The sequence below is a fragment of the Haemaphysalis longicornis genome, unplaced genomic scaffold (assembly GCF_048455015.1).
Source record: "Haemaphysalis longicornis isolate Haplotype H1 unplaced genomic scaffold, Haemaphysalis longicornis Haplotype H1 scaffold_6, whole genome shotgun sequence".
NCBI classification, from domain to species: Eukaryota; Metazoa; Arthropoda; class Arachnida; order Ixodida; family Ixodidae; genus Haemaphysalis; species Haemaphysalis longicornis.
In genome coordinates this window covers 114200632-114308780 of record NW_027526407.1, presented here as the reverse complement: position 1 = coordinate 114308780, position 108149 = coordinate 114200632, and the positions used below count along the sequence as shown (strand labels likewise).

The 108149-nt window shown below is 47.2% G+C and overlaps 2 protein-coding genes, 14 non-coding genes and 1 pseudogene across 16 annotated transcripts; 7 read left to right on the top strand and 10 right to left on the bottom strand.

Moving 5' to 3' along the window:
* Positions 1-4376: 4376 nt before the first annotated feature.
* Positions 4377-7132, bottom strand: LOC144141129 (tubulin beta-4B chain-like). The gene is made up of 5 exons (XM_077672658.1): positions 7024-7132; positions 6637-6747; positions 5875-6319; positions 5347-5783; positions 4377-4805 (listed from the first exon to the last, which is right to left on the bottom strand). The coding sequence occupies exons 2-5, from the start codon at positions 6695-6697 to the stop codon at positions 4624-4626; spliced, it is 1125 nt and encodes a 374-aa protein (XP_077528784.1). The 5' UTR covers positions 6698-6747; positions 7024-7132; the 3' UTR covers positions 4377-4623.
* A 15383-nt stretch (positions 7133-22515) lies between these two features.
* Positions 22516-25966, bottom strand: LOC144143205 (tubulin beta chain-like; annotated as a pseudogene).
* An 18037-nt stretch (positions 25967-44003) lies between these two features.
* On the top strand, positions 44004-45755 carry LOC144143203 (uncharacterized). The gene has a single exon (XM_077674995.1). It carries the CDS (start codon positions 44004-44006, stop codon positions 45753-45755), a length of 1752 nt encoding a protein of 583 aa, XP_077531121.1.
* Positions 45756-49062: 3307 nt separating this feature from the next.
* Trnag-ucc (transfer RNA glycine (anticodon UCC)) lies at positions 49063-49134 on the bottom strand. Its single transcript has one exon. It is a non-coding gene; the product is annotated as a tRNA-Gly (tRNA).
* A 3685-nt stretch (positions 49135-52819) lies between these two features.
* Positions 52820-52891, bottom strand: Trnag-ucc (transfer RNA glycine (anticodon UCC)). The gene has a single exon. It is a non-coding gene; the product is annotated as a tRNA-Gly (tRNA).
* A 6180-nt stretch (positions 52892-59071) lies between these two features.
* On the bottom strand, positions 59072-59143 carry Trnag-ucc (transfer RNA glycine (anticodon UCC)). The gene has a single exon. It is a non-coding gene; the product is annotated as a tRNA-Gly (tRNA).
* Positions 59144-60178: 1035 nt separating this feature from the next.
* On the top strand, positions 60179-60274 carry Trnag-ucc (transfer RNA glycine (anticodon UCC)). The gene has a single exon. It is a non-coding gene; the product is annotated as a tRNA-Gly (tRNA).
* A 2853-nt stretch (positions 60275-63127) lies between these two features.
* Trnag-ucc (transfer RNA glycine (anticodon UCC)) lies at positions 63128-63199 on the top strand. The gene has a single exon. It is a non-coding gene; the product is annotated as a tRNA-Gly (tRNA).
* Positions 63200-72102: 8903 nt separating this feature from the next.
* Positions 72103-72265, top strand: LOC144143636 (U1 spliceosomal RNA). The gene has a single exon (XR_013317144.1). It is a non-coding gene; the product is annotated as a U1 spliceosomal RNA (small nuclear RNA).
* A 2409-nt stretch (positions 72266-74674) lies between these two features.
* Trnag-ucc (transfer RNA glycine (anticodon UCC)) lies at positions 74675-74746 on the bottom strand. The gene has a single exon. It is a non-coding gene; the product is annotated as a tRNA-Gly (tRNA).
* A 2867-nt stretch (positions 74747-77613) lies between these two features.
* On the bottom strand, positions 77614-77685 carry Trnag-ucc (transfer RNA glycine (anticodon UCC)). Its single transcript has one exon. It is a non-coding gene; the product is annotated as a tRNA-Gly (tRNA).
* A 2009-nt stretch (positions 77686-79694) lies between these two features.
* Trnag-ucc (transfer RNA glycine (anticodon UCC)) lies at positions 79695-79766 on the bottom strand. Its single transcript has one exon. It is a non-coding gene; the product is annotated as a tRNA-Gly (tRNA).
* An 11273-nt stretch (positions 79767-91039) lies between these two features.
* On the top strand, positions 91040-91111 carry Trnag-ucc (transfer RNA glycine (anticodon UCC)). The gene has a single exon. It is a non-coding gene; the product is annotated as a tRNA-Gly (tRNA).
* A 4326-nt stretch (positions 91112-95437) lies between these two features.
* On the bottom strand, positions 95438-95509 carry Trnag-ucc (transfer RNA glycine (anticodon UCC)). The gene has a single exon. It is a non-coding gene; the product is annotated as a tRNA-Gly (tRNA).
* Positions 95510-97361: 1852 nt separating this feature from the next.
* Positions 97362-97433, top strand: Trnag-ucc (transfer RNA glycine (anticodon UCC)). Its single transcript has one exon. It is a non-coding gene; the product is annotated as a tRNA-Gly (tRNA).
* A 4227-nt stretch (positions 97434-101660) lies between these two features.
* Trnag-ucc (transfer RNA glycine (anticodon UCC)) lies at positions 101661-101732 on the bottom strand. The gene has a single exon. It is a non-coding gene; the product is annotated as a tRNA-Gly (tRNA).
* A 6009-nt stretch (positions 101733-107741) lies between these two features.
* On the top strand, positions 107742-107813 carry Trnag-ucc (transfer RNA glycine (anticodon UCC)). Its single transcript has one exon. It is a non-coding gene; the product is annotated as a tRNA-Gly (tRNA).
* The last annotated feature ends 336 nt before the right edge of the window (positions 107814-108149 follow it).

The window sequence follows — 108149 nt, the reverse complement described above, 5'->3', positions numbered from 1 at the left end:
CTTTGTTCATGCAATGCATGGTTGCTGCTTTGGAGTCAACTCTGAATGTGAAATACGAGAAGTTGGAGGTGGAAAAATTAAATGGGGGGTTATTTGAGGTTGGAATTATTGTTTTGTACAATAATAATTTGCAGCAGCGTGAAGTGCATGATTTGACGAGAGACAGAGTGGATTGTCATAAACAAGGCTACAGGTTTTATCATATAAAAGAGAAGGAGTTCTCTCTGTTTTCATGCTCGTCTTTTGCTCAGGCTTATTTCTTTGTGGGTCGTGAACCACCTAGTCAGCAACAAAGTCCTATTTTGAGTTTACCCTGGGCAGAAACTTGGATAACGAACTTTTTAAACTAGAATTTTACGTGGTAACCTAACGGTCACAAGTCACATTAGAGTGAATAGTGGCACAGCTCATACAGGTACTCGAAAAAATGAGAAACCCTTAAATTTGAAAAGCTTGTTTTCAAGATTGATGAAATTTCTTGGAATTTTTACAGACCCTTGAAAATCCTTGAATTTCTTGAATTTTTATCTTTAATAGGCATACAAGCAACATGAGTCTGTGTAAGGACCCATTGATTGTGTTGTTTTGTTGATCTTACCCTAATAGAAGTTTGCAATTTGTAGCATACTGAAAGGTCTTACCCATGTAACACTAACAATTAGACAAATTAGCAAAGAAGAAAGTACAGTGGAATCTCGATGATATGAATTTCTGAGAAGTCCTGGCGAAATTGCATTGTTTTCACTGGGAAAAATTGGGGCTGTCGTATTAAGAGGCCACCAGAATTTAAACACTGCAGTAAAACCTTGGCACAAGAGGCACTCTGTCACTAATGGCAACTTTTTTTAAGTCTCCATTAGAAGAAAGGGATTTTGTATGGAAGATCCCTGTGGCAAACTGTCTTGAAGAACAAGCTTAAGCCTGCACATTCAAAAAGCAGAGGTTCCAGAATCTGTTGAGTTTGTGCCTGCAGATGTGTACCTTGTGCTAATTGAAGAGCTCACAGGTCATGTGATCCTCACGCAAGTAAATGCTGTCCTAGAGGATGAACCAGAGGAGGAGAATGATGGCATTGCAGGGCACAAAGTGTTGGCAGCTAAGGCTTACCGACATCTGGGAGCACTTTAAGACTATTGTAGCTTGCAATGCGAAGTTCGTTAGCTCTAAAAAGAAAGCTAGTACAATCTGCAGTCACTGAAGCTACTGCAAATAACCTGAGATATTTCCTGTGGACGTGTTAAAACACACCTTCATGTTGACGTATAAAAAGGGAGTTACTTCAACTGTATAGCTCTCTTGGTATTTTTTTTAATCACAAGAGACGTGTTTCTTGGGTCCCTCGAGTGTCATTGTAATGAGGGTTTTCAGTATTTGTACGACTGTCGGCAGCAAGTGTGCACCCCTGGAGAGGAATTTCATGAATATCACCACTTCAAATAAAGTGCAACTGACTGCGTCGTTCAGGAGTCCAAACATACAGTCATTACGGACTCGCACGTAGCATGCCGCAACTGCCATGCTTGGCCGCATATCACCCCTTCTCCCTCAAGATCCTTAATACCATCCTGCAGCTTCCCCACATCCATATCGTTTGGGCTTGTGGACACGAGTCTAGCTCTCGACGGAAATGAGGCGGCACTCGCCGCTGCCCAAGTACGCACCCCCCGGGCCATTTCCGAAGAGAGCCAAGACACAGAGAAGGAACCCCACACACTGAATGGCTACGCGGACATTCTCGCTCACTTCAGACACGAGCGTCAACGGTTCCCTCCACCCAAGTCCCACCTTTCTAGAGCCGAAGCGACCACACTCCGCCGGCTACAGACCAACTCCTATGCGCAGCTGTACCCTTATCCACCATATCTACCCCAACCAATATTATAGCACCCGCCAAGTATGCCCCCCGCCAGGCACCCTGTACCATCTAGTATGGGAATGACGCCGTCCCACGTATGAGCAGTGGGTGGGCCGGCTGTTTAGTACGGACCTCTCGACCTAGCGCATGCTGATAAAGATGGCACGAGGCATCCAGCACAGCAAGGACCCGGGCATCCCACAGACGCCCTGCGCCGGTGCTCTCACTATCGTGCACAGTTAAGTCTGAAATTAACGATGTTTATTCTCTCTCTCTCTCTCTCTCTCTCTCTCTCTCTCTCTCTCTCTCTCTCTCTCTCTCTCTCTCTCTCTCTCTCTCTCTCTCTCTCTCTCTACCTGGTGTAGGCTTTCTTGCACAGCCTTCACGTCGTGCGAAAAAGCCAGCCAGAAGGGGCATGTCGCGTGGCAGGGCCAACTTTTATGGCTCTGTCATGCGTAAACTTTGAACGCTAAAACAGCGCCATGAATGGAATCAAATAGCAAACACTATGCGTGAAGTATTAGCAGTTTCAAATAATCGAACCCCTCTGCTGCAAATCTAAGCTCCAATCATTTTCAAGCGGGAAAGGAAAGATAAAAAAGCTAGGATATAGCTTCTCTCCAGTCGGACACTTTTGTCCATGTTTCATGTATTCGCCAATTTTAGGGCGAAATTTTCCGCCCTCGTGAATACTAACACAAACGAAAATCATGGGTATATAAAAACGGACACGAACGAGACTACACAATTTGTCAGCACAGTACGCTTTCAATTTTCTAACAACATTTTTTAAAAACTAAGTTTTCATCATTATGTGCGATTGGAACTCATGCGTCACATTTAAAGGGACGCCGTAGGGAATCGGTCGAACGCTCGTTTGCGGTGGCACTCCGCAGATTAACACACATTGCCGTTCATGTCACTATTGAGCAAAATCCTTGCGCCCCAATTGGTTAATACACGAACTAGCCTCTCAGCTTTTTCCATGAAGGACATTTGTAGCCTTATTTAAACGTACATAAAGACATGCCAAAATATTGCCTAAAGAGCAACTACCCCCTCCTGTTGCTTTGATGTGTAAAATGGGATAAGACAAAAATTCACGCGAGCGCATAATAAATGTGCGCGGTCGGCAAAAACTTAAGCTCCCGCAGTGTTGCAGTGTCAATGCCTTCTTTACAGGAAAGATTATCCTAGGTGGCTATATATAGGAGTACGAAATCATAAAAGTATATCGTTGTTCCTATATGTCTTACTCCGAAAAAATAACATTATAGGCTTTTAAAAAGAAATGTCACGTTTGCGCATCACTTGATGTGACAAGCGGGTAGCGATAGGGTGGCCACCTTTCCCCAAAAAGAAAAACGGCCCTACCGAGGCGGGGGGGGGGGGGGGGGGGGGAGAGGAGGGGGCATATAGAAGGTTGGATTTGGGTTGGAAAACAGACGTCACGTGTTTCTTATCGTTTTTTTTTGTTTTTTACCACGCAATGCCGGTTATTGTAGCGCTTTCCTAGCGAGAAATCAGCATAAAATTTGCGCAGAAAGTGACTAAGGGTATAATGTGGACGTGATTGTCTGGAAACACGTGACGTATTTTCTTTGCTCACGTGACCTTGCGCAGCTTGTCGGCACATATTTATCGTCGTAGTTGCTGAATTGACGTTTATGGAATGCCAAAACTATCCTAATCGTGGCCCGATGGCCAAAAAAACAGCAGATGACGGCCGGTTTTCGGTATGGACCGGCAACCGTTTCGCTGTCTAAAAAACCAGTCGGGCCGGTCAAAAACCGACCGGGTGGCAACCCTACGTAGCGATGTTTTCTTATCTAGGGAATGTTGAACTAGGTTATTGAGCACTAAGATGTTATCAGGACGCGGAACAGGAAGCAGGAGGGCAGAGCTGGTTCTAGGCCAAGGAGATGCGAGACAGCCCTCTTGAGCACTGTTCCCCCCAGTTAGTTTACCCGCACGTCACCGGTGCTTTGCGGGAAAGCCCGTCGCCCGTAGCGGCGAAAGACGACGAATATCTGCGACGGTCAATCGCAAGTGCTGGAACTGCGCTCGCCGTTCTTCGAAAGGAAGTTTTTGAACAGTGCCAGTGTATTCGTTTAAGAGCCGACTCAAATATCGCGTTATTCTCTTCGGTATTTTTGAGGTTTCGAATATCCAGTATGTGTTCCTTCCGCCTTCGAATGTGGCCCTTGAAAATTTCGTACCGAATTTGGCAAATTGTCAATACATCTCGTAAAACATCGCAAACTTACCCAAACGTAGGAAAAAGAAGTGTTCACTATTAACTCAGTCCGTGTGAGCTGGCGTTATTTTACCAGATGTCCGCAAGCAATACAGTAACACTCACTACTAACGTTCAGCTATTTGGCATTTTCTTCAAAAGCTGCGTGCAGGCTTTAGCTTCCCTCAAAGGAATGCTGAGCGTTTGCGAAACCAGAGAAGTTCCGTGGAAGGATGACTATATTGCAGTGGATGCAGTGACCAAGTACGTAATGACAGCAGCGTGAAATGGTGGAAGAAAATTTATTCATGAAAAAGCAGAAGACAAGGTGTGGAAGAAAAAAACGCAGAACAAAGCTTTGAATTAAAGGTACGGAAGTAAAAAAAAGTAGGAAAAAAGGCGGGGAAGAAACAAAGGCAGAAAAAAACTTTGAAAGGGAGGGAAGTGAAAAAAAAAGTTCAAAGTATAAAAAAGGGTCAAAAATAGAAAGGACCCCCAAGCAGGTCTAAAAAGAAATGGAATGCGGGCAGCTTCAGGCGTTGACATCCTCCTCTGGCACGTCCTCAAACTCCCCCTCTTCATCGGCAGTCGCCTCCTGGTACTGCTGGTACTCGGAGACCAGGTCGTTCATGTTAGACTCTGCCTCGGTGAACTCCATCTCGTCCATGCCCTCTCCGGTGTACCAGTGGAGGAAGGCCTTGCGCCGGAACATGGCTGCGCAGAGAACACGAAAAAGAGGTGAGATGGCTCACAAGATAACTGAGCAGTGGAGGGGTGCACTGATTTCTGAATAGAGCCATGAATGCAATCGATGCCTCTCTGGGTAAAAAATTGAAACTAGCGGTGTCGCTGGAGGGCATACCAAATAAGTAGAATAGCACAAGCAAGTCGGTTGGTGACAGCCGTCGTCCTGATATTAAGAGAGGACTTTTAATCGTCATCGTAGTTTACTGCAATGGGGACTAACATTGGAATGGCCCGGTAAAAATGAATCCGGCCCCTTCCACTACGGCGTGCCTGCTAGCACAAGCGTAGTTGTGGAGCACGCCTCGAGAATCACGTCCCGATAAGAAGCATTTACCGAACTAACAGGAGACATATCTTTTGCACTAGGGTTTGCTGTGAGAACATCCGCACGTTTTGTACAGACCAGTTATGCCACAGAATGGTGTACAAGCCTGGTGAGAAACTACCATTATTATGTACCACGGAGGTGGTTTCAGTAACGAACGAGCAAAAATATTCCAGGAAGTACCGGTGAACTGCTCCGAGATGCGCTTGAACAGCTCTTGAATGGCGGTGCTGTTGCCGATGAAGGTGGCAGACATCTTCAGACCACGAGGCGGAATGTCGCAGACAGCTGTCTTGACGTTGTTGGGGATCCACTCCACGAAGTACGAGGAGTTTCTGTTCTGGACATTGAGCATTTGTTCGTCCACCTCCCGCATGGACATGCGGCCACGGAAGATGGCCGCCACAGTGAGGTAACGGCCATGTCGAGGGTCGCACGCCGCCATCATGTTCTTGGCGTCGAACATCTGTTGGGTGAGCTCGGGAACAGAGAGCGCCCGGTACTGCTGCGTGCCCCTGGCAGTCAGCGGAGCAAAACCTGGCATGAAGAAGTGCAGCCGCGGGAAGGGAACCATGTTCACGGCCAGCTTGCGCAGGTCGGCGTTGAGTTGTCCAGGGAACCTGCGTGCGTAAAAAAGGGAAGCAGTCAGCGTTAGATAAAAAGATTGATTTCAAAAGGAAGGAACTAAGAAGTATCTACAGGGGGACCCACCGAAGGCACGTAGTGACACCCGACATGGTGGCAGAGACAAGATGGTTCAGGTCCCCGTAAGTGGGTGTGGTCAGCTTCAGCGTGCGGAAGCAGATGTCGTAGAGGGCCTCGTTGTCGATGCAGAAGGTCTCATCGGTGTTCTCGACCAGCTGGTGCACCGACAGGGTGGCGTTGTAAGGCTCCACGACTGTGTCCGAGACCTTGGGAGAGGGGACAACGCTGAAGCTATTCATGATGCGGTCCGGGTACTCTTCCCGGATCTTCGAGATGAGCAGGGTGCCCATGCCCGAACCGGTACCTCCACCGAGGGAGTGGGTGAGCTGGAAGCCCTGCAGGCAGTCGCATGCCTCTGCCTCTCTCCGCACGCGGTCGAGGACACAGTCAACCAGCTCTGCGCCCTCAGTGTAGTGGCCCTTGGCCCAGTTGTTGCCGGCACCGCTCTGGCCTGCAAGGCAGAAACATACTACAATAAGTAGGCTTTTCAAATTGGAGGCAAAAATACTAAGTCTCTGCGGCTAGCATAGATCTAAGGAAAGGAAAGCTTTTGGGAACCATGGAAAAGCCGAACAAATAGCGACTGCGTGCGTGGAAAAGAAGTGTTCGCGAAATAAGCAACTGAGAGGGAGATCTGAAACGGGACAACTAGGACGGTCGAGGGAAGAGATGAACCACAGGCGTGTAATCATTGGCTTTATTTAGAAAATACTAGACCAGGACCATCTGTCAGTGAAGGCAAGGATAACAAGGATTGGGGGTACCCACCGAAGACAAAGTTGTCAGGTCTGTAGAGCTGGCCATAAGGTCCAGACCGCACAGAGTCCATGGTGCCGGGCTCCAAATCCACCAAGATAGCCCGCGGGACGTATTTGCCTCCTGCAAAAAGGCAATAGGGGCACGCTCAGCTGATACAGGCACTCGCCACAAGTTATGCCAAGACAAAAAGTGTCTGAATAAAATGATCTGGGCCAAAGGTATGCAAATGATGGATGTGCAGCAGAGATAATCACGAAATAGGCTAAGCCCTTTAGAGTAAAAGTAATACCGCTGACGTGATTGCGCAAATCTTATTTGTCGATGTTAATAAAATTCCCCTAATTGAAGGAGGTGTCCCACTGGTCACAAAAAAAGTGCAGAAAGCACGAGCCTTACCGGAGGCCTCATTGTAGTAGACGTTAATGCGCTCCAGCTGAAGGTCAGAGTCCCCGTGGTAGCTGCCAGTGGGGTCGATGCCGTGCTCGTCGGAAATAACCTCCCAGAACTGCACACAGTGAGATGGACGGGTGAAGAGACCTGACTTTGTGCAGATACGTGAAGGCGGCTGCACTTATTCAACAAATTCTAAGGTCGGCAGATTTCAGGAGTAAAAACAAATCTGTAGGCAAAGTGTTATCCGACACATATTTGTACCACTTGCATATAATGAATCCAGTGCGCAAGCCGTCAGATGGTGAAAGGAGCAGCTCGATCCACCCACTTGCGATGCAAATTTCGTCAAACGATATGCTAAAGTTCAGCTATCTGCCATCGGATAAACGAGGCGAATTAACATGGATGAACCTGGAACATAATTGACTCATTTCGCAGTGCCCTGTAGGTGGCCTTCCCATCAGATACGATGGACTTAAGAGAGAAAATTTTCGCCGAAAGGCATGCGCGTTACAACAATGACTTCGTCAGCAGCGTCAGTTACGTGACAACCACTTTGAAACTAGATTTTGACAGTGTGTGGATGTCAGGCGGCTCAGACACTAAAAGGGGACCATTCTGAAAAAAAAAATTGACCACATCTTTCCGCCGGGGGAAACCATGGGGTGATGCGACGCATCTGGGCGGTGCTTGTTACGGTTGCGCCGACCATCGCGGTAGCAGACCTGTTAGTCTCCATTCAAATCATCGGTGGTCATCGGATGTCATCGGAGCGGCGGCGGTGGAGCGACTGAGCGGAGCGGCGCAGTTATCGCGTTTATATGTACCTCGCGTTAACGGTGAGGGGAATGGGAGAGAGTAGCGCATGCGCATGTGTTAACCGAGAGCTAACGCGCGCTGACGCACAGCTGGCATGGCGAGGGGAGCGAGCGCTAACGCAAGATGGCGCTGATGTGAGAGCGGCGTTACTGCGCAGCTGGCGTGGCGAGGAGAATGGAGGAGAGGCGTGCGGATGGACGTCGGATGCATGCATGGAGGGACAAGGCGAGTTAAAGAGATGCGTCGCATCTAAAATGAAGAACAAGCCCATAAGCGTGGCGTACAGTCAAGATCAATTAGAAGGTTGTCGCGGAAGCACCGACCAGGAAAGACGACAGCGCCGTTCCGTGGCACTTTTTTTCATTCGTGTAGATGAGATTATGCTACCCTCTCTCACTCCGTGGCTGTTGCATACAATTCGCTCACCCTCTTCTGCAAAGGCCGACTGCCACACTTTTCTTTATTCCTTTTTGGATGACGTATCCGCGTTTCGTTCCTCGGCAATTTGATAACACCGAAGATTCCGCAACGTTGCGGCATTGCGGAAGCAAATTACAATTTTGTTTGGGCTACAATGCCCCTGCATGCCGACATAGTTGCCCTGAGAAGGCTTGCGTATCAGTGTGAGGTATATCGCTGATGGGAGAAAAGAATAAAGGAAAAAAGAAACGAACGTGGCCGTTATCGTTTCTGACGGCAGTGCGCTCACTGCATGGAACAGCCAAGGGAGAAGCAAACCTAGCATAATCTCGCTGTGGCCGATGCTAAGAAGTGTCACGCAAAGGCGCTGTCGTCGCGGTCGGTCGGCGCTCCCGCGATAACTTTCAAATTGATCCCGACTGTACACTCAGGAACCGCCGTGAGCAGAAGGCGGGAAAGCAATTTCAAAGCGCAAAATAAGCCGGGGCACGCCAGCGGGTGGCAAAATGCATCGCCGCGACATGACGTTGCACTTCTCGTGTCGAGACATCCATGTGCGCGTGCGCGTCCAATCTCTTTCACTTAAAGCAGCCAAGCTGATCACATTCAGCGTTTGCCCTTTAGGGTCACTTTCTGTGCCAACATGCCTCGCTTGCACACGCTTCGGCGGCGAACCGCGAGGGTGAAGTGTGCGTTGCTCGCTCTTCCCTGATCTAACAGATAGCATATGTCTTGCCGGTGTCGGTGGCGATCTTGTGCCACATATACCCCATCGCGTCTTTGTATTTTTTGCCCAAAACATGGAGTTGGTTGTTAATCAAGGATGAGCACAACAAAACGTAATGGAATTGAGGCGAGAAATTGAATATTTGAATAAAGTGTCATAGGTCACATTCCACAAATACTAAAAGGGTATCCACGAGGAAAAACGCGAGCAGAGATCGGCGTGGTCGTGCGTTTGAAAAAAGAACAGGAATAGTAAGAAGTTGTGATACGCGTTTAATTAATTGACACAGACGCCGATACCCGCTGCGGTGGCTCAGTAGCTAAGGCGTTCTACTGCTGAGCACGAGGTGGCGGGTTCGATTCCCGGCCGCGCAGGCCGCTTTTCTGATGGAGGCGAAAAGCAAAACGCCCGTGAGTACGAGATTTCGGCGCACGTTTAAGGTGCCCAAGTGGTCAAAATTAATCCAAAGCCTTCTACGTATACGGCGCGCGCCTCATCGCCGGCGTTGGCGTTGCGTCGGCGCGTTAAACCAACAATCCACCGACACAGACAGACAAAAGTTTCGCGTTTATACAGCGAAACAAATGCTATCGCCATTAAAACTAAGATGTCGAAATCTCGTTGCAATGCGTCCTTAATCAGAGGCAGGCAGATAAAGCAAAGCAGGTTCACCCTCGCCGTTCGCCGCCGAAGCTTGTCCAAGCGAGCGTGTGTAGCGCAAGAAGTTACCCCTAGCGCAAAGCGCTCATTACTATCAGCTTGGCCGCTTGAAGCGAAAGAAAAACAGGGCAGTACACAGTGGGTTGGACGCGCACGCGCACAACGGTGTCTCGACTGTCGACACCAGAAGTGCAACGTCACATGGCGCGGCAATACATTTTGTCATGAGCTCCGTGCCCCGGTTTATTTTGCCGACGTGTAACCAGGTGAACCTCAACACCTATTGGTCAACGACAAGTCCACTAGAGAAAATGGCCGCTTTTCACCGGTAAGCCTACGCAGCGGTGCTTCCTTTTGGCCGCAGACGAGGAAAATGAACACGTGCCGTCGTCACGGGGGCGTCACTACTTCTTAACACACTGTAACGACGTGACACCGTTTAGGGAGCAGCCGCATTCAAATAGCAGGTGATTCGCCTGCCGTTCAGCTTAGCTGAGCACGTTTCTCTGCCACCTTTTTTTTTGTACGGTCACTAAAAAGGCAGAAATCAGCTCGGACACCGACACTCGATTAGCGAGAGACGATAAAGAACGCAGGAGGCTGCACTGAGTAGGCAAATAAGCTAAGCATGTAAAAGAAACAACGCGAATGAGTCAACTGCACCGAGGCGCCGCAAAACTCGGCTGAGGGTATTGTCGACTCAAAACGATTCAAGCGTTACCACTTTGCTGTGTTCGTGCAATCCAATAGGCCTTAAGGGGGAAAACACGGTGCAGAAAAAAAACAAGGCGGGGCAACAGTTCGAAAAAAAATTCTGCTACACAAAACACGGCCAACAAACCATACAGTCGTCCAGGGCGTAGGGCAACTGTGACTTCACGGTTACAGTCAAGTCATGGCGCCGGCAATGTAAACAGGCATGGCTTATCTCTGCGGCCATGGGAAAAGCAAACGGGCAAAAATTCGCATTGGCAGGCGACCGCTAAAAGAAAGAGAACACTCAGCAGCTCACCTAAGTCGCCAGCAATGACAGCCGATGTCCGCAGCGGAAACGGGGTCAGGAGCGCGAATGAGGCATTCGGTTAGGCCTAGCAGCCTCGCCTCACGCCGGCTACAAAAACCTCGAAATGCGGCACGAAATAGCGCGGTCTTACCTTGGCCCCAATCTGGTTGCCGCACCGGCTTGTATGTGGACGATTTCTCGCATATTGGATCCGGAAGCGCTGGAAACTGAAGGAAGACCACGAAGACTTGCAGCGACGATCCCGCGCCCAGCAGCTGCTTACGGCGCGAGAGCAGCGGCCAGAATGGGTGATTCGACCGGGTTCCGCCTGCTCTTAATCCTTCAACTCCTGCGTCGGCCACCAATCGGAGAGGGCGCGTGTTTCCAAACGCTTCGCTGTACAGAGCACCCACGTGCCATGTGTGATGTCACTGCTCGCGCTATTCGTTTGAACGCCTGCTAAAACGACCCCGCCGTTCTGGCTCTGTAGCCTTGACGTAGAGCACTGAGTATTGGCGCTGACGGCTTGGGTTCGAGCCCCAGCACGTCTATCTCTTGTTTTTTTTTCATTGCCTATTTATTTCTACATTTCATTTTTTTTCTAGACTGAAATCTATACGTCGTTTTTGTTAATAATGGTGATTTGGTATGTTTTAGGTCGCTTTAGGCTTGGGGCGCAGCCAATAACCACGTTGAATTACCGTTCTCTATCGCGCGAACCGACATGTCACGTGGTTGCTCTGTGCAGCGAAGCGTTTGGAAATACGCGGAGAGGGCCACTACCAACGCTCTGGTTGGCTAGTTCGGTCACGGGAATTTGATGATGATGATGATGATGATGATGCCCTCCAAGTTTTTGGCACGTACCCACATGTGAGATTGGCGAGGGATAATTCGCTTGTTGAAATTCGTGAGGACCTCAAAATACTAATTTATTTCCCGAAAGACAAATGAAGTAATATGAAACCTTGATGTGATTAAAACCCGAATTACCCATCAATTAGTTTCCTTCAGCAATTCAAGCGTCCCGAAGCTGAGAGAAAATCTTGAATACAATTATATATATACCTTTTTGCATACGCCAACTTTGTTGCGCCAATGTATAAGTGGAACCGAAAAAGTAATAATAATAATAATAATAATAATAATAATAATAATAATAATAATAATAATAATAATAATAATAATAATACTAATAACGATTAGTTAACCCTAAATGCTCAATTGGGTCCTTCAAAAGCAGTTGTCTAGCTGCCCAGAAATGGCGAGAGGCGAGAAAAAAAAAGTTCGATTGTTCCAGGGACCTGGCACCGCACACATAGTTTCGTACGTGAGAGCCCTGTTCTAAACAGATAGAAATTTAGCCTTGAAATCATGCAGTGCAGCTTGGTGAAGGTCGTGCCGGAATCGCAAAAATGAACCCACAATTTAAATGTTGATACTCTGCGAATGATAGGAGTGCATCTGAACGAGTAGCGTCGAAATGTCAATATCGTCTTAATCTTGAAGCTGCAAAAAGAGCCCGGTCATGTATGCGAACTGGACGGGAATTCGTTTCGAAAGCGCCTGTACATTTTTGTTGTGGTGCCTTGGTACCTACCTAATAAGGTACCTACCTAATAAGGGTATTGGCCAGTCATCACTGGTGTGAGAAGAAAAGAAAAAAGTTTCCTTATATAATTACTTGTATTGCGTATAATTATAGCGGTCGGAAAGGATTATAGATCTATAAGCAAGAAGAAAATAATTGATAAATTCGAAGTGGAGCAAAAATGCAGAGTATCATTTTGGATACACGATGCCTACGTCCTCCTCCCCCTTCTCCTCCTCCTCCTCCTCCTCCTCCTCCTCCTCCTTCTTCTTTTTCTTCTTCTTCTTCTTCTTCTTCTTCTTCTTCCTCTTCTTCTTCTTCTTCAGCAGCAGCAGCGGCGTTGGCGCACCTCTCGCTTCTTCGGAGCACCGGCTATTGCACCTCACATGGATTTCAAAAACTTTCCGCCGAAGGTTCTCCACGGCTGGCATGCCCAACTCGCTTTTTCCTATACTTTCAAAGGGGACCGCGTTAGCACGCGCTATAAACCTCGGCAACCACCTGCGGGAACTTGGCGTCTGTGCTCCCCACATCAGGTGCGAACGCACGTGAACTTGCGAGTGGAACAGCACGCGAGAGCAGACCAGTGGGGAGACTCCTTAGTCCAGGAGTCCCTGGCTCTGGCTGGCAGTCCGGGCCCGTCTCACCAGGTTAAGCTGGGAGCCGGGTTCAGAGCTGGACAGCTGCGCCGCCCACTGTGAAGGGGAAGGGTGGGGATTGGGAGGGAGGTCGGGTGAGAGACAACTTATTGTTTTTGTACGAAAGATATACGGGTAAGGGGTGGGAGTGCCCCGTCCTTTGCAGTCTTCGGCCAGGAGTCCTTGACCTCTGGCGGCTTCTTCAGCTTTTTGGATCAGTAGTTGCTGTAGTAGTTTTCCGGAACTGAGCAGCGCCATCTGCCATTGCTCCTTATTAAACATGCTTATTATTTGTTTGTCTTTTTGCTTTTCTGTGCATGCCCATAGTTTGTGTATAGCTAGTAATACCTCGGGGCACTCAGCGATCTGTGCAAAATATGCTGCCAAAGGGCAGATCTCAAACGCATAATACCAGTGTTCTCGAAGGTAAATCTCGCACACGCCGGGCGCTCCGCGCGGGGCACAGGCTCACGTGTGCTCGGGTATTTTTTCTAGTTTTAAATGCGAATGCATTTCTTAGTCGGGGGTTGTCGTGCTCCGTCGGCGTGCGCCTGCATTCCTCCAGCGCGAGCGCACGTGAGCGCGCGCCTCGTAGTTCTGCCTTCGTCGTCGTCGTCTCGGCGCGGCGGGGGGGGGGGGGTTGTCGTGCTCCGTCGGCGTGCGCCCGCAGGTGTTATCTCTCCGCGCTCCTCCTCGCCCCTAGCAACAGCTGTGGCGCGCCTAGCAACCGGAGCAGGTGGTAGCTCGGGCGGGAGTAGCGGAGGGCAAGGGGAGAGGAGGAGCGCGCTCGGGCGTGTGAGGGCGCTCGTATCGCGGAGCTCGGGCGGAGTAGCGGAGAGTGAGTGGAGAGGAGGAGCGCGCTCGGGCATGTGAGGGCGCTCGCATCGCGGAGCTCAGCGGGAGAGAGAGCGCGCGCGCGGGGCGGGCTTGTTGCGCGGGTCTCTCTCTCCTCTCCGCGTACCCTCTCTCTGCTCGCTGCGCTCGGAAAATGTATATAAATGCAGTGGAGCGCACGTCTCTCTCCGTTACTGCTTGCCGCAGCGCACTCATCGGTGCACCCAATGCATTCGCATTTCCGCACGATCCCCTTCGGGGAGGTGGGGGGAGTTTTTTTTCTGCGATGCTCCTCACGTGGCGCAGTCCCACGAACAAACCAGGACGACGCCAGGTGCTCCTCACGAGGCGCACATTCACGTGCGTTCAGCCAGGCTGTGTTTTCTGGTAACGCTCGATGGCGGAAATAAAAGCACCAGCAAAGTCTGTTTACGTGCTTTGAAGAAGGACGACGACGACGACGATGGCGGTGCCGTCGAAGTTTGTGGCTTCTAACCTTAAGGGGAATTGGCAAGGCAACTTATTTATGGTACTCCGATTGGACCCCAAGTGAATACTTTTCCTTCCAGAAAAAAAGGGTGGGAAATGAAAGTCCACTATAGAAAGGACGGGAACATCAGAACAATTAGAGATTACTCAAGAATACAAGCGAATTGAAACCGAAAGGTAAATTTGGGTACAATTACAAATATCCATTTTTGCGTAACCCAAATTCATGCCCCCCAAAAATTTGATAGGCGTAATGGAAGGCTAATCACGTTGACGATCCCCAGCCAGCATTGGAACTTCGTTGTCAACGCTTGCGTGGTAGTATTAGTTGTTTTATACACACAGTGGGACTAGTCGATATACAGTCCCGCAGTCACCATGCCTGCCCGAGGAGCAGTCCGGCATCCGCACTGCCCATACATCTCTGTGTCATGGGGAATCCGCGGAATACCCGCGGACGATCCGCGGTCAGTCCGAGACTGTATGTCGAATAGCCCCAGTGTGCGTACGCTCCCGACCGCTGCAGCTAGCTAAACGACCTTTTGCCGTACAATTAATATATGACACGTTGTGCTGCCTATTTTTGCGGTTGAATAAATTAGATTCCTATTGGACCATCCAAACAAGCGGGCATTCTGTGGGTCCCAATGATCGTTGTCCACACACTCCAATGTAAGGATCTTCATCAGTGCAGCACGTTGTTCTTAAGTGCCTGACTTACGCAGAGAGGGCGTGCATGGGTTTTGGAAAAGACTAACAAAGCAAATTTCAGGCACGGAGTTTGTGTATAGTTTATTCTTTCTCATTTCCCTGTCTCATGCCTTCCCTTTCAATGCTCTCCCTGTAGGTTAGACTTGACGCCTTCTCAGTGGAGGGATATGACGAACCACAAGCGCTCTAAAGCGTTCCGGTGTGGAAGAAGAAGAAAGGCATCTGCAGGCGCTCGCGTGCTCTCTGAGGCTGTTCCATTTCCCAGTCTACCTGCTCGAGGAAACCATTTGAACCTACTAAGCGAACGCATCGCGGCTATTCAGCTAACAACCTCCTCCCGAACATCTGGCCTACAGAACGCCGACCAAACGCGGCTTCGAAGTCGCGGCCAAGCAAGCTCGCATCCCGAGCAAACCGCGCCGCGTCGTGACCACGAACCTCTGCCTTCTACCAGCTAGCGAGGTTCCCCATGGCCATGAGGAACAGCAACGAGAGCCAGACGAATCCCGCTGTTCCTCCCCAGGGGCTCTTCAGACTGCGCCACCTTGCGTTCGTCGCCTGCCTGGGACTGGCCTCTGCCGCGGTGTTGATTGGCGCCCCGGTTGCCGTGTGGAAGACCATGGTCCACTGCGAGGGCGCCTCCTGTCTGTCGGTCGAGGACGACCTTCGGAGCAGTCAAGACCCAACGGTGAAACCATGCGACGACTTTTATAGGCACGTGTGCGGGCGTTGGCCCGAGGTTGAGCGAGTCTACATGACACCCACCATCAAGTACGACGCGGTGCACGACCTTGCTTTTCTCCGCGAGGCGATTTTCTTGGCAGGCCAAAACCGCAACCGCCCGCTCGGAGTACAGAATTTGATGGGGGATCTGATGGTCACTTGCCACCAACAGCAGCCAGACGAATCCCAGCTGCAGTGGTTTCTAAGCCAGCTGCGGCTGCCGTGGCCCGCCCGCTCTGCCACCAACGAGCTTGAGCTGCTGGACATGATCGCGGGGGCATCGCTCAAGTACAACCTGCCCATAATGTGGATCTTCGCTGTGGGCCGCCACCTCCGTCGGCCGAGAGAGAACGCTCTTTACCTCATGCTGGATGGAGCGGTAGAAATTTGGATGCGTCAGATCACAGACCTCGTCAAGCGGCAGAACCTGGCACTGTTCCTGCGTCGCTGTGCGGAACGTGTGGGCGGCACGGGTCAGTCCTACGACAGCATGATCCGAAACGTCCTCACCACGCACAGAGAGCTCGAGCTGTCCCTCCGCCACAGCTTCGACATCGTCCAGCGGCCAGAGTATATCAACTTCAGCGATGTCACGCTCCGCCAGGCCGTCAACAGGCACCTGCCGGACGAGTCGCAGCAGTGGCCAGAAGACACCGTGATCTGCCTGCAGCGCCTCATGTTCCGCCGCTTCCGGGCACGGCACCTTGTCGACGCTCAAATGGCCTCGGCATTCAAGAACTATGCCGGCGCCTATGTCGTCTGGTACCTCGCCCCGTACGTGTCTCCCTACCTGACGGCCTCGCTCATGGAAGACCTGGGGCACCCGCAGAGGCTGCGAGACTTCGTGCGCGCTCGCTGCTCCGCGCTCATCTTGGGCGTTCTGCCGATGCCGTTCTTCAAGGCGAAGACAGAAGGAAAACTGGGTGACGCAGCAGCGATATTCGCTACGTACGCCACGCTCCGCTCGGCAATCGAAACAACCATGGCACGACACGACAGAGTTGCAGGGCAGCGTCTGTCTGCCCACGCCGACACTCTGGCGATGAACTTCTACAACATGTCGGTCCCCTGGTTGGTGCTTGACCGCATGTACGCGGGTATTCCGCACGTGCACGATTCAAATTTCTTTAACATGTACCAGACTGTGGCGACGTACAGCCTGCGACAGCTGAAGCAGTCCATGCGCAAGCCCAACAACAGCTACGTGCACGTTCCGCATTTGACTACGGTGGGCATCTACCGAGCGGTGGCGGCTCGCGAAATTAGAATTCCTCTAGTAAACGTCTTGTGGCCGAAGTTTCACCCTCGCTACCCGCTGGCTGCGCGGATGGCTGGCCTTGGAGTTGAGGCCGCAAGGAATCTAGTCGGGCTGTTCAACTACGCGTTCTTTTTTCACGAGGACTTCCGGCCTGGTCCTCGCAATAGCACTGACTTTCCACCGTCCATCTACCGGGCGCTGGCGGAGCTCCACTTACAGCTCGACGCTGCCGTTAGTCGCATCGGCAATGCATCGCTGCCGGAGGAAGAGTTGAAGGCTGCCGCCATGGAGGCCATAGCGGTGGTGCTTGCCCACGCCGCGTCTAAGGCACTGCCGGAAGCACATGCGGTGCCGCTGGCTGTGCGAGCTGTAGAGGCCAGTAAGCGGCCGAACTTCTTCGCAGCTTTAGCTCCCGACGAATTGTTCTTTCGGCTGGCTTGCTTTTACCACTGTTCGATCAGTCCGGGCCTACAAGAGCGCGTGTTGTGCAACTACGCCGTGCCACGCTTGCGTGGTTTCGCCTCAGCCTTTGGTTGTAAGGCGGGCGACGCCATGTTTGTTCCCCCTGCGAAGAACACGTTTAGTTGATGAGACATCGCTACTAACGCATTGTGATGTATATCTACGTCCCGTGTGCTATTTTTATAGTTTAAGGGCAGCAATGCGGGGACCAATAACTTGCCGTCGATGGCTAAACGTCCACCATAAATAAAAGAATTAGTTATATTTCCCATGGGCATCGGTAGCATTTTGTCTTCATGAGGGCAAACTCGTTGCAGCGCCGTGCGAGCGGGTAAAAATATTGTAAGCGAACTTCCAGACCATTCGAAGGATAAAACGAGAAAGCACGTTTTTGTTCTTTAATTTCATAGACAAAGGAATTTTATAAATGAAGTTTCAAAATGCTTATTAAAGGGACACTGAAGTGACTCGTAAACATTGCGGGATTACGAGCGCAAATTGTAGTCCGGAGTCTCTAGGCCCTGTTTCGACCGTTGACGCGAATTTATTTAGTAGAAAAATCAATTCGAAAATGCTGTCCTCCTCTCTGCACCCTCGCCCATTTTCTGTGGCGTTTTCGTGGGACGTCGGGAGGAGATGAGCTTTCGTGCAGGCAGCCGGGGAGCCCGGCTGCCTGCACGGGCTCCCCGGCCTTCAGACAGAGTCAGCCGGCCCAGCGTTTCGTCCGCCGGTCGCCGACGGGTCGTCGCAAACAGTTGGCTCAGTTGAAACGAAGCCAGAGCACGTTTGTGAATGGAAGAATGTGCCTTTCTTTACTTCGTTAGTTTGTACACTGTATCTCGCTCCAAGTCAAGGTCGCTTCACACGAGCGCTGCACAAGCGCCCATGCGATGCTTCGCTAACTGGTACGCCAGTAGGAAAATATAAGGCCACTTGAAGGCGGGAGAAGTGCCAGCGAAGTCAATATAGGTACTAAGGAAATAAAATAAACTGATACTTTTACCGTACAGCGTAAGGCTAGGAGGCGGGAAGCACTTTTTTTGCGCTAGGCGAACAAGCACAGCGGCCAGCAGCACGACTACGCATCTGCGAACGCTTTTCCGTCTAAGAAATGCAATTGCTAGACGTGAGATATTGTGGGAACTTGGGGGACGCTTACTGCACGAGGGCAACAGGTGACCGGTAAAAAGCGCAAAGGCTCATGGGTGCATTGTTTTCTCCCGCGGAAAGCGGCTACTTCCGGTTCGGGAGCTCTCCTGGCCTCCCGTACGCCATCGGCTATCACGCGCGTTTGTGCTTGTTGTTTATCTGTTTCCACCGGGGAAAAAACGCTCATGCACCGGGAATTCCAAAAATAACAACGATTGACCCTACTAGGGGTTTATCTGACAGGTAAGCACCCTGTGACAAATAAACAACACGCACACACGCGCCTGACAGCCGCCGGCACACGCAGGCGTACGGGAAGGCAGGAGAGATCTCGAACAGCAAGTGGCGGTAGCAGACGACGTGCGCATGAGCCTTTGCGCTTTTTACCGGTCACCTATACAACAAATAGTCACCTAAGCTGCTTGAAATGCTAAAACTAAATAAAAGGGTAAACTGGTCATACATTATATACCTTATATTTCCAAGGTCGGCAGCCCTCGCCCGTGGCCGAGTGGTGTGGAGCGCTATATATGTCATTGCAAATGTTTTGCAAGTCACGGGTTCGAATCCCCGCTGGTACATTTTTTTTATAAGTTAACTTTGTCGTTTTCCGCCGATGTTTTCTGTGCTGAGTTCACCCTTTTTTGGGCCGCAACGTTCATTGCTCCATGAACTAGTTCACAGAACGCGACTTGTCAACCGGATAAACGATGAAAAGTGTGCTAATTTGAGTCAGTCTACGCAGTGCAAGCAAAAACGGGAGCTTGACAAATTCACTTCAGTGTCCCTTTAATGCACATGCATCACAAGACGAGAGAGAGACTACACCAGACGTAAACCACTGCATGTCATAACGGAAACATTTTACTAATTTGAACGATAAAAGGCACAATTTTAAACAGTTGTCTAGCACATATCAAATAACCATGTAAAATCATAGATGTTTTAAGGGAAGATTGCGACAAATTGGTATAATGTGCTTTGTTAAAACCCATTCTCACCGCTTTTAATCCGTAAATACAGTCTAGTCCACTTATAACAGTATCCCAGTGCCAAGAAAATCCCATCGTTATAACCGATAATTGTTATAAGCAGGTTGCGAAATCAAAAGATGGAACAGAGCTCAAAACATTTTATTCGCATGCCAGCAAGGTGGTACTACTACTAATTTGCGGAAAAGACGCCACAGTCGGTCACCGCTGTTTGCCGCGTGTGAAGCTAGCGCAAACCTTTTCCAATAGCATCAACAGGTGCTTCACCTAGCTGAGGTTAATGTCCTTGGCGGAAACAAAGTCCCCGAGGGACTGTGTCACGCATTGGGCCTCCTACGAAGACACTACCTGAGTAGGCTGCGCAACCGCGTCATTTGAGTTCTCACTGTTGCCCTTTTGGTGCACAATATAACCGGATTCAATCGTTATATCCGATATCGTGGCGCTGCAGAATTGTAATAAGCGGTTTGTTTACTATAGAAAGAATACAAAGTTGACGGTGCCATAGCTGTTCATCGTTATATCCGATATATTGTTATAAACGGTATCGTTATAAGTCGACTCGATTTTACAAGCACCGCGCCTACGGGCGCGCGCATCACAAAGTGGTTATCTCTGCGAAAACCCTTTGCCTCTCCAATCGTTTTCACATCGCAGCTGGGGCAAGGCGAGTCGAACAGACGGTTGTCGGACACAATCGAACGACGCCGCGCTTTCACACGTTGAATCGCGTTGAATGAACACTCGATTGGGACAATATGTTGTCGCGGGAAATATGAAGGCCGTTTGCATAGCACCACCGATGTGGACATGTATCCCCGTGGTGTTCTTTCACGATCGAAGCCAAAGTTCAGCTCCACAGTCGAAGTTGTTGAAATGGTAGTACGGCTCCATCCCTCACCGCGCTTAGGTGACGCAACGAAGTCAAGCAAATGCGGGGGTGTCCCCGAAGTTTTTTCTCGTACTAATAACGGAGAGTCCAAGAAAGAGAGAAAGATGCGACAAGTATTATTCAGGAGTTTCAGGGTGTTTGGCCGCCTGTATGCGGTGTGCGATAATTCGCAGCGCACCGAGTTCTGTTCCAGTTGTCCTGCTGTTTCCTCGGTCCGTCAGAAGATGTCATGTGCTACTTCACTTCTAAAAATTTCATTTGATGTGTCTATATTTTAACAATGTCTGCAGAACAGAATACACTGATCAGGTAATGCATTCTGTATTTTTCTACTGTTGCATTTCTCATATGTTTAACATCTAGCTGTAGCTCAACGAATATCGCCAGACTTACTTAAAATCGTCTGTCTCTTCCTCTTCCTTCTCTTTCTCTCTGTCTCTCCCGGTATGAACACGATGGGCGCACACCCATTACGCCCTCTTAAAACCAAAGATGCGGGCTCCAATGAAGTTATAACTTGAATACGCTTCACAAACCCACTCAAAAATTTATCCTATAAGCATGTATAGCGCAGGCTAACGGGTCAACTTCACGGGCCATGTTAAAGCCAGGCTTGCGTAGAACAAGGACATTATTCTTTAAAGCTACTCAAATAATAATGAGATAGAAAAAAATAAGTCGGTAATGAATCATATTTGATTAGTCTTTTGCCTAAAAATTGTCTGTACCCAAAAGTTTTGTACGTGAAAGGCCGAAGCCGGAGTTTTGGGTCCAATGTAGTATCTTGCGAGTCGTGAGTCGAGGGCGAAGTGATGTAAAGATGGCTCTGCGATAGTGGAGGCTGCTCATGTACGGAATGGTGGCAGAAATGTCTGCGGATTCAGGATCGTCGACCAGCTCGGAAAGTTTTCTCTTTATCAAACGAGGCCTTCCATAAAAATCGACATTGCGTTTTCCTTTGAAGTAGGTCCCAAAGTCCATTTCACGTTTACGAAAAGATCAAGTGAACGAGCTTCGAGAAAACAGCTCCGACAAGCTTCGCGCTTGTCTGCGCGATGTTCATGAACGCGAGTCACCCTCGCCCACAGCTGCAGAGACTAAAGCTGGAGAAGTCATTATATTTCACCATCATCGGACCTATCACACTACAGTCCGCACGGACAGGCAGGGAGCCCTACGAAGCTTCGGCACGAACAATATTCCATCCCCTGTCCACACTAGCCTGACTACAAACATGCAAGCTCATCCATACCTACACGTCTTCTTCGAATGGATCCCTGTCCACCAAGTCATAGAGGGTAGTGAACGAGCTGACTCTCTGGCCGCGACGCTCATTTCCCGGGCAGCCCTCAGCCGTGGCCTGAAGAGTACAATCCAAACGAGGATAGATGAAGGCATCACAAAAGGTGCAGCGGACATCTGGACAACCTCCGCACAGCAAGAATGGTACTTCCCTCCCCAGTTAATGCATGTGACGAAGACACGCTACATATATTAGACCGGCACAGACATTGTCCCTCACCTGTAATCTCTCTCCCCTACATACAGAAGTCACCAGGCTATCTGCACTAGTAGTTATGGATGGCTCGGACAATGAGCACATTTTGGCGGTGTGTTGGTGACACCTCGTCCCGCACATTTCTTTCGACCAACCCGTTCCCCCCTGATATTCCCTACTCGTGGTCTAGCTGCACTGCTCCCGCCCAAAACCTACGGGCTGCTCTGTGGTTCCTGTCGGCTGCCCAAATTGAGACTCTGTGCACCTCCGCCAAGCCCGCACCGTCGGAGGACCATGGAACACCGCCTTTCTCCGAGGACTCAACTCTGCGGTTCGGTCTTGAACTGCCGAGTTAAGTTTGCTCTCGCTCTCTGTGCTAACGCTACTGCTAACAACAAAAAAACTCGCTCGAGTGGTCAAACTCGTGAGGCTCAATACAATGAAGTCCTTTTTGCCACAACGCACATCCTTCCTGCCACACCTCATCGCAGAATTATTTGTATGCCTTCATTTCTTTTATTCCCATTGTCGATTATATCACGCGCGAAGCACTCGCAAAGGAGTTTTGAGCTCAGCGCAGAAGGTACAGTTTCGCTCTCAATGCCCCGTTTCTAAAGCGTATGCACCACTCAAACGCTGGATTTTGGAATGCAACCAAGATCCCCTCCCCCACTCATCACCAGCAGCGAGCAGTGGGGAGCTGAGGTCTGGCAATCCAGCAATGCTTGGTTTAATTTGGTGCTTAAGTTGCCACCAGCCTGGTGGCGACCCAGTCTCTTTAACCCATCTGTTCACAATAAAGTATTTTTTAAATGTTCTTGGTTGAGCTTCCGGATGCGACGTATAAGAAGCGGTAGAAGGGTGTTTTAAATCATGCGGTGTTGGAAAACCCGAAGAAGCTACCTACACAGGCTAGTGCTCTCAAATATTTTCTCTGGAAAGTAAACTATTGCAGTTAACCGCTATGAATGTTAAATGGTAATATAAATACTGACGAAAACGTGAAGTGGTGGAACCAAATTTCTTTCCTCAAAGGTAAAGTGTAGTCGGAGAAAAGGAAAACGAGGACCCCGAAAGAGAACACAGGAAACACGAAGTAGAAACGAGGCACAAAAGCATAAAAAGGAAGAGAAAAAAGTAGACAAAGGAAACACACTGGTTAAAAAAAGTGGAACTTGTAGGTGTAAGACATTGACGTCTGCTCCGGGCACATCCTCAAACTCTCCTTCTTCGTTGGCCGACGCCTCCTGGTATTGCTGGTACTCGGAGACCACGCCGTTCATTTTGGACTCTGCCTCGGTGAACTCCATCTCGTCCAGGCCCTCCCCGGTGTACCACTGGAGGAAGGCCTTGCTCCGGCTGAATGGCTGCGCAAAGAACAGGGAAAAGAGGTGATACGGCTCACAAGACAATCAAAGACTGAGTGCACACATTAATTTAAGTCCCTCCTGGGAAAAAGAACCAAAGTAGAATCTAAAGGCAACAATAGTGCCATTGGATCCCACGTGATAAAAATTATTCCTGCCGTATTAATTACATCGGGCCTCGTAACACCCTGTAGCTTCCGCTTGTAAAACCCTAGAAATTGAGATTAGCATTGACGGCATGCCTGGAGAACTACGTACGCGTGTATCAGTATCATTTATGGAACTCCTAGCAGGAATTTAACCATTTCATTACCTTTGGGAATTCTCGCCTATACAGGCTTGCTACAAACCACTTATGCTAAACAGTGTACACAAACGCTGTGTAAAATTTTCAAAATGGCAAACATCAGCAGTAGTCCTAATTTCATACCCCACACAGCCAGGTCAAGTTAGGAGGCTATCCAAAGGAATCCAGGGCGTACCTGTGAACTGCTCCGAGATGCGCTTGAAGAGCTCTTGAATGGCAGTGCTGCTGCCAATGAAAGTAGCAGACATCTTCAGACCACGAGGCGGAATGTCGCAGACAGCTGTCTTGACGCTGTTGGGGATCCACTCCACAAAGTACGAGAAGTTTCTCTTCTAGACATTGAGCATTTGTTCGTCCACCTCCCGCATGGACATACGGCCACGGAAGATGGCCGCCACGGTAAGGTACCGGCCGTGTCGATGGTCGCACGCCGCCATGATGTTCTTGGCATCGAACCTCTGCTGGGTGAGCTCGGGAACAGACAGCGCTCTGTATGGCTGCGCACCTCCGGCAGTCAGTGGGGCGAATCCTGGCATGAAGAAGTGGAGCATCGGGAAGGGAACCATCTTCACGGCCAGCTTGCGCAGGTCGGCGTTGAGTTGTCCAGGGAATCTGCGTGCGTTATAAAGGGAAGAAGGGAAAGCGTGAGATATAAAGATCGGTTAAACAAAATTGGGCCCATCTCCCCACGAGGGGGGACTCGAGTAAATGCATCGCGTAGGGGGTGGGTGTATTGCGTTAACGTTAGTGTTTGGGGGGTGGTGGTGGGGTGGTAGTGAACGTGTTAACTATTATTGCCAATTACTATTAATTATTATTATTTCTTTCATACATTAATTATTACTTTCGTGATTTTGCGACTCGAGTCCCCCCTCGTGGAGAGATGGGTTTTTCTTTTTTTTGTGACGCAAGAAGTGAAGGCAAGGAGTAGGTTGTTGTAAGTCGTTATTTATTTATTTGTTGCTGTTGTTGTATTGGACGCTGAGAATGACGGCTTCGTGGCCGCTAAAGTGTACTAGAACTTTCATCTAGTAAAAATAAACAAAATGACCCGTGTATCATCTGCTTTTAGATATGAAGAGTCATCGACCCTTGCAGGCTGGTCGTGTCACTACCAACCGCTCATTCACCTACGAACACAGCTGGCCTGCACCACATGCGGCAGAACTGATTTGCGTCCACCAAACGCTCATATTAAATGCACAGTTCACCGACTGGTTCCGAGAGCACCAGCTGCCTCTGACGATCGTTGCGAGGAGCTGTGAATGAAACTTTAGAATTAATGCCTTAGAATAAAAATGGTGTGATAAGTGGTTACACGGATTCACCTCTTCTTTCAGCATAACACTGAGCGTATACGGTTCTATTCGTCACGCTTCTAATTATAGGTAGAAATGGGGAGGGACAAATGGAGTGAGGGAATGAGTGAGTGAAAACTTTATTGCATAGCCTCCACTAATCCTAGAGCCCTTGGGCTGTAGCAGCGTCTTCGGCCGGCTGAATGGCCCAGACTTGATCCGCTGGGTCGGAGCTGAGCAATACGGTCTCCCATTGCTCTACAGTAGCGATGTTGCTACCTAACGTTGTCGCCTGTGGACAGGCCCACAGCATGCGGGCTAAGTCTGCCCTGTCCTTACACCCGTGGAACTTGTCAGAATATTGCCCGGTGTAACAGTGATTGTACGCAACCGGGTTGGAATACCAGTTGGCCTGTAGAAGTCTGCAGAAGTCTGTAGAAAATACTATTTTTGTTGAGTCACGTTCGTTTACTACATGTGAATTATGCATTCTTTATTAGGTACGCAGGTGACCGACAAACTTCGAAAAAGTGATAATTGGCCTGGTTGGTGCACTCGCAAACAAAATAGTTGGAATCACACACACAGAAGAGAGAAGACACCGACAAACCAGGCACTACTTCAACGTGCACGCATTGATTGCATGCATGAATCAATGGATGCACGTCGGACAGAGGAAGTGTTCACTTTTTCACCACAGTTCCCAAATAAAGTTGTGGCCGTTCTATTTACGCCAGGGTAACAAAATAAATATTCCAAACTTCCAAGTTTTCCTTCAAGCTGAGTGTAGCGTAAGTGCGGCTTGTGCGTTTACTAGCACATTTCTTCATGCGATGGAGTTTTACTGCTTCACGTGGCTCCTACCGCGACCTTCAGAAAAATTCAGCTGTCTTTCCAGCGGCCGTAGTGCCCAGAATTTCTGATATTTCTTCTTTAGAGGAGGACCGACAAGAAATCTGAAAACTGAGATAACTACCTAAAAAGCTGTCTTGTTATATGGAGATAACCGCCTTGTGGTTCCAAGCTTACCTGTTCAGCATTAGATAGTTTTAATGTATTTTAGTCTTTGCATGCTGCTCAAAGCTCAGAATGGATACCCCTCCGGCATCACGATCAGTATGACGCCAGCAGCGCCTCGTCCCAAACTGCTGCTGTCAAGGCTCCCGTGATGTAGCCAAAGCACTGGCTGCTATTAGCGGCATCGGTTGATTCTGTAGTTCTGTAAATACCTTTCATCTGTTCACATTTCATAACATCTTGCTATGTTCTATACTGTGCCGCGCATGCGCAGAGAGGGGGTGCTGGCCACCGATAGAATGGCGCCACCCAAACCGAACAAGTTTAAAAGGTCTACACCACTGCGCTGCCACAGGTCAGATCGCGACAGATTTCGCATGCTGCTTCATTTCGTGCAAGTTAATGTAAAAAGCTTAACTCTCTCGCCTTAGTGTTGGGCAGATGATGTCATAGATTGGATACCTACGCTTGGAGAAGTCGTACACCGCGGATGAAATAATTACTTGGTTTTCCCAGCGAAGCTGTTTATGGGTAGGATTTAGCAGATCGTCACTAGCGGCAGTTCAAGTTTAAACCAACAAGTGCGAGAGTATGAAAAAATAAAAAATAAAACCTCTAGGGCTCCCTTATTTTGATATCAGGGGGCTTGAATTGCTCTCAAAATAACTCTCCCCAGCAATGCATTTTTTATCCGTGAAGCGAGTCTAAAGCTACTCTGCAACACCTCCGATAAACGGTCTCATTCTTTTCTTTGCGTCTCGAAGCACTGCGAAAGGTGTAATTATTGCCTGCACGGAGAGGCACTGGGTAATTTGCTTGTCGCATCAAATATGCCGCCTGTTTCTTTCTTGTTTTTGCGGTTTTATTTTTGAAGTTTCTATCGAACGCGTTCATTGCGACCACTGAAGAGAATCCTGCCAACAACTGCTACACCACTTTAATGACGTAATTCCATCGGCCGAAGAATGCCATGAGAGGAAAAGACAGAAAAATCTTTTGTACAATTCTCGAAGTTACCTGATGGGTACGAAGCAGTAATTTCTAGCTGAGGTACTTTGGGACCATAATTTAAATAGTTGATGTGGTGGTTGACTATGTTCTGCAAGCATTTTAGGATTTCAGAATAAGTTGAAAAAAGGCGTTGTAGGGTCCCCTTAATGGGGACCGGTGTAAGCTTTGTCTGTGCAAGCTGGCTTTCCCACATAGTGCGCAGCTCAGTGATGCATAGCCATCTCCGGAGGGAGTACAGTTACAGCCGCACTTTATACTCCGCTCTAAAGCACCGCCCCTTTCCCGAGTCCCGTATTCTCCTCGCCATGCGAGGCGTCTCTCTCCGCCCCGGCATTTCGCAATGCAGCACGCTCTTCGGCGGCCACCTGTGCGGCCTACCAGATCCTGCGCCGCGGTTGGCGTTGCTGTGCTTCAATAAGACGTCATTTTCTCTACTCACCACTATGCGTGCCCCAAGTCTGTGAGAGTAGAGATGGTGACTGCTGTCTTTATAAGTAAACATTGCAAATACGTAATATAGCTAAATCCCAACAAAGCAGATCCCAACAGAGGGCCAGCGTCGCTGGACTTCTCACGTCAGAAGTCCAGCGTGGACTTCTCACGTCAGAAGTTAGCAGCTGTCTGATTTTGTTTACCATTACGTTCAGGGGGGTCACCAATGAATTGAAAATACGAGACCGGTGTTTACAGATGCTGGTACTAGCCTGGTAGGCTTGGCCACGTACAATAAAATGGCGAGATTTTATACTTGTAACTGGAAATAAAATGATGGAACAGTGAGTTCTTTGGTAGCATTTGGCGCAAAATTTTAGTAGAGTACCACCATCTACACTTTGCACGAATACTCTGCAGTATTTTACGGATTCTTCAAAGGAAAAAAAGGTGTAAGGTATGTTCTAGTTGCACGGGGTTTTATATGTAAGGGGGCCTTATGGGGAGAAGCATTAAACTGTGCTGATGCTACTTGGAATGATTCGCTTATGCACACTGAGTACACAACACTATGGGTAAGTGCCTTAGCGCTACACAATGATTCTGTGCCGATCAACAAATTTTGTTTCACATATGACACCATCTGGAATTTTGCTTTTTTTTAAGTTTTATGGGCCGCCGAAAGCCCCTGTGCTCAGCACCGGGCGTACAGGCAAATTCACGACGTACACACTCCTCTATAGCGCCAAAACCGTCAATCGTATTAATCTCTGTCTGCAATCTCGTTTCGTACCGCCACACACAGGAACACTTGTCGCAGATGCTATTTGATGGCATCAAAACAAAATCCTAAAACTACGGAGTTCAAAAGCCCAGAAATGGATTCGCTCTGTTGCATTTTGCGCTGCATTTTTATTTACATATCCTTTGTCCCATCAACAGACACCGACACACCACAACAGGCACAGCGGCAGCTAATGGTTATTTCCGTATTACGGGCTCCATAAACAGCTGCGTCTTTTTTCCTGGCCCCAAAACAAACGCCACTTTTTTGAGTGGGTACACGCAGAGATCCACCACGGCTAACGGTTATTAAAAGCCGCCCATAATTTAGCCCCAGTTTTCAACGACGTAACACTTTACTACCATGCAGATGACACTCTTCTGCGCCATTTTGTTCATTTTCAAAATTGTGACCGGTTCATTTGCGTACCTGATACTTCCACCTGCCTTTGGGAGATATACAGACCACGAAAAGGTAAGCCTTGCATCGCATACAATAAGAGAAGAATAATGATGGGGAACAGAGTTTTATGCAGTTCTGTTCGCCAACGTGTTTCAAGTACACTATTCGCAAATACAGGCTGTACGTTCAAGAAGTTGCTCGGAGATTTGATACACAAGAGCCGGTGGTTTTTCCGTCCTGCATTCCTATCAACCGCATCAAAGCTCGTCCAATGCCAATTTATTCCTTGCCATCTTCCTCTTCCGCAGTGCAACGACGTCAACGTAAGCACGTTCCTCGTGTACAGCAACGTCCCCGTTCAAGAGGTGCCGCAAGACGCACGCTGCGTGAAGTTCACTCGCGTCACACCAGTTGACAACGACTTTGCCGACTACCGAATCACCTTTCCGCCTACAGGGGATAAGTGAGTAATAACGATCGAGCTTTTATAAGTTGGTGAAGCATTTGTGGAACTCGCAAATTCGTGCTTGTATTGTGAAAAAGGCGTGAAATGAAGGTAGGTAAATACATGTACAGAACGAACGGTAGTGTTGGTGACGTCCCTGACATGAGCATGCGTGGACTTTACGAGGGAAGGTTGGGTAGAGACAAATACTTTGTTTTTTGACTCAGCCGACCCAGCCATGAGCGGCCGGGTTGCGCGTATGCGTTTCCTAGTCAGTAGAGCGAGTCGTCATTTGAGCTTTTTATGAGGGTTATATAACAGCATAAACGTTCCTTAAGGCATGCAAAACCACCCGAACAGAAATAATAACAGCTAAAACGGACTTACAATGGTTAAAAACCACGGCGTTGAAACATATTCAACAGAAATAGCCGAAACCAACCTAAAAGGGGCATACCCACAAATACGTGCAAGAAGCAGTCGCTGAAACTGACCAAAAAGGCAACGAAAATACCCGAAATCCCATTTATAATGCATAAAAATGTCATAAATAGATTACAGCGTGGTAACAAATGTTAAAATTCAAATATGGCAAACCCTTAAAAATGAAAAAAAAAGCGGTAACGGCATTTGAACCCGGGTTAGGATGTTTGCTTCGCAGGAGCGGAACTACTGCACTACGAGACCACGCGCTTCTGAGCGGTTAAATTGAGGGCCACAAGCACGTGGACATAGCTTCAAACATGCCCCTAAATGGCGCCATGCGTCGCTTGGCTGTGCGTACTAGGAAACGCCTATATGCGGCCTGGTTGAGTCGAAAGCCAAACGGGGAGGTCTGTTTGAACCACAGGCAGGGGTGGATTAACTCGTTTGTCTGGTTGACATGGCGGGCTCTAAGGAGCTGAACCGGTCCTTTTCTGCGAACCCCGCCGGTCCGCAACCTGACGTTCATTATTTTGAAGTTCATGTGAACGCGGGGACGTCGGAGTAAAAAGAACCTGTGAGTAAATTCAGCCCTCCCTCGTCGAGTATATGTATATTGGGGCTATAGCTGCCTTACATCGAATGCTAATCCGCTGGGCCAAAATGCCTTTCGGATGCGTTCTGACCACTGTAATGCAGCACTATACAACAATATATATATATATATATATATATATATATATATATATATATATATATATATATATATATATATATATATATATATATATATATATATATATATATATATATATATATATATATATATATATATATATATATATATAGAGAGAGAGAGAGAGAGAGAGAGAGAGAGAGAGAGATAGAGGAGAGATAAACGAAAAACAGTGCTCAAATTGCAAAACCTGGACCATCTTTTTTCAATTTTTTTTGTTGCACGACATACTCAGGTAGTGCTCAATTCGCATGGCACATTGCGTAGCTAAATTAGGAGGGCAAATCCTTGGTGGTTTCTACAAGTGTTACAACAATGCTCATGCGTTATAACGATTCGACTAATGTCGTGAGAAAATGTGACTGTGACGTGTTATATGCTTTGTTCTAGGACCCTCCGGACCAAGTTAACGTCCTCTGTAGGCCAGGTGGTAAAAAACGTGCTGGAATCCGTTCCTCCAGAAGGTATTGTATACGTTTTGTGAATACATGGCGAAAATGAAACTGGATATTTATGCCTATCATGGTTGCATAAAGCCGAATATTTTCTGAGATTCTTTTTTATAGTTTTGCTGTTTCGTTTGGGGAAAGATTGCCTCACCTGATAAGGCCAAACCAATAAGGCCAAAAATCTTTCCACGTTTCCACCTAACAGCCACCCTCACATTAAATTACCCTGTTCAAGTCCCCTATCACTGCTGTGAATAAGATTTTTGGTCTTTTCAATGCATTCTAGTGGAACATTTTTTAGGAGTCTGGTGGTGATGACTAGCGACGTAAGCATACAAATTTGCCACATAGAACTTAAGTTCCTTTTTTGACTTCGCCACGATTACTGACATACGCTCATACGGGTAGGAACATTCTTAAATATTTCTTGCGACTACTTCGTAGGTAAGAAATTCGACTCTAAGCCATATCCTCCTGGATGATCAAGTTAGGGCAAGACATGGCTGGAGCAAACCGCGACATTTGTTGGTCAAATGTAAATAATCAGCCCTGAGCGTAGCTCGACATTGGCCCGAACACTGGTTCCTGACTACGACATGGTGTTACATTGCTACTATGCTTTAGCGACCCCCAAACAAAGGGATTTTCACCGTAAATATTGTAAAGGCTTGATAAAGCAATTGTGGTGTTATTGCATAAGCACTCAGTAAAAGTTCTTTGAGAACTCACGGAAAATGGATAGAGATTCTATTGAACCTCTGTGAACAATTTTTATAGAAAGTCAAAAGAGATACTCTATGTCGATTCAATAAGCGAGTACTCGATAGAAAAAGTCATTGAAACTCCGGATTTCAGAAGGAACGCGGTGGCAAAATCACTTTTCAAACCAGAAAGACCAACTTTATGGAGACGTAACCATCATCATAATCAGACTGTCCACGCCCACTGCAGGGCAAATGTCTCTCCGGATACTTTGAGAATTAATACTGAGCGCTTATTAGATTCTTTTGATGAAAATCAATAGGCATTCACAATCATCAAGGAAAAAATATTTGTAAGTGGTACATAATACGCGCATATCAGGTACAAAGCTCTTTTTAGAACATGCTTCTGATGACGAGACCCAAAAACAAAATGTGTTGTTCAGTATTGAATGCTTCCTCAACAACCAAATAATTAGTTGAGTCCTGTCGCCTCCCTGTCCTGTCGCCTTTAGTTTTGCACTAATTACCTTTCAGGTAAGAATCCGAAGTCGTTTAGTGTTTTGTACACTGACTGCAGCATCTGTAAGATAACAAGTTTTCCTCATCCATCCAGAGGTAAGTACCTAGCACCCTACCACTCTTTTTTAAAGCGTGAGCTTTCTTTAGGGGACCGATGCCCTCCTGTCAAAAAACGAATGCATTTCCCCATATACCGGTTGGCCGACCTAAAAGCTCTGATAAGATCTCTGGACACAAGGCGCGTGCGTAAAAGCACGCTTGCATTGAGTTAAAACGGTTACTCAAAAATCACAAAAAGGAACTGTTCTCGATAAGACAATGCACGCATCGATCACAAAGGCACGCAAAAGGGTACATTTATCTCATAATACACGTATACATTTGATTTTTCATAGGTGTGTTTACTTAGTGCTCGAAAAATCGTCGCATGGGTTGGTTTTTCATTTGTGATTTCGGCCTTTGATGGTTTGACGATTGTTGGGACGCACTTTTTAGCGAAGCTCCTGGCGCAGTTCTGACGCAGATTTGATGTCGGAAAGTATTCGCTCTCCCCTCAACTTTCTTCAGAAAGGGATTGTAAAATTTTTATAAAGTAGGTGCACACGCGGTAAACCTTATTACTTTTCATTTATACTCCCCAGCTGGCATTTATGATCCGGCAACTCATCTCCATCGAAGTTTACATCTACCTAAAATGAGGCATGTGAAGAACACTGACTTTTTGGTGGCTAAAAAAGAAATATAGAGGTTACACAACGGACAAGAAAATGATTTCTTGCCTGCCACGAGAATTGCGATGTGGGGTACAGTGTTGCAAAAATTTATAGTTTTAGTAGTGGGAAACCGTTCATGCTATAGTCAAACATTGGTTATGTTGCTAAAAATCTGATGTATTATGAAGTGAACTGTTTTGTGCGAGAAAATGAGAGAAAAAAATTTGAAGAAATTCAGATAATTGCCCAATAATGCATAGCATTCTTACACCGCTTGTCTTTACCCGAAGTTTCTTTCAGTCAGATGTGGCTATACTTAGCCAATTACGCTGAGTTATTTCGTTGCTGCAAAGTTTCCCTTTATTTCTCTCAGCCGACCATGTACACTTACTCATTAAATGCCGGAAATCTCCCATTATGTATAAGTGAGAAAATGTAGGCGATACACACAGCATGTGTTTTACCGATTTCTTTTTGGGTTTCCGTGAAATTTCTCTGGCTTTCTAATTTTGGTCCCCGCTTTTCTGGAGATGGACATATCTGTGATCTACATTTTTGATTGCAAACTTCACTTTCATTCTTTTTCGATTTTTTTACTTTTGTACTGTTTTATTTCTCATTCGGTTCGACACCTTATATCCACTTACGCGATTACAGCGGTTAAAGGTGTTGACTCCGCCAAATGTACATCTCTTGTGCGAAGCAGTGTGATACAATAGGGGCTCTGGGGGTATTCGACAAAGAGTGCTACCCCCCCCAAAAAAAACTGCAGAAGTAGCCATTGCATTGCGTCAAAGCGCAGCGTATTAAGGACTGCGCCAAGAATGAAATACATGGTCCTGCACGTAAAAGTCGGAAACGGCGATTATACAAGAAAGTTATTCGGAAGGCCGTGCGGCGATTTATCCAATCTCACAAGCACACACGAAGTTAAATCGTTTGGATGCCTGCTGCGGTAAGGTCCTGTAAAAGCCGCACATAACTGACACATAGTTTTTTTCAAGATCTGTAATACTTGTGCAATTCCCTGCAATACTGGTTGCGAAACAAACCCAAGCAACATGAGCTGCAAGCAGAAAACATAACCGACATTTTTTAGGCAAGAAGAAGGTACAGAAAAATTTACTCACTGCAAACACGTATTACTTGAACATAATGCCTAGCATACATGGGCCCAATCACTGAAAGCACCACCCATAACATCTCAAAGCTATTATAAAAAAGAGCCAAAGATATGCTGCCAGAGATGGAACAGTTTGTCACTCGCGAATAACGTAAAACAGCATATACTAATAATTGGAACATAGTGATATGCAAAGAAGGGTCGTCACTAACACTGTTTTGCATTTTGGTAATAATACTTTGTTCTGTATAACTTTCATTCATCCACATTTCTTCTTTTAATTCTGCTCTCTTTTTATTACAAAAAGCAGCAGTGCTGACATTTCCTGCAGATTTTAATGAACCGTAATGAAAATATATACAATTGCCCGGAATTTCTAAAACAAAGCGTTTTCACACTTTTACAGAAAACGCCTGCATGCTGTTCATCGCAGAGATGCACTTGCGAGAAGAAAGCCTGCACTGCCATTTCATCTTCGATCTTCTCTGTGGAGCTACCAAAAAGTACCACTACGCAAACGAAACCTGCCTCACCAAAGTTATGTGAAAGGGGGCATATCGCAGATGAACCACTTCGGGGAGCCTGGGTACTTTGAAATATTCGAATGAAGATTGAAATTCAATACTGAAGCTGTTTTACTATGAAAACACAGAAGGGGTTGTAATAACTATGCAATTTCTTATAGTTGGCGAAAAAAATACTTATGCATGCTTGTTACGAGACCTTGTAAATGAATGTACTTTTTTAAAAAAAAACTATTCCACGTGCGCCAGATCTCTAAAATTTAACTCAAATAAGGGTAAAGGGTTCTTAAGTAAATGCTTGGATTCATGTTTTGTTGATTGATGACATTATACAAGAACCGCCAAGCCCTTGGTTAGCGTAAAGCAGTGGTACTAGGTACCAGTGCCTTTCCTGTTGGTTTATTAAACAGAAATTTAGCGGTGGAAAGGTGAACTGTACCTTACCTTTTTTTTTCATAACTGAAAACAAGAAGTCTACAAACTTGCCGTTTGCAGGTAAAAGATGAACAATGGTCGGCATGTCACGGGAACAAAAAAAGAACTTCAGGGGCGATTTCATATTTCACTGGGCTATGTATTGCGAAATATAAAACATCAACAACCAGCCCCATTCCACGCCCTTAAAAGGGGTGATGCTCGTCGAAAACACTTTTTCGTAATACTATATCTATGGCATTAAAGGGACACTGAAGTGATATGTAAACATTGCGGGATTACTTGCGCAAATTGTAGTCTGGAGCCCCCAGGCCATGTTTCGACCACCTTGGGCGCGTTTACGCGATTTTATTTAGTAGAAAAATTAATTCGAAAATGCTGTCCTCCTCTCTTTACGCTCGCCCATTTTCTGCGGCGTTTTCGTGTGACGTCAGGAGGGGATAAGCTGGCAATTGGCTGCGCGACTGCACGGCTCCCCGGCCTTCAGACAGAGTCAGTCGGCCCAGCGTTTCGTCTGCCGGCCGCCGACGGGTCTTCGCAATTCGTTCGCTCAGTTGAAACGAAGCCAGGACACGTTTGTGAATGGTAGAATTTGCCTTTCTTTACTTGGTTAGTTTGTACACTGTATCTAGCTCCAAGTCAAGGTTGCTTCACACAAGCGCTGCGCAAGCGCACATGCGACGCTTCGCTGACTGGTATGCCAGTAGGAAAATATAACGCCTCTTGAAGGCAGGAGGAGAGTCAGCGAAGTCAATATAGGTACTAAGGAAATAAAATCAACTGATATTTTTACCGTACAGCGTAAAACTAGGGTGCGGGAAGCACTTTTTTGCGCTGGGCGAACCAGCACAGCGGTCAGCAGCACGACTACGCATCTGCGAACGCTTTTCCGTCTACGAAATGCAATTGCTAGACGTGAGCTATTGTGGAAACTCGGGCGACGCTTACTGCACGAGCGCAATACAACAAATAGTCACCTAAGCTGCTTGAAATGACAAAACTAAACAAAAGTGTAAACTGGTTGTACAATATATACCCTATATTACCTGTGCCAGCGGAGCCCGCTTCGTGGCCGAGCGGTCTGAGTTGCTAGGTGTGCCACCGCAAGTATTTTGCAAGTCACGAGTTCGAATCCCCGCGGGTACGTGCTTTTTTTTTGTAAGTTAACTATTTCGTTTTCCGCCGATGTTTTCTATATTGAGTTCACCTTTTTTTGGGCCGCAACGTTCATGGCTCCACGAACTAGTTCACAAAACGCGCGCAGGCTGGCACTGGCGCGCTAGCGAGTTCTCGTTGGCGTGCTGTTGCCATAAGCACCGACTGCTTGCAGGCAGTGGGCACAGGCCAGAATGAACAGACCCTTGGCCTGGTGCGAACACGCTTTTTACGACACAGGCATGAGGGAGGCAAGCTCCAAATATGGGGGAAAAGCGCATGACATTTGGGCGTCTGCGGGTACGCGGAGGGCGTTCATGCACTGCGTAGGTTTCGGCTTGGAATGCTGCGTAGGTTTGGAATGCTACGATTACAATCCGTCCTAGGAGGCTTATCTTTATGCGTTTTTACAGCTGACAACATGGCAGAAGCGCGGTACGATGATTACTGAGTTATTGAGAATGCCCATCCAACAACGCCAACGGTTGTGTTTTACAGAACCGAAACCGAAACCGAAACTTGTTTGGTTGCTCACCTTGGGCATCGTCCAATCACGGTGCCCGCTCCTCCTAACGTCACAGCTTTAGTTAGTGCGGCCGCCGCAAACCGCGCACGGTAGTTTTTCTTCTTTCGCGCTTTGTAAAATAATTACCGATTTGTCAACCGAATAAACGATGAAAAGTGTGCTAATTTGAGCCAGTCTACGCAGTGCAAGCAAAAACGGGAGCTTGACAAATTCACTTCAGTGTCCCTTTAAACCTTGGTCAAAGATAAAGATTTTAATGGTGATTCCGAATATTTTCTTAGTTTCTCTTTGGCTTGATTAGTTTTTGTGTGAGACATGCCACGGCAATAAAAATAGCACTTAATGCCTAAACAGCTATTCGCTAGTCATGCAACATTGCGATCAGCAATAGAAAAAATATGCTAAAATGCCTCTGAGAAGTTTTATTATAGCAATCTTTTGGGACATCTGTTTTGTAATCATTGCAAATTAAAAGACGCAGCATTTTCACCAACCCTTAGTTGTGTCATTTCCTCACAGAATTAGATTTTTTTACAAGTTGCTGACACCCCGAGCAGCCGGCCGTAATTCCAAGAGCATCAGTTCCACGAACTCAGCGACAAATTTAAAGCGAAGCTCTCAGATTCTCACTGATAATGTTGCTAGCCCACCCAAAACGCACTGCAGGAAAGCCAACTTTCTGGAGCGATGATGACGTCCGTGGGTGAAGTGAACAAAAATGAAAACGCTTCCCCTGGTAGAAATCGAACCTGGGTCCCTCGCGTTGTGATGCGGACGTCTATTTGATTGCGCGAGTAAGGCACGGTCGACGCAGTTTGGATTTGGAAAGAGGTGGGGACGTGCAAACTTAGACTGAAAAATACCCCCCCCCCCCCCCCCCCCCTCACATTTAACGACGGCGATGGCTGAACGCTTTTGAAGGCATGGTATGCACGTATTAGTAAAGCACGAGAGAACGAAATCTCAGTGCAGTGAACCGTCCCGATAACAAATACCCTATGTGCATTTGTGAAGCAGGTCCGTGCGCTTCTGGGTTGCTTCGTTTGTGTTTAACTTTATTTTGGAAATTTTCGAGTTCCCACATCGTTGTCGTTTCGACAGAGGGGTAGTTGATTTTTTAGCTATGTAACCATGAATGAATGATTTTTGTAGATACAAGCCTATACTCCGGTCGTAAGTCTTCACGTAAATGTAAATAAACCTTCATAACCATCATCACAATCAGTATATTACGTCAATAGCAGGACGAAAGACTCTCCCATACATTTCACACGGTTGAATGTGTCACTTATCTCCCAAGGTTTCAAAGACTGGCCGTAGACGCTGTTACGTGGCTTGCTCTGGTTTAAACAGCCCTTTGAAACGTTAGAAATAGGGCTCCAGGAATGTTAAAATGGGAGGAGAAACTTGGAAGACGCCTAATCTTCACCTCTAAGCGTAGAACACGATGCCTTTATTGTATTCGCGGATGAGGACCATTCGGTAGTTTTCCCGTCACAGTAATCCGACAGCGCATTCACCACACGTGTTTGAAGAGTCAGCGCACAGAATGGCATATTGCACCCTAGCTCTGAGCTCAACGTATCCCCGAGGAGCGTCTGCGAACGGTGTCCGCTCTGGGGCCTGGGCTCCAACGCCATATGTTGGAGCAGTACCTCAGGATCCCGGGGTTTTCGGCATGCACCACAAGGTGGTTTTGGGTATTTTTGTTCACTGGCGAAACTGCCGACGTAACCGACTTTTATGCGCCACGGGGCTCTTAATTATCCGCGTTACAAAGGGTAGCTTAAGTAAGTAAAGTTAACACGGGTTTCGGAAGCGTCACACAGAGCAGGTCTGTCTGGCTTGGCGCTGCTGATAGTCGTCCTGGAAAGTGGCAGTGACGAGGACTTGTGCTTCAGAAACACATTTTGATGCGGATTCAGTTATAAACCCTTCCATGCTTTAGGCACTCCACGGGTCGAAACAACGGAAAATGTTTTGGGAGCTTTTCGCATTGCCTGCCAGCCTACGAAACCTTCATCAAAAGAGAAAGGGTATTCTACGAAACGGGAGAGGTCATTTCGATGGAGTGTTCAGCGAAGCGACCGCGATGAAATAGATGTGCCTGTCATAAAACTGACTTCGAAAAAATCACCTTCCACTACTTCTCATGTACTCGTACACTGCAATAGTGACCGGAAAACGTTTAGAGAAAATGTGACGGGTGACCGGCATGCTCATCCTATACGATTGCGACTGCAAGAAAACTTGCAAAAAATGGAACAAACGTGCATGTCATCCCAAAGAACCTCACAGTAAAACCCATGTTATTAGAGCAAGCTTCTCGGTTTAAACTAGGAAAAAAACAGTATTCTCCAGCTAAGAAATGTCTTCTACACGTAGTGTCACGCATTTTATACAGAAGCCCGGGCCACCAGAAGCAACGTCGCATTGAACTGACGAGAGCATTGTGTTTCCAGCCGAATAAAATGCACCGCTCTCATCCTGGCGATGATGGAAGAGGGAAGCACAAAGAGGCAGAGGGAAGCACAAAGGCATTCCTGCGCTGTGCGACGACCAACAGGACCAATCAGGTGCTAAACCCTGTGCACTTCTGCCTGCCTTGCCATACGAGGTTATAGCTCAAAGGAGCACTTTTGTGCCTTCTCAAAGAACAGCATTGCTTTTATGGCGATACCACGAACGTAGCGACAATTTTGACTAAAGCTAGGGCCCGTAAAGATGAAGTGAGCCCATCTTGGTCGGGTGCTCTTTGAAAGGAGGTCGGCGAGTTAGAGATAAGAACCCGGAGGATGACTCAACGAAGGACAGCCGTTAGATGGACATCACCATGGCCCAGGTTCGATTCCCGGTCGACGCAAGTCTGTTTTCTTCGGCTCCTCGGCTATTATACCGAGTTTTATTGCCGGCCCACGTGCGTGCTTTTTCTGGCTTCACGGCTGTTAAGGCGAAAACCTTATACGTCTAAATGGAAGATTGCGCCCGAACGACCTCCACGTCGACACGGCTGACGGAAAAACCCAAATGAGCAATGGTTGGCCAGAAGCGAGCCAAAGCATGCCAGGCATGCATAAGGTATGAATAATATTTAGCGGAGTAATGAATGATTGCTTAATGCTTGATCGCGATTATTGGTAGCTTGGAATTGTGGTGGATCAAATTAGATAGGATAGAATATTGATTAGTGATATATTAATAACCACCAACGTGAGTTCCAACACACTTCCAACACACGGTTGATCAGCGGAGCTGTAACTTTCGGCTGTTGCTCACGCGCGTGGTTCTCCTTGTGGTAAATTAAAGTCTTTCCCATCATGCGTTGCGTTATTGTGGTATTTTTTTCATTCCCGTTTCGGCTCGGGGCATGGCTGACCCTAAGCTGCCTGTCTTTCACCGCCTGCCGCCCCTGCCAGCCGTTAAACCTTGATGTGTACTGCACGCAGTAGGTCGCATGTGCACGTCTCTGCTGAGATAGAGAGAAGCTCGGCTACACCCTCTACCCTTGCAACTCCTCTCGAACCTGGTTTCTTTGTGTTTGCTTATCGAATGTGCCGGAGGAGGTTTCTGCGCACACAGGACCACCAAATGTTGCTTTCCCCTCGCCATATAAAGCTTCACTTTAAAGTAAAAGCTCGTAAAAAGTACTCACAGTCTTCGAAACGAGCGTTAGAATTTGTGCTTTGCGCAGCGAAGCTACAACAAGGTGACAATAGGCTTGGTAGTGGAAAGCTACGAAATACTATTGACTGCAAGAGTTTCAATAATGAGGGCCCCAATTTTTCAACCCGGGCGTTGCCGCTTTTTTTTTTTTTTGCCTGCTTTACAAAAACGATCGGTACTGCCAGCGTCAAGACCGTGCCCTTGTGCTCAGCTGCAAGCGCCATAGCCACTGCGCTTCCGCTGGATTTATTGATTGTGTGGTTTAACGCGCCGAAACACCACATGGCCTGTGAGACGCGCTGTAGTGGAGGGCTCCGGATTAATTTTGACCACCTGGGGATCTGTAGCGTGCGCCGAAATCTCGACACAGGAGCGTTTCCGGTTCTCGCCTCCGTCTGAACGGCAGCCACCGCTTTTGCCATTCAACCCGCGCTCTTGGGCGCAGCCGCACAACGCCTTAGCCACTGAGCCTCCGCGTCAGATCGAATAATAAAGGACATCAAGATTTGAGTATAGATAAGTTATGCCCGTTATTTTTTTAGAGCAACCAGCAGTTGTAACACTTAAGGAACTCGAAGTAACTGTTTTGCCGTGTTCCTGTTTTTAGTTATAAATGATACACTAAAACCGAACCTTTGTGATTTTTAGGGATAGCACAGTAGCTCATAGCCGCAATCTCAACGTAGCCTAGCCTAACTCACCTTAGGGTGGGGAGCCAGTGGGCTGGCTGCTTCATTATCAGAACATGGGGTAACAGCGCTCGTAACAGAACGTATACGAAGGTGACACAACTCAACTGCTTAGAACCATTCTCCGGTTTAGCACGCTAACTTTCAATAAACGGCTGGAGTGCATTACACCACTCCCGTTCATTACATATTTTGCTATCTACTCTTATGCCTCAGCCGCCGCAGATATCCTTCCCCTCACCCTCGCCTTAGTCGTCTCGAAGCCACTACCCTCCGAAGGCTACAAACTAACTCTTACCCCCACCGTACACTCCTCCACAAAATATACCCTACCCAATACTACACGACCTGTGCCTACTGCCCATCCCCTGGCACCCTATACCACCTGGTATGGGAATGCGAGCAATCCCCGTCTTTATCTCCAATCCCCAACCCTACTTACGAGCAGTGGGTGGACCGGCTGACCAGCTCAGACCTTGAGGCGCAACAAGAAGTCGTCGCTAGAGTCCGGGAAGCCAGCCAGGACCAGGGCATCCAGGACTAAGGATGCCCACCACAGGGCTGGTGCCCCTGCCATCTAGCACCAAATTTGCTCGTTTTTATTAAACGTTTATTTCTCTCTCTCTCTCTCTTATGCAATCTGTGCGTTTACAAAGCACTTGATATGTATGATGAAGTTATTTTGGATTTTTTGGGGTACGTTTCTTGTTCTCAGGAAAGGGGGGGGGGGGGGGAGGAGCGTCAACCAGTTGGGGAAACTACGAGAAACACAAGGACGGCAAACAGCAGAATCTAAACCAACCACTTCGACTTTTAAAGGATGCAGTCTAATTATTTTTTCCACTTTTGAAAGTATGATAAACAAAGATGTTCATCAGCTTCCACTAAGGCAGTGTCATGACAACATATTTTGCTGAATTTCATGCTGGTGCTGGCAAAAAATTCAATTCGCGTTTACGAGCAAAAGTGTAGAAAGAAACGAATATAAAATAAAGAACCTAAGCTAGCAAAATAATTGGTTTTTTATAGCGCCATTTTCCAACTGGTCATTTAAACCACGGGAAAATTGTACACAAACTAATGCAAATAGATGTTTTAAAAAATAGATACGGAGGAGGGAAAAAAATGACATAATGCGGACGCTTTCGTGCACCGCTTAATTGTTATGAGGCCAACTGAAGACGTGTTGTCAAGGTATAATTATTAGCCTCTCGTTGAACCATTGGGAAATACCTCTATTTACTGCTGTGCACTTATGTAAAAGTAATAAGTAGTGGTAGACAAAAAGAAGCAAAGAAGAATGATGCTGACTTTTCATGAACATTTTTTTTCTTACCTGTTGCCGCTTCTCGGCAGCTAGGCACCTGCTTTTGAAGGAACCACTAAGTTGAGTGTATAGGGTTAAACCTATCGGTTCCACTTATATTATCTATTAGGGCAGCAAATCTGAGGTACACAAAAAGGAATGTTTAAAATTGCATTCAAGTTTACCTATCCGCTGTTAATCGTTTGAATAGCTAACGGTTGCGTATTTATGGATAATTGGGATTTCAGTCATAGCCAACATTAATTTCACGGCCTTATTCTTTCAGGAAATAAATTTGTATTTTAAAGTCCTATCGAATTACAATAATTAATTTAGCCCAGGCCAACTCTCCCCCTTGTGGGTAGTGCCAAAACTTTGACGGCGTCATAATCGTCATCATGTGAGACTCTCCCCGTTAAGAGAGAGAGAAAACATTTTTATTGAGCTTGATGTGGCTCGGGGGGCGGTTGTGGCCGCTGGCTTGTGCCGGGCGGCGACATCGGCAGCTCTGGTGAACAAGGAGCTTTCTACCTCTATATCTGAGCTCCCTAGCGTCTCCTCCCACTGCTCATCACAGGAAATTAGGAGAAAGGGATCTTTCGGGCACCCCCAGATGTGGGGAAGGGTAGCGAGAGCGCCACATGCAAGGCATTCTGGGGAAGGGTACAATGAAGGGTGTATTCGGTGAAGTATAGCGGGATTAGGGAACGTGTTCGTCTGAAGGAGACGCCACGTGTGTTCTTCCGAAATAGTAAGGTTGGCGTGAGCTGGGGGGCTACCTACGGCGGTCGAGGCGGTAATGAGCGTTTATTTCTTTGTACGTAAGGAGTCTATCTCTGGCGGATCTGGCCCCGTGATAGGGCTCGAGGCTGGCTCCGGCTCGGGTTGTGAGCCCTCGAGCCGTATTGTGGGCAGCCTCATTACCAGCGAGGCCAGCGTGCGCCGGAGTCCAGACAATTTCTACCGGGGAACGTCCTGCTTACATTCACCTCTATCATTTACGGAAGCCAAAATTCTCTGATTCGTGTAAATGCGAGGTAACGCTCAAATCATTATCATCATCATTTTATCTACTCATATCTGTTGAGACTTGGTCTGCTCAATGTACTTTCTGCAAAGCTCAGGAAACCATGGAACACTTGCTGCTCCTAAATTGCCGCAGCTCTTCCTCGATATGACCCACACACCTTGCAAATACTTTTATTCGGCTTAATCTCCTGTTATTTAGTACAGTTCACCTTTTCCTGGGTGCTTCATTCATGGGAGTTTGCCACGGAGATGTTTTCCTCCCCTTTCATTCCTTTGTTGCGGCGACAGGTTGGTTGCCCCGCAAGATAGCTCTTTCTGTATCGATCATTTTTTTGCTCGATTGTTCCAAGATTTCCAAGACTTCCAAGAGGATTCCAAGACTTTTATTCTGACTTGATTTTCTTTTTAAAATAAAGCTGCCCCCCCCCCCCCCCGCCCAAACTTTACACACAGGTTCTTTGTCAATCCCCCACGTGGGTGTGTGCTATAATTCGAGGTTACCAACGAACCAAGTTTTCACTCTTTAATTGCGGATACCATTCCTTGTGTATTCCTTCCTTTCGTGTAATTTCTTGTGGGCCGTCGTACCCGTCACTACAATATTCAGGGAAAACCCCCTCACCTCCAGCGGTGGTCCTGTGGACCCCCGCCGCCCCCCTCCCCCCCTCGATGTCCTTTAGGCCTTCCTCCGCGAACCGGGAGCGAACGTGTATTGTAAAACGCACTAATTTGTGGAGGAAGTACATATCGCCTTAAACAAAACCCCCACTCGTTTATTCCACTGGGCGCCGTTGACGTAGCCACGCCGTAGCCCCCGGGTGGCAGGTAACCCAAAACAGTCGCATCTAGAAAATCCCAAAAATACACCTCGTTAAGTGCCCTCTTCCTGGCCAATCCCTCTGAGTGGGTGTGGGCCACAGCTCTGGCACCAAATCAGACCATGTTCTCCCCCTTAGTGCGACGGTTTACAAAGAAAACCTTTTTGTTCCTCATCTGTCTCCTATCTGTCTACAAAGTCATCGTGTTAGAAGTGCGCTTTCTTAGACCCGTGCTAAGGAACATGACGCTGCATTCCAAGGGACACCTCCTGGAGACATTGGGCTGTTCCATGCCGCTGTACGACCCCCACCACTGGACCATCAAGAGGGCGTTCATCAACGACGCACCGTACCAAAACGCCTGCGCCTCCCGCACACCCACGGTCCTCATCCAAAAACTGGACCGAGTAATTCTGGACACAAGGGCTCTGAGACGCGGCTACAATGTTTCCGAGCAAGAATTCAGCTGCCAATACCGCGAAGTGTTTCGAGACATCCACGCAACCGTTCCTGACGCCACCATTTCGTTCGGACAGGCAACGCCCCTCCACTTTAATAGGACATTGAACGGGGAGTTTGTGGAGGTATCGTGCCAGGCTAGCGGGAAGCCTCTTTTCACTGAACATTTCCTTATCCCTCGGCGACGCCACCCAGTCGACTTGAGACAACGCCAAGTTCCTCGACAAAACAGCGCCTCATTGAGCGTCCTCATTCTGGGCATTGACTCGACGTCGCGTATGAACTTCCACCGTCACATGGAGGAGACACGTAGGTACCTAGCCGAGGAACTGAACGCCTTCGAGTTTGTTGGCTTGAACAAGGTCGGCGACAGTTCCTTCCCCAACCTGATGCCTTTGCTAACTGGCCTGTCCGCCGCTGAGGCCGAGAGTCTGTACACGCGGCTGGGCTCGTTCGACGATTTCCCGTTAATCTGGACTCCGTACAGGCGAAAAGGTTACAGGACGCTCTACCTCGAAGAGATGCCGCACTACAGCCTGTTCACGTACCCGAACTTTACCGGATTCCTGAGTGCCCCACCGGCTGACTACTATCCCGTCCCTGTTCTACGGCTGCTGGACGGAAACGGCGATGATAGATACTGCGCCGGCTCTCGCTTGAAGACGGCAGTGTTCATCGATTACCTAAAGGACGTGCTAAAGTATAACCGCGGCAGATCAATGTTCTCCTTCGTATGGCTGTCCGACCTGACGCACAATCACATGAAGGGACTAAAGATACTGGATGCAATGCTCGCGTCCTTCCTTCGGGAACTTTACACTGCCGGCGTCTTAAACGATACGGCGCTTCTGTTCCTGAGCGACCACGGTCCCCGCATCGGTCCTTACAGGATGGCCGAGATCGGTCGCTACGAAGACAAGAATCCTTTCTGTTTTTTGGCGCTGCCAGAACGATTTCTAGCGGCCCACCCGAAAGCTGCCACTCAACTGCAGGTCAACCAGCGTCGCCTGATCACCCATTACGATCTCCACGCGACGCTGCTCTCCCTGTCCGGCCTGCCCAATCTCCATTCTTTGCCTACCGACAAGGGCCTAAACTTGTTCGGTAGAATCCCGTCGGAGAGGACCTGCGCGGACGCGTTTATTGGACTCGAGTTCTGCGCATGCCTGGACGCAAGGGACAAGCTTGACAGTTCCAAGGTGTCCCTGTCGTTCAGCCGCTACGCCGTCGCCTACATAAATGCCCTCGCGCGGTTAAACTTCCCGGGAAAGTGCGTCAACTGGGAGCTTGACGCCGTCAATGAGGCGTCTGTCCTTGGTGGTCGGGTGGCGGGAAAAGTCGTGCTCCGAGTCGTGATCACCACGGTGCCGGTGGCGCACTTCGAGGTTTACGGTGTCCTGCTCAACGAGTCCTCGTGGGAGAAGCGAGTGGACTTGGTGCAGCGGCTGGACAGATACAGCAACCAGACGAAGTGCTTGCCGAACAGCAGGTTGCAGAAGATTTGCATGTGCCGGGAGGAGCTGCAGAAAGCGTGATCGGCACTCTGGTTTTCTTTTTGGCGTATACCCCGGATGAAGAGAATATTCGTTTCTATTTAGCGGACTGCACGCTGGCATTTTTTTTATAACTTTAGAGTTAATAAATACAGAACAAATGGTCGAACTGCGTAGTGCAAACATGGGTCTAAAAACAAACGCACACATTGCTGTTCATAGATTAATATCCGGCTTGCTGCCCTTCATAGCTGCTTCGTTCAGCCGATATCGAGCCAATCAGTCCACTGTCGCTTGTACATTCAAATCACCAAGATACGCTGAACTGTAAATGCTTGTGAGACACAACGCAGAAAAAATATCTGAGAAAACAGGAAATCGGGCCAGGTGGTTCGAGCTTAACCGTACGAGGCGGGAAGTTGGCGAAGTTGATATCGAGCATAAGACTTGATTCCAGCGTAACTGGATAATGTAAAACTTTGGGCAAGTTGGTATCGAGCATTGAGTCAATATTACTGTAGCTTAACCGGACGGAGGCAGAAAGTTGTGCTAGTTGGTGCAAACAGTGCCGTTCTGCTGCGTTCCATACACTGCCCGGCACCCTATAGCTGACATGTTTTCACGTCGCTCTGCTGGCATTTCCTACTGGGCGTTACATCATCCGAAGGGCAGCGGAATGCTATACAGTGGTGCTCATTATATTGCCTCTCGCAGCTATCACTCTCGACTTAACCCGCCGCTGTTTGGCTCGTAGAAACTATACGCGCGATCAGAAACGCGTGTTGTTGCTCTCTTTACGGCATCCTTTAGCGATAAAACGCATTGATGGCTTGCTCGTGACATCCCTACCGCTTTTTTTGGGCACTGCTCAGAGCTTTATCAACCCTGTTCAAGATATCAGCAGCAGATAATGGTACCGATTTCCATCGCGCTCGCATGTACTAACTAGGCAGCTACAGTGTCCTCATTAAAAAGTATCATGAAGCGACGAGAAAACATACGTAAAGCATATAGGAACTCACCCTGCTTCTGAGGCTGTTTTTTTCTTTATTGATTTAGGGTTTAACGCGCCGATGCAACGAAGGTGATGAGGCGCGCCGTAGTGGAGGGCTTTGGATTTATTTCGACCAACTGGGGATCTCTAACGTGCACCGAAATCTCGTACACATCGGCGTTTTTGCTTTTCGTCTCCATCAGAAAAGCGGCCTCCGCGGCCGGAAATCGAACCCGTGTTGTTGTGCTCAGCAACACTTATGCTGCGTTCCAATTCGCAGACAGCTTGGTAGACAGTTTACGAAGCAGTCTAACTAGACGTCTAAAAGAATGAAATTGGAATGGCGCCTCGGTCGCAAACGCAACACCAGCGCAGACGACCAGCAGACGACAGCGTCGTAGCAGACATGTTGAGATGAGCAAGCCGCAAGTTTTGTAACTAAGATTACCGTTGTTATTACAAACGTTACGTAATTTAAAAACTAGGCAAAGTCACCTTCATGACTAGTAACTTTTACTAAATATTTAAATAAAGGAACAAGTGCTTTTGGTTCAACATAAAAACGCAAAAAGGTGGCGCTGGCGTCGCTTTTCAGTTTAGACAGGAAGGTAGCCTGCATCGTTGCTGACTTCGATGCTGTCTCCTCGAAGCAGTCTTCGTTGACTGCTTCGTTCGAATTGGAACGGGGCTTAACATGGCGTACTGTCCGCGAAGACGGCAACGAAGCTGTCTAAACGGTAAATTGGAACGCACTGAGTCACCACGGCGGGTGAAAGCGAAAAAGAGATGCAACCACAGTGTATAAAAAAAATTGCTTTGAATTCTTTCGTGCCAAAAGAAAAAGAAAACGTAGGCGAAGAAAAAGCCTTAAATGCGTTCTAGCAATAAAGCAGTTGTTAATGATAATGGCCAAATTCTGCCTTGAAAGCACGTAGAAAGACTCCCGTAAAACGAGAATTTTTTTGTCCTTTAAGCTCGAGCATAATCAACGCTGGGTCCCTGGTCAATCCCCGTGGTAGGCACGTACCAACCAGTTCAAGGCAACCACCACCACCATCATCAATTGGAACAAAAAAAAAATTGGCCGCGTATCTGCTTCTTTCGTTGCAAATGTCGTCAAAAGACGATAGTCTTTATTGACTTTTGCCAAGTAAATGCCTCCCTTCGCTTTCCCGCTCACCTCTCATGTTGTTCCTCTTGCGTTGCGCTAGTCCCAAGGTAAAGGCGCCAAAGGTTTGCTTAAATCATTTTAAATTTCCCGCGTTCCACTGCTCCAAACCGGGTGTCTCGATGCCATGGTCGTACGGCGAAGACGCGCGTGAATCAAGGCGCCCTACTTCAACGTTTATAGAACCGCGTTTCCCTACTCCACGTGCGTTGCAAGCAGAACGTGGAACCTACCTAGTGGAACCTTTCGTAACTGTTGCCGGTTGATTTCTTAAAATGGCGCCAGAAGCTGTAGTGGCGCGGGCGACAGCAGGCGACGGCGGAGTGAATTCTTTTTCTGCAGTTGATGAAGTATTTAATTTCGCAAAAGTCAAGCATGTTTGATTTTTTCATAAAGGAACACTGCAAATATCACTTCTGTATTGATTTTTTGTCTCATATTTGCGTAATGTCTTGTTCTTATTCGACAATGTTGACAAGTATGAACATTACACCGGACATAGACGGGTAGATTTAGCTGTGACTATATAAGACTATTGCGCAGGCATTGTTTTGTTTTGGCCGGGTGGCTGAATCGAGTCACAGACAGACAAACGGACAGACATACAGACAGACCAACATATCTGGGTTTAAGTAGCCCAAGAAAGACTATCGTCTTTAAAACTCCCACAGCTGGTTAAACTGCAATATATGACTATCTACCTTTGGCCATGGGGCCATCTAGCCACATTTAGCTGGTTTAGAAGTGCTTGGCCCCGAATGTATACAGACCATCAGCTATAAAGGTTTCCCTAGCTAGGCGGAAGTGGTACAGGGCTCCGAGACTCCAGTTTGTTAAAGAAAGGTTTTCGTGCCTAAAGCAGTAATTTTCGCAACAGCAAAAGCTCAATAAATTGGTAGTAACACGATCCATTGCGTGATACTTATATACTTACGACCTACATACATCAATGAAAAGAGGTTGTCTGATTATAATGTTGATGACCTGGTTATTGAAGCGTATTTCTTGAATAAGCGCAGTTACTGATTCTACGGAACATATAATTGTAAGTTCGTTGAAAGCTGCCAACAAAGCGTTGTTAAAATCACTATAAAGTCCCAAGGAGAACAACCAACGACTAACCCGGTTCGTTACCATGTATATATAAAATTTTAATGTAGCTGCGGTAAGTACAAAAAGAAAAAAGATGCGTCGGCCGGGAATCGAACCCGGGTCAACTGCTTGGAAGGCAGCTATGCTAACCACTATACCACCGACGCCGACGGTCAAGGACAGTTTCGCAGCGCAACTCGTCGGATACATCAAAGGCCGGCGGTCCGCTCTTGCGACGGCGCCGTATATGCGTGGAGAAGTGAAAAACAGGTCAACGCGCACGCATGGAGGAAAATAAGAGCCGCACGCGCGTGGTGTGCGAAGGCGACCAGCTGTGCGTTGGGTCAGTTCTGTTGCTTCCGGACGTAGTGTTCCGACGTTATTCTCCGGCTCTCGTTGAGAACTTCGCCCACGCTGGCCCGTCTACCCTGACTTTGGACCCTGTGCTGTGAGCTCCCAGTTGCGTGAGGCCACCGAGAAGGATTTCGCTCACTCCGGGCAATATACCCGCCTGCTTGTTCCCTGCTCATCAAGCTCGGCTCGTCGACGGTGACTTCGCATTTGTTCCCTGCTGCAACAAGGCCGCTGCTGCTCGCGAACACCACCGAGCATTGTTTCCCGCACGTTGCAGGATACCACCTACAGTGTTTGAAGTGTGTTTGAAGTGCTTGAAGTGTGAAGCCTACCGCACCTTACTCACGCCGCCGATGGAAGTCGGCAAATCGGGCATCCTCTGCCTACCGTTTCCCCCTAACGAATGCCTACGTTTATTTAGTATTTTTATTTGAAATTTTAGAATTACGTTATATTGTATATCTGTTTCCGGTTATAGTTTCTTTTTTTATAGTGTTGTCATATAATTTATAAAATTATTTATTTCTGTTTAATTCTTGGCTTCCCTAGAGCTTCGATGAGACTGCTGTCCTCAAAAGAGACACAGGTTCTTTCACGCTACTTTATGTTACTGCTTTTCGTAATAAAATACTTATTATAACAACCACCAGCTGTGATAAAACCAGACTTTAGGTACCTTATTGACAGCTACCACATTAGGCCGGGGAACTTTAACGAAGAGGGGAGTAGGGCAGGGCACACTCCACCGACCGCTTTTATTTTATTGCCACGTGATCTAAATGAGCCAGGTTGGGTCTGAAATGTTTATCCTTAAGTCTCGCTGTATATGCGTGGCAGCATAACGTGCAGATGATAAAAAATACTGCATAAGCAAACACCACACGTACAACTAGCGTTAAAAGTTTTGGGGGCGCCATTTCCAAAATTGAAGTCAATTTCTCTGTGGACAGATGAAATTGCCTCCACAAGCAAATCATCCCACTTCGAGCATCTTTACCACGCGAATAGCGGGAGCTTGGCCAGGCGCCAGAGAAGTCCACTGGGAGTTTCTAAATCGCCTCCCAGAAACGTTTGACGCCGGGTGTATATATGTTAAACATGCCACGAAGACGAAACACGAGTTTGTTCGGTTAAACAGACTTTTATCTCCCGATAGCAACGATACTAATCGTATCGTAAACATCAGTATACCCACAAATCTAGATGGGCATAAATGTCTGGTCAGAAACATCCGAAGGGAATTCAAAGCTGTGCGAAACACTGGGAAATATCTACCCTCTTCCACGCAATCTAGCCATGTGCAAGGCGATGCTCAATGGATAACTGAAACATTACGTATTCAACTTCTACCGAGACATGGGAGGCGACATTGACCAGCTGGTCACTGCAAGATCACTGTGAGCTGATGAAGGCGCAAAAAACGGTTATGCTGCGTCTGGGGCCCTGTACTTCGTTTTGCGTTCACCCTTGAGCTCCGTACCATCTGTTTATTCCTTTTTCTAAGCTCCAACTGTACCTTACTCAACTAAAGTCTTGTCTCTGTATGTTTATACCCAAGCAAGAAAACAAAAACAAAAGAGTTCAGTCCAGCCCCGACGATAACTAAACGCTGACACTGTCGCCGTCTCGCTCGAACTTACCACCACCTCGCAGCTGCAACCTTTCACAGCCAAATCTTAAGCCACATGACAAGCGTAGGCAGACTCTCTGTCTGTCTTTTCGCGAAACGATTAAAAACGGTTGCGGCTAGTCTTGGAAGTAATTTCGACTGCTTTAAACGAAGCATCCCTTCTGACAAGACCAGTTTCCTGCCCCGTGATCTTGGTTATAGTGAGGGTTTACTGTCTGTTTCCTAGCCCGCAGTCATATTATCTTCCGCTACGTACTTTCCGAACTGTAATTTCACGTATACCACAAAGTTGATGTTTTTTTGTGTTATTACAAACTAACTCATAATAGACCAGCTCGTCACAGTTGCGCTGCCAGGAATCTTGTGGCGAGATCTTCTGCAACCTTCCGTAGATTGACGTTGCCGTTTGTTTGTGTACCAGTATCTGAGCATGTCGAAAGGCTCCTAAGGGGAAAGGGGATATACTGCAGCTGCTACTTGACAATCCCCCTCCCAAATTTACACGTTCTGTTCGCGCTAGATTCTCTTCCCACGCATGAGTAAGCACGGCATTTACTTCGCGACACCAGTGCCGCCTACTGATTGGCTTGGAACTCCCCTTCTATTCTGCTGAACATTTGCTACAAACGCGTTGTTCAACGTTAATAGACTACGAGATTTAGCAGGTTTTAGCGCGACTGTCCTGGGTTCAAGCGCAGCATTGAGGCTTTCCCCAAATATATGTGATTTTGTTACTATAGGATGCTCCTTCATCTCAATTCGGAATATTGTTTTGATAAATTGGGGTGGTTTGGTATCTTTTAAGCATACCAAAGTGTTCTGTTGTCGTTCTGCGTCGTATACCGGAAGGGCTGGGAATTTTCTGTCTCAGAACGGAATATCGCTTGGTTCGCCGCATCTCTGCATCGTGACGTTCTGATAGACTTAACTGTACACCTGGGTGTCGGCACAGCTGGCTCAACGCAGAAAAATTTCCAGCGAGTTGTCGTTTCTCCGCGCACAAGTAAACAACGCTTCCTAGATATTTCGGTCTATTTTCGTTGGACGTCTGAGGCCAGCTGCGTCCGTTGTTTAGGTACACTGTTCTGCGACGCACTAAGCTTCGCTTGCAATGAGTAGGCATTGTTCCGGGAAACGCTACGTTTTCAGACAAAAAAAATTTAGGGATTAGAGAAGGCATCGTTTCAGTGAAGCTGCGGTATTGCCGCCATTTGTGCTTAAACATACAACATTCCGTATTATCCTAAGTTAGCCCGTTCAGGTATTTACTCTTCTTTATTTTACTTTTAATGCAATTCCCATTCTTGAATGCCGTGCAGTTCACGATACATTAACCAAGCGCATTATTTTGTGTTTGATGCGGGTAGCATAACTGAGGAAATGGGCCAGTGAATCTGAGGTACGCATCATTTGCTTGGGCGCCTACCATTCGGATGAGTTGATGGTTCCGGATTCTCCTGCTCACTCAGCTTTCACGGGCGAAATTGATTTTCATATCAGGGAATACCGAAATTAACGTCGCAGTTTCTATCGAGCAGAGCACTCGATCGAGACGGCTGCACTGATTGTTTTTGTTTTAAGGATCAAGCCTCGAGCGGCCCACTACACACCGTGGTGGCTAAGACGTCGTGCTTTGAAGCCCAAGGACGCGGGTACGGTGACGGCCGCGGTGGTGGCTGTTCTGATGGAGGCCAATAGCGAAAACTCGCGTGTATCTTAATTTCAGCGCACGTTAAAGAGCCCCACATGGTCGAAATTGATCCGGAGACCCCTGCACTACGGCTCGCCTTACAGCTGAGAGTTAGCTTCGCACGCAAAACCCGCATATTTTTTTAATTACTAACCAAGAAAGAAAAATAACAAAAGCGTGCGTCGGCCGGGAATCGAACCCGGGTCAACTGCTTGGAAGGCAGCTATGCTAACCACTATACCACCGACGCCGCCGGTCCCGACATTTCCCGGAGCGCATCTCGTATGGAGTCTCTTTGGCGGGTCCATCTGCTCATAGGAGGGCGCTAGAAGGAAGCTACTAAAATAGGTCAGTGGTCGGCACGCGCGGAACCAGCTCTGCAGGAACTTAAGCAGCGCTAGAAGCAGCCAGTTATGCTTGGAAAACGTGGAGGCAGAGCAAGGCAGGGATCCTTGAAGTCGCAAAGGCACCTGGAACTGATGGGATAGGCACGCATGCTGTCGCGCGCAAAACATTGGTGATGAGTCTGGTACCGCTATAGGCATTTCGGGACAAATACAGGATTTTACATCTGTATTTTCAGCTGCGCGGTCTTAGTTCTGCTTTACATATCGCGTGCTTACGCATAAACGTTCTGATCTCTATCTGCCCTGTATACATTTCAGCTGTTTTTTGTGAGTTTCAGCTCAACTTAAAACAGCAGGGATTGTTTATACACTCAAGTACAAATAAAGTTTGTAATGTGAAACTTGCAATATGGCCATTACTGTCAAGGTTTGAAACTATCAACGCTGGCCGTTTGGGACGTCGCATGCAAGCAAAATGATGCAAGAATGAAAATATCGATGCCTTGCAGGTGAACTAGCAAAAGGCAGATTTAATATTGACTGAAGAACATGTTTAGTGTGTATATAGCACAAAAAGCATGCTCCCCTCTTTTTAACAAGAACGATAGTTGAATGCAAAGTTTTTTCGGGAGGGATTCCTTTGTTGGCATATGAGTGTGTACTTTCATTCCCAGACGATTGACTTGGACTAGTTCAGGTTTGACTAACTCGCACGCAGTTTAGACTTTGGTCGCAGTGAACTGACCCTTCGCAAGTTGATGTCGCTCGAAGAAGTGTTCGTATTCATCCAGTGTCGTTGTTACATACAGGAGTGCATGACTGCTCTCTGTTATTTTGCACGTCCACGCACCACTCTCACATTCAAAAGTGCTTCGAGTGTCTGGTAATGCCGCAATCGGATAGACGTCAGCTTCATATCGCGAGGGAAGCAGTTGCGATTACGACCATGGGATGCGCGTTTTTCACTCGCTTTATCCTCGATCATCATCGTGAGAGAACGTTGTCTGTCCTGCAGTGTGTCTTCGACGCGACATACGCCATGAGAGATACACACAAAGCTTCTCTTGAAAACAGGGCAAATTCATCCTACTGTGCACAATGATGCTGAAGCTTTTAGAAAACGATATGGCCATTTTTTCGCCCAAAACCATATGGCATGTAGGTCGAAAGAGGCGCAAATACTCATCCCCGTTATACAAGGACAAAAACAGCGCGAGTTTTTTCGAACACATCACAGTGAATTGCAGCTGTGAACGCGTGCCAGCATATATCCGTGTGGCAGCCAGCAACACGTTTACCAACTGAGAAAGCGTGCGCCTGACTTTATTCACATCATACGTCGGCAAGCTTCTAAGACTCGATACCAGTGCGTTATGAATTGTGCTACATTGTGTGGCATGAAGAATACCTGTCAGTTGGGGAAGTTGGTACTGATTCATTGTTCTCTATTCACGCGAAACCGACACCGTGCATCTTATGTCCTTTTTTTCTTCTTTTGTCGTTTTGGCTCTCTCAGAGCACACGGAATTCTGTGGCATGGTCTCAAGCAAGTTGCGCGAACTCCACATGAACAAGAGGAAATTGAAGCGAAATCCTGGCGCGCATTTTCTACATCCCGTCACAGAATAAAACCAACCACCGAAAAGAAAAAAAAGCATTCGTCGGCCGGGAATCGAACCCGGGTCAACTGCTTGGAAGGCAGCTATGCTAACCACTATACCACCAACTTTTTTTTTCTTTATTGCCCACACCGACGCCGACGAACGCGGTGCTTACCAGGACTCGCCTTGTAAGGGGTATTTTCGGCGTGCCTATCTGTGAAGGGGAGGGCGCCGAGATGGAAGCTGGAGAAATGTGTCAGCGGTCGCCGCGCTCCCAACGAACGCTGCCGAAAGACCAGTGGTGCCTCGGGAGTCAATGATGTTGGGAAAGCGGGATGACAGAACAAGGGTGGAACCACAGAAGTCAGAATCTAAGTGGGAAGGAATGAGAAGAGTAAAATGGGGGCCGCAACCAAGATGAGACTAAAATTAAAATGGAAGATTGCCCCCAGCGGAGGTGTGGCATTCCAAGCGATTTTAGGACCAACTGCGCCTGGTTGAACCCGCGTGGCTGCAAGGATATTTAGTGCCAGGTTTATTCTGCCATACCGGTTTTAAGACACCAACTTAAGTGCACTTGGTGTGCTGTAGGGCTGGGTTTCGGAATAATTTAGACCACCACGATTACACTTTGTGATAGTGCCTCCAATGTAAAATGATTTACACCTTTTCGGTCTATCAATAACACCCTTACACATCTCATTCAAAGGTGTAACCAACGATGAGACACCCTCTAAAAGGGTGTGTTATAGTGTTTCCGCTGGTGTATAAGGCTATTATATTCGACAAAACAACCGTTGATTGGTGTTTTATTTTGTTTTTTGCATCCTGTAGTGGGTAAGTTATAAAAAGTACAAATGCTTCTTGAGGGTGTAAATTATTTTACAGTGTATCCGACTAGCACGTTACTACATAAGCAGCATCCTTTTAACACATCCATAGATTTTACGGCGCGTTCTCAAGCAACGAACCTAATCCAATAGCAGCCCTGTGTGATTTTACCGCTTCAGGCTTGCATGCACAGGTTTAAGTCTATACGCTGCAAGTTTATCCTTTGCTCTTTCAATAAGGACAAGATCTTTCATCAGAAGTTCGCATAGTCTATAACATGTGTCTGCCTTTCGGGTGAGAGTTTTGGGCGTTTTCGCTCCTGGCGATTGATTCAACGGAGGGAACAGTTGATCACCAAGTTTAATTGCAGCAGGGAGTCCAGATGTTCCGCGTCGCTCAAAAAAAAAAAAAAAAAAACAGAGAGAATAAACGTTTAATAGAGCAAACGGCGGCGGTTGAGCCGTCACTCGGTGGGTTGAGTTCGCCTCAGTCCAGGTAAAGGAATGTGCTTTATGGCGATGGGGGAATTTCTCCACTGTTTACAATTACAGCCTTTGAGTACGGAATCGAGACCGCGAACCTCTGTGTGGCTGCACAACATGGCAGGCAATACACATTTCTGCGATTGGCACTTTTATAATATTGTTCTCTGCGTATAGGAAGAACAATAACCTATATTTCTCGAACGCTGAGGAATCGCAGCCCAGCAAACATTTCCTGAATCTCTTCAAGGGACATGTGTGCAGCTTCGAATGGAGGAACTAATGGTCGAGTTTGAGGTATCGAGCTGGCTGTGCACGCCGTCTCACACTACTCGTGCCAAAAAAGGAAAAAAAGGAAAAAAGTGCCGACCGCGGTGAGGAATAGGGGGCATAGTGCGGGGGATTATTTGGCGAAGAACCATGGGGTTGTGCCCTTTCGAGAATATAGCTATGGTCTGCGAATGCAGCACATTGCCGGATTAAAGGGTTTAGGTCCACGATAGATTCCACGTGGGGATGGGGGCTTCCCCTGGTGAATCCGTTTCGAAAAGATGTGAGGGCTGATAGGGGCATCGGCAAGAGTCTTGTTAATCAATTTTGGCTGGGAATGGTTGAGAAGGGACGCCATTGATATGGCTCAGCGGAAGGCTTGATACTATAGGAAACATCCGCGCACGTGGCGAGCTTGGTCTAGCGGAATATGGGCTTGGAAAAAAGTGAATCTAGCCCATCCGAACTGGCTTGGTTTTTTATTGAAGACACCAACCAAGCAGTGTCATGGATAATATATTGTTTGGGGTGGGGGGGAGATAAAATGGAGCAAAAGTTATGGCTACGAGTTGACATCTGCTTTATGGCTTGACGGTTGAGCTCTGCATTATTTTTTCCTGCATTGCTATCCACAATAAACGCGTCTTATAAGCCGCATAGCTCATATGGTCACATTGAAATCACGTACTCTTTCTTGACATTCCTCGGTCTGCGAAGTGGCACTGTAAGGTTATTTCAGCGGATGAAAGAGAGGCTGGGGCTCTTTTTTTTTGCGCTGCAGATGCGATCATGCTCTGTAAGCTAGTCCAAATCTCCAAGCTAACACAGTGCGCCACCTTGTTCCTTTAGTAGACCTTTAGAAGTCGACTTTATTACGAAGTACGGGGCGGAGTTTAATTGGGGACGGGAGAGTTAGAAATAGCTCCATTCTGGCCACGAGAAAAGCGTCGCAATCAAAGCTTTCTGGCGAGCTGAGCATCTCTGCGGTCCGTTTGCGGCCGTATCTCGGCTCCTTCGCTGTCCGACTCTTGTTGAGGATCAGCTTTCCGTTCTGGAATTTTCGCAGAACGAGATACGTGTGCTTCCCCCAATTACTATGAGACGTCAAAGCTGCAGAAGAGGCAGCAAAAGGGCCTTCAGTGAATCGTCCCACACTGTACACTTGAGCTGCTAGACGTGCATAGGATGGAAATGTAGAATGACATTAGTGGCAGATATAGTATTAGTGGTAATGAGCCTTTATTTACAAAGTTCGGAGGGTTGGGCATGAATTCAACTTCTTCAGCTGAAGAGACCGTGATCCCGCGCTCCTTACAGCGCTCAAGTTACCCCGGCTTGCTGTTGATCTGTTAATGATTTGGTCAGGATGGCCGAAACACAGCATACTCTTACTAACATGCACTCTGAGGGCAAGGAAGTCTGCGCCCTTTTGACAGAAAGCGTTATTCTCAAACCGGCTTTGAAAGAACTTAAGCTCCTTAAAATCACGATAAGGGCACACTGGGTACAGGGAAACACAGGTTTGGCAGATAACAGATAACAAAAGAGCAAACCTGCTCGCCGTGAAGCGCTTTTCTGGGCACCTTCCAACGGTGGAAAAACACAGAAGACCGTGATGGCGCCAAAAGTGCAACTGAAAGAATACGCAGGCAGCAGACGTGAATCTACTCCTCCACACAAAAAATTACCCAGGGAGCAGGAAACCACCATTCGGCTGACCCAAAGGCAAGCACTACTCATCCCCGACGAAGTATACATGTTCAAAGGCGGCATAAACACTTTCAAACAATGGACGAGGTATGCTACGTGCTGATCAATCAAGAGCACATGTTATGGCTGTGCCCTAACCCAAAGAGAAGCAATATCCGCAAGGAGTGGCTGACTGAACCGGCCACGCTAGAGCCGCAGGTATCTATGCAGGGTGTGTTCAGAAGACCATAGGCACCCCGCCAGCCTGGTAAGACCTATAAAGAACCCAACAATAAGGGAATCCAGTGACACCCTGGAATGAGAAGACCTTTTGAAACAGCACAGCCCGGGTTCAGTCTGGATTCTGTGCTTGGAATGCAATGACTGGGCTCATGACGACTGCGTGGAGACTCACAAAGTGAATTTCAAGTGCTTGTACTGCAAGAACTGAAGGACTCAAATTTTTTCACACTGTCTCGTTCTTCCCCACGTCGCGTCTCGTTCTGCCCCGCAGGTTGGGTAAAATGAGTCATTTGGTGCATTTTTATTTATTTTTTAAATAAACCTTTGCACAGTCGTATTAATACGTCCATATTTATGTGGCACGTACCTTGTACCCAGAATAACGTTCTTGCATCGACGTTTTAAGGTATCGAGTGAAATAACAAAAATATTCACCATTTTCACATTTTTGTTGCACCTTGCTCAGATTAACCCTAAGCCCCAAGTAGCCCCTTAGCCGTGTTCTGAGCTCTTCCAGTCTTTCCTTTTGGTGGGGCAGTCACGGTTATGCCCAACCAACTGGCCCTCATCCTCAACCCTACCGTAAAGTGTGAATGATTTATTGAAAAACGCAGACGGGAACAAGTAAAGGTAAGGAAGCATTGACCACTGCTGTTCCACCGGGAGCCGAAATTTTCTCTGGCATCGGTTTGCTGCGTACTCGGTGGTCGTCAAAAGCCATCGTTACTGGCAGACACTTATCGGTGATCATCTTCTGTTCCTCGCATTGCCAGATGACATCACTTCGAATGTTGCGTACAAGCTGCAGAAGAACTCTTCATCGGCTGGGTTTCACTGGTAGGCTCTAAAATGCAAAAAAAAAAAAAACGATAATATAACCGCCAGTCTATCGAACACAAACACTCCCTCGAACCTTATCATCATATATTCACCAACAAAAAGTAGAACCAATGAAACAAAAAACACGTGCGTCGGCCGGGAATCGAACCCGGGTCAACTGCTTGGAAGGCAGCTATGCTAACCACTATACCACCGACGCCGACAGGAACTGCGGTTCGACTGGCTCTCGCTGCAGGCGGCTGTCTCCGTTTGGGAAAGGATGGCCTGGTTATGTTTCACACCTCAAAGGTACGAAGGCCTCCAACTTCCCTTACCGCTTTTCTTTTGGTCATTCCCTTGGGCTGCCCTGCACTTGCCAGCGTTTTCTATTATCTTAACCCCGGAGGGTAAGTTCGGCGATCACCACGGCAATCACCCTTGGAATTGTAGACTAATAGGCGTTTCTGTGCGCGCAGACAGGGAATCTCATTGTATATACCGCGTCCCTTTGTGTCTCCGTCATGACGCTCGCTGCGCATACTGTTCCGCCCGAATTTGATGTCCTCGCTTTGCGCGCCTGTAGCAGCCTTGTTGTACGGTTGTGTTTTACAAAATCGGGCGCCAATCGTTGGGTTAATCTTATTACAGCCTAATGAAAACATTGTACCCGGAAATCAGACTGCGTGTGTTCGTAAGCAACTTACGCAGCATTACGCATGGAAATCTTCCATTTCGAGGTCTGTTGTGAGGAGAAAGGAAAATCAGAATGATTAGGCTTAACAGCAGCGTCACTTACATTGCAATAGAAGAAAACGAGGAAAATACGTATTTATTGATTTATTTATTTATTTATTTATTTATTTATTTATTTATTTATTTATTTATTTATTATTACTTTTCCAATTGTTGGCAAAGGGTGCACGTATCTCCTTTGGTGGAGTCTTCCTACATGCACTTCACGACCGTCCATTGCCTGCCCACCATTTTTTTACTCAATATTTTTCCTGAATGATATTTTGCTTAATGGAAACAAAGTCATGCATCGATGATTTTCTTCCCTCTAAGGGCAAAATAGGGCGTCTATTGATTTACACGCTGTCAATTTGTGCGAACAGTGGTTTGGTTTTGGAGCCACGGAGCCCGGCGTTACTTCAATGACCCATTTTCTCGTCTCGTTTTAACCTCCGCCTAAAAACGATGCCTCGCTATAAACATCCGTTTCAAGACGCATCACGGTGGCAGCGCCACTCCGCCGGCGTCGGTGGTATAGTGGTTAGCCAATCTAAAAACGGTGTGGTTAGCATAGCTGCCTTCCAAGCAGTTGACCCGGGTTCGATTCCCGGCCGACGCAAGTTTTTTTTTATACCTTCACTTTCTATAATAAATCAACCATACTTCACCCCGTACCGTGAACATTCCATCTATACTGCAGTGCCCGCCATCCTATCAGCAACCAACTCCAAATGCAAGATATCCGCAAATACCTTTGCAAAATCATTGTGGTTTATTACCGTTAATGGGTGGTATAGATCTGGCAGCTATGCGACACAACTGTCAATGTTGCAGCAGCCAGCTTACGAATACGTCTTTCGTTACCAAGGAAACAACAGCGGCACATCACTATTTTTTCACGAACACGTAAGGGATAGAAACCGAAAATACGGCAGCTGCGTCCGCAACAACCCAGCGGCCATGTAACGATTTGACAAAACAATCGCCTGCTTGCTATGCTGGAAAAATTGAAATATTTTTCTGCACTCAAGGGGATGGGCTTCAAAACAAAGTAGATAATGTCCGCAAACAAGAACGACAGGAGTCCACACGCACAGCTTCAATACAGCTGACAACGAGACCTGATAAGCGGGTAAGAAGTCAGCTGATAAGGTGTACTGTAAAAGTGGTGCTCCCGCCTGCAGAACCCGGCGCAATGACTTCTGCATGATGTATTACGTGTAGGTGACGCACGGAAGAAAGAGAGGGTAATTTCGATGAATGAAAGGTAGGCACAGAGAGGTCAGCCTGATCGTATACAGGCCGTGGCCTGCGCTCTAAGAAATTATCGGACCTCTAAATATAGTCTTCTTTACATATATATCTCTCTGTGTGTGTGCAAGAGAAGGGTAACGCGACGCAATGTTCGCACACGTATAATAATTTTGGTTACACCTTCATTTTATTTTTTTTTATTTCAAATTAGGACATCACGTTATTTCCCACCACAAGCAGAAGTAGCAATACCAACGTTCAGCAGGGCTAATTTCGTTAGTCTCGTTGCGTATTTCCCCCATCATTCTTTCACTCAAATCTATCCACGGCTGCAAATGAAACCAAATAATCTAATGCGAGAAATGGCTGCGACACGTGACGGAAATAATCCCGCAACGACCCCATTGGAGCTATGCAGGATTTCTCAGCATTTAAAGCATGTGCAGAAAAGAGGGAACACGTAAGAAGGTGTTTAAAATTAACTTCAAAAGTTCTAAATGCCCCGCACCGACAGCGGTAGAACGCGCGAAAACACGTATATTTGCAAAAGCATGCAAGTAAGGAAAGCAGTCCACAAAAATTTGACGTTGGTCCAAAGATGACGTGTAAATCACATTCAGTTTGTTTCAAAATGTGTTATAAAGACGAAACGTAATTCGAGTTTGAAACTGGTGCAATTAGAGAAACACAGCAGCCTTATCATCCACCGCATTTCTAGGGAAAATTTATAGCATTAGGCTTACTCATCTATCGTGAATGTGAAATACGGGCACAGCCTTCGCCAATACGACCCACCAACTTGCAAGCAGATCACTAGCGCAGCTCGCCACAAAATAAACTCTCGCTCCCAGAAATCCCCCACGTAGCTAAAAGTATGGTTAGGCTCGGAGAGATCAGGGGCGGTATTCTCGAGTTTTGTCCCTTTTGCGTCCCTTTCAAAAGTGTCCCTTTTGGCGAGCCCTGATTGGCTAAAAGCAAACAACCGGAAGTGACGTAGCACAAGCGCGGCAAACTTACTGCCAACGCCCACTGCTTAACCGGAAGTACGTCACGATGAAAGGGACGCAGAAGGGACGTTTTCAAAAGGGACAGTTACGAGAATACCGCCCCAGAAGAGGGGCAACAGGTTGCATAGTGCGAAGTGTATTTTTGGGAGAGACAGTGGGAAAGAACTAAGTGTGCATTCCTGTGGAAGCCTCACTAGCGAAACTCTAGAGCGAGGTTCGTGTCTGTTTGGCGTCGGTTCGCGACAATATCTAGCCTTCTCAGATCACAGCTGTCTCAGGGCAGCTCTTGTCGCAGATCGCCTTTGGTTTCTGGCTTTATCTGGCAACGGTATTTCTTGGGATGTGACGTAAAGGCGGGAGCGCATTCTATCTCTGTAAAACAGGAGCGCCTGATAACTGACTGACTGACTGACTGACTGACTGACTGACTGACTGACTGACTGACTGACTGACTGACGGACTGACGGACTGACTGACTGAGTGACTGACTGAAAATGACATACTTCCCAACGCTTAGCCGAAACCGATAGACACAGATTTGAAATCTTTGGAGTGCATTTCTAGCATACCGTAGGGGCTCACAAAGGCTGCGTCGTTTCTTTCAATTACGCCCATAAGGGAGCAAAACGGAAACATTGTGCCTCACAATTTTTTAATTACCTTGCGTGCACCCTATGTAATATAGAACTGGTTTTCCCGATGTATATAATCCGCAGAGATATCTTAATAACAGTTTCACGGTTTCGCCGAATGAAACCTTATGTGGCAAATCCGGATTTGGGAGTAAATTGGGTGATTTTCGGATTTTTCAAAACATGCTTGCTCTTTCGATACCCGAATTAATTTTTTGGTGACAATGTTCCCTATAAATTTGGACGAGTGCAGATTTAAGCATCTCGCCCTTACAGATGCCGCTAAAAGAACAAGTGGGATTTCTTAAAATTACACCCTGAACCTTTTAAAAATTCTCTTTTAGATGATAAATATGACATCATGAATAGTTTTCCTCTTCTTATGTATAAAATGGGGCGTGTATTACTTCACAGGCCAGTTGTGAGTTTGAGTGAGGTGGCGTTTTGATTTTGGCGCCGCCGAAACCGGGCTTGGGGTAGTGGCCTATTTTCCTCCGTTCTCGGCCTCCACCAAAAAACAAGATTCTGCGCTCAATATATCCCCTACAAGGACCGACGCGGAGGGGCTCTATTCCGTCGGCGTCGGTGGTATAGTGGTTAGCATAGCTGCCTTCCAAGCAGTTGCCCCGGGTTCGATTCCCGGCCGACGCAAGCATTTTTTTTATTATAAAGCCTCGCAGCTTCTGTTTCTATATGTTGACTTCCCACCTATACTGCGGCGACCGAAATACTTTCAGCACTCAACTTAAGGTGCGACATGCGGCCAATCCCTCGAAAGGATATAGTAGAATTGCGTTACGATTCAGGATAATATAAGTTATAGAGCGGACGTCTCTGCGGTGGCAGTTGTGAACTTACGACTGATAGTTTCATCACCCTATGAACCTACATTTTGCATAGTTACTTATCAGGAACAGTGGTGGTGGTCAGAACATTTTTGCTGTCATTTAGACAAAAATCAGTGAGAGAGAAGTGGAAATAGCCTATACATCGTATGCCGTTGCCGCCTTCTCCGCCCGTTCCAAGACTTTGTCCTGGATAGTAGGCGTTGAGCTGCGCACGGCAGCCTCCCACTGCTCAAATATAGTTATTTGAAGGAATTTGGTGGGGGGGGGGGGGGGGGGGGGGGCGTGTGGGGCATCCCTACATTATGAGGTTCAGATCACCTCTTCCAGGGCAGAAGAGGCAGGAGGGAGAGTAGAGGGAAGGGTGGATGAGGTGCATAAAGGTTGGGTTGGGGAATGTGCGTGCCTGAAGATGGTGCCACAAGACCTCACAGTGCCACGAAGTAGAGTGATGGGCAGGGGAGTAGAATAGTTGTTCGAGACGGTAGTGGGATGTAATGCCATGAAAGGGAAGGAGGAAGCAGGTGGCCCCGACGATTGTGGCTGCCGAGTGGCCAGAGCTCGGCAGGAAAGTTCACGGACGCCGGTATAGTCTGCCTCATTTGCGGGAAGGAAAGCAAGTGCGGGTGACCAGAGAATAGTTGTGGCATGCGTTGGGGGTTGGGCGTGTTGGATGGCAAGGGCAAGATTCTACCAGCACTGAAGTTGCGGATGGCGATTTTCGAGTCATTCACGTTAGCGCGTTTAAGGGAGTGGGTCATTGCCGGCGTGATGGCAGCCTTTTCTCCTCGGATAGGTGGCAGAAATTGCGGCTGCTGTAGTAACTTGGCCGTCCAAAGCAACGGCTGCGAGGGCATAAAGGAGGTCAGACGGGTAGGCAGTGGACTCGACATTCGAGCACATTTTTCCTAGAGCTCAGTGACCTGTGTAGAGCTTTAGCGCGTTGTGAACGGCGAGCAGTGTGGTGCGTATACGGCGCACGTTTCGGGGGAGCGGGATAATGCATAGGGACTGTGCGCTTGTGCTGGAAATATAGTCAAAGTATGCTGAGTTTGAACTATTCCAAACTCAAGTACAGCAGATTAATAGTGAAATCACTGCAGTTAACAACACTAATCCTCAATTCGCAGCACCCTCAGTTCCTGAAGATGACGGGGCCTTCTAACCAGCGCGAACTTGTCGTCTGGCAGTGGAATAGTCGAGGTTATTGCCATAAACAGGCTCAGCTCCGGCAATACATTCCCGCATGCCAGGCCAGACGTGACATTACTGCGCTCCAGGAAACGCACGAAAGAATCCATTTGGCTTGATATAACGCTTATAATATTCCTTCACTTGAAAAACCTAATACAGGCATTTTAGTTATTCGCCATTTTCTAGCAGATTTCACCACATTTGCTGGAATCGACATCGAGTGCAATCTCTTTGAGATCCTTCGAAAAAAAACTCATCGCCTCCTAAGCTATGTCTTCTCGATATGTAGAACCGCCCACAACAGAACCATCACCCATTTGGCTCCCTGTTCCGCATGGCTGTCCCGAAGGCTGGTAAACACCCCCTATTCATCGTGGGAGACTTCAACGCCCCCCCACCCAGTCTGGGGGTACATCAGCATGACTCTAAAGCGCTAGACACATGTACGATTGGTACACGCGATTCGCATGCGACTGATTGTTACGACTGTCACCACGACTAGTCGTACGCGTGAATTTGAGACACATGGCCCGATGCGCGTGTGCGATGCGTCGTCGGCGCCGCTCCGCCCGCTGTTTTTGCTCCATGGTCAATTAAGACGATCGCTGAGCTGAATTTGTAGATTCCGCGCGTTTGTACGCAAGAAATGGATAAAGCAGGCAATCGTGAAGCGTTTTCTGCATCGGAAACAGTCCGCGCACACGCCGGCCGCGCCTGCCAGCTCGGCACACTCAGCGGCTCGAACCGGCGCAGACCACGGTAGCAACCGCTTGTCGCTGCTCTTATGAATCAATCTGATCATTAAAATGAAGTTCCACATGCGAGAAAATAGGTGTTAGTGTGGTGAAAAATTGTACTAGGGATTGTTATCAGGGCTTATTTTAAAAGCGGCGATCAGATATCTGCCGCGATGCAAGCCTACGCTGACCGGCCGCCGCGGCGCGCGGCGGGCGGTGCGCCGACCGGTCGAGAGATGGCAATACCTGCGCGGAAGCATCGAAACAGCGCTACGCAGATGTTCAGCTACGACGATCGCTGAGCTGAATTTGTAGATTACGCGCGTTTGTTCGCAAGAAATGGATAAAGCAGGCAATCGCGAAGCGTTTTCTGCCTTCGGAAACAGTCCGCGCACACGCCGGTCGCGCCTGCCAGCTCGGCACACTCAGCGGCTCGAACCGGCGCAGACCACGGTAGCGAGATACCCAGACCGCCCGAACACCTACGTGGCCGTGGCGGTGAAGGCTACAACTGGTGATGTGTACAGTGCGTGCAGTGTCCGTGCTACGACCGCCTTACAGGCAGAGGAGGTGGCGATCGCGCTCGCGCTAACACACCCGCGGTGTACCACAGTGCTTAGTGACTCGCGTTCGGCCATCGCGAACTACGCTAAGAACACAGTGTGCGATAGGGCAGTGAGTACAGTGCAGTGTCGTGCAACGTCCGGCGAGCTGGCGACGCCGGTCACCCACATCCCCTGGTTTCCGGCGCACACGAGCGTCGAAGCCAGCAGGCACCCCAACCGCAACGAGACAGCGGACGCCGCCGCGCGAGAACTTTCCAACCGCGAGGCGCCCCCCCGCTCCTCCCCGGCGGACGGGCACCCAGAAACCGAACAAGAACCCCTCGCGTCGTACGGGGAAATACTACAGTGGTACAGGCTCGGCAGGCGACTCAAGCCGCCCCCCCACCCCAAGCTCACCAGAGCGGAAGCCGTGCTATACAGACAACTACAAACGAACTCGGTGATCACCCCGGTGCTGGCACGCCACGTGTGTCCAGAGGTCTACGAAAGTGTGCTGTGCAGTGTGTGCGCGAGAACGAACGCAACGCTAGCCCACTTGCTGTGGGGATGTGAACGACACTCGCTGGAGGCAGACGGTGCAACGCGCCTGCCCGAGGACTACGTATGGCATGAACTCGGGTGAGCACGAGGTGCAACTACGAACTATCCAGCGGCTCGAGGCTGCTCTCGCAGGGCAGAAGCGCAGGGAAGCGTCGTCGGGGGGTCGGCGGGTCAACACCCGAACACCCACCACGCACCGACCGCGCCGACGCCCGCGAGGCACTGCTTCGGGGACGACCTAATACTCGTCTAGGAAGGGCAGGCCCTGCGTGGCCGAGGTCCCTACCCTCCGCAGGAACCTTCAATAAAGTCATTTTCTCTCTCTCTCTCTCCACGGTAGCAACCGCGCTTGTCGCTGCTCTTCTGAATCAATCTGATCGCTAAAAAGAAGTAGCTTATGCGAGAAAAGGGATGATAGTGTGGTGAAAAGTTGTGTTACAGATTGTCATTCGCAGTTACACAGATAGCGGCGATCAAATATCCGCCAGGATGCTAAGCCTAAAGTTTCCAACACCCGAGCCGACCAGAGCAACGCACGCCGGTTGCGGGGGGTTGGGGCTCAGCGGGCTCTCATTGGCTGTGGCCTCACGACGATTGCAACGATGGCACGACTGCATCTGGCTTGCCAGACGCACGTCGTGAGCCTCCTCCGACCAGCGATCGACGCCAAAACAGGTCCTAACGATCAATCGTAACGATCAGTCGCATGCGAATCGCGTGCAGCAGTCGTACATGTGTCCAGCGCTTAAAGGTTGCGACTTATCGTATCGGATTCAAAATTGTATCTCCTCACCTCTTATCGATCCCGACATTCCTACTTGACAAGGCGATAACGTCACTGCAGACACCCCTCCAGGCCTCACCTTGACAAACCGTCTCCCCCTATCCTCGTTGGTAAACACGCAGAGTAATTTAGGAAGTATTCACTACATTGTTAGTATTGCACTCCCATTTCGACATCGACCTTTACGACCTCTCCCCCTTACTATTACTAAATGGGATGCTTTCCGTCAAACAGGGATTCCCAGGACCCCACCAGCATTGGAAATCTCTCCGAGTGAATTTTTCACTGTTCAACCGGATGTTCAGACGTGCACTAGAAGGCCTCGTGACGATGCACCATTGGAGACGATAGATTATCGGCTCTTCCATATATGAAAGGCCAAAGAAAGTCTTGTGTGGAGATGGAAACGTAACCGCAACCACCGAAAGGTCTGCCCTTCGTATCGCCAAAGTGGGTCGGGCTATAGAATCGCACGCCACGGAATTCGCAAGGAAAAATGGAGAAACCTGCGATCGCATGATGGACATTTTGGACGTGTCTCGCACGCGGCAACTCCTGCGCCATCAGCTTCATCTTATCAACAACAAGACCGCTCATCGGCAACAACTCTATCAACACCGCCAACATCCAGATTATCTCTAAGACACGTGGCGGGACACCCATCTTCAGCCCCCTCCCAAATCTCAATTCCCCACTACATCGGTAGCTCGAATTCTGTCCCAGACACCTGTATTGACAGATGTACGACACGCACTGAGCCAGCTTCAGACGCTCCCTTCCCCTGGTCCTGATAGCATCACACACTGTGCGCTTCGTAATCTGGATGACAATTTTATCCCCGCCATCACATATTTCTTCAACATTTGCCTTAGCGAGGGCAGTTTGCCTCCCGAATGGAAAACTGCATCGGTCATTTCTATTCCAAAACCCAAAAAACACCTTCAATTGGATAACCTTCGAACCATATATTTGACATCGTGCTTGGGCATTCTTTATTTTGTGTAGTGGGAGCGGCTGCTGACAAGTTCCGACCCTGCATATCAAGCTATACTGGTCGACCGGGCGGTGACGGCGGCGTCTTCTCGCGGCCTCCTGGACATAGGAGGCTGACTACACCCCCTTCCGTTACCCCTTCGCTCTATAATAAACGTTTATTAAGGACGATAACCTTTCTTGGGCTACTTTAACCCAGAAATTTGGCCTGTCTGCATGTCTGTCTGTCTGTCTGTCTGTCTGTCTGTCTGTCTGTAACTCGATTCAGCCCAAGGAGGTTAAAAAGTGGTCACGCACAACTCTTGTAAGAAGCAGTCTTCGCGTTTGCGACAGCGCTCGGCATCGTTCTGATATTCGCGATGTGGCCTCAGTCCGTGCACAATGAGGCAAATGGTGAATGGTGTAAACAAAAGCACACACGAAGAGATAGACCTGCTGGGGCTCGTCAGCGCCAATACTCAGTGCGCTATGTCAAGGTTACAGAGCCAGAACGGTGGGTTTGTGTTAGCAGGCGCTCAAAAGAATGGCGCGCGCAGTGCCATCATATGTCCCGTGGGTGCACTGTGCAGCGAAGCGTTTGGAAACCCGCGACCCGGTTTATTTTAGATAGAAAAAACTTGAGAAGCGAACGCGCGCAGGTGCGTTTGACACGCCGAAACGAGGCGACGCGAATGTATGCAGCACGTCCAGACGTATTCGGGAAAGGAATCCGCAACGCGGATGGGGCTATAAATGGATGTGAACAACATGCATGCCGCTAGCTGTATACTGATGAGGGTGCGCCGAGCCGCATACGGATGCACACCCGAGACCCCGAGACCGCCGCCGAAAAGAACACCGAGACGAGCGAACATAAATCAAGAAGTACAGTCCCAAAATTTGACGACTGGTGTTTCCAAAACAATCGCGTTTGGCAGTGACTGAGTGTCGGGTAAAAAAAACGCAAATGCTTGCGGAGTTGTTAGCTAACTAACTAACTAACTGACTGACTGACTGACTGACTGCAACGGCTTACTTGCACGAATGCTTTGCTCTGTGGACAGCCAATGCACTCGCCATTTGTACAAGTGCGGCACGCACACACACAGCTGGCTGGCGCCGCATCTTTTCAAAGTGCTACGAGTCGTGCCGCGCCTCCGCCAGATGGCGCCACGGGTCCCACGACCGAGAGAAGACGCAGTGAAACATCCCCCTCGCGAGGGGCACGATCAAATGCAGAGCATTTCGGGGCCCACGACGTTAAGTAGTTTGCGTTACGTTAATGTTGTTGCACTTGGGGCAACTGCTGACGAGAGAGCGCTCGTCAGCAGTAATTTGAATGAGTCAACGATATAAGGCGCGTTCGTAGCGTCCCATTCTGTGTCGGCTTTGTGGCGCATCGGGTCACAAAGCCGACACAGGGCTCGATACAGGGGCTACACCGGCCGTGGGCGGTGTTTGTTTGGCGGTCACAATACGAGCCCATGCGCCGAACGAATCTCTTCTGGAGCGTGGAGCGGAGAGGCATTGGACTGATAAACGCAGAACTCAAGCTCGCCGTCCAGCGCTTCATTTTCTTCCGCGACCAGGTTGACCCGTTCCTTCAAGCGGCCATCCAATGCCTAGGCTCCTTTCACTTGCTGCCGTGGCTTGACACATCAGCGTCTGTCGATCACGGCTCTCGCATCACCGGGTTCTACGGGGAGATAGCGAACGCGGTGGCATCACTGCAGACGTATTTTTCTTGGGAATACCTGCTCACTGTGAACCCAAGAAAGTTATACTGGGACTTAGTAGCGCAGACATTGCCACCACCTCTGTACCGTCAGCCTCCGGTCCCTCAGGGTGGAGGCGATGTGCTCAAGAGAGTCAGGCAATCGCCCATCCCAGTCGGCACAAAAGATTTTTTTTTCGTTTCCACGCGCCAGTGTTGCCAGTCATGGCGCGTCAGCAGGAGCGGGGCTTCTTTCTTCCCTGGGGCGCCGGATGCCTCCTGTGTGGCAAACCTGAAACCGCAGAACACGCATTCCTTGACTGCAACACAGCGATGTATTTCTGGCACGAAATACAATCGTGCTTCAGAACAGCGTGGAACGTCACTTGGACGGGCCTCAAGTTCCTGTGCGTGGACACAGAGCACCCCGCTTTCCGTGATTGTGTCCTAGCCATTGGACTCCCCTCCCTCTGGAAAGCGAGGGTAAATGCAGTGGAGTGCGCCCTCCACCCACAACCCGCATGGCGACACTTTCTGCGGGAGGTCCAATGGACGGTTAGTGCATTGGGCACATCTGACTGTGACCTGGAACTGCGAAGGAAGCTCGCCCGAGGCAGCCATGCGCTGAAGCGCTACAAAACAAAGAGGAAAGACGCAGGCAGGGACACGTCTAAGCCATTAATAAAATAAAAAAAAAATGTGATTGGACCGTTTAACGAGCCAGCGCATCTACGTTGACCAGCCCCTCTTTTGAGGTACAAGAGAGATTAGCGCCAGCTAAAAGGACACTCACAATTCCTTCAGCCCTTGTTTTTGTATAGTCTGTGTTGCTGTTCTCATTGTCCTTCTTTTTTGTTTGGTTTCTCTTTGCCTTTGTGTTTTTTTTTCTTCTCCTAGATTTACGCTTGTTGTCATCTTACCACTCAAACATGTAACGGACACATCCGCTGTCAGAGCTCCTCCTGAACCATGTGTAACACTCGGCATAACGTGTATATTTATGTGTAAATAAATTTATTGTATCACAAAAAAAAGTCGGCTCTGTGGCGCAGTGGGTAGAGCACCATGTACATTGCCTTCCGCCCGCAGGGTCGAGGAATCGAAACCGGGCGCCGGATAGTACTTCTTTTTATACAGTAGGGACAACGACGGTGCGGACTACGGACGTCAACGCGGGTGACATCGTGAGTTACTGAAATGCTCTGCATTTAAAGTTGCAATTTTTTAAACCTCCTTGATTCAGCCACCCTGCCAAAGTAATATACTTACTGCGCAATAGTCTTATATACTCCCAGCCAAATGTAAACGTCTAAACCCAGTTTATATGTTCATACTTGTCAACTTTGTTGAACAAGAACAATATATTACGCATATATAAGACAGGAAATTAGTACACAAGGGATATTTACAGTGTTCCTTTATTGAAAAATTCCTGGATGCTCGGTTTTTCGATAGTAAATGATATTCTACATCTGCTTCAGAACAACGCCTACAGCCTGCTGTTGCCCGCGCCACCTCCTGGCGGCATATGAGAAATCACGCGGCAACAGCAAATACAGGTTCCACTAGCTGGGTTTCACGTTCTGCTTGGAACGCACGTGGAGCACGGCAACGCGGTTCTATGAACCTTGAAGTCGGCCGCCTCAATACTCGCGCGTCTCCACCGTACTGCAGCGCTGGCATCGAGGAACCCCGCCTGTAGCAGTGGAACGCGGTAAATTCAAATCGCCTTGAGCAAACCTTTAGTGTGTTTACCTTGGGATGAGCGCGACGGGACAGCAACAGCATGAGAGGTGAGCGGGAATGCGAAGGGGGGCATTTCCTTGGCAAATGTCTACAAAGACTATTGTCTTTTGACGACATTTGTAACGAAAGGAGCAGATACGCGGCCAATTTTTTATCTTTATCATTGAATGTGCTCAAACGGAATGACAGCAATGCGCTTTTGGCACTGCCGACTTCGCATTTAATAAACATCAGACCAGTACCGTTGCCAAGACACTAACAGCCATAAACAAGACTGGGCCATTCCAAGACTTCTACTAAAAGTTGTTTGCGACTCACTAAAGGGTCTTTTCACTTGCGTTTATGTCCACAGTTCATGTTTCGTCTAGTTGCATTTTTACTTTCTTCGCCTCCCGCCACCGACGCTGTATGATTGCACGTTGCAAGAGGGTTCTTCTTTAAGCGCGCTTCTCAGGCATACTTACCTGGTGTCGGGCTGACCGGTGGTCCCGATGGCCGGCGCCCCAAGTGGAGGTCGTCCATTGCACTGCGGTCGGCTGAAGCTTGCCACTTCCCCTAATCGGGGCAGATGGGGCATGTAATTTTTGGTAGTGGGGCTAGGCGTTCGCGCCGGCCCCTTTTCTATGAAATTCCAAAATGAGTTCAAAACAAAGAAAAATTCACCCGCATTTCCCCGAAGGGGAGCATGGGGAAGTGCGAATGCACGGGTGATGCTATGAGGGGGAGTTATGTTGAACTGTGTTGGCATTCGCCCGTTAGTTGCATTTAACACCCCCGCGTGATCAAGTGGGGATTCACAGTCGTTCTCTGGAAATCTTGGTGAATTAAAGTGTATGTTCGAGGAGATCACACACACACGCAAGTAAAGTAAAACGACAGTATTCTTTATTCAGCACTTTTTGGTGTTGTCCTTGTAGTTGACGGTCATTATGACCGCCTTGTGGTCACTGAAATGTACGGTCAAGAGTTGTTGCAAGACCGCGCGTATCAGACAGTTCCTCGCAAAGGCCAGGTCGATGTAGCTGCCGTTGATGGTGGTGGGAGCCTCTAGTGGTAGGCACGTCATGAAGTGGTTGGCGAGCATGTATTCCATCAACCACTCGCCGCCCTTTCGCACGTCCACGTTAAAGTCCCCAACAACCACGACCGGGTCCGAGGGCTTTACGCGCCTGGCCACACTCTTCATCGCCGCGTCCACGTATTCGACGACGTCGTCGCGCGAGATGTTTGGCGCGAGGTAGAGGGTGACGACCACGATTCCGTCGCCCGAGTACGCGTCGGTGTAGACGGCACTGTACGGCGACTCGTCCCTGACCGGCGAGGTGGACACGGCGTGCGACACGAGGTTCGCGTAGACGTGACCGACGAGGTAGACGCCGCAGTACCCGCCCCGATTTCCGCTCCTGGCGAAGCAGCAGTCGTCGATGGGGAAGTGGGAATGCACGGGTGATGCGAAATAATTCTTCTTGGCCAATCGCCCTAAGTGGGTATGTGCTAAAGAAATTAGGAACTCTTCTTGGCCAATCGCCCTAGGTGGGTATGTGGTGCGGACGGACGGACGGCGGTGGACGCGTGATTCAGGGTCGCTTAAGAAGTGCATTCGCACTTAAAACTCTACAGTGCACATTTTCACTCTGGTCGCTGTGAGTTGCTGTGTGCGCCGTCAGCCATGAGGGTTTCTTGGAAACAGCAAATCACGTTACACTGCTTGAGAATTCAATCCCGCGGGGTTTGCGTTGTGGTGCCATAACGCCGGGACAATTTTCATTCCGGTGCTTACACAGCTACCACGTTACTAGGGGTGGATTATCTAGGGTTCAAATTAACCGTACCCTCCGGGCTTAGTGACCCCTCCCCTCCCCTGAAGAATGGGAGAAATGGCCTACTTCATGGTTTGGTTGCAGAAATTTTAAGCCTCCTGCTGATTTGCCCTTATTGAAACAGATATTATCTGTGTCACTAATGAACGCTTCGAAATGGGTGTCCGTCGTGTAATGTGCGTAACCCTGAAGTCAGCTAACAGTTCCGCAGTCTCAGACAGAAACGTTGCAGTCGCCCAAAACCGGCCATCGCTTTTGCCCGGTAAGGGGTTGGGAGTACGAGGGATGGGAGACCCCGCCCATCTCTCCTAGGCCATCAGCCAGGAGTCCTTGGTCCCTGGCGGCTGCTTCGGTTTCTGTTTGAAATCCCCTTTACTGCGTTGGAAAGAAACCCGGAAATAAGCTGACGCAGAGGTTTCTATGCTATACTATGCTTCCATGATAGTGTAAGCAGCGCCCAATGAAATAATTATACGGTATCGAACTCTCGGATTATGGAAGGACCCCAAAGAAATGGTTTATTTATTTATTTATTTTGCTGATGACGTTGGCTTGCTAAGTAAGTCGGTGGACGAATTGCAAAGCATGCTTTCCGCACTGGACAAACAAAGTAGAACCGTGGGCCTCAAAATAGAGATGCAGAAAACTAAAGTAATTATTAATAACCTCAGGACAGCAGAGCGGTTTGAGATAGGTGGCGAGGCAGTGTAAGTGGTGACCGATAATATCTACTTAGGCCAAGTTGTGACCTCGGATTCTACCCGTGAGGACGAGATAATTAGAAGGATAAGAAACGGGTAGTGTGTATTGGGCAGGCATTCGCAGATAATGCATGACAGCCTACCATTGTCCCTGAAGAAGAAACTGTACGACACCTGCATCTTACCGGTACTCACGTACGGGGCAGAAATTAGGAGGCTTACTGAAAGGGTTCAATTTACATTGAGGACGAATCAATGTTCCTTTGGCTTCACATACAAAAAGAAGCCATGGGAATAGCCACGTCAAGTAGGCGAGGAATGTCGCACGCTCCGATGGCGGCGCCGCGAAGGAACGGGACTGCAGCGACAGAATTACGTACCCATGAGTTTGCAACTCAGAACAGAATTTGTGGTAGACAACCGGGTAATGCTCGAGTTCTAAATTTCGTTTCCTGGTGTGGAAAGCGCAGGCGTGCTCGACTCAGCTGAGGGGAAAAAGAAAACATGTGCGTCGGCCGGGAATCGAACCCGGGTCAACTGCTTGGAAGGCAGCTATGCTAACCACTATACCACCGACGCCGGCGGTACAAGTAGTTGTCCGGACTCATCTTGTATACTTTCCGGCATGTCCATGCGCTAGGAAGTTGGTGAATTAGGTTAGCGGTCGGCACCAGTGGAACAAGCGATGGCGAAACCCATGCGGCCGAGCGGTGCAAGACGGCTAATTTTTGGAAGCGGGAGGCTTTAGACGGGGGACATCACAGAAGTTGAGTAAAAGGGATGGCGAAAGTAGATGAAGCGGTGGAACCTTGAAGGCACAAAACTTGAAGTAGAAGGTTGCACCGAGGAAAGTTGTGACACAACCAGTGGTCCTACCCTCAACGCTTCCAATTACTAGGTAAGCTGGTCCCCGAAAATTACCACCCACATGGCTGGGGCTCCTTGTGAACTCAGTTCTGTTACTGCCCCACCAGGTTAAAATAGTGGGCTTCAGCACCAGAGGTACACCCGGGCTAAGAAGCGTGCCACAAAGCATGCCTGCATAGCAGTCAAGTTCTACATATTTCTTATTCGTCAAATGCGCAAAGTTGTGACAAATACATCCGTATGCTAGTACATACGTTGCATTGCTTTACCGCGGCACAACCTTTAAGGCTTGCGGTAACACCACTAAGCGGATTATTTTTGTGTGGTTGTGGTGCTATTGCAAGTGTCTTGCTTGTTGAGAACCGGGTTTTATCCAAAACAGCCATTTTATCGGAACCTTCCATAATAAGCGACACCTCTGTTCTTTACCTTTCAACGTTGGGGTCGTTTCGCACCTTCGTAATCACTTTGAATGAAAAAGGCTCTCAAGCCCCGCGTTTATTTGCTGTACCCCTTCCGCTGCACCGTGACTTTAACGAAAGAGAAGTATGTTTTGGGTGATCAATGGTTCTACAGTGACAGTCGAAGGTTTTACTAAATTAGCGCGTTGTGATAAAAATTCCGCAGCCTTTGACGAAAGAAAAGTTAGTGTTTGAGGTGATCAAGGGTTCTGAAATGTCAGTCGATGTTTCAACCAACATAGCGCAATGTTATAAAATTTCCTAACTGTGTACAAATACAACACCTAAAACGGGAGCAGAGACCGCCAACTTCTGTGCAGAAGCACGAGGTAGTAGCCAGTATAAATTCCGCGCACGATACGAGGACGCCTTCTACTCGCAAAGGGAAGACAATGGGCTGCTTTATTCGTGCGTTGCAGAAACGCAGCTGCGAAAAGCAGAGGCGATAATATGCTTTACCCACGTGCTGCAGCACTTCTGTTACGAAATTCCGAGACGCAGAACGAAAGGTGGCAAAACATAGTGTGAAGTGCTTGCTTACGATTATCCTGCTTTTACAGTAGAGGCACAACGCAAGGTCAACAAATATTTGAATGATTCTCTGTGGGATAAGTGAGACTAGAATCGATGCAGTGCCACGCCCGAGTGCATAGACATAGCAGCGTTGTCCTGAGTTGAATTAATTTAATGTATGAATAATTAATGAGTGTCGTGAGCGAGTTGTTGAGTGGTTGATTTGAGTAGCTCTTCTACAACCATCACCCTCAATGGGACGTGTTACATTGAATGTACATAATCTAGACACGCGCGTACGGCATACATCAAAGCAACTTCGGCAGTAAAACGCTTGCGAAGCGTCGCTAGCCGCATTTTTATACCATGCTGACATAGGCGGCGACGATTTTGACCTCGAGACGAAGCGCGGTTCGGGGTTTCTGGTCAGCTTCCACTGCATACGTTGTGCCACATTTTGATCACCTTACCATGTTACATTACAAGGGTTTTTGATCCATCAGTCCATTTGGTCACCGCGAAACTACATAGGCATTCGCAACGTTCCTCACAAAAAATAGCTCCCGAGCACCCTTAAAATGTCTTTCCAGCAACGCATTTGTGCTTAGAAGTGAAGCCGGATTGAGGGAGATTCGTGTAGGCCTATAGTGTTTGCCAGATGGCTTTCCCGGAATGTATGTCACACAGTTAAGCCTAGTGACAATCCCACTAAAGGCCTCTCCGACGGCGCGGATAGAGCGGGAGTTTGTGGATAACCAATAACTCACAAACAGCTTCTCCGCTGGTTGTCGGCCTTCAAAGTGTGCAATGGCATCAAATTTTCGTGTTTTTCGCCTCCATGAGAAAAACAGCCACCACGGTATCTAATGCATGCAAAACACTCTACGCATTCCTAATGTATACGAAGCCCTTTTAAAGTCGCTTAGACTACTCTACCCAGGAGCGTTGTTGGACTGGATTAGAAAACGTTTTTTTATTACCGCACTGAGTGCGACTGTAGGTGGTGGGTGGACATTGCTGTCCGGTAGTTCACGCTGTGCTGCGGCGTACACCTGCATTCATTGGACCTCATACACCCCCCCACCCCCCCGCACGCCACAGCCCATACTGCGTTGTTGTAAAAGTATCTTAGGGGCAATATAACGCGTCTTTTATCAAAATGTCCAAGCGCTAGGGCACAATGCTAGATCCATCCATACAACAAAAAGCTATACGCCGAGCTCATTCATAGTCGGTATCGCAACATTCAAAATTGCATTACTTGGGAGACATTCGTTTTGCGCCCTATAAGAAGCTTGATATTCCCTTATGACGTCAAAGAACCTCTTTTAAATATCTTCATGAGACCCCATGTATCCATATGAATCGCTATACACCGACAACATTGAAACTCTGTTTTGCTGGGAATGGATTGCTGAGAATGTTTTTCAAAGGCAATATAAGCAGTCTGATAGAAGTATGGAGGCCCAAGGAGGTTTATAATACCATTTTCGTAAGCAGAGAAAGTGTGACATACGGACACACAAAAGATTGCTTATGTGGACTCTCGAGTTTGCCTATAGCTTTTCAATAGGAACGATAAAGTATGTACAAAGAAAAAAGAAATGCGTCGGCTGGGAATCGAACCCGGGTCAACTGCTTGGAAGGCAGCTATGCTAACCACTATACCACCGACGCCGACGGTTCCACCGTACTCCGGGATGCTTCTTGTACAGAGTATCTTCGACGTGCCCATCCACTGTAAGGAGGACGGAGAGAGGGTAGCTGGAGAATTGGGTCAGTGGCCGTCGAGCCGGTCGAGAGGGTCAGCCGCCGAACGAGCGGTGCCGAAACTTCAACGGCCGCACTGGAGCCGGGGATGTTTGTTCCTACAAGGAGGCAGAACAGGGCTTGGATCCCAGAAGTCAGGATATAATTGAAGATGCAGTGGCAAAATGGACCAGGCGTTTCAACATGGCGAGCACAAGATACGAAATGATTGGTCGCACCGGAGGAAAGATGTGGTGCACTGAGCGGTAATAGCCCAAACTCAAACTTGTGCTTCTTAGCACACTGTACCTCGACCACCACAACCCACTTGACCGGTAGGGTATAATGCTCAAAGCGGGAGGGTGGAGGCTAGTTGGTAAACCATCACGCTCAGAGCGTAAAAAAAAAAGAAAACAAACAATAGAAAGTGAAAAGGCGACAGACATCGTATGTTTCGTGCCCTTTGTTTGTGTCCGTTATCCATTTCTTCCTGCGCTGTGAACACTGAGGATATTTAAGGACCGGGTGTATTCCGGCAAACTGCGTGCAGGTTGGAGTACCATTAGGGTCACACCGGTTGCGGAGGGTAGGGTGCCATATAGTTTCGTTAACACTGACGTCGCTGTGTATCGCCTCTCTCAAAAGTACGTGTTTGTGGACCCGAAGTGAGCGCGGGTTTCCTTCAGGGTATTCTTCCCTGACCTAAATAAATTCCCAACTTTGCGAATAGACAGGATTAAGGTTACAATCAAATTGGCCGTTAAACTGCAAACGTGGGTTGGAGAGAACCGATGGGCCTTAAATACTGCATTCACTACAGAACCGCTCACCGCACGCGTTGCAAGGAAGCTTCACGCGCAAGCTTAACGAGGAATGGCCAGAATATCGGCTAGATGGGATGACATAAACACTTTCGATAGAGCATGTGGTAGGCAAAAGCTGCTTTATGGCTACGGGTGTGCATACTAGTGAGAGGCCGGTGCCATGGCGACTCGGTAAGTAGTCTGCCCGCGTGGTGCGTACTCCACATTGCACAGTATTAAATTTTGCCCGAAAACGTCTTCTGGATATATTTACTCTGAATAATAAATAGACAGAGAGAGAGAGAAACAATTATTGTAGTACTGAGCAGGAGGACGTACTTAGAGCCTGTACCCAATGAGAGACGTCCTTATTCAAAGATGCCTTGGAGCTGGCTGGCCGTCAGTGTGCGTTTCTCCACTCGGTGCTTGTCCGAGAGCTCGGAACTGGTCAGCTGCTCCGCCCACTGCTCATCGGTAGGGTTGGGGCTCTGTGCAAGACTCTTTCGAGAAATGTGCGATTATAGATAATGGACGTAAATAACGATTGCAACAATAGTCGAAAAAACAGTTAGGTATCTGCGCAACGGCACACCCTTAGTTGTTATCGCGCCATCATGGCTGTCCGAAAAATGGCGGTGTTTAATTTTGTTCAAGTATTTTATTTTGTTGGGACACTTACAATCCTGTTCTACGAACTGTCCCATACCTAAACCCTACAGAATTCGGACGTTTGTTTGCGACGTGTAGCAGCACTAGTAGAACTTATTGAACAGTTGACCGCGAGGTTTACTCAAAAGGGCCTACCTGTGGTTTACTATAGACGCATCATGGATGAAGCTCCATAGAGACAGCCAAGCGTTACCATGGCCTCTGGCATCAGTTTTTTGCCGTATCCAGCTGCTTTAGGAAGCTGCCTTTACGGGCAGGTCCTTATTGCAGATGGCTTTTTGTTTCTCATTTAACGAGACGACCGCGTGTCGGATGTGACGTGGAAAACGTGGTGTGATTCCATCAGCCGGTGTCCGCTGGTGGTGCGGGAAGAAACTGCGGCTTCACTGTCAGTTTATCAAACACCAGGACGCCATTCCGAGCTTCAAAAACACATTCGCACTTAAAAACGCAAAGAAAAAAACGTGCGCCGGCCGGGAATCGAACCCGGGTCAACTGCTTGGAAGGCAGCTATGCTAACCACTATACCACCGACGCCGACACGCGGCGTGGCTCGGCTATTTCTTGCCTGAGGCGGCAGTCCTCGCTTGCACACATTGTTCAGTTTCTGTTCACACACCTTAAAGCTACGAAGGCTTCGAGACACCGTTCCTCTTCCTGTTTTTGTCATTGCCTCGGTCTGTGCCTCACATATACCAGCCACGCCGAATATCTGACTCATAAAGGCTCAAATGGACAACGACCACTGTGTTGAGTCTAGGGCTTGTCTAATAACAGGCCTTCTGGTGAACACTGAAACAGAATCCCATTGTACTTACGGTGTCCCGTTGTATCAACGTCACGACGCCAGCTGCACATTCCGGTTCTTTCCCTGTGTGCAGTCCTCGCTATGCATGCCTGGAGCTGGTAATAGCCGGATTGTGCACAACAGGGTGTCAGATGTCATTGTATTAATGCATTACAGAAGTTTCTCACCCTGAAATCCGCTTGCTTAAGTTCCTAGCAAAAATCATGCGGCACCGCACAGGAAAAACTTTTATTCTGAACGCTGTATTGACCACGAAGAAAGGTACGGGTTATTCGGCTTATAAACATGCAGTGGTACTTAAAGACAAAGAAGAAAATGACTAAAAATATAAAAACAGGTCACGCTCTTTCGTGCTGTTGGTACAAGTATCATACCTACCTCTTCTTGCAATAACAAAGCCGGAAGCGAGAAAAACACGCTTGAAAAGTACTCTGTTCATTTACAAATGTCACATGTACTACGGTTTTATGCCGAAAGCATGGCTTGGCGAAAGTTAACCAATGGAAGCGCTGAGTGCGCGCGAACAGCGTCAAACCAGTTAGAGTGATACACTGTATACGCAAGTTTAGTCACAATTGCAGGTCAGTATATGAATATCTCCTAATGCAGGAACGTGTTGCGGAGATAGAAAAACAAAAATAAAACGAAACCCATGGAGATGAAACCGTTAGTGGCATAGGTATACAGCTTTGCTGTAAAAGTCTCGGGTCTTTAAAGCACGAATCGTTCTAGCGCGAGGCGTTGAAAAGCGAGTGTCCCGGTGTGTTCTTTTAGTACGCGTTACGTTCTAGCGCGAGGTGTTGGAAAACAAGTGTCCCGTTGTTTTAGTACCGTGACTACAGGAAACGACGACGACGACGACGACGACAGAAGAGGCCGACAGCCCAAGCCCCTAAGGGGCTTCGTCCCAATACCACCCGCTTTTATGAGCTAGGAATTCAGTCAGCAGGGGGCAACATACCTTCGAGAAAAACTGTAATGCAGATACATGCTTACATGCATACATACATACATACATACATACATACATACATACATACATACATACATACATACATACATACATACATACATACATACATACATACATACATACATGCATGCATGCATGCATGCATACATACATACATACATACATACATGCATACATACATACATACATACATACATACATACATACATACATACATACATACATACATACATACATACATACATACATACATACATACATACATACATACATACATGCCAATTGAAGCGCCTCATGATTGAGAAGGAACTTGACGTTCTGTGCGTACAAGAAACCAAAATAGAGGAAGAGGACAAGACTGACAGCATGGCCAATACATTCATTCGGTAACAGCTTTTACGCGTGCGTATGTCACGCTGTTGGAACATCGGGAGGGTGATGTATACTTATAAGATCAGCAAGCGGCGTGTTGGTTAAAAATGTTCGTTCCGGCGAGTGTGGTAGATTAGTTATATGTGACTTTCAATTTGACGGAGATGAATTTCGGGTGCTCTGTATTTATGCTCCAGACGAAATACAAGAACGAGAAGAGTTTTTTCAGGACATTGAACCTATCGAAATTGCAAAAAACATGTAATGCTTTTGGGAGACTTTAACTGCGTTTGTGCGAGAAAAGACGGAATAGGCGGGTTTAGACAGAAGGAATTCCTTTATGAAATGTTAGAAGGCCATGAAATGGAAGACGTTGCTCACATTGCGTCAAAAGAAGACTGCTTAAGATTTACGCATTTCCAAAGCGCTAGCCACGCTCGCCTAGAACCTGGTGTCAATGTGGTTGAACTACAGCTTAACGGATGAATCTTTCAGTGATCATTGTCTCGTCTCCTTCATGGTAGTCGGCCGAAAGAGGGTAAGAAGATTTCTTGGGAATTGTGGAAATTCAATTGTAGATTATTGAAAGACTCCGGGTTTCCAGAAATAGTAGAGGAAATTTTCCTCGAGCAGGAAAGCACAGTGGATCCTTCGTGGGCAGAAAAATGGGAATTAATAATGCAGGACGTAAAGTTGTGTGCAATAGCCAGGTCAATCACCTTAAGACGGCTACGAAGAGCAGCTGAAGAAAAACTGCGCAATATTCTACAGCAGTTACTTGGCAGTTACTTGTACTAGAGAGTGAAATGCCGCGTTTATTTGGCGAAGATATAGCAGCTATAAAAAGTAAACTAGAGGCAATAGATAAAGTATGCTATCAGGGAGCCACAGTGCGTGCCCGTGGGGAAAGATTATTAGCTGGGGAAACTCCCACTAAAAGGATGTTAGGCGACGAAAGAAAATGTGCACAAAAAATGAAATTACGGAAATAGTTTTTCGCGGAACACTTACCAGGGAAGGAAACACCACAGAAAAAGCATTTGTGGAGCATTATGAGAAACTGTTTGGTCATTGTGCCCCGCGAATAGTTTTCAAAAACGATTTTCTTCCATTGATACCGCAGTTAGATGATGACGTGAGAGAAGAGTTAGAACAGCCGCTTACACTCGACGAAGTAAAAAAAAAGGAATATACGAATGGCAGGGGGGTAAGACGCCAGGACGGGATGTTAAATGCGCAGTTTTACAAGGCGTTGAACGATAGAGTTTCAATTATTTTGCTAAAAGTTTTCAGAGAAGCATGTGAGAATGATATTTTCCCGGTGTCATTTTCCCGAGCATCTACGGTTCTATTGCCCAAATGTGATGATCCGGTTAAACTGTAGCGCTATCGCCCGATCACGTTAGCGAATGTTGATTATAAAATACGTATGAAAATTTTAGCGAAAAGGCTACAAACTTTCATCACGTCCATAGTTGGGCCACATCAGACGTGTGGAATTAGAGGACGAAGTATTGTCACCAATATCCATGTTGCTCAGAGTGTCTTGGAATGCTGTGATTTGTCATGCCGCCACGTTGCGATGATGCAGATCGACCTTGAAAAAGCATTCGACAGAGTGTGTCACGAAGTGTTATTCTGTATTATGAAACATGCAAATGTGGGGGAAGTGCTGTGCAATAAAGTGCATATAGGTTACCAGGGATGTACCACGCAGTTAGTTATAAACAAAAATTCCAGCAAATGCGTTTCTGTGTTATCGTCAGTTAGGCAAGGTTGTCCGATGTCTCCTCTCATTTTTTGCATGTTTTTAGAGCCCTTTTGTTTAAAATAATCCAAAAGAACGGAGTTAGGCGATTTAGTTTGAACACAAGTGAAGTGCGGTTGCTGACGTACGCGGACGATGTGGCAGTGTTTGTTACAGATGAAGAGAGCGTGCAAAACGTGACGGAAGTTACAAAAGATTTCTGTACACAAGCCTGTAGTGCTGTAAACTGGGAAAAGTGTTCGGGGCTGTGGCACGGAGCATGGCCCACCAAACCTGAGTTTTTTTAAAACATCCAGTGGTTTCAGTTGCCGAAAAGATATCTTGGCGCACCGCTTGAGTGCTACCAAGATAGTAGCAAGCATTGGCAGGAAGAATCAGTAACATTGCTTCAAAAGACAACGAGGTAGGGAGGCCGGAATCTATCGATGTTCGCTCGTGCCACTGTCTGCAACATGTTCTTCCTGGCCAAGCTATGGTATGTGATGCAAGTAATACACTGTTCGCGAGTAAATGGGCAGAAACTGCACCTTAATTTTGCTGTATTCATTTGGGGTTCCCAATGGGAAAGAATGAGCCGTATGAATCTCTTTCGTAAGGTGCGAGTGGGAGGGGTGGGATTATCGCATTTGTTTTTGCGACAACTTGTCAGCAGATTTATGTTTCTTCGAGATGCGAGTGATCTTGTTCTTCGCACATTTTTGCAAAGTGTTATGGTGGGTTCACTCCCGCAGCTTGTTGTTTCTAGTGTTGATGAACGTTATCCGTTGAAAGGTTCCCTGAAGGGAACCGTCGAATCTTTGAGGCTGCTGTGTGTAAGGTTTTCTCTTGAATACCTGTCACAAACTCGAGCGTACGACGTCTAAAAGTACCGTATAAATTTTTCATTTTATTGTACAGCGCCTAATTCTTCTTGCAGTCGTCCGATTCATTCCATTCGGTTCTATTCGCCCGAGACAAGGCTGGAAGTTTCTCGAATGAAGAGGCGGTAACACGATCTCACGCCGGCTGGCCGGCCAGAAAACAACAAAAATAAAACCTCCGCCGCTCCGGTTTCGTCGAAGCTTCCAGTACTTTCGAGGAGGTGCGCGTGGCCTTGCCAGTTCTAAAGAGCGTCGAGGATTCTAGAATGGAGAAGAGGAAAGTTATTTCGCTGACGGCGGCGGGCGCGTTGTGTGTGTGCTCTCCCTCTCCGCGCCGGCACGGTTATAAAGGAGGAGCCGCGCCTGAGCAAGCCAGCTACGTTTGGACGTCGTGATTGACAACTGCACCTGCCAGTTTGTACATCACACCATCGGCGACCCGCGCCCTGGAGGACTCCAACGTGCTCCCGGGCCTCGAATGACCGTGATCGTCTCGGACGGCCTGGCCTACAGCGAAGCCACGCTTCCCAGGTAGCCGACTCGCCTCCGACAGCGGTGCATCGTCCGGCCCGGTCGGTGAATATGCTGGGACTCTGTCTCTCATAAGCATCGAACTGTTCATTTTCTTTTAGTTAACTGCTCCGATTCGTAATCTTCATTTGTTAACGCTCCTGTTTGTATAATTTGGTCTAATTGGACTGTTTCTTGTATTTGAATTCCATCTAAGTTGCCTGTAATTATCGATCCGTTACCTCGTGCTTGTGTTTGTAACTTGCCTGTCTAAATATAAGTCTTTGTGCTGTTTTTCGTTCAGGGCTCTTGCTCATTCTTGCCGCTCTGGTCGGCGAAAGCCGCACATCAGACGGCCACCCCCTTTGCCACCTGTGCCCCGTGGATTCGGTGGGGTTTGTTGGCTCTCTTGAGTAGACTCCCCATATCTTCTGGCAGTGCACCCTAATTTAAGGAAGCGGGCGACAAATTGTCGCCCGCTTCCTTAACAAACATGACAGTGTGCCGTATGATCTGATAATGCATCTGGCTGAGTCGTATGGCTGCGCGCCACTCTGATGCTGACGCAAAGACTGTCAGCAAGTACTTTGCTCAGAATGTTTGTATGCTGAAGGAAGTAACTAAAATGCAGTGCGCGGAGCTTACGTGGTTACCATTTTGGGGAAATTGACTACTTTCGATGTTTATGATAGTTTTCGCCCACCTAAGTTCGGTAGGCGTGTTTTAAACTGACACTGATGTGACTGTCTGTTAAAATGCAATAAAGACAAAAAAAAGAAAGGTTGCATAGTCTAGTGGTAGCCCCCTCCCCCCAGAGATGCCTTGCCGGACTTCGTTGTGTCGGCGGATCACACAAGAGGAGCAAGTGTGCGAGGATTGGTCTGGGCGAGGTGGTCTGGGCTTTTAATGTTCTAAAAGTACGGTTCTCGATTGACTATTTGACGGCTGTAACACGTAATAAATTGTACAAACAATTGGTCGATATTATATTACACTGCCGACGCCTATATACCGATCAATGTACTCTTCGGGGTCCGGCAAAGACGTATTGAAAAGAGTCAAGTCTATGCAGGTACGGTCATCGGTAAAAACGTTCTTTTTTCAGCTCCACACTAACACATTGACTGTGATGCCTTGGCTGGAAGAAAAAGGTTTTTTGTCCCTTCAGGTATTAACTGTCGTGTGTGTAGAAAACCGGAGACGGTGGAGCACATTTTCTTATTTTTATTTTATTTTTTTTATTTGTTGATACTGCAATCCCACATTGGGATTTTGGCAGGAGGGTACAAATGATGAGGAGATCACAAAAAAAGGCAAACAACAAATACATAGGTACATAAGAGAATAAATGACATAATTTCAGCACTAAGTTAAAGATGATGTAAACAAGGAAAGTGAAGGCTGTTGTACTTGGGTGCTAGTAAGCTGGTTCCATTCAGTAATGGTCCGCGGAAAGAAGGAATATTTGAAGGTATTGTTGCGTGTACGAAAAGGAGTAATTGTCATTTGATGCCTTTGCCGTGTGGCATACCCGGAGGAGAATGTTATTATGTTGGAGATGTCTAATTTATAGTGGCTTTTTACTATTTGATAGATAAATTTTAGCCTGGCTAAACGGTTTCTTTCAGCTATTTGTGGTAAGTTGGCTCTGGATAACAAGGCTGAAACAGAAGTACGCCCGTAGCTGTTATAAATAAATCGGACACCCTTTTTTTGTATCTTTTCAAGCTTGTTAATATTGTTTCGAGTGAAGGGGTCTCAAAAAATAGCTGCATAATCTAATGAGGGAAGAATAAGAGCTTTATATGCGGTCATTCGGACGTCAGGAGTGCTGAATTTTAAAGCTCTTCGTAAATAGAAAAGCTTACAGTTGGCATTTCTTGCCACATAATCAAGTGGTGACCCCAATTTAAAGTATTTGAAATCCAGACGCCCAAGTATTTGTACTCAGATACTTCATGAAGGAAATTGTTGTTCGCGGAATACATATACGCTAAAGGACTCTTCCGGTTAGTAATTCTCATAAATACTGTTTTGTCAAAGTTAATGCACATTTGCCACTTGTCACACCACAGAACAATTTTGTTGAGTGTGTCATTTAAACGAATTTGATCGGCTACACTGTTCACTTCCGTGTAGATAACACAGTCATCGGCATACAATCGTATTTTCACAGGAATATTGCAGACAATATCGTTAATAAACAAAAGAAAAAGAAGGGGCCCAAGCACCGACCCCTGAGGGACGCCAGAGTCCACAGAAACATCTTCGGAAGTTTCCCCATTGAATAGAACAAACTGTTTACGATTGGTAATGTATGCTGTAAGCCAATTTAAGAGCTGATGGTTATTTACGATTTTGCGGAGTTTGTGAAGTAACTTCTTATGAGAGACCTTATCAAATGCTTTTTGGAAATCCATAAAAATTACATCAGTTTGTTTGCCGTTATTAATGGTAAGCGCAAAATCATGTATTGTTTCCTCTAGTTGGGTACACGTAGAATAACCTTTTCGAAATCCATGTTGATGCTTTGTTAAAATATTATGTTGATCGATAAACTGCGTAATGTGGCTATGTATAATATGTTCTAAAAGTTTACATGCCGTGCAAGTTAAGGAGATGGGACGATAGTTCTTAATGCAGTTTTTTTTCCCGCTCTTATGTATAGGTTTTACTCTGGCGATTCCCCAGTCGTCCGGTATTTGCCCTTCACACAAAGATTTAGTGAACAGAACACACAAGTATTTCGATGTCCATTCTGCATATCGTTTTAAAAAAGCGTTGGGTATGTCGTCCGGTCCTGGTGCCTTTTTGACATCTAGTTTCAACAGCATGTTCAAAATTCCAGCTTCACTTATTACAACATCTGCTACGGGTGGAAAATTTGCGTCAAAGTTTGGTATTACATCGTCATCAACAGTGAAAACGCTCTTAAACTGCTCATTGAAAGCCTCCGAGATTGTTTTTGCGTCGTCTACTTGTTCACCTTCAATATCAAAAACATCACACCCGCCAGAAGTCGGACGTACGTGCCGCCAGAATCTCTCAGGGGACGTGGTTATAAAGTTTGGTAAAGACTCTCCGAAATACCGTTGCTTGTCAGTGCGTACTTGTGTTTTTAGCTTTAGTGTAATGTCTGCTATTTCATTTGCAATGCAAGCAGAGTTAGAAGATGTTTTCTTTGCCTTAAGTCGTTTTAGCTTCCTTTGTAATCGCAATGAGTCCCGAGAGATCCATGCGTTTTTATGCTCCGACCTCTTTATAATCCGGGGAAGATATTTGTCAATGCATTCCTTTGCTATTATTTTGAATTTATGCCAAAGAGTCAAGTCTATGCCGGTACGGTCATCGGTAAAAACGTTCTTTTTTCAGGTCCACACTAACACATTGACTGTGATGCCTTGGCTGGAAGAAAAAGGTTTTTTTGCCCCTTCAGGTATTAACTGTCGTGTGTGTAGAAAACCGGAGACGGTGGAGCACATTTTCTTAGATGGTGAAGATGCTGTATTTCACTGGGACATTCTCCAGCGCACTTTAAAAAAGTCCCTACCTGTCACACCTTACGGCATGGATTCTTGCCGACTGACAACGCTGAAGGGGTGCCATATGACATGTTTATGGCTTTAAGCCTGCATAATGTGTGGAAGACTCGGAGGGCTGTACGACACGCGGACGACAACGCACGCCCTGCGAGAGAGTTCTTTATTGAGAGCATCGCATTCGTTAGAGATGTATATAAAGCCCAGACCGGACAACCTGAATGGTTATGGGCCCTGGAAGCCTTGGTGAATCTCAAGAGATTTTAATCCGCCAGCACTAACGAGCTGTGGGCTGGTAATTTTAACATTGTAATGGTGTGAATACTGTGTTGTGTGGCTTCTGTTATGGTTTGAGTTGAAACCCGGCAATAAATTTAAAAAAATAGTCTAGTGGGAGCGTACTGGATTCCTTGTGTATTGTTGCGGGAGTCGGTGGTTCGATTCTTGCCGGTGCTGGTTTTCTTTTTTTCTGCGACTCCCTTTGAGCCGTTCGTTCATAATGCTGTGCGCACGGGCGCCAACAGACGGACATTGCGAGGTCCTCAGGGGCTTCCCACCTAAAACGGCCGAGAAGCGGTGGAGAGGTGAGTGCGTTGGGAAGCGCCAATGACTCACCTTGCAAAAGGAATCTTGGTACCGCCTTGGAGACACCACTCGAGCCCCCCGATAAGAACTCCTTTTGTGACAGCATAAGTGGCTCATCATGCGCCCGCCAGACACGAGGGGATAGCGGTCAATGGCGACGTGGGAGGAGGAGTGAAAGAAGGCGACGAAAGGAACGACGAAAGGGGCAGATCCAGTCAGACCGAGGGACAGCGATGCAGAGTTGATTGAGGGACGGCGATCCGGGGAGCGGAAGAGACGAGTCGCGAGATGCGTTAGGCCGAAGACAGGGGGGCTTCGGGCACCGGAGTCTCGCCATCGTTCGGGTGTGACGTCTGACGGGAGAGCGATCTAGGGAGCGGGCGAGATGAGACGCAAGAAGCGGTAAGCAGAAGGCAGGGGAGCTTCGGACTACGGAGTCCTGCCATCGCTCGAGACTGCGCCAAAACAGCCTCATCGCGGCGGGCCCTTCGTTCGAGCCCGAGCAGGAGAAGCCTCATCGCTGCGTACGCCACCTCTTCGTTCGAGCCCGGGCCACCACGGCGTGGCGCGCGGTGAACGTCAGGCCCTTCCTACAAGCCCGTGCCGCATCACGATGAAGCATCCCAGCGACGCCCAGTCGTAAGCGACATCGAGCCAGTTGGTCCTACTGAATTCCATGTAAAAACCTCCATGTGTCCGTGCCTCCATCTACACATTCCCAGTGTGCCCCGAGGGTCACGTTAAGAATCTCGACCGTCACACTTCCAAAGGACTCCTTAAGACTGTGTGACTGTGTAAAGGCTAATTCTTAGTGAATTCGATCTTTGCCTTGTATCTTTTCTTCGTACAACTTGTAACTGACACATTATTAGAATTATACTGTTGCTAAGAAAATTATTTTGTTGCCGTCATTTTTCGCGGGGTGGGAATCGTTGATGCGCGAAGCCACTTGCCAGTTCATTTGAAATTCTACGCTCTAAAGTTTAGGATTGTTGTTGGCGAACATAACGCATAATGCACTCCTTATCTCTTTCTTCCGCTCCCTCCTTCTCTGTGCCCATTTATTCTAACCTATCCCCTTCCACGGACTTGGTTGTATGCTGGTTAACTCCCAAGTGAGTTCAAAATATCCGGAGTCCACTTCTTAACTACTTTCTATTTCAATAAATCACTCACCTACCTATTCTCACTTTTCACTTCACTGAAGATGGCCCAAGAATTTTTTAGCCCGTCTGCGTGCCCACACCACCTCGTTTCTGAAATGTTGATGGGGCGTCAATTATTGCGTGATTCCCACAACAACTTTGGGACGTCACTCAAAGCTTATTGCCAGTCAACCTTATGGCCAGTTTTCAATTAAAATCAACCTTGACTGAATACAAAAACAAGCTTCCAAATATGCAGAGTCATATGTGTTTTTTTTTTCGTTTTGCTGTGAGGCTAAGAACCACTAAAGAACTACTTTGCCGGAACCGTACATGCTGTCGCTGTAGCGGCTTTGAATTTGTTCTAACGCTATCAGCCCATTCTTCAGAAGTATAGCTGGCGACGCGCGACACCTTTGGTAATTGGCATCGAATTTTTCAGCAAGCAAACGCAAGTTAAAAGTCAAAGACAAAGACAAAGGAAACTCTTACAGTACGGGCGAATACAGACAGTAAAAACATTTCCTGGAAATTGCGAAAGTCTCTACGTCTTCCGCCGCAAAGCAAACAAGCAGTGAAACTTTCTACTCGCTGCATCACCTTAAAATATCTTAAACACTATCCACCCTTCAATACGCGTATACAAAGCAACATGAACATATGCTAATAATAATCTAGCAAATATAGAGAATCAAACTGTAAAGACCACCGGATTGTGTATTCGGCCGGAGGATTCGCGTTTATTTGTTTTATCCCCCCTTTTCTTCCAATCCTCTCGCAGTGTAATGTGTCCACCATGACTAATGAAGTTCCGTTATTTATTTATTTATTTATTTATTTATTTATTTATTTATTTATTTATTTATTTATTTATTTTTTGCTGGTTTTGCACTTGTTGGTGTGGGGCTTCTCTGCTCCGCTGCTGTCTGCCTGGATGGATAGTCAAAACGATCAAATTCACTGCCCGCAACATTTTCCCGTAAATATCCTACGTAAAGTTGTCTTCTTTGTAATGGGAACAACCTCAATAGACAAATACGTCATTTACTCCATGCAGCGAAAGCAGCCTGTATTAATTCGCAAGCCAACTGTCCTCGGGAGTATGGCACGGTTTAAATTTTGCGCCCTCCGGACCGGCCTAAGTCCAGTGACCTATATTCTTTTCTTTTCTTCTCCGCCACCGCCGAAAACAGATTTCTTTCCCTGAATATTCGCTTCAAGATGCGAGGTAGCCTTCAGCGTTTTCGTCGGCGTCGGTGGTATAGTGGTTAGCATAGCTGCCTTCCAAGCAGTTGACCCGGGTTCGATTCCCGGCCGACGCATTTCTTTTTTTGATGTCTGATGGCTCTAATGTAGTGAACCCGCCATTGTTTCAGTTCGCGGTCTTTCCTGCAGCAAAACGCTACTGAGCAGTCGTTTCTTCCAGTTACGCTGTTCGCCTTATAATTGTCTTGTCTACCCTCCATTTATATTTTTATATGCTGCTGGTCTCATATGTGAACAATACTACGCACTTGTTCGAGGCGTTTGATGAAGAAAGCGCGAATTCGGAGTCGTCTAGGCCACACATTTTAATTAAATAACTATTTCTACTAAAGATGTGTAGTTGCAGTAGGTCCCTTTTCATTAGTCCAAAGCAAGGAGGCGACCAAGTGGCTTCCCGAACAAGTCTCCCAGTTTCGTTTTGAATACGTCCCAGCTTGTCAACGCGGTCTCGTTCGTCTCGAACCATTTACGTGCAGGGCTTTCCTCTTTAGGGTAAAAGATGACATTCGCCAGCATGACGGTGGGATCCCACCTGTTGTGAGCACTGACATGCTCGAAGAGACTGAGCCAGTCGCCCACATCAACGTCGTCTGTCCCGGTGAAGAGGCCAGGTTCCCGGGGATGAGACAGGATGACGAGGGGTGTCGTCGACGTGGTCAGTCCATCACCACACATCATTGCACAAGGAAGGGTGCGTCCACTACGAAGCTCCGTAATGAGCGGTAGGGGATAAGGTTTTGACACCATGCCAGCAACCTCCACCAAGAATGTTACAAGGCGACGCAGAGACGTCGTGAGACGATGTAGACGTATTTCCTAAGGGTGAAGCGATGCGAGCTAGTGTCGCAGCAAACGGCTGGCCCAGCCGAGCACCCAGTGTTCTCTCTGTCGTCGTTTACGAGCGAACACCACACGCGCTCCCAGGTTTCTTGTTCTCTTAGTCTGCGATTCTTCCTCCAAACTCGTATCCTACAATATGAAGTCTTGATTATGCGCCGTCATAGCAGCCTGTACGTTGTGGAACGCCATAGACGACACACTTGCTTTTTAATTTATTAACTTCATGGGCGGCACTCAAAGCTCAAAAACAGGTAGGCTTTTCCGTAAGGAAACTCAACGATGGGATGGCCGTGCGCAAGGTTTTTGACACCATGTTGTCTTTTCGGCCTGTGTAAAATACTGTCTCCCAAACTGCCGAAGTTTATGCATAATAAAAGCGTTTGAAATGCGTTTTATTTAGTGTAGTTCACCTTAGAACATTTCAAATATGTTTAATGTGTTCTTCTTGTTTATAATTTCTCTTTTAGGCCGGGAAGCTTCGAAACTAGCAGATTTTGAAGTACGACAGTAACTCTAGGAATCGGCACACAAACCAATCATATAACAAGCCGCTACTGGGACGAGGCGAAAATTGAGGGACATCTGCTCGGGAAAGGATTATTTCGTTGCTTGCACCTAAGGCCATGTGTAGTTATGCATTACTGAAGTGATATGAGCTAAGGGTCTGGTGCGCGGCGTTTTTGCTTGTTGCGAGCATCGCGGAAATGCAACGGCGGTTGAATGGGCCGGTGAACTACGAAGTAGGATTCTTCAATCAAGGTATTGTATCAGCGCAACCACAACGTCCCATCTGAAACTTTTCAAAATGCTAGGTGCTAAGTAGTAGAACTCCAGAATCGTATGTGCTTGAATGGAATCATTGTTTTCTATATGACCTCTACAAAAGGACTCCACTTCGTCTTGAAATCGAATTGGTTTATGTCAGTCGTTATGCCGATCAGTAGAGTTAGCAAATCAGTACCAATGTGCATTAGAAAATGCGCGTTCATACGGAGTGAGATTTCCAAATGACTTACAACTGGAGATGTGACCACAAATTTGTGATGAGAACACTGTCATTTGTATATAGAACTTCAAATTGCGCCTAATAGCGGTAAGTAGTTTTGTACTGTCGATGTAATCAGAAATGTGAGTTCCAATAGTTCGGCAGAGTTAGAATGTGGAGTTTCAATTGGGAGCAAATGGTTTTCCATCAATATAAAAAAAAAACAATATAAAAACTCGCGTGTCTTTTAATGCGAAAATCTATAGTCCTAACCAAATATGTCCTAGCTACTGGTGTTTCGTATCGAGAACTCAGATGAGGCACATGCTTTCTCCAGATAATATGAAAGCTTTCTGTTTTCCCGCCCCTCTCTTTCAACAAATATTACCAATATGGTTTCCAGGCGTCGTTTGTGAAGCTTCGTTCGGGCTATGTATGGTACCTAAGCACAATAAAGCTTTGTGCTCGTGGAACGATGAATTAAAATAGGCAAAACTGTACAAAATGTATGGTCATCATTCGGCTGTCAGTGTTATTTCTAGGGTAAACCGGGCGCATGGGTAAAAAAGGAATACCATTTTTTAACACACACACACACACATGCACGTGTACTGCCTATGAGCGACGTGGCGGCGCCACTGATCGTTGGGCCTAATTAATGTTACCGCACACACAAGTACTCAGAAGAGCAAAAGGGAGAGGTATTAATATGAAGTTTTTGCAAAAATGGAATGTTCTAGCATCGTGTGAAAGAGAGAGAGAATGATGTTTACTGAAAAAGCAAAGTTTTGTCGTAATTTAGAACAACCTACATGCTTCTCACTATGTAATAATATTGGATATTTGCAATGGGTCCACAGCTACCATCATTCTCCGTAAGGAGAACAGTAAAATACCTATAAGGAAGGGCGTCAGACAAGGAGACACAATCTCTCCAATGTTATTCACAGCAAGTTTACAAGAAGTATTCAGAACGTTGGATTGGCAACAGAAGGGAGTAAGGTTAATGAAGAATACCTCAGTAACCTCAGATTTGCTGATGACGTTGCCTTGCTAAATAACTCCTCGGACGAATTTCAAAGCATGCTTTCGACACTGGACAAACAGAGTACGACCATGGGCCTGAAAATTATTATGCAGAAAACCAAAGTAATAATCAATAACCTCAGGACAGCAGAGCGGTTTGAGATAGGTGGCGAGGCAGCGCAAGTGGTAAGCGAATATATCTACTTAGGCCAAGTTGTGACCCCGGATCCCCACCATGAGGCAGAGATAATTAGAAGGATAAGAATGGGGTGGAGTGCACATGGAAGACATTCTCAGATAATGAATGGTAGCCTACCAATGTCCCTGAAGAAGAAAGTGTATAACAGCTGCATCTTACGGGTACTCACCTACGGGGCAGAAACTTGGAGGCCCACTAAGAGGGTTCAACTTAAATTGAAAACGACTCAGCCGGTAATGCAGCGGAAGATGATAGGTGTAACATTAAGGTGCAAGAAGAGAGCGGAGTGGGTCAGGTAACAAACCCGTGCAAAGGACATATTAGTAAAAATTAAAAAAAGAAATGGACGTGGGCAGGGCATGTAATGCGAAGGCAAGATAACCGTTGGTAATTGAGGGTAATAGAGTGGTTCACTAGAGAAGGCAAGCGTTGCAGGGGGCGGCATAAAGTTAGATGGACAGATGATATCAAAAAGTTTGCGGGGATAAATTGGTCGCAGTTAGCGCAGGAACGGGGTATGTGGAGATTAATGGGAGGGGCCTTTGCCCTGCAGTGGGCGTAGATAGGCTGATGATGGTGATGATGATGATGATGATGATTATGGTGACATGCGTCTCTCGGAATTAGTCATGCAGAAAAAAGGGCCCTCGAAGGAGGTGGCACGAAAGCAAAAAACTGACTTGAGCTTGCCGTGGAATGGTGGACTAACATGTTTAATTTTAAGCTAGATGGAGGCGAAAAGCAAAAACGCCCGTGTGTACGAGATTTCGGCGCAGGTTAAAGATCCACAGGTGGTCAAAATTAATCCGGAGCCCTCCACTACCGCGCGCCTCATCGTATGCGTTGCGTCGGCGCGTTAAAACCTACAGTCAATTTTAAGCTTGGGTCACAGAATTAACAGTTTATAAATCAGGAAAAAAGCATCGAAACATCGGTAGAAATACTTGATTGCTTGGTTCTGCTTCGTGAGTGAAGTCCACGGTCTTAGAATAACCTTGAGAGTCCCTGTTTTGCTTTGGACTAATGAAAAGGACCAACTGCAACTAGACAGGTTTAGTAGAAATCGTTTAACTTATTTAATTAAAATATGCGGCCTAGACGACTCCGAATTCGCGTTTTCTTCATCAAACGCCTCGAACAAGTGCGTAGTATTGTTCACATATGAGACCAGCAGCATGTAAAAATGAACATGGAGGGTAGACAAGACAATTATAAGGCGAACAGCGAAACTGGAAGAACCGACTGCTCAGTAGCGTTTTGCTGCAGGAAAGACCGCCAACTGAAACAATGGCGGGTCCACTACATTAGAACCATCAGACTTAATAAAAGAAATGCGTCGGCCGGGAATCGAACCCGGGTCAACTGCTTGGAAGGCAGCTATGCTAACCACTATACCACCGACGCCGACGAAGACGAGGAAGGAAGGAAGGAAGGAAGGAAGTAAACTTTATTTTCCTGTGCACCCTTAGTCCAGGGCGCCGTCTTGGGAAGCCGTGGCCATGGCTTCCTCCGCTCTTTACGTCAGCAGGAGCTGTGTCGCTCGCACGAGGATGGCTACTTCGCATCTCGAAGCGAATATTAAGGGCAGGGAATCTGTTTTCGGCAGTGGCGGAGAAGAAAAGAAGAGCATATAGGTCACTGGACTTCGGCCGGTCCGGAGAGCGCGAAATTTAAACCGTGCCTTTCCACCGTAGGCAGTTGGCTTGCGAATTAATACAGGCTGCATTCGCTGCATGGAGTAAATGACGTATTTGTTATTGACGCTTTTTCCATTACAAATAATACAACTTTACGTACGATATTTACGAGAATATGTTGCAGGCAGTGAATCTGATCGCCTTGAATATCCATCCAGGCAGACAGAAACGGAGCAGAGGCACCCCAAAGCAACAAGTGCAACACCGGAAATAAAAAAATAAATAAAAGATAAATAAAAAATAAATAAATAAATAAATAAAAAATAGCCATGTATTAGGCATAGTGGACACATCGGTCTGTTAGGGGATTGGAAGAAAGGGGGGGGGGGGATTAAGGGTATGAAAGAAACTCTTCCTACGGAATACACAATCCAATGGTCTTTACAGCTTAATTCACAATATTTGCTAGTTCATCATTACCACATCTTCTTGATGCTCTGTAAACACGTGTTGAAACGTGGAGAGTTTTTAACATATCTCAAGGGGTTGTAGCGAGTAGTAAGTTTCGCTACTTGTCTGCTTTGCCGGCGGAGCATATTGAGACTTCCACAATTTCGGGAAAATATTTTTACCGTTTGTATTCGCCCGTACTGTTAGAGTTTCCTTTGTCTTTGTCTTTGACTTTTAACTTATTACACAAGGTGTCGCTCTTCGCCAGCTATACTTCTGAAGAATGGGCTGATAGCGTTAGAACAAATTCAAAGCCGCTACAGCCACAGCATGTACGGTTCCGGCAAAGTAGTGCTTCAGTGGTTCTTAGCCTCACAGCAGAACGAAAAAAACACGTGACACTGAATAATTGGAAGGTTGTTTTCGTTTTCAGTCAAGGTTGATTTTAATTGAAAACTGCCCATAAGGTTGACCGGCAATAAGCTTTAAATGACGTCCCAAAGTCGTTGTGGGAAGCACGCAATAATTGATGCCCATTCACCACTTCAGAAACGAGGCGGTGTCGACACGCGGATGTGCTAAAAAAATCTTGGGCCATCTTCAGTGAAGTTAAACGTGAGAATAGGTAGGTGAGTGAATTATTGAAATAGCAAGTAGTTAAGAAGTGGACTCCGGATATTTTGAACTCACTTGGGAGTTAACAAGGGAATAGGTTAGAATAAATGGGCACAGAGAAAGAGGGAGCGGGAAAAAGAGATAAGGAATGCATTATGCCTGCAATATCCTGCAATATCCTGGATGGATATCCTGGATATTGATATTGGATGTTGGATCCTGGAGTGCAATATCCTGGATGGATATTCAAGGCGATCAGATTCGCTGCCCGCAACATATTCCCGTAAATATCGTACGTAAAGTTGTATTATTTGTAATGGAAACAGCGTAAATAGACAAATACGTAATTTACTCCATGCAGCGAATGCAGCCAGTATTAATTAGCAAGCCTACTGCCTACGGTGGTAATGCACGGTTTTAATTTCGCGCCCTCCGGACCGGCCGAAGTCCAGTGACCTATATGCTCTTCTTTTCTTCTCCACCACCGCCGAAAACAGATTCCTTGCCCTGAATAAACGCTTCAAGATGCGAAGTACCCTCCCTCATTCTTGTCGGCGTCGGTGGTATAGTGGTTAGCATAGCTGCCTTCCAAGCAGTTGACCCGGGTTCGATTCCCGGCCGACGCACTTCTTTTTTTGAGTGACTGTTTTTCTAGTGTCGTGAGCCTTCGAGCTTTGATGTTCTGCCCGCCATTGTTCCAGTTCACGGTCTTTCCTGCAGAAAAACGCTACTGCGCAGTCCGTTCTTCCAGTTTCGGTGTTCGTCTGATGATAGTCTTGTCTACCCTCCATGTATATTTTTATGTGCTGCTGGTCTCATATGTGAACACTACTACGCACTTGTTCGAGGAGTTTGATGAAGAAAACGCGAATTCGGAGTCGATGATGATGATGATGGTTTGTTTTTATTGGCGCAAGGCCGACATGGGCAAAGAGCGCCAAACACAAAGTGATTTGATTCGGAGTCGTCTAGGCCGCACATTTTAATTAAATAAGTTAAACTGTTTCTACTAAAGATGTCTAGTTGCAGTAGGTTCTTTTCGTTAGTCCAAAGCAAAACAGGGACTCCCAAGGTTATTTTAAGACCGTGGACTTCCCTCACGAAGCAGAACCAAGCAAACAAGTATTTCTACCGATCTTTCGAAGCTTTTTTCCTGATTTATAGACTGTTAATTCTGTGACCCAAGCTTAAAATTAAACATGTTAGTCCACCATTCCACGGCAAGCTCAAGTCAGTTTTTGGCTTTCCTGCCCCCTCCTTCCAGGGCCTTTTTTTCTGCATGACTAATTCCGAGAGAAGCATGTCACCATAATCATCATCATCATCATTACCATCATCAGCCTATCTCCGCCCCTTCTGCAGGGCAAAGGACTCTCCCATTAATCTCTACATACCCCGGTCCTGCGCTAACTGCGACCAATTTATCCCCGCAAACTTCTTGATATCATCTGGCCATCTAACTTTCTGCCGCCCCCTGCAACGCTTGCCTTCTCTAGTGATCCACTCTATTACCCTTAATTACCAACGGTTATCTTGCCTTCGCATTACATGCCCTGCGCACGTCCATTTCTATTTTTTAATTTTTACTAATATGTCCTTTGCACGGGTTTGTTCCCTGGCCCACTCAGCTCTCTTATTGTCCCTTAATGTTATACCTATCACTTTACGCTCCATTGCCCGCTGATTAGTTCTCAATTTAAGTTGAACCCTCTTAGTGGGCCTCCAAGTTTCTGCCCCGTAGTTGAGTACCCGTAAGATGCAGCTGTCATACACTTTCTTCTTCAGGGACAATGGTAGGCTGCCATTCATTATCTGAGAATGTCTGCCATGTGCACTCCACCCCATTCTTATCCTTCTAATTATCTCTGCCTTATGGTGGGGATCCGGGGTCACAACTTGGCCTATGTAGATATATTCGCTTACCACTTCCGCTGCCTCGCCAGCTATCTCAAACCGCTCTGCTATCCTGAGGTTATTGGTTATTACTTTGGTTTTCTGCATAATAATGTTCAGGCCCACGGTCCTACTCTGTTTGTGCAGTGTCGAAAGAATGCTTTGAAATTCGTCCGAGGAGTTACTTAGCAAGGCAACGTCATCAGCAAATCTGAGGTTACTGAAGTATTCTCCATTAACCTTACTCCCACCTGTTGCCAATCCAACGTTCTGAATACTTCTTCTAAGCATGCAGTAAATAACGTTGGAGAGATTGTGTCTCCTTGTCTGACGCCCTTCCTTATAGGTATTTTACTGTTCTCCTTACGGAGAATGATGGTAGCTTTGGAGCCATTGCAAATATCCTCTAGTATTCTTACATAGTGAGAAGCATGTAGGTTGTTCTTAATTACGACAAAACTTTGCTTTTTCAGTAAACATCATTCTCTTTCTCTTTCACACGATACTAGAACAATCCATTTTTGCAAAAACTTCATATTAATGCCTCTCCCTTTTTTTATTCTGAGTACTTGTGTATGCGGTAACATTAATTAGGCCCAACGATCAGTGGCGCCGCCACGTCACTCATTGGCAGTACACGTGCGTGTGTGTGTGTGTGTTAAAAAATGGTATTCCTTTTTTTACCCATGCGCCCGGTTTATCCTAGAAATAACACTGACAGCCTAATAATGACCATAAATTTAGTACAATTTTGCGTATTTTAATTGATCGTTCCACAGCCACAAAGCTTTATTGTGCTTAGGTACCATACATAGCCCGAACGAAGCTTCACAAACGACGCCTGGAAACCATATTGGTAATATTTGTTGAAAGAGAGGGGCGGGAAAACAGAAAGCTTTCATATTATCTGGAGAAAGCATGTGCCTCATCTGAGTTCTCGATACGAAACACCAGTAGTTAGGACATATTTGGTTAGGACCATAGATTTTTGCAGTAAAAGACACGCGAGTTTTTATCTTGTTTTTTTTATATGGATGGAAAACCATTTGCGCCCAATTGAAACTCCACATTCTAACTCTGCCGAACTATTGGAACTCACATTTCTGATTACATCGACAGTACAAAACTACTTACCGCTATTAGGCGCAATTTGAAGTTCTATATACAAATGACAGTGTTCTCATCACAAATTTGTGGTCACATCTCCAGTTGTAAGTCATTTGGAAATCTCACTCCGTATGAACGCGCATTTTCTAATGCACATTGGTACTGATTTGCTAACTCTACTGATCGGCATAACGACTGACATAAACCAATTCGATTTCAAGACGAAGTGGAGTCCTTTTGTAGAGGCCTTAGTCCTTAGCACCTAGTCCTTAGCACCTAGCATTCTGAAAAGTTTCAGATGGGACGTTACGTTTGCGCTGATACAATACCTTGATTGAAGAATTCTATTTCGCAGTTCACCGGCCCATCCAACCGCCGTTGCATTTTCGCGATGCTCGCAACAAGCAAAAACGCCGCGCGCCAGACCCTTAGCTCATATCAGTTCAGTACTACATAACTACACATGGCCTTAGGTGCAAGCAACGAAACAATCCTTTCGCGAGCGGATGTTCCTCAATTTTCGCCTCGTCCAAGTAGCGGCTTGTTATGTGAGTGGTTAGTGTGCCGATTCCTAGATTTACTGTCGTACTTCAAAATGTGCTAGTGTCGAAGCTTCCCTGCCTAAAACAGAAATTATCAACAAGAAGCCCACATTAAACATATTTGAATTATTTCAAGGTAAACTACACCAAATAAAACGCCTCTCAAACGCTTTTATTATGCATAAACTTCGGCAGTTTGGGAGACAGTATTGTACACAGGCCGAAAAGACAACATGGCGTCAAAAACCTTGTGCACGGCCATCGCATCGTTCAGTTTCCTTACGGAAAAGCCTGCCTGTTTTTGAGCTTCGAGCGCCGCCCCTGAAGTTTATTAATTAAAAAGCAAGTGTGTCATCTATGGCGTTCCACAACGTACAGGCTGCTATGACGGCGCATAATCAAGACTTCATATTGTAGGATACTAGTTTGGAGGAAGAATCGCAGACTACGAGAACAAGAATCCTGGGAGCGCGTTAGATGTTCGCTCGTAAACGACGACAAAGAGAACACTGGGTGCTCGGTTGGGCCAGCCGTTTGCTGCGACACTAGCTCGCATCGCTTCACCAATAGGAAATACGTCTACATCGCCACACAACGTCTCTGCGTCACCTTGTAACATTCTTGGTGTAGGTTGCTGGCTTGGTGTCAAAACCTTATCCCCTACCGCTCACCACGGAGCTTCGTAGTGGGCGCACCCTTGTTTGTCATCCTGTCTCATCCCCGGGAACCTGGCCTCTTCACCGGGACAGACGACGTTGATGTGGGCGACTGACTCAGTCTCTTCGAGCATGTCAGCGCTCACAACAATTGGGATCCCACCGCCATGCTGGCGAATGTCATCTTTTACCCTAAAGAGGAAAGCCCTGCACGCAAATGGTTCAAGACGAACGAGACCGCGTTGACAAGCTGGGACGTGTTCAAAACGAAACTGGGAGACTTCTTCGGAAAGCCACTTGGTCGCCTCCTTGCTTTGGACTAACGAAAAGGACCTACTGAAACTTGACATCTTTAGTAGAAACAGTTTAACTTATTCAATTAAAACGTGCGGCCTAGACGACTCCGAATTCGCGTTTTCCTCATCAAACTCCTCGAACTAGTGCGTAGTATTGTTCACATATGAGACCAGCAGCATATAAAAATATACATGGAGGGTAGACAAGACAATTATAAGACGACCAGCGAAACTGGAAGAACCGACTGCGCAGTAGCGTTTTTCTGCAGGAAAGACCGTGAACTGAAACAATGGCGAGCAAAACATCAAAGCTTGAAGGCTCACGACACTAGAAGAACAATCACACTAAAAAAAAAAAGTGCGTCGGCCGGGAATCGAACCCGGGTCAACTGCTTGGAAGGCAGCTATGCTAACCACTATACCACCGACGCCGACAGGAACGAGGAAGGCTACCTCGCATCTTGAAGCGTTTATTCAGGGCAAGGAATCTGTTTTCGGCGGTGGCGGAGAAGAGAAGAGGAGAATATAGGTCACTGGACTGAGGCCGGTCCAGTGGGCGCAAAATTGAAACCGTGCCTTAGTCCGGAGGACAGTTGGCTTGGGAATTAATACAGGCTGCTTTCGCAGCATGGAGTAAATGACGTATTTGTCTATTGAGGTTGTTGCCATTACAAAGAAGGCAACTTTACTTAGGATATTTACGGGTAAATGTTGCGGGCAATGAATTTAATTGATCGCCTTGATCCAGGCAGACAGAAGCGGTGCAGAGACACCCCACAGCAACAAGTGCAACACCGGAAATAAATAAATAAATAATATAATAATAAACAAATAATAATAATTGCTAGGTTAATATTAGCATGTCTTTATGTTGCTTTGTACACGCGCATTTAAACGTGGAGAGTGTTTAAGATATTTTAAGGTGATGTAGCGAGTAGAAAGTTTCACTGCTTGTTTGCTTTGCTGCGGAAGAAGTAGAGACTTCAGCAATTTCCAGGAAATGTTTTTAATGTTTGTATTCGCCCGCACTTTTAGATTTCCGTATCACTTCGCCATCCGACTGTTTCTTTGTCTTTGCATGTAGAACTGTTTCATACCAATTACAGAAAGTTTCTCGCTTCACCCGGTATACTCCTTAAGAATGTGCTGATAACGTTACCAGTAATTCAACGCGGCTACAGGCACAGCATGCGCCGTTACGGCACTAGGATGTTCTTGGAATGTTCTTAGCCTCAAGCTAACACCGAACAAAACAGACGATTCAAAGGTTTTACAACCACGTTTCTGCGCAGTTACAAGGTTAATTTTTATTGAAAGCTGGCGGTGCTATGGCTCAAAGGTGACAATTCGGCTAATTGCCCCAGAAGATTAGTCGCTATATATAGTGTCTGAGCCCAAAATTGTTGTGTGCCGTACCACATCTTTTGTGTGAAGCATGCCACTATTGAAGCCAAACCATTTCAGCAACGAGCCAGTGTGGCAGTGCAGTGGGCTAAGAAAAAACTTATCTCAAGTTAAAAGGTGGTAATCTGGGCAAGTTGGTGAGCTGGCGCCTGGCAACAGGACGAAAAAAAGAAACTGACGAAGCGAGCACGACGGACGCTGACACTAAGCCAGTTTGCTTTAACGTTGGCTTTAGCAGAAACAAGAAAAGTAACACATAAACAACTCTAGCCAAGGTACTCTTGTCCGTTTTAGGATGAGGAGGTTTTTAAAGAACGGGAGACGAGAGTGTGTGGGCTATGGTAGTGGTCAACCTCATAAAACTGTCGTAAAATCTTGAAATGACTCAACATAGCAATTTTATGCGCGTGATGGACACTGCGCGTAGGTCACGTGTGGTTATTGTCTTATGTTTCTTGGTTCTATGTTAACAGCACTAGAAAACGAAACAGTTTAAATTGACTATCTTACTCGAGGCCACGATGGAGCTAGCCTAAGGTGCAGGATAATATACGCAAAGAGACATCAGAATGCGCACAGTGCACACGCAGCCGCGTTGAAGCCCGTCATACGCATATTGGGGCGGAATTAATTTCAGAACAACAAAAGCCTCGGAAAATGTATTGGGTTTGCATCAAAATGTCGCAACAGTGAATACCCGTTCTTTTCTTTGTCCGAGTCGCAGAAGCTATTGAGCCCTGAAGTGGTGAGCTCCATCATTGTTCTGATATCCCTGCAGTGTTCATCCCGTGCGTTGGCGAGGGTACATACTTGACGAGTTTTGTAAATGCATTTTCAGAGATGTGCGCACAGGTCTTGATGGAAAAAGATTTGTAAAACTATCGTGCCTAGCTGCTACAAGTTTGTTACCCTGTGTACTTGAGAGCATGTCAAGTAATGAAGATAGTTTCAAATCACCATCGCCAAAGCGGAAATCAGAAAGACGCATACACCTCTACAAAACACATCTCCAGAGTCCTCGGACGCGCGCAGGGGACGACGCCACTAAATGCCACATTGCCGGTAGTAGTCACAGGTACAAACGACTCGCGTAATTACGGTTCTACGCCTCACGCATTAGTGGAATAGGCGGCGAGTGCCCTGGTAAGGTTTAGCACCTAGTTGATCTTCAATTAGGTGCTCGCTCATTGGTAACAACACAATGAGAACTATTCTTCCATTGTCGTTCCTCAAAGTCATATTTTTATCTGCACCAGCAGAGTTTATTTCTGTTTTCAACTCAGATTTGCGGGTGCAATCGGAAAATGTGCATTAATTTTAATACAACTATAAATCTTATTGTCAACAACTGCAGCCGCAGCGAACCACGGTTGCCCTTGTAAGGTTTTTAATGAATCAGTGTTGAGAAAGTCTGCCCACCTGGCATTGTGTTGCCGATGCGAACGCGCTCATGGAACACATTTAGACATCAATACCCACGTGCCATCAATGCCAGTTTTTATGCCATCATCGACTGTGATTTTGCCAGTCATTTCGCCCCATTACAGGTCGTCACACAAATTATGTAACTAGCACGCATTCTGAGCTGTGCAAGGTCCCGACAAAAACGTAATCGTAAAGGCAGGAGTGTGCCTTTCGACCTACGAGAGGTGTTAAAGCAATTGACTTCACTTCCTTTTCTGCGGCCGCAGTACCGGTCTTTAGCAAAAGGTGCCGGCACCGGTAGTATTGTGGTCAGCATAGCTGCCTTTCACGCAGTTCACCCGGATTCGATTCCCGACCGACGCCCATTCTTCCGTTTTTAACTCTGCAGTTTCCTGCTCACATGACACCGGAATCACTGGTCCCTGGAGCTCAATACCCTGAGGTCTCAATGCCGAATCCTTGGTTTGTAGGAGCGAAGGCTCGAAAATATAAACCAGGTTGATAAATACTAAGCTGCACCGCTTGAATGCCATGCCGCCCATAACTTTGCAGTTTAATATGGGGTATTATCTATAATGCGAGTCCTGCTAGTGGCATTGGCTAGCTGCGTAAGCAAGGTGAGGTGAGGTGACTATGAGAGGGAAAGAGGTTCCCAGCCTGCACCACATATGTATCGCAAGGAGAGAAAGGGAAGGCGAAGGGGTATAAATATGGGTTGAGGTAGTGGTACAAAGGTGGTTGGCGCAGGAAAAGGAAGGGGTAATGGGGAAGAGTTTAATATGGGGTATTATCAATAATGCGAGTCCTGCTAGTGGCATTGGCTAGCGGCGTAAGCAGGGTGATGAAGCGTGTGATCCTCGCTCGTCTGGAATGGTGTTTCGAAAAGCATCCTCTCTCGATACGCTGGCCCCTATCACATCGTTCGCCAGGTTTCTGACGTGACATACGAAGTTGTCCCTGTTGGGGCCCAACCTTCACATGTGCATTTGTCAGCTGACATAGTCCATGTCGCACGACTAAAACCCTACTACTCTGAGGACCCTACAACAACCACTCTTCCTCACCGAAGCTTGCACCGAGACGGTGCTTCTACTGCCAGAGGGGTCATGTAGCATACCCTTTTGGAGGAAGCATCGCAGACGACGAGGACAAGAAAACTAGGAGCGCGTGCGATGTTCGCTCGTAAACGAAGACAAAGAGAACGCTGGGTGCTCTGTTGGGCCAGCCGTTTGCTGCGACACTAGCTCTCATCGATTTACCATTCGGAAATACATCTACATCGTCACACGACGTCTCTGTGTCGCCTTGTAACAATATCTTCACAGAGGCGACGTAATAGACGTGGGCACTACTCTGCTTGGGTTTCCAATCTTGCGGTTAGGTAACGGTTCGTCCGCCATCGAACTGGCGCAGTTTTTTTCTCTGTCATCATTTTAGGTTCTAAAAGATGCGGAGAAGGTCTACCAGAGAGAGAGAGAGAGCGGTCTTTATGAAACTGACGAAGTTAGCTTGGCAGAGACACCTGGATTTAATAAGCCAGAACAAGGACATCGACCAGCGCTTTCATTTATTGAAAAGGCAACTAAATGCCACCCGCATGTGAAACGGCGTTGTACACGTCCCCCGCAAACAGGGGGATAAATTAGTTCCTCGTTTCTCCGCAGTCTCGAAACTAATTTAGGTTATATGTCTGTTTACTACGACATAAATTAGCGTGTTACAATTAGAAGATTGCAGCTTGTTTTTATATTGACGCTACATTTGCCCTTTACATGTCAAATCATATGTTCGGATAATCCGCCGGAAAAATACGCTCAGCAATTTAAAGTACTCACATAGAACTGCGTACATTATTTATGAATTCGAACCCCGGCGGCTGCAGAATATGGGGAGGTAAATTGATCCGGGCTCCGATTATTGTCTGTTGTTTACAATCCGTAGAACCGTTCCTAACCGATTTTTTATGGGACCACCGATTGTACTGCAAAATTATGTATAACTGCAACTTTAGTGCTCGTCTATTACAATTGCTGCAGAGGTGGCACTTTCCACGTCGGTCTCCAAATGGCGCAGTCAGAATACTGTATACGGAATGTGCGAATACACATTCACTGACATGTAACCATATAATCGAATCCTTTGCGCAAGAAACGGCTTTGACAAAAACCAAATGCGGGCATTTAATAAATTGTGACTCAACAGGCATTACAGTATGTATACAGAATAAAATTCAGAATAGAGACATTCCTAGAACCACGTTCCACGGAATGGTGGCAAAATTGTGCAGCATGTAGAAAGAGAAACACCTTAAACGCACGTCGCTTTTTGTCACAGCTTCATGTCATAATCCCTTGCTATCAAAAACATTGAATCCCCGCAATAGGACGTTAACAGAAGGACCGTAGTTCCCTCTGCCACTCCTACATAAACCAAACGACTTACCTTTGCTGTTCTACCAACCCTGAACTCAACGGTGACCCTCCTTTTATCCTCCCCATAGGAACGTATTCCACGAACGCTGTTTCGTTTAACACTGGCGTGAACCGCGTTTTTAAGTAGGACATTCATGGAAGCGGTGCCCGTTGCCGTGTGTATTTTATTCTTTTTACTTTCTACTAATTACAGAAATTCCGGATTTCTGTGCGAGATTGTAAATTATCGCCATACTGTAGAGTATGGCTTTGATTTTGGACTTTTATTTGATTTGATTTGATTTGAAATGTCATACTCTGCTGCTCGCATAGCCCTGATTGGGGGAATTACCGGAAACGTGACAGCCCGCGGGACGTGGGCTTGTACGATAGAGCCGATCAAACTGAAATCATGGCTCTGTAGTGCTTGAATGGTAGCGGAGCCACATATTTCTGGGAAACTTGTTGAAGTAATTGCAAGTTGGCAAAATGTATGCAGTTGGCCTATTTATCCAACTGTTTATATTGCAGTTGGTGAGCCACTGGGCTTTCTCCAATTGCAACCAATTGGTTTTGAAGGTTCCTAATATCCCGTTATGTTTTCTAATTAACTCAGTTAAGTGCCCGAACACTAGGAATCTGCCATTATTTCCAAGTGGGAACCATTCATTTAAACTCCGTTTGTTCAGCTTTTTTTTAATTGGTTAGGGTGTATTCACGAACCATTGACATCTGCATTAGGAAACTTCGAGATCTATAAGCTGGGTTGTCTTTCGCCGCTCCTTTTACTTTATTTATTTATTTATTTATTTATTTATTTATTTATTTATTTATTTATTCTGCAGCAGTTGTGTCTAAAGTGGGTCGCGGCTCTGCTACTATCCGCTAAGAAAAATTAAAAGTCAGTCAAGACACATTTTTCCTTAAGTATCCTGGGTGAACTTGTAACTTAGCTCTTGAAAATAACGTATATTGTTTATTACCCTATTCAGGCGGTATATGAAATGGAGTATTACTTGAGCCGTGAACTGTCAGTTGCGCCTCAGTAGGGGTTTGATTTTCGTGCCGTCGGGGCCGGCGTGGGTCCAGTGACCCATATTTTCCTCCTTACATCTAATTCTCTATCAAAAAACCAGCCCCCCCAGCGCGCGCTAAGAATAATCCCTACAAGTCGCTACGTGGGCCATCCGGGGAACGTCGGCGTCGGTGGTATAGTGGTTAGCATAGCTGCCTTCCAAGCAGTTGACCCGGGTTCGATTCCCGGCCGACACATGTTTTTTTTTTTCCCCTTCTCCCAGTTCACCTTGCATAGTAGTGGTAGCAGCAGAAGTTCTATGGCATGAGTGAGGATCAGAAGGCCCCCGTAAAAATAGGAATTAGAAAGGAGAAGTTGCAGGTTCCTCAGTGGGGCCGGTGAAGGTGGTGTCGAAGTCGGACAATGAGTATTTGCGGATTCACGACTAATCAGTTTAGTTTGACCGGGGGGGGGGGGGGGATGTTTTAACACTTGGAGAATTAAGGCCATTGGCATGACAGTTGCGTGAGGTCTGCTGGGGGGATAGTTTGGGCGAATGTACATTTAGGTGGAAGCAGCGGGATGAGATTTAC

Coding starts and splice junctions, on each gene's coding strand:
- LOC144141129 (XM_077672658.1), bottom strand. CDS start 6,697: ATGGACTCTGTGCGGTCTGGACCTTATGGCCAGCTCTACAGACCTGAC. Junction 5,784..5,874: donor GGTGTCACTACGTGCCTTCG/GTGGGTCCCCCT, acceptor TTACGCACGCAG/GTTCCCTGGACAACTCAACG. Junction 4,806..5,346: donor CATCTCGGAGCAGTTCACCG/GTACTTCCTGGA, acceptor TTCTCTGCGCAG/CCATGTTCCGGCGCAAGGCC.
- LOC144143203 (XM_077674995.1), top strand. CDS start 44,004: ATGACGCTGCATTCCAAGGGACACCTCCTGGAGACATTGGGCTGTTCC.